Source organism: Rhipicephalus sanguineus, chromosome 2 (genome assembly GCF_013339695.2).
Source record: "Rhipicephalus sanguineus isolate Rsan-2018 chromosome 2, BIME_Rsan_1.4, whole genome shotgun sequence".
In the NCBI taxonomy this organism is placed as follows: Eukaryota; Metazoa; Arthropoda; class Arachnida; order Ixodida; family Ixodidae; genus Rhipicephalus; species Rhipicephalus sanguineus.
This window is the reverse complement of record NC_051177.1, coordinates 17,725,805-17,849,257: the sequence shown is the minus strand read 5'-3', so window position 1 is coordinate 17,849,257 and position 123,453 is coordinate 17,725,805. Positions and strand designations below refer to the sequence as shown.

At 45.6% G+C, this 123,453-nt stretch overlaps 4 protein-coding genes across 4 annotated transcripts; all 4 read right to left on the bottom strand.

Annotated features, from left to right (window-relative positions):
- Positions 1 to 18,008: 18,008 nt before the first annotated feature.
- On the bottom strand, positions 18,009 to 29,505 carry LOC119381069 (acetylcholinesterase-1). Its single transcript, XM_037649059.1, has 8 exons — positions 29,249 to 29,505; positions 27,465 to 27,805; positions 25,884 to 26,181; positions 24,134 to 24,280; positions 21,351 to 21,570; positions 20,150 to 20,317; positions 19,262 to 19,599; positions 18,009 to 18,159 (listed from the first exon to the last, which is right to left on the bottom strand). Exons 1-8 carry the CDS (start codon positions 29,503 to 29,505, stop codon positions 18,009 to 18,011), a joined length of 1,920 nt encoding a protein of 639 aa, XP_037504987.1.
- A 9,029-nt stretch (positions 29,506 to 38,534) lies between these two features.
- Positions 38,535 to 67,064, bottom strand: LOC119382467 (cytochrome P450 2C20-like). Its single transcript, XM_037650174.2, is given in 11 exon segments — positions 38,535 to 38,725; positions 40,395 to 40,454; positions 40,457 to 40,584; positions 41,429 to 41,687; positions 42,454 to 42,572; positions 49,175 to 49,479; positions 52,092 to 52,198; positions 52,983 to 53,107; positions 54,001 to 54,224; positions 62,798 to 63,504; positions 67,025 to 67,064. Coding segments are annotated over 11 exon segments (2,250 nt in total). The 3' UTR covers positions 38,535 to 38,549.
- A 633-nt stretch (positions 67,065 to 67,697) lies between these two features.
- On the bottom strand, positions 67,698 to 88,339 carry LOC119382466 (cytochrome P450 2C30). The gene is made up of 9 exons (XM_037650173.2): positions 88,195 to 88,339; positions 86,166 to 86,389; positions 80,341 to 80,465; positions 76,384 to 76,490; positions 73,115 to 73,419; positions 72,869 to 72,984; positions 69,687 to 69,945; positions 68,773 to 68,963; positions 67,698 to 67,919 (listed from the first exon to the last, which is right to left on the bottom strand). The coding sequence occupies exons 1-9, from the start codon at positions 88,228 to 88,230 to the stop codon at positions 67,741 to 67,743; spliced, it is 1,542 nt and encodes a 513-aa protein (XP_037506101.1). The 5' UTR covers positions 88,231 to 88,339; the 3' UTR covers positions 67,698 to 67,740.
- Positions 88,340 to 90,044: 1,705 nt separating this feature from the next.
- Positions 90,045 to 113,960, bottom strand: LOC119381067 (cholecystokinin receptor type A-like). The gene is made up of 6 exons (XM_049412149.1): positions 113,910 to 113,960; positions 112,703 to 112,779; positions 101,809 to 102,107; positions 95,709 to 95,909; positions 92,566 to 92,761; positions 90,045 to 90,781 (listed from the first exon to the last, which is right to left on the bottom strand). The coding sequence occupies exons 1-6, from the start codon at positions 113,958 to 113,960 to the stop codon at positions 90,385 to 90,387; spliced, it is 1,221 nt and encodes a 406-aa protein (XP_049268106.1). The 3' UTR covers positions 90,045 to 90,384.
- Positions 113,961 to 123,453: the final 9,493 nt, after the last annotated feature.

The window sequence follows — 123,453 nt, the reverse complement described above, 5'->3', positions numbered from 1 at the left end:
GCGCTGCTTTGTGCCAGGAAGTGTCTTATTTTGAAATAAAATCGACGTTTTAGTGCGTCCGAATCGCTGCCCCCCCCATCGCGCTAGCGCGCTTCAAATCTCCCGCCTGAAAATACGACTCTCGTACGTCACAGCTGCCGTGCCCAACGTTGCCCGCTTTTACTGCGCGGCCGCCGACACTAGTAGCAGCCGAGCGGAAGTAGCGGGACCCACAGTAGCAACAACGGCGCTGCGGCAAAGACTTGCTCGGATGGGCACATTCAAAGCCGTCACCAAGTTGCGGTTGGTCTCGTAATCCTCAGTACGAAAGTGCAGCGAGCACACACGCAGAGGTTTTGACTGTTTAGCACACTGGCGCAATGGCATGACACTAAGCCACTTCGAGCGTAAGTTGTCATTCCGCGGCACCCAGTGAAAAGACACACCGGTTTCCTTGCTGCAGCACTGGCGTTGTGCACCATTCGGGCATCCGGCAATATCACACGCCTGCGGCATTTTGCCGAACTTTCTGTCAGAGCGACTTTCACGAGCGCGCAAAACACGCACGGCAGTACGCGATCCCGAAACTACCACTGAGACGGGCGAGGCACAGTTCGGCGAAAACGGAACCTTGAACCACGCGCGCCGTTCCCCATGGCAACGCCACGGAGTTTTGTTTTCCATGAATCAAGCGGAAACGAACAAACAGCATTTTATTACGCCTTTTGATGCTCGGAATGTTCTTTTTTTTACTGCTGCTAGTTTGATTACTATGTTTTATTGTAGGCCGACTTCCTACGTCATCGGGATCACTTCGAAAATGTCCCACTCGTGGCGCTCATCATGTGATACATTTAGCTTAATTTCTCGGAAAGTAGGGCACTGCTGTTGATAATATTGCCGTTTTAGAAGTTGTCATACATCGGGCTTTCACTCTGACATAAATTGTTATTTGCCTTTAGTGTCCCTTTAAGGCCTTTAAGGGCGTAAAGCATTTCTCGTAACACCTATAGGAGCGGATGTGGTGCCTTGTCAGTCACACAGTGTATCGTAGGCCGGATCCAGTGTTGTACAGTACATCCGGATATGTGACCAGCTGCCAGCGGTAGTGTTGGAACGGCAGCATTGGTTCGAGTTATATTGACGTCACACTTTTTCCTACACGACAAACCGGATGTCAAGCAAACCACCGGAACATGGATTCAATGCCGACCGAGAGGACAGGAGGTGCCCTAGATATCGTATTCAGCCGGTGCTTTGCAGACCCGAAGGCGTTTAAATATATACCCTACTGTCACTATCGTACCCCGTTTACTGTTATGGATGCAACGAACAGCGATGCAATGGAATTTAATTATGTATTCAACGTGATTTACTACATTGCGTGTCATGTCGTTGGAGTAATCAAACTCGTTTGTCTGTAGTGTGTAGGGTGTGCGTGTGTGGCGCTCAGTGACGTAAGCATGACGTAAGCATGTACATTCACAACATGACAATTAGATGGTCTCTGCCGCAATTGGTTATTTATTCCAATAAACAGACAAAGGTATATTTTTGAATAAATGAATTCTTAAATGTTCATGTGCCGGTTCAGGCGTCAAACTACCTTCTTTGCTTCAACAGCAAGCACACGTAAATATTCGAGTTTATTTATTTTCCAGCCTCCGTGGAAGTTTTAGAGCATCAGCACAATAAGTGAATGGGTTGATGTCGTAATTGAGCGTGCAGACCTTGCGTTGCTTGTTTCTTAATAACTAAGGTATACAAATAAGTGAACCGCTCGTGAGCACGACTTAAAATATTTAATTAAAAGCGTTGATATCACTTTTACGTTAGTAGCAGCTGTACTGTACGAAGCGGGAGAACATTTTGTTATCGAAGCAGAATTCGTTCAAGCCTACTTGTAGCAGGAGTACTCGGGGCTAATCGCATTGCGAGATTATGCTTTACCAGTCAATGTTTGTGCTGGATGATCGTAGTTTTCCAGCGAAGCACGAGGTAATCTTATCAGCTCAAAGGCATTCGCGCTTCGATGGACTTCCGACGGAAAGCCTTAGAGGAGTCTTTATGGAAACAAGATTTTCCTCGCGTTCGTCGTGCTGCCTGAGAAAGCAGTTCTACGGGCGGTAGTCTATGTACGTTATTGATTGTCGATAACAAAAGAGAAAGACAGAAAAAGGCACCACACTCGGATAACTGTGGTCCTACGCGATGAAAAATCGCTCAACTTGCTCTTTCTGTCAGCGCGAGATTCCGGTGCATTACGGGAAACAAGAGGAAGATAAAGAAGAGCGAAGGTGCAGACGGGCGCGTCCGGAGGGGCACGCGGAAAAGACAAAAGGCTTCCGCGAGAGAAATGTAATTACGCCCTGACAAATGGCCACGCCGAGTGAAAACACAAGATATCTTGCTCACTCATAGGCGACGGTTTTATTTTTTCTTTCGTCGGCACTCGTCTCTTGACGGCAAAAGTACTGCTGCTTCGGAGACAACGGCTGGTGCATGCGATTGGCTACTTTATTCTAGCGCCTTCAAGAATAATTGCCAGGAAACAAAGGTATGTGAGCTTAGCTATCATGTCTGTCTCGCAAAAAACGGACACGTATGACAAAGTGTGTGTCTGAAAAAGAAAAGCGCTTGAATGATAGCGGCCAACAATATTACGTCGAATTACATCGATTACGTACATTTTCGTATTTTTGCAAATGTTTGAAATTGTTTTTTTATGAGGATGTACTTAGTCACGTAAAAAACGCGTGCGGAACCAGTGCACCGGAGCGCAGCTTGCACCGGAGGCGCAATGCTAGAGACTAGACAGCGGAGCAGATGGGCCACCACGTAGTCCTGGCTTTTGCTGTTTTGCGTCTTGCTTTCTTCCTCTATTTCTTTCATCTCCTCCCTTCTCTCTGTTTTTTCTGTCGTTTTTTTTTTTTTTTTTTTTTCTGTTTATTTCTATTTATTTCTCTCTCTCTATTTCTTCTCTTTCTTGCTCTTTCCATCTTTCATGCCTTTCTTTCGCTCTCTCCCTCTCTCGCTTGCTTCCTCCTTCTTTCTATCCTTTTCTCTCTCTCTGTCTCTCACTCTAATTCGCTCTCTCTCTCTGTCTCTTTAATTCTTGCGGTGTCTCTGTTATTTCTCTCTATTTCGCTCGTTCTCATTCTTTGTGTACTAGGCTTTACTCTCTCCCCTCATTTCCCTCCTCCTCACGCTCACTTCCCTTTCCTACCCACTTGCTACACTATACTATGCAAGGCTATGACATGCTCTGCTAGCGTGCCTGCAAAGCCGAGTGGTTAGGACGCTCGCCTACGGATCGAAGGTACGCGGGACCGATGGAGAGGATATAGAGAGCGCGTGACGTTTCATGACGATGATCATTTCTCTTTCCGACAGACAAATTACGGCGAGCTTAACCAGCCTCGCTGTTAAAAATATCTGTTTCTAGCGTTGCAATAACATTGTCTCCAGCTGTTCCCGCACATTAAAGGGGCCCTGCACCCATATTTTACCCTCCGATTTTTTACATCTGAACGCGTTCCTTGTATCGTCCTGAGATGAATGCAAAAAGAATTTTGGAGATAGACGCACGGAAACGGAAGTTATTGAACTTACAAATTCAAAATAAAAGCAGACGACAGAAATTGGCATACCCTTTCGTATTTCACTCGCCCAGTGACGTGTCACTGGAGTTTTGTCTGCTTCCAATCAAAACGCGAGTTACATTTTGCCATACCGGAACCCCGCAGCACATGGTGGCCTTCTAAACGCAAGCGGGCGCCGCTCCTTTTGACGGCTTCTGTGCCGCACAAGTTAGCAGATGACTGTATCAATGTATACCATCAACCAGCAGTTGATGGTAGGTACGCACACACCTAGGCACCTCGAGCACATGGAAAATCTGTGTAAGGCAGAAATGCAAAGCACAGTGTATTGATGAAGGCTGCGCCAGCTGCGCCTTGAGTAGGCCGTTCGGCAGCGCCATCTGTGTCGCAGTTTCTGATAAGTTAAAATCGATGCACAAATTGGTGTCCTTTTCGCAGCTGTAACGAGCATTAAACACATTAAAATGAGTAAATTCCACATACTGAGTGTGTCGCAAGCGTGTACTATATATTATTTATTTCCACCAATCAAAACGAACAGCATAAGTCCACGCACGCTACCTCACTTCCTGTAACAGAAATTGTCGTTGTACGACGCTGCCATCGGCGCGGAAACAATTTCGGAAGCAAATTAAAATATCAAACGCTTCGTTCTCGCCGCTTTCATTGGTGCCACAGCAGTCATCAAGACCCATAGAAAGCAAACGGCCGATAAAAACAACGTAATTAAGGGTGCATTAAAAAACGCGCCATCACGAACGTGAAAGAACGCTACAGCGATGAAGACGAATGATCGCAGTAACGCTCGCGTTGGCTTTGTTTCGCCATCTTGTCTGCAGCTGCTTCCTCGTGTACACATTTTGTAAAACACATTTCTGTCTTCCTTTTGGATACTTTTTCACGTGACACTATAATGACTGACTCATCAGGTGAGAAAGATGACGAAGAACTTTCGCAAACGTCAGCCAGTTTCCCCTAGGCGTCAAAACAAAACAAAACAAAACAAAGCGTCTCTCACAAGTCTATTCTTCTTAACGAATACTTTTCTTGTTAAAGTACTAGTGCCAGAGACGCAGCAAAATGCCATATTTGAGTGCGGCATACCTTTTCATCATTAACAAAGTTTCTAAGGACAGTCCGTGCCGTGTAGCGAAATTCAACGTCTTTATCTAGGTTGCTCTCAGAGGTGGACGATAGTAGAACGAAAAATGAAAACGAATATCTTACTAAATAACAAACTCTAGCTAGCTTACATCCAAAGAAATTACTTTACGCCAATACTGAAATGACGGCAGTAGTGGAACCATAAAATATGACGCCAATTGCTACCACTATGACAGAGCCACTTTTTTTAAAGTATTGCCTGCGCGACGCTGAGCAAGTTATAAGAAAGCGTATAGCTGTATTTATAGCAGTTTAAAGACAACATCAAGACGAAAGCATCTCATAAACGAGCAAGTAGACTCTGCCGTGTTTCGAATTCTCAAGAATTTTCAAGAAAGCTGAAATGAAAATGTAGAAACACTATTCCTGGTGATAAGCCGAAGTTCGTCTTTGAAGAAAAAAAAAGCAGTGGCTTACGATGATTACATTTCGCATAACAAGCGTCATTAATTCGTGAAACCCAGAGCAGGAGATCGTAATTATAACCACTATGCTCGACCGAGAGAGACAGGCACCAGGAGAGAGAGAAAATGTGAGCAAGACAGTGACATGCTAAGCTCCTTCGTCACAAACTTCTCATCCGCCGGTGCAGTCCCCGCTTTTTTTGCGACTCCCTCGCGGCGCAGAGGCTGCGAAACAAGCCTGAGGTGTGCCATCATTTATGCAAAGCGGATGGGTTCGGGTCGGGAAAACTCCCAGACCTGTCTCGCTTTTGTTTCCCGTGATCTTCCGGTCGTTTGTCGGGCAAGCGACGCGGCTTTACATTTGAATGACGCCATGTATAGCCCTTCTGGGTGGGCGATGCTGTCGCTTTATTAGCCTGGATTATTGGACTTTTCCCGACCTCTCGTATTTACTTTTATTTGCGCCGTATTTATTTTTTATTTACGGTCTCCCTTTGCGAGGCCACCAATAAAAATGAAAAGTTGACGCAGTCGCAGAGGAGGTTGGATTGTCAGCGTACACATGCATTAGCAGAGGTGGCACTTTGAAAAAGGAGACTTACTATTCTTTTGGTCATTTCTGTTCGAACGTTTCTGCCGTGTTATTAGAGCATTAATAGCATACTTGAGCAAACATGATACGTGAGTTTTTGCAATCAGACCAAGTAACTCATTGTATATAGCCTTATTGATCATTGCTTTTTTCCAATATTGTCATTGCCTCCACGGAAATTTTTGCCGTTCCCTTCGAAGAATAAGCGTTAGAATTAAAGGTACCTTCGACGTATGATAACGAATTGCAAATGAGTCATGTGGAATCGCGGAAGGTGGCAGAAGGGTTACGAAAGGGATAACTTGTGGCTTCGTGCTACAAACGCGTGCTTGTCAGTTATCTCTTTAGTAAGGATAACGAATCTATACTATATATAATACATAATAGAATGCATGGAGGCATAAAATGCCTCGATGCATTCTATTTTTTTGGACATGAAGAACCAAGAAAATTTTGTATAGACAAGCTTTCTGTGCAAAACTTGTTTTCACGCATATAACTTTTGTAAAATAATTCTTCGGGGGTGCGCGTAGCTTAAGATGTCATAAAATATAGTGGGTGCCTACTAGACGTACGTGTAGAGCGTGAAGTAGACACACTTTAAAAATCTTTTATCAAAGAAAGGCATCGTCGCTCCATTCTGGAATATAAGTAAGTGTTATTTGGAGTAAGTATAGCGCGTGCGTGCTTTTCTTCGCGCAAAGTGGCTAAAAGAAGAATAGCGCCTTCTTTGGCGACGCCCCGCCACGGTGGTCTAGTGGTTATGGCGCTCGACTGCTGACCCGAAGGTCGCGGGATCGAATCCCGGCCGCGGCGGCTGCATTTTCGATGGAGGCGAAAATGTTTGAGGCCCGTGTACTTAGATTTAGATGCACGTTAAGACCCCAGTTGCCGAAATTTCGGGAGCCCTCCACTACGGCGTCTCTCATAATCATATCGTGGTTTTGGGACGTTAAACCCCAGATATTATTATTATACTTATTTGGCGACCGTAATTAGTGCATCTGTACCAGATTTTCCAAACATTTAACCGCATGTTGTGTATGTGCGGGTGCGTACAGCTTTAAGTCTACTAACTCTCGGAAATGAACCGTTGTTTTTCTGTACAACGCGACATCGCTTCAATAAAAGTGAATTCATTCGGCTTAAATTAAGAGCATCGAAAGTGTGCTTATTACGTGGAACGTCCATCATTCTCCGGAAGAAATTTCGCATGTCCCGGATATATTTATGCACGTCGTTCAACCCCGAAGGATACACCAATAAGCTAACCCGAATAAAGAGGTAAAACCAGTAATGGATGTTTGAGTCTGTGTGGCGAAAGAAATAGCAAGCGCGGTAATCTTCCTACAGCGCGAGAAAGTTTAGCCAGGACATTTTATGTAAAAACCATAAAATGTCCTGCCATAAAGTTTTATGGAAAACCCATAAAATCTAGCCAGGGATTTCACGAAAAAACAACGTAAACTTATAGAGGCAGAATTTCTGTAGTTACTGAGCCCATGGCGAGTTCCACATTACAATTTACGGGCTCTTTTTTTGACCAAATAGCACGGCTTTTGCTTTAGAGGCGCTTGTGGTATCGTTTGCGCTCCATGTGTGTTCACTGATTTGGAGGACAGTTTGCTCCTATCTGCGACTTTACATAAATAGCAGTCCTTAAAAATCAGGATCGTGTTGTTGGTATTATAAGACTAAACGCAACATTCAGTTAGTGTTTACACTCCCATGCCTGCCAGAATAGAAGCCAGCGTCTGCCTTTGTGACACATTCGGGGTGTAGCCGCAAAATATATTTAATTGTCTCAGACACATGGCAGCGTTCACACTTCGGGAGAAGGCGGTGTCCAGGCGAATACGGTGGAGCAAACTGCTATTAATGCGGAAAGCCTTAGGTGCCTCATCAAACGCGAAAATTGACCGTCAGCGTCAACACGAGTGATGCAAAAAAAAAAATATCGCAAAAATTTGTGACGTCATCGTAACGTCATCATGACGTCGCTATGACGCCACCTAATGTGACGTAACATGATGACATCTTCACATGACATCATCGGGGGAGAAATGCTTTGGTCGAAGGTGCCCCCACTCACACGGACGGGGCGAACGGAGGGGGGCCGATCACGGAGGCAGTGCAAAGCAAGGACTGATACCCACTGGTGCAGAAAGCTGGCCAAACAAGAGCCCGAAATTCCGCTTGCGGGGGATTGCCTTCAATCACGGAGGCTAAGCAAAACCCCCCGCCTCCCCCCACGTTAGGTGCAGAAAGCTTTTCGAAGGGGGGTGGGGATGGTTCACTAACGTCGACTGAGAAGAAAAAGAAAATGGCTTTCGCCATTTCTTCATCGTTTTAGGCGAATGCATAAGGAACCTTTCGAGCTATCTTTAAATGTCGACTCCAGCCGGAAGGCGAAAATGCATGTCCCGCAGACGTCTGTACCGACTGTCTTGTTGCGACCACTAAGTTCCTGTGCAATCCCACGGGAGCGATCTCAAAAGAGTTCCCGTCACTTCGGAAGTACGAAGAAACACCCATGGAATATACACTTAACAACCAACTCTCCGGAGCTGTCTTTAGCAGCCATGCAACAGCAGCACCACACAGATGTCGCTCTTAGAAGGATGAACTAACAATAATAATAGTTACCGGGGTTTTACATGCCAAAACACAATATCATTATGAGGCGCACTGTTGTGGTCGACGTCGGATTAATTTCGACCACCTGGGGTTCTTTAATGTGAACTTAAATCCAGGCACACGGGTCTTCTTTGCATTTCGCCCCCATCTAAATGCAGCCGCCGTGACCAGGAATCGAACCCGCGTCCTCGAGCTTAGCCGCTCGACAACTTACCTGCTAAGCTACCATAGTTGGTAGAAGGATGAACTCGGCAATTCGTATGAATTTAAGTGGGAAAGGAATATCTGAGCCACGACGACAAGAGTGTGGTGTAAAATATCGCGATTAGTATTCCTGATTAGTACGTCGGAAAGAAACAGCACAACCGGGTCATCAATGGTCAAAACGATGGCAACAAGAGAAGCGACTAACAGCCAATGCCATTGTAGCGGCGAAATTGAAGTGATTTGGTAGAAACTGAAAGATGGACGGAATTGCTTTTAGATCACGTCGGCCTTTGTTTCTACGCCTCTCTGCCAATACCGTAAGGGATGATTCGGAGTTCTTTCCATTCCTTCGTGTGGAGACGCGAGAAAGTTCCCAATTTGGGGTCACCATATAGCTTGCCAGTACGCATTCTTCGCTGGGAGCAGTTCTCTTAGCATCACTCGCCCACGTAATGCCCGGTGGCGCAAAAGTGGCGTATGTTAATGATCGGCGCACAATGAACAGTCTGCGTGGAGCAAGAAGAATGGCCCTTGGTCTCTCAAGCAACGAAACGTTGAGAGAGCAGTGACAGAGTGGAAGTGCCGCCGTCTGATTGGTTCGAGCATGCCCGCTTGCTGAAAGCTGCTCGAGCTGGAAGACAGATTTGCTCAAAGGGCCCCTGAAAGAAAAGTGAAAGCCGCTTTGGACACCTTGTGGAAACCGATGAGATAGCTCAGGATGAAAAAGATGGAGCGCGTGCCGAGCACAGGCGCTCGCCAATTCCAAGTTAAGGGGAACACAGCGACGTAGTCGCTACCCTTGCGTACGGAAGGGTTGATGACGAGCCGGGGAGTCCTCTCGGCAGTTATCAGCAACCACGCAGCTGAGGGTTGAATGTTTAGATCAATTGCTGCCCGCCCTGAAGCTTCGTGTCTTCGTCGTTTGTTGAGAAATTATTACCACGAGCTGCGCCAATTACCTCCGTTATATTCGTTTGCGTGTGTCGTCAACGGGACGTTAAGATATGCACTCGCTCGCTGTGCATTCGGATAGTGAAGGCGCACGTCCACGTAGCTGCGGCTGAACTCATACCCTTTGCAACTTTATAACTCTGTTTCGCGTAGCTACGGTTGCATATCTATCGCTTGTTGGGCAGTTTACAATGTTCCGTCTTCAAACAGTTATTCCCCTTTACTTTGGCGCTGCTTAAGAGATAAAGAGTTGCATCATCTTGCGCTACAATTTCTCACTCCATATATTTTGTAGCAAGCATTTTTAATCGCTTTGGAGAAAGACCTTCGTTTGAGCCCGCGTGTTTGTTGTCACGCATGTACGTCGTGTGTCGAAGCGGCGGGCTTCCACTCCAGAAACGTGAATATGTGCTCCTCTTGCAGTCGGTGAAAGCGCCAACTTTCTTCCTCCTAGCAGGAGAAGAAAAAGTTGGCAATACCCGGCTTGCTCGCTCGCTCGTCCGCGAGCTCGTACCAGCTAGCCGGAGTCAGAAACGAGCGCGTGTCCTGAACTCGGAGACGCTCCTTTCCAAGGGGGCTAATGGCCGGTTTCGCGGCTCATTACGGGCACGAGAGTGAGTGGCCGAGGCAGGAGAAAGAACGAGCCGTCCTCTAATTTCTTTTCGCTTCCGACCGTAACGTTCACTCGGCGTCTTGGAATTCCGCACGGCACCGACGAGTTAACGGGGAACAAGGCGCGCGGAATTCGAAGCGTGCGCATTATACGAGCTGGGCACGAGTAGTTTACTTGTGCTTGCTTGGGCATGGTGCTCGCTTGTTGTTGCGAGCACCGATGAAACTGATTTCAATAATGCGCCAAGTGCGAGAAGAATTCCTCGGGGCGCGGCCTTTTTGTTGTCGTCGGTTCAAAGCGCGCGCAAGGGTCGCGGGAGCTCGCAGCTGCTTTCGGTCTTGTTTGTTTAGAGAGCCTCGTCAGATAATGACTGTCGCCTTTCTTCGCCGCACTCTCTTTGCGTCCACGAAGACCACGCTGTCGAGAATGCAGTGCGCGCGGGTCAGCCCTTCCCCTAACGAGCGCAAAGCGATGCAGTGCGAGGCGAGCGCTATTGTTGCGTTCTTGTATATGCGTAAGGTCACTTGCTTTTGAAATTGTAAGTGCAAAACGCACACGCGCATAAACACGCAATATCTCGGACTAAACTTTGCGATGGCAGCCAGGCCCTGAAAAGACATCGTTACTCAACGTTGACCACTTCCAAAATAAACTTGCCCTGTTAATTTACGCCCAACATTCCCAAAAGAGTCTGTAATCCAAGCAAGGCACAAGCTCGGGGGAAGATGAAGACTTGAAAAGGTGAAAAATCCGACACCCCCTGTTCAAGGATTTATTATCTCGAATGAATGTGTCTAGTGTGAATCGAGAATATTCCTGTACGTGAGGATCAGGCACAAGTAGAAGTAACGTTTTATGTGCGATTAAACTCGCAGCTATGTGCAAAATAGCAACAACTTACTTCTTGTCTTATACGTAGACTTTCTGTTTTTGGACACGGTAAGTTATCCGCCACAGCAAAGATACCGACTTCGTCTGTTACGACGACCTTTAACATTAAAAACAACGTGTGGCCCGCAGATGCTCTTGCTTATTTGTAGCGACAGCTGTTATTGACGACAAAGAAGTGATATCTTAAGAGCCGTAACACCCAGGCCACTTTAGCCTTTTGGCGCGTCAACGAGCCCTTTGTTGCACGATCGAAATACATCTGGGAACGGTTGTGTAAAAACACAACGAAGAAAGTTTATCGGAATGCATTAGTTCGTACGACTTCCCCACGAAGTCCACCATGCACGGCACGTTTTACCCGAAAAATATTGCTGCCATGTTGCGCATAACGGAAAGATAACATTTAGTTGCCTCTTTGTGGCGCCTGTCACGAGGCAGATGAGATGTCTCTGTAATACGTGTGACACGTTGCGAGGAAAAAACATTTTGGAACCACTTGATGAAGGCATGAGGAAATAGGCACGAAAAGCACTGCAATATAGTGTCTCTTTCGCGTTTTTCCCATGCGCGTGAGTGTTCTCTATTATTGCTATAACCGAAGTGCTTTCTCTAAAAAAAAATTTCGCTGGCTGCAGTCGTGGGGCAATTCTTCGTGCCTTCTCTTCTTTCTTTGTTGCAATACACTTACAAATCCTGTGAATCTTTTCGTCAAATTTAATACAAAAATGCAGATTAGAAAAAAGAAAGACGGCAGTCGAGAGGGAAAATAACTGGAACCGGGTTGAAAGCAAACTGTCCAAGGTATGCGTGGTGTATGAATGAAGACGATATATACATATATACCTTTATATGCACTACTATTAGTAGTAGTAGCAGTAGATTGTGGTGAAATATTGTCGTATTAACATTCCATACACGAATGCTCTTTGTCTTTTCTTTCCTTCCCTCCTTACGTGTACCCTGTGTTGCGTCCCGACTATTTCCAATCGCGGCTGTGAGGTCAGCGTTGGATACATAAGGATTTATTGGTTTCCCAAGGAATTTTTGCGACCTACTCGCCAGATGAAGAACGCATTAAAACACCCAAAAAATCGGGCCTGATATAGCACGCACATGATCAAGACATAGGTTTACGTATCACTTCTCATACCGAGAATGTTGGTATACGTGCCCTTAGCAAGTAAAACAAAAATGTGCCTTATAATTCTTTGCCGTACGTTTCGGGGCCTTTTTCAGACAACGTACAGGCCTGCACATTCTTTGCTCGTTAAAGCAAAACAACTGCAACTTAGCTGCACGTGGGAATGCCATAGAGTAATACGAATCACGCCATTATATACAGAGTTTCGGCCATTATTCCTAGTTGAAGAGGAATGTTTAGTTTTGCGTAACGCACCACAGAAGGGCCTCATTCGTCTTCGTAATGCGCCACGTACACGGAGTCGTCCTCTTTCCTCTACACTTAAGACCGGCCTTGTGAAATATTACCAACGCGGGGCGACAGTGCATTTCGTCGAAAGAGGCAGATTTTGAAAGTGATGCTGGTCTCATATTCCCAATGACAGAGCATGGCCTCAGTGCTGACCGACTTCAAGTCCGTAGCTATGAAATGTACCTATCATATAACTATTATGTGGCACATTACAGTGTTTTGGATGTGTAGCGCTGTTTTTGTGCATTGTTAAATACCTCGTTCTGAATTCCCTTGGTTTTCTTAAACTAAATATTTTTCATAGCTGGCGACACTCGCAATTCACCCAAACGTCATGCAATTTAAAAATATTCAATTCTGTTGTTTGAATGCTTTCAGCCTGTCTGATTCTATAGGAGTCCTGTGCACTATAAGCACTTAGCTTGCCTCCTCGTGCCTTCAGCGGTCGCTGCACGATACAGATGGCATACCGCATCAGTACATAGTAAGGCTTAGATAATTGTTCAGCCTTTGAAAACCGCGCAAAATGAAGGCACGATTTTGCTGCTGGCGCAGCTGCTTCTGTGATAATTGCTGCGTTGAGGCCTTATAGCGTATAACGAATTGGTGAGAAACTGTAAAAAAAAAGAACAAAGAAAGGAAGCCGCAAGTTCAGTGAGGTGCGTGCGCTCCTCTCACAACCAGTTCACATTCTCGCGAAAGAATTATAAAGTGCGAGTATTGATCGAGCCCTACGTCGATTAGTCTTTATTACGCCTTAATTTTCATGTTAGTTTGGTTCCGTTTATTGACAGTTTTAAAAAACCTTGGCCAGTATTCAGAAAAACTGTAGTGCTAGTATTGTTCACAAGAATAAATTCCAAGCATTATTGATGTTCGATAAATTATTGGCCAAGGCAGTTAGCCAATGGCAAATGATGCTGGCGAACAGGAACCACTTGAACTCGGCCCCTCCTACGTACACTTGCTTCTCACGAGCCTTACTATTATTAGTAGTAGTATTCGTTTATTAGTAATTCTTTTTTTTCTTTTTGAGTGCGCCAGCACCATAGGTCGGCAAACTCACTCACGAGTCGACTCACTCAGACTCACTTAGACTCGGATCGGGTCGCGAGTCTGAGTGAGTCCCGGTGAGTAATATTTTGGCGTGTTTGAGTCCGAGTGAGTCCAGTTGAGGAAAACTTTAGTGAGTCTGATTCCTGAGTGATTCTCGTTGAGGAAAATATTTGTGAGTCTGAATCCGTTTGAGCCCTAAGCGCAAAATTTATTTCTTGAGTGAGTCTGAGTGAGCTCCACCTTTTCTTGCCGACCTGTGGCTCCTATCTGCTCAGCTTCGGCATTAATATCAGCCTTATTACAGCTGAAGTTGATGCTCACTTGTACTTACAAATACTACAACGTAGTAGCGTTCATGCGCCATCTCAATATTTATTGATCAGAAGCGTGAGCTAGGGGACGGGGGGTGGGGGTGGGGTGCCGTGAGGCCATCACCTCTACCGCAAACTATTTCAAGGGAAGTTCTTGATGAAAATACCTCGTGTGAGTCGCGTGTTTCACAAAAATACCCTTACTGGATTGAAACCACTAATTACTCGTACTTGAAGGTACAAGATCAAATGTCGTATCAAGGAGCACCGATTATGAGATATAGTGACGTTAAAGAGCATTGACACCACGATAGAAAAAGCCAATTCTACTCTAATGGATCACGAGTCGACTCCCTCAGGCTCACTCAGACTCTCGTGAAGCCGTGAAGCCGTGAGTCCGAGTCTGAGCGAGTCCGGCTGAGCAATATGTTGGTGAGTTTGAGTCCGAGTGAGTCCAGTTGAGAAAAAGTTGAGTCTGGGTCCGAGTGAGGAAAATTTTGGTGAGTCCGAGTCCAAGTGAGCCGCAGAGCACAATATACATGTTGATGGAGTTTGAGTGAATGAATGAATAAACTTTTAATTATTAGAAGTCCGGGCGAGGCGGGGGGACGAGGGGATTAACCCCTTAGATTTAGTTAGGCGTCCGCAACAACGTACGGACGCAGCCTGCCAGCCCATTTCCTATGGCAGGCTGCGTCCGTACGTTGTTTCGGACGCCTAACTAAACCTGTCTAATGAGTGAGCTGCAATCTTTTTGCCGACGTATGGCCGGCACGAAGAACTTGCGGCTGTTCTTGGGCACGTTAAATATATGATTCAAAACGATTATTATTATTATTATTATTATTATTATTATTATTATTATTATTATTATTATTATTATTATTATTATTATTATTATTATTATTATTATTATTATATTAATTACATAATCGGCAACTTGTGCGTGGCTTTTTGAGTTTTGTAACGCACGCCACAATGTCTTCGTAAAATCCGACGCTTTTTTGTCGAAAAATATCTGATGCGCGAAAGAGAGTGAATGAAAAGTTGTCTACAGCACATGTACAGCAGCATGAAAATCAGAAAAAGCCAATGCACTTTTTTTCCTCGGTTCTTTCATAAACTTCTACGGTCGACGGCCTGCCTGGGTGGAGTCATGCGACCTGAGAAACAGCGCTTCCTTGCGCTACTTTCTCGTGTACAAATATTCCACCTCTTATTTCCTAAATAGAATTATTCGCAGGCAACGAGCAAATATCAGCAGTAACATAAACACGGTTCGAATACAATTAAAGCGATTGCATAGTGTTCCGGAATTTCGTATAACTCGGCATGAACTGCTGGATGAGGCCTTTCTTCTCGCTTTATTTTGCAATTCTTCTAGTTCAAATGTATCACTAGCGATGTTCATTCAAAGGCGACGCAAGAAGCTAATGTGTGCTATGCGTCAAAGCATGGATAGCAAATCGTGCAGCAGCAATTTAACAAATATCGTGACCGCGATAATCCTTTGGGTTCCGAGTGGATACTCACGTTGGCTTTGGCTTCTGGTCTCCTCCTAATCCCCGAGTGTTGACGATCTGGCACATTCCCAACCCTTTGTTTCGCAGTTTGTCGACGCTTGTTTGCGCATCAAAGAACGGCTCAGGCCGGCGCTGTGGAACAGGTGGCCGCCGCCCGCAAAGGGCACAGCACTTGCGACGGTCGCCGGAACCACATGCTGCCTTCCAACCTCCTTCTTGCGGAACGCACTTGGCGAAAAAACCCGGCGGGCTTCGCGAAAAGATTGCGGGCTCTGTGGTGCGGATGGTCGCCGGTGCGGGCACACGCACTACCCGCTCACCTGACGCGCATCGCCGTTAACTCGAGCCTGCGTATCCCAAGCAGGTGCGCGTCGTTCGATCCGCTTCGCGCCGAGACCACTTTCGCTTTGCCCGCCGGAGGCTCGGAGGCGCGCCTTGCAAGACTGGCGCGCCGCGTGGCTGCCGCCTGGCGGAGCGCGCCGGCAGCACGACGGAAATTTGCTGCCGCTTACTGCGACGCTATAAACGGGCGGGGACCATGGCGGGGACGCTTCGAACATAAATGGAATATATACGAGACGCTGTGTCTTCTCGTCAAAAAAAGAAATGTTTTCCTTCGTTCAAAACGGCATAACGCTGTGTAATGTTCTGCGCAGCGAACTCTTGCAGTTTATGACACCATAGGCTTCTGGCGGCAGTGCTGAAAATTTAAATTTAACATGCACAAGTTATTTCTAGATATATAGGAAGGAAAATAGTGCTCCGCTAAACAACAAAGGCTTTAATTTAGACCTTTTTTCAGCACTATATGCGGTAAAGGCCGTGTAGACATTTACAATTTAATGTAATCGTTACCGATGACATTGATAATACTGCGCTTCGCGATGTCTTGACACGCATCAGCGAGGAGTGTTTCGAGAACACACTTTACAGCAGCAGAACAAGCGAGAGACGTAGAGTGCTTCGTTCGCAGTAATACGATACATAGACCGATGCTGTATGACTGCAGTACGGGGTATAGGCGATGATGTTTCAACAAAGGTTTAGGTACCTCTTTAAAGGGGGTTCCACTCCAACCCGTCCATAACTGATACTTCGCAATAAATTTGCAATATATTGAATAGGAATGCAAGCAGACTCACGGTCATTGCGAAATAACCACGTGAACGCGTTATCGCAGCGGGAAGCGAGATGAACGTCGCGCTTGGGACATGCAGAGTATCGCAGCATGATGGAGGAGGATCAGAACTTTGTCCAGTCGGTCGAGAAGAAAAGAGTTCTAAACAGGCCGCTGCCACCCTCATATACACGTAGCAACAGACTGGGTGAACGTCGACCACAAGTAAATAACCAAGTAATGTTACTATACACAACAGAATCGTATATGCTCGGTGGGGTTCACAGTCATCCAAACGAGAACTGAATTCAAATTCACGGGGTGTGACACTCGGATGTCCACTCTAGGGGCGCGTTATGGCATTTTGAGCTGCACAGGCAGGGGGCCTATACCGTACCACGGAATACGGAATACCATTCCGTTTGCTCTGCGTCGTCCCGCTGCGGGGGCCGTGACGTATTTCGAAATGGCAACGAGAAGGTCTACGAGCGCTTTTCCAAACAATATTCCGTATTCCGCGTTATGGTATAGGCCCGCAGGAGACACGAAAAAGCGGGAAAAAAAAAATCGATTCTTTGTGCACCACCAGTTCCGGCGGACGGCTTGCGTAATGCCTGAAGTGCGATGCGGTATAACCCAACACGGGCGAAAGTGGGCATGACACAAGCAAATCGTTTGGCGGGCACGAAAGACAAGTGCCCCCTAAAATGGGCCACCGCGCCGGGAAATAAGACTTAATGGGCGTTGTGGCGGTCGTGCACCGAAAGCTGACGACGCATTATACCGCTACATTGGTACTAATGGCGCGCACGATGGACTGCGGTAACGCGAGGACATTTATACGCGGCTTGTGCTGCCGGACCGCGGTAGGCAGCACCCCGAGGCATGTAGGCACAGTGTCAGACGGCCTTGCGGGGAACGATCGCAAATAATTAATGACGAGGTAAATCTCTAAGCGCCTAAATTATTCCTGACGGGAAGGCGTTGAGGTCGCCACTCGCTGAAACGGAAAGGGCTGGGTGGGCGCACGCGAGCTTTGTTGACCTAAAGCGAGCTGTATATGGGAAGAATGTCCGTTTTAGACAGGGCGTCACTTCGGCATTGAATCAAAATGTCCGTGATCGAAGAAGGTAAGAATGAAAATTATTAGCCACGCAGCAGCTGGCCAGACCGTTCATAAGCCTCACATAGTGACTCACCAATGATTACACGACATCGGTGCGTTGAAAATCTTAAGTAAATTGGAAATACAATAGCAATATTATCTAAACTTTGTGAGCGCAATGTTACAAAGAGGTCGAGAGTCCTTCGGAATATTCGAGTGATCCAAGGACTGTCATCCTCGCTAAAAGTGGATCGGAGACTATAAGGTAATTCGCGCATGCTGTTAAGCTTCTCTGCACGCCCTACTGTGTTCTTACACACAAAACGGAGCCACCACTAATGTCCTGAGAGGTGCAAAAAAAAGAACGATGGAAAGACAATTGGAAGTATATAAAAAAACGTTAAAAACGCGCTGCTGAATCCTGCTAGAGCAGCAGCCTGTGTTCGAGGAACTTGCAGCGTTCTTCTCTGCCGCTGTCGTTGAGTAGCGTCAGTCCGTTCGGTCTGATGTCCACCACGGGAAACGCATAGCCGGTGACGCGAGGCCACGAAGCATTGTTCACAGCTGGAAGGCGACTGGTGAGGAAAGAAAAAATGAGAATGTCTTACTTTTCTGTCGGCTATATTCAAAAATGTTCTTATTGCTAAAGCAACACGAAGTTAAAGTGGAGCTTGTTGGAACAGACAAAAAAAAATGACAACAACAAAGAACTCAGCCTAATGTACATAGACTAAGGTATGCATGTAATGCCACTCACAATGCGACTCTTAACGGCTGAGAAGCTTGTAAACGATGAACTACAGCTTTCAATTAGCAGAGACAGCATGATAATGACCAATGTGTCAAGGACGCAGCATGTTACCAGGCAAGCGTGCAGTGTTTGCTGAGTGAGGAAAATGGGAATGTTTACGGCACCGTACAATGTTCGAAAGGAATATAAACATGATGGAACAAGGCCAAAAAAAAAAATAAATCGGAATCGCAGGAAGCTGCCAGAAAGTGAGTCATTTTTATTGAATGACTGCAACTTCAATAGAAGTTATCCAACGTACGCACTTGTTCCGGTGCTAATGTCACTGCGCAATAACTGCATCTTATCTGTTATATTATCTTATAGTTACATGATGTCTAAAATTTGCGCCATTCCTATCAAGATAGTTCGCCAACTAGCCCCGGAGAAATACTTCTGAGGTGAACTTCAGCGTTTGTGTTTCATTTTTAGCAAAACAGCGGCTCATGCTCCTACCAGTTGTGTGGGGAATGCGTTGTGGAATGAACAGTTTAGAGTATTACCTGTTACCTTTCTCTTGCCTTTCGTGCTTGTTTGTTCTTTTCACATACTATGTCAAGCAGCAGCAGCACAAGGCGAAGCCTAGTGCCCTGAAAACTGGGTAGCCACTGCTTTTTTGTGGCATGCTTCTTATGCACACTGTTAAACGCGGGTTATTAATATGCTGGCCCAACAAAGGCACTGCTGAATAGTGAGTATTTTTTCGCATGCCACCAAAGGGGTGACACGAGAAAAACAAAAAAGAGGTTCTCCTACTCGTGCAGTGATACTCGAAAACATCTAACGGTCTTCAAAATCTCTAGACGCTATTTTAAGCAAACACAAGTCGGCGCATCCCAAGACGCAGCCCGTCAATGTTTGATTTCGCAACCGTGACGTATACATACCCGGCGGCGGCGAATGATGTCCATATGTAGATGAGGGTGGCGCTGAGTTTGAACCTGTCGTTGCCATCCGAGTCGAACGAGTGGTCGGGAAGGAAGGTTCCCAAGGCACGCTGCAAGTCTTCTTCGAGTTCCAGCCATCGCTCGACGTGCGTGCCCGTTGCCGAAGTCTTGGCCGATCGTTCGTGACGAGGGAGCACGAAGCTGCTGACGCGATTGAATTTCTGGGACAGGAACTGGCCGTAGAAGCGCGCGGGACATGCGTGCAGCACGTCATTCAGCATTGTGGCGTCTGCTTCGTCCTGGTCAACGCCTGGGCCTAACAACCCCGTCTGTGCCGCCTGGTTAAACGGCAAGTTTCAACGCTTAATGAACAGCACTAAGAATAACGGAACGGGGTGTATTCTCCGTCTCAGCAAAAATGTAGGCATGCACATCATCGTTAAACACATACGAATATACACGTGCGCACTATCGTCCTTGCAGGTCTCGGCTGCATTACTGGCAGGGCTAATCAACTCCTTACTGAAAGCGTAAGGCCACGCGGTTGCGTGATCAGCCACCTATGCCTGATGCGTACTATTACAAAACACTGCATCTTTCAGCTCGTTGCAGTCAGAGTAAAAGATTCGGACATCATTTACTTTGCGATATCCTTCCGTTAAGAACGTCTTCGCATGACAGTTCATTTCACATCGTCACTAACTATTTGTAAAGCATGCACGACACTTTTTCGCGCGATTAGTCTTCTCAACGAGTTCGAGGCTTCATTATTACGCAATACGAAAGTGTCAGGTGCCGCTTTGGGCCGGTACTTTATGTTGAACGAGCTGGTGAGACAGAAATGAAAGGCTACTGTTACCAACACATCAGTTGGATTATCTATGGTACCTTTTGGTAGTAGTCAATTATCTCCATCGGCGCTTCTAAGCCAAGAAGGGTGAGGAAAGCCGCGGAAAAATGCAGTTGCTCGGCTGTCGAAGAATCGGGTCTCATCGTGTCTGCGAGATTGAAGATGTTGCCTCTCGTGTGGCCGACGAGCAGGTCGATGCGGTTAGGCTGCCATGAGGAATACAATGAAGAGAATGAAGCCCTGAATGCGCAGTTTTTCTTTTAATCGCTTCGTAGGGATTAAAGAGGGCTATCGGCGAACACCAATAAACCATCTCCCGAGCTTAAACACGAATAAACTATAATGATGCAAAGTAGGAAATACAAACTACCCAGTAATATATTACCACGATTTATGCGCTACCACGTTAATTAGTTTGAAAATGTCTACATTTCGCGTGCTGCCTTCCGCATCTACTCGCACAATTCTAGCACGAGAAAATGTTGACTAACTGCTCTTATGGTAATCTAATAAAATAATGCGTATGCTTTACTGTGCCCTGCTTCGTTTCATTAGATGCCTCGCACACTGCCACAGTTCCCTTGGATGTTCGCAGCTGCTTTATCGAGGTAGTGACAAACCTATGTTTTGTGCATTTTGAGTGAAAAAAAAGGGAAAGTGAAACAAGAAAGGCCGAAGTCTAAACAGCAATCATATTGTTACGTAGATCATATTGTTACGTAGATATAGATCAATGCACGAAAATTATGCAGCATACGAAACCTGCAGTAATCAGTAGACAACAAGTACGTGCACGTATAATCCAAAATATAAGAATATAAAGTTGACTGCTGTTTATATGGCTTTAATTAACAGGAGGCACTAAGAAATTCCGGCGCATACTTTTGCGAAAGATGTCACCGAAAGCATTCAATTTCGGTCATTAATCTTGGGAATTTTGTTTACCATGCTTGGTGTTCGTACTGGAATGTTTACGACCACGCGTCATGTCTAGCATATACTTAGTTTTCTGCAGCTGACAGCACTGTGAAATTAAGCGACCATTTCTTCAAGCCACCATCACGTACTAGTGCACATATCGTCCGCAAATTCATAGTAATTGACACCTCGAATCTCTCTAAACTGTTATGCTGGAGTGAAGTAATCAACGTCACAGTGGCATCTGCGTAATGCTGTCCCTTTCTTGAAATTGCACGCAGTCCATTGCACATGAAATTGCACACAGAATGAGAGACGTACGACGGTCATCTCCGTGCGGTCGTAGGGTGCAAAATGCATCAGGCGATGATTGTAGGATGGGAAGAAGATCGGCCTTGCACCCCAGCCGCTTCGCACGACTTTCGCGGCACTGGCGTTCCGCACGCAGTCAAAAACCGAACGCGTTTCGTTGGAGTCGCAGCCTAGTCGTTCACTCAATGTCGCCAGATTAGCCTTGGCGTTGATGGTGTTATCGAAGTACCTGCACGAAGGAGTTTCGTTACTGTACAGGCAATACCTACTTCATTAGAACGCAAATAGCTGCAACTGTTATATTGGGCAACGTTACATTCTCATATTTTACACTTATGTTTCGAAGTTGCTGCGAAATCACGCTGTTGTACAAATACAATATCGTTGTTGACTGAATGTTTTCCCTGAAACGGGCATGACCATAAAAAGCGAGAACGTTGCCAGTTATACTCTTGTATTGAATTAATTCTTATGAAGACTGGATCTTGTACTGACTGTATTCCGTTGCTGTGTGAAAAAAAATATAGCGCTATAGATGTTACCGAAACGAACACGCATCCTAGGCCTCAAATTCACATTGCCAAGGAGAAGACTGACGCGAAGAATGGCGCAGCGACAAAAAAAAAAAGAAAAGCGCCGATATCACGCAATCTAGGAGCCGACATTATATAAAGCCTTTGGAAGGTATCAATAGCTATCTAACGTCGTTTAGAGGATTGCAAAGCGTTACCGCGTTGGACGAAAATGCTTATGTAAGTTGAGTCCAACCGCTCAACGCATAGACGTGTGTGTGTGTGTGTGTGTGTGTGTGTGTGTGTGTGTGTGTGTGTGTGTGTGTGTGGTGTGTGTCGTGTGTGGTGGTGTGTGTGTGTGTGTTGTGTGTGTGTGTGTGTGTGTGTGTGGTGTTGTGTGTGTGTGTGTGTGTGTGGTGTGTGTGTGTGTGTGTGTGTGTGTGTGGGTGTGTGTGTGTTGTGTGTGGTGTGTGTGGTGTGTGTGGTGTGTGTGTGTGTGTGTGGTGTGTGTGTGTGTGTGGTGGTGTGTGTGTGTGGTCTGTGTGTGTGTGTGTGTGTGTGTGTGTGTGTGTGTGTGGTGTTGTGTGTGTGTTTGTGTGTGTGTGTGGTGTGTGTGTGGTGTGTGTGTGTGTGTGTGTGTGTGGTGTGTGTGTGGTGTGTGTGGTGTGTGTGTGTGGTGTGTGTGGTGTGTGTGGTGTGTGCTGTGTGTGTGTGTGTGTGTGTGTGTGTGTGTGTTGTGTGTGTGTGTGTGTGTGTGTGTGGGTGTGTGTGTGTGGTGTGTGGTGTGTGTGTGTGTGTGTGTGTGTGTGTGTGTGTGTGTGTGTGTGTGTGGTGTGTGTGTGTGTGTGTGGATGGAAGCGAGACGATGACGGCAACGATGACTAATTAAATTAATTTGTGGGTTTCTACGTGCCAACACGACGATATTTGAGGCACGCCGTAGGGGAGGGCCTCGGAAATTTCGACCAACCGACTTTCGTTAACGTGCACCTAAATCCAAGTAGCACGGACCCTAGAGTTTCGCCTTCATAGAAATGCGACAGCACCTTTCGGGTCAGCAGCGAGCACCTTAACCGCTATACCCCCGCGGCGGTGGAGGCGACGATGATTGTATTACTGTAAGGCACGTTTTGTATTCAGGTCCACTGTGCGTTAGTTTGCTACACACCGATTGTTGGCCTCTTAATAAGGCTTTATGCGCAGTGTAGAGTCACATTACACTCAAGCCGCGCGGCCGCCCCGCTGAGGACCGGTGGCCTTCCACCCTGTGCAGGGCAGCCGTTCAGCTCGAAGGGAAAGACAGAGCGACGGCTACACCTGCAGTGTGAGTGTTTTACTACCCCACGAGTCTATGCCAGTGTCGTGACGTCAGTGCTAAAGTGAAGGTGACATTTGTTCAACGGCAATGAAACGTTCAAATTTGTTTGACGTGGCAGGCCGTCCGCGCCACACCATTCTTAAGTAGCAGCTGCTACGAAGAAAGAGCTGGGGAATGTGGGTCTGCTAAGAAGGTCCCTGGCGCTGTCAGTCGAAAGTCTCAAAATCAGCGCGAGTGATGAGCTGACAAAAACTTGCTCGTGAAGCGTGCGCAAAAAGTCTCAGAGTTAGTTGGGTGGGGCTCTAGGCTTTGGCACGAGAGAAATATGCGTGCTATCGCGGCCAACAAGGAAAAAAAAAGAAAAAAGATCATAGGCTAGTAGTTCGAGTATTGGGCTGCTGCGCTCGAAGGCAGAGGTCCGAATTTGTAATCAATCACAAATTTATTTTTATCAGAGCTGCCCGAAACAAGGCGCGAGAAATACCACCTAGGCCCCCTTGAAACGGTCATGTGTATAAGCATACATGTATTGCCGCGCGCACTCGTTCCTCTCTCTCTTAATATATATATATAGATTGAGGGGTTTAAGCTGTTACACGTATGGTTCGGAGCAAGCGAAGCCTTGATGCGTAGGAGCCGCTCCGGGTGGATCGGATTGTTCTATCAGATTGTATGCGCGACGAGAACAGCCGTGTACAATCTAGAATAGAAAGGAGAACTGATTACGCTGGAATGAACCACGAAGCACGTGTAAAAGACGACGTATTTCACCCGCGCACACGATTTCCTACGATCGACGACCATGCACACCGCTATCGTTGTATTGCGAGTGTTTTTCTTAGCTGGACACAAGTTTCTCCATTGAAGAGCCCAACTTTTACTGGTTTGGATGCTGCGTTTTTCACCGTTACAACCACGTGAAAATATATAAAGCGCGCATATTTAGAACTCGTATGTTGTACCTTGTAAATGGTGTTTCGTTGATGAGAATAGCCCTGCTGACGCTAAAGACTTCCCGGTTGTGCAACAGGTAGCCAACTGCAGACGCCCCGGCGTTATGTCCCAAAGCGACTATGTTTTCGGCATCGCCACAGAAATAAGGCGCGTATCTGTAAACAGCAATGCAATGATTCACGAGCTCATGATGAAGCCTTTGTTGGCACATGCGTCTCAACTGTTGGTAGATCGATTACCACAGATCAGAAACAGACTAACGAGCGCAGAACAACTAACACCACTGTAATAGCTATACGGAACAGCATCCGTCCTTATATGCGTCTGCTACGGCAAGCCAGTTGCGCTCTTGAGCGTTTTGGTTTCAGTTTCGCCGGCAACATTGGTCGGATTTCATTACTCCGCAATAATTACCAGCGGCCGCTTCTTGGAAGTTTAAAAGGGGCAGCTGGCACTTCGCAGGAAGGACTTCAATTCTCCCATTTGACCCGACAGCTTGTATCCTTTATTTCACAAGTTAATTATCTTAGTTTCCATAATTGATGTAATTATTGTCTCCAGTCGTCTGAATATGTGCGCCGCCACAGAATAAGTAATTATGAAGGCCGTGAGTAAATATTGCATTTCCGCTATTTTTTTATGATTTCGGACGCATTTCTTGAAACACATGGTATACATTACTGCAATGTAACGAATGCACATGGTTACATAGGTGTATTCAATATGAATTTATTGAATGCAATGTGTTGTAAGAACCGCTTGGATGTTTACAAACAAGGAATCACCCTAATCACCTGGTATTGCAGTTAGGTTCATTGTCATAGTAACCGCCAGGTTCCCTGTGGATAAATTATACGCTAAAGATTCTCAAAACTCCAAGCACATATCGCTACCTGTAGTCATTAAGGACTTAAACTCCGCTACCTGTAGGCATAAGGTCTTTAAACTCCTGACTTTGCTATTCTGTCGCAAACTGGGAACATTCAGAAACTTGCTGTTGTGCGACCTCATATATCTGTTCCGCGCAACTAACTGAAAGTGAGTGATGCGTATGCGGATATTTGTCTATGTTTTCTTGTTGTCCATTCCTTCACACTTCATACCAAACGTGTATTACAGAGTGCCAGTAAAAACGGTTTTGCATACGGCCATCGATGTCTCTTGACGACAACCTGCATTTATAATTAATAATTCACTCGCGCAACGTGGTCTGTTTTACGCCTATCATTCTTGCGCATTTTATTTACTGTATTATGACCACTTGCACGATTATCCCTAAATAACTGAAGTTCGCTCGCTACCTCGGTGCACTATCAATGGCGAAATCGTCATGGTATCCTGTTTGGCCTAGTACCGGTAAGTCTCCTCTCGGGTTATCTTTATAGCACACGAAAAAAGACCAGGGAATGGAAGCGAAAACACGGACACAGCGCTACGCAGCGTTGTATCCGCGTCTTCCCTTTCAGGTCCTTGGTCCTTTTTATCTGTGCGCTATAAAGTTCATTTTCAGGGGCTTGGGCGCGAAAGAACACAGGGACCAAAGGAGGAATGTACACAAACACTGGCGCCTCCTTTGGTCCCTGTGTTCTTTCGCGACCAACACCTGAAAGCATGACAAACCAACAAACCCGCATCGCTACCCTCGTCAACTATAAAGTTAACATGGATTACCAATATGCCCACGCATATGCTCCTCTTAGGTTTTAGCTCTCATCCATCCTCCTCCGCTCTACGCAAGGATATTGTCCTGGTACGCACATCCTAGTCCAGTTCAGCGCTAAGACGAGGTCCGTGAGGCCCATGTTTCCCGGTGCTTCGGGCGGCGCGTTGAGGAAGCCCATGGCTCCGAGCCGGTAGTGCGGCACCACGACCACGACGTCTCCGAGCGCGGCCAGGCAGCGGCCTTCGTTCTCGGCGTGCGACATTTGAAAGAAGTGGCCATGCACCACGAAGAGCACCGCTCGCGGGCCAGATTCGCAGCCGCCTGGTGGCTTCCAGATGCTCAGGGTGAGGCAGTCCTCACGTTCCTCCGAACCGAGCTTTTCCTTTTCAGCACCTGCAGTGCGTGCGCGGAGGAGAGTGAAGAGAACTTATGGTCACGCACCTCACGACAGGCCTCAGGAGAAAGCTAGCCGAGTAGACACTCCAATAAGGCGCTTCACTTGAGAATCTTAAAGTGACCACAATCAATAATATGGACTGTTTCCTGCTGTTTTTTGCACTGTTCCTTGAAGTATGTAGATCCAACAAGCCTAACTATCCGCACTTCTGTAATTTGCGTCTTTTCTCGTCCTCCAAATGATGTTGCATCGAAGTTCATAAATTACGTTGATGGTCTTCTTCAGTATGTCAACGAGAAAAATTGTTTTCTGTGGTGGAGACCTTAACATTGACATGTTGCGTGATATCGCACTGCGATTTGACTTTAATGGCATAGTGTCATCTAATGCGTGTTCAAATGCGCATAATTTGCCACCTGGGGTTAGACAGGAGTCAGCGACACTTTTTGAGGAGTATGTAACTAACCGTCGAGCTGTCCACTACAAAATCGGGCGTTGTTTGCTGTGACTAGAGCGATGAAATGGGAATGCTTTTGTGTTCGCTGAAACAAACGACTAAGAGTCCAGCACAGTGTGATCGATACTATCAGTCGGTAATCAGTGGCGTAGGCAGAAATTTGTTTCGAGGGAGGGGGGGGGGTGTCACGGGCCCGGTGTGCCACCCCCTGGCTACGCCACTGTCAGTAACTGACAACAGCGTTGAATAATTTCGTAGCTGCAATGCAAAATGCGTCATGAGATAAAGTATACTGCGCAGTTGAAACAGGATACTGCATAGGAAATATATATGAACCAGTTTAAGGCAATTATATTCCAATTAATTATTTATTTATTAATTACTATAAGTACCTCGTGTAAACATCTCTAGTTGGAGAAATGCCAGCCTTGCTGTAGCTTCGAAGACGAGAAAACAACGCTAGAAATGCGGGATAGGATTAGTGACCACACATCAGACTACTGAACTGCCGAAAATGGCTCCCCCATACTGAATTAGTTGCTTAGATACGCGCAGGAAAATTTACCAGAAAGGTATGGTATAATGTGGCCAGTTGACAGAGATAAAATTTTCATTTGGAATTTAGAGTTGGTCTGTGAATAACGTACTGTTCCCGGGCCTAGTTTTGTAGCGCTGTCCTTTACCTAAGTTACCAGGAAAGGTTGAGCATTATCCATCAGCATTCAAAATGTTGTTGAAACCACGTTCACTTGAAGCCTTATTACAGCAGAGGAGCTGCGTGCTCATCTCTGGACTGGAAAAGTGAGAGCGTGATGCGCTCACTGGTGCGAGCCTTGATCGCCTTGTCGATCTGGAGGCAAGTGGCTGGTGACCGAGTGCCGTCGTAAAGCGAACTGGCGCCGATTTCGGCTGTTGCGACGGAATCCCGGAAGCGTAGGTCACCGACTGGCGGCTGGGCGAAGGGCACTCCACGGAAGGCATATGCTAGGCGCCCCTTGCAGCTCATTACCGAGCCAAGCACGGTGCCAAACGGGCCGTGGATGAGCAGCTCGTCTTTCTTGGGCGACAGGTAGCGCAGTAGGAGGACCGTGGCTACAGCCAGCGTCAGGATAGAAGCCACCACGGAAACCAGACAGGCCGTCATGCCGCCGTGAAGCGATGCGCTGTTCGTGATTGAGCATTTGGCGCATCGTTACTTCATATAGTGGGAGGTTCGAGTTAGTGGGTACTAATTAATTCAACAGCGTTAGGCGCGAGAACCTTTAGACGCAAGGACGATGTCCGTGTATGTATCGTCCTTTCATTTAAAAGATCTTGTGTTTAACTCTGTTGAATCATCATTGCGAAAGGTGTCCTAGCATTACACTCTAAGAAAAGATCGAGTAAAAAGGGCGTCTTTTTGTCCCACAACAATAATCGTCATTTATTTTGTTTTCCTTTCCATGCACTATCGCCGCGCGCCCGGCACTTTCCGGTCACGAACGACATGCGCGCTATCAGCGTGACATAGCATTCTTGGCAGGAAAGTGGCCAGCGCCGAGTTTTCAAGAAAGGAAACGCAAGCAAGCCAGATGACGATTATTGTTGTGGGACAAAAAGACGCCCTTTTTACTCGATATTTTCTTAGAGTGTATACCTTTTTAAGAAAGGTAAAAGCACTAAGGAAAACACGGACAAAAAAAAAAAAAGGGCGCGTGCGTGCACGCACACACGCAAACACACACACACACACACACACACGCACGCACACACATGTGTGTGTGTGCGTGTGTATAGGAATGAAGTGCGTTGAGTGCTGCATGGCGTTACAATTTACTGCGTCCTTTGAAGAGTGTGTATATATATATATATATATATATGAGCGCTACTCCGAAGCCCCTAAAAGTTGACACTCTTAGTGGCTTGCGCATGTGTGGGCGCGTGTGAGTGCAGAAAATGGATTACCAATATGCCCAAACTGCCACATTGGTGAGCATTGTACCGCGGACTCGAATAGGCAAACCAAGGCAAGCTATCCCGAGGTGTGTACGACTGCGAAGTTCATTAGGGCTTGTAGAACTAGGATGTTAGCACAGTTATAAAAACTCTTTAAACAATCGACTGTCCCTGGAGTCGAAGTTCCGACAAAAACCTCAGGGCTGCCTTCGTTATAGCCTGTTTATGCACGCCCTGCGCCCCTCGCCTTTGCACACACATCTTCATATTGGAGCAGTAAGCGTGCGCGCAAAACCTTGCTCTGAACACTTTTCACCACCTGGGGTTCTTAAACGTGTGCCTAAATACACTAGTGTTATGTACTTCGGACCCGGGCAATACGGCCGCCGGGGCCGGTAACCGAGCCCATGTCGTCGAACATATCCGCCTTTGATATAGGCTGCCTTTGATATTACTTGACTCGCTTCATTGCCTCGTCTACGTTGTTTCACGGCGTGCTCAATTTCAACTCAAAAGACACGCCGAACAGAAAAGTGTACATTTAGTGCAATGCTGTCTTCCTCGTATACGTGTCAAAACAATACCCCGTTTTACTCTCAGCTCTTTTCTTTTGTCTCGACTTGCTCTAAGTTTCCGTCGTGAATAGACACTAGCCAAACCGAAAGCCTCACCCGCGTTGTTCCTCGGTCGCCTTCTTCCCGTACAGGCTCCAGAAACTCTGCAAGGAGGCCGACAGCACGAAGTTTCCATACGGGGTGCCCGTGTCAGCGGCCGTAGCCAACGCCGAGCTCATGGGAACCGGTGGCCGGTCGGTCACCTCTTCGATTTTGTAGCCTTGCTTCAGGCGCGCCTTCACGGCCGCCAACTCAGGATCCGTGTTATCCAGTTGCTCAGGCAGCGCCGGCGGCTCCGCACCGGTACGATGCATTCTTTCTTCTTCTATGAACCTCGCGTGATTATGGCGCGTGTTAAGATGGCGATGATTCCCTTTTTGCAATGGTAAAAACCCAATTATGAGGGACACACTCTAAGCCCCAATGGTCATCGTTTTCTCGCACTGCGATAATCTGGCTTGTTTGCGTTTCCCCTTCTTGAAATATCGGGGCTCGATGCTTTCCTTTTAAAAAAGTCGGAATATTCACTAACTAAGCCCGAACTGTTTACTTGTCATTAAAAGCACTAACCCCTTAGTAAGTGAAGGTAGTAAAATGCAGGTTAGTGAAATCCACAGTACCATCTCAAACTGTTGGTTTTTTACTATGTTGTTAGTAACCGCACTTGCCACCCGTAGTAACAATAGTGAACTACAATTACCCAACAAGAGCTTTACGCCTATTTTATTGATATGTGCCGTGTACATTTTGATACCAAGTTGGTTCTATTACACAAAAATATATGATTAAATTAAAAAAACAATTTGCCGCTATCCCACCCTGCAAAAGTGAATGCTCAGCGAAGCTCTTTCAAACACCACACATGCTGATTGAGGGGGGGCGGGGGCTGTTTTATTATTGCATTAGGATAATGGTAGTGGTAATCAATTTGTGGTCGCTGTGGTAGACCCTCATTAGCTCCGCGACCATTTTCAGCAAGACGAATTTGTTCCTTTCGTCGAGCATCGTATTCACGCTGTTCTTCTGGTGTCTTTAATTTCCGTGCTCTACCAATGGCAGTCTTAGAATGAACTGAATGAGTTGCTAGACAGGTATCTCTTTTATATATGAAAGCGGAAAAAAACAGGGGGGAGAAGGGAAGGGCCGTTTGACGTAATTCGAAGACCTCGTGTGAAGTGCAAAGCAGCTGCAACCTAAACTTTACCGGGAACATGTGGGATGGTGTTCCCATCGTTTACAGGCGCCTTATCATCCATCATGCAGTTTTGATGCTTGTGTTGTGGTTTTCTTTAGTGAAACGAATACTGAGCTCTATGCTGTATGCCTGATTGCAAAGAGAGATGTGCCGTTTGCATTTAATTGTTATAGGGCCCCAACATACCCAGAGGTCGAAATTTAGTTGTAGCGTTGCAGTTGTGCACGAGTCTACAGCAAACGCTAGCAGTGTTGCACGTGTTTGCTCGTTTCGCTCTTTCCTTCGCTATACTGCGTTCGTCGGCTTGTCTGTCCAAATGCCCTTCCTCGGCGTCCTAGGTAAAAACGCAAGGAGCACGCGCATCTGCTAGAAGAGGAGCACGCGAGCGTCTGTGGTGAGTGATGGGTATTGCTAACACCACCCTACGGATTTGCTCAATTTTTGCGGCACATACGTGCTATTCGCCGCGAGACCCGGCTATAGGTGGCAGCACCGTCGCCGCATTTGTGTGGATAGGCGGTCGGCGGCGCGTATGCAAATGTACGCAGAGGCGCTTCGCCGTAGGCGGCTTGAGTCGATTGACGGCGAGTAAAGCTTGTTCACTGCAGCGTAATGGCTACCAATCAATGATGTACTGGCCTTCTGTGACATTCGTGTTTTAGCTTGCTTTCTTTGCACATGTTTCAATTGTGATTTGCCTGTACCACAATATAAATAGTGTTACGCGACTGAGCCAATTAAGTATTTACTTCTTGATCTAGCGGCTACAAAAATGGGAGCCTGTATTTTTGCTTATTTGGGTGAAGTAGAACTTTGTACTCTGCTTTTCCGTTTGCATAAATACGCGTGCTGCTATAGAAATGCGTGGCTTCAAGTCTTTTTTACCGCTAACCGGCCTCTGCAGACTCTAGCTCATGCTTTGCGGTATCACAAGGATTTCCAGATCACCAACACTTCACGAGATGGTGTCGCTAAAATTCTGCAATCACACCTCGACATTTAGTGCTTTTCTTTCATTTAGGACGACGCCAAATGCACTATGTGATGTGTATCACAAAGTGGTACCCACATTGATATGATTTTGGCGAATGGACTGTACGATGGTTAGACCTAGCGCCATACCAACACGCGCATGCACTCACTTATTAGAGTACATACAAGTCTCGTAAGGAGAAATGCTTATGTATGTCGTGTAGGCATACGTACAAGCATTTGATACTGTGCTAGCACAACGGAATAAGTTGTAATCTGAGGACGCGCATGACGTACGCACACATGCGAACACGGTGTGGCTAGTAGACGACGCAAGGAGCCATCCACACCACGGGGTTTCGTCCGCTCGCCGCTAGGTGCCGACTCCGCTCGATCTCGCGGCCAATAGGAGTTTTGTGCTGACGCCCCGAGATTTTCAGACCAACGAGAAGTATACACTTCGCTATAAAATGGAACGCTCAGCATTGTCCTGTTACCCAAATGAATAATCGCTAATTACTTCACGTACTTACCATGGTAAGTTCACACCACAACAACGCACAGAAAGGCACCACAAACGAGCACACACTTCACGCCTACGCGACTTTCTATTTCTCTTTATTTTTTTTATTTATAGCCGGTTTCTATTTCTCTTTACATCTACTATAACAACAGTTTGACGGCTATTTATGTGCGTACTTTGGGATAACACACTTTGCACCGGTTAGCAGTCATGGAATTAGAGGAACGATTGGTGTTTTGTGCTCAGTATCCCGCAACCTAATGTTTGCATATATGTGTGCCATCGCGGAACACGAAACTGTTATTCTAACATAATCAAGAACATTAAACTTTGTCTAATTTTGCATAACACTGTCAAAATTACGGAATAATATACTACGGCATCTACGAAGCATCTAGCAACTTAGGTGGTTAGTAGTTTCTTTCTTACTTTATTCAACACTGCGGATCTTATACAGGTCCAAGCAGGGTGAGGGCAGAGGGAGTTACCTAGTAAAAGCACCAAGAAAGTCTTCCTGGTACTTTATTCAACACTGCGGATCTTATAAAGGTCCAAGCAGGGTGAGGGCAGAGGGAGTTACCTATTAAAAGCATCAAGAAAGTCTCCCTGGTTAGTAAAGGCAAAATTTACAAGCTATTTTATCACTTGGTTCCCCGCACACATGGGGAAGAACGTTCTCGAGGGCTTCCCAAACCTCAACGAGCTGGCTCCCGATCGTGCGCGAGAACTCACGCGCCGCGACGGTCTGGAGGCTCCGGAGGGGAAGGAAGGGACTGAGCAGAATGATCCACTTCTGACATTTAATGAAGTCACTAAGCATTACCAACTTGGCAGGAGAGTCTATCCTCTCCCTCACCCGAAGCGCAGCAGAGCTCAGTCAGCTACTCCGAGAATGTTGCAGACGGGGTCTTTCCCGTAGCGGGGCATCCTCAGTAAGATGTACTCGGACGTTGACCCTGGTTGCCCCGACTGCAGTGAAACCTTTTGTTCCATGGCTCACATGCTGTGGCGATGTCCCGCGTTTCCTAAAACCCTTCTCTCCAGCGAAGCCGAATTGCAGGAGGCCATCAAAAGCACGGCACTCCGAAAGCAAGCCCAGGCTATCCAGAGGGCCCAGGAAAGGGCGGAGCGTCACGGCGTTCTGTCCTCTACGTGGGCGCAGCCAGCGGTTACAACAACCTCCCGTTAGGGGGTCCTGTCAGTAACTCCTCAGGATCCAATAAAGTTCGTTGTCTGTCTGTCTGTTTACTAGCTGCTGGCTAGTAAAGAGATGCCACGAAGGTAGTAAAATACTCTCGAAACCGGTAAATGCATGCATTTACTAACTGTTTTACTAACTTTTTGTCTAAGAGTGTAGTGTGAACGCTGTTCGCAACGTCGAAGCGCCGGACGCTTGGCGTTAAAGCAAGAAAAGGCGAGAGAGAAAATAAGCTTTAATAGAGATCACGATTGTTGCCTTCGTGACAAAAAAAAAAAAAAGCGCGACTTGCACTAGCGGCGCAAGGCTGCAACCAACAGCGGAGCTCGTGTTCGACCTAGCTTCTAAGTTCTTGCTAGTAATCGCAATTTTTTGCTAGGCTTGGCTATTCCTCTCCGGTTTCGGTCGGTTCCCCACACTAGGCACATGTCACATGGCTAGCTGTTACGTGATGTTGTAATTTTAGTCACATGACTAGCTGTTAAGCGGTTCTTGGCGGAAACATCTCACGTGACCAGTTGTTACGTGATCTTAGTCGCGTGACTAGCCGTTACGCGATTTTTAGTCACATGGCTAGATGTTACGTGATGTTACGCGATCTTAGTCACGTCCGTAGCTCTTACGTGGGTTTGGCGGGAACATGTCGCGTGACTAGCTGTTACGTAATGTTACGTGATTATAGTCACATGGCTAGTCTTTGCGGGATGTTACGTGAGTTTAGTAACGTACAAGTTGCGTTGCTACATGATATTAGTGACGTGTCCAGATGTTGCGTGACGTTACGTGATTTTAGTGACGTGACTAGTTGTTATGCGATGCTACGTGATTTTTAGTCACGTGACTACGTGTTACGGGACGTCACGTGATTTTGGTCGCGTGACTAGATATTACGTAATCTTAGACTCGTACCTAGATGTTACGTGATTTTCCGTGACGTGTACAGATGTTACGTCATGTATTGGATTTTTAGTCACGTGACTAGTTGTTACTCATGTTACATGATTTTAGTAACGTACTAGATGTTACGTGATGTTACGTGATTTTTAGTCGCGTGACATACTCGCCCATCATAGTTACTAAGACGCCTTAGATGCCTCATCAAACGCGAAAATTGACCGGCGTCCCGCGTCGGCGGCGTCGACACGATTGATGCAAGAAATCATCACTTGATGACGTCACTATATGACGTCAACATGACATTGCAGAGCACCAAAATGTGTGACGTCATCATGACGTCACTGTGACGCCACATAATGACGTCATCGCATGACATCCTTGCTTGATCAAAGGTGGGCCGATCACGGAGGCAATGCAAACCCGACCGAGGCGCCTCCTATCCCGGAGGCAGTGAAAACCCACATTAGGTGCAGAAAGCTTTCAGAGGGTGGCGGGGCAGGGTCAACACATCGACTGAGAACAAAAAGAAGATGGCTTTCGCCTTCGAGTCGTCTTAGGTGAATGCATATGGAGCGTTAACAAATTGCATGACATTGAAAATAGTTAATGCCCGTCTTCTACGAATTCTCATGCTTTGTACAAGGTATCAGTTGACTTGCCTGCTCTATTAAGGAAACCATAGTAGGGAAGTTCTTTATATTTCTTTCAAGTAGGAGTCATGTTATGAGCGACGAACGATAACTGTTTCATTTTTTTGCATAGATGAAATACCCTTGAACAGGGGGCGTTGGAGCCAAAGTTTCGACAAGTGGTCTTATCTTCAACCCAGAAGGCAAGTACTCTTGTCGAAACGTCGGTTGCAGCGACACTTCTGTTCCAGAATTTTTCATCTTTTCAAACATTCTCCTTCTCCTGAACTTCTGCCCTGTTTGCATATTTTGTAGGTAACTTGAGCCTTTGTAGAAAATGACTTAATCATGAGTAACAGAGTGTTTGTTGTTATCTGCAGTGTTTCTCAAAGTCCTGAAGCAACTATACAAGGCACGCACTCGCTGAGAATGGGGAAGGGGAGTCGGAGAGCGTTGCACTTCACCATATAATGTGGGGCGAAATTGTCATGCACTCTTTTGGCTTAATTAGGAAACAGTGCAAATAATTGCTAAACACTCGCATTTTATTTTTATTCATTATACGAGGTTATAAGTGGGATTCTCGGTGAACTAAGCAAGCCACCGCGTTTATATTTGCGACAGTAGCAAAAAATGTGAATGCTGTGAGTGATGTTGAAGAAAAGCTAAAAATCCTTTGCTTGACTTAGGATTGTGAAATGAACCACATATTTAACTGCTCCGGAATGTTGTGAGTGTGTTTTACCAGTGACACGAAATTTAACCCGTCCGGCCTGGCATAACTAAAAATGTCACCGAGACCGAACGTTGCAAAAATGTGGCGTAAACGTTGATGAATAAGCGTAAGATCAGTGTGCATGCGTCAAATGCATAAAATCGCTTTGTAAAATGTATCATTTCCATATGCTTAACATATCGTGAGGCCATTTTACGCAGTCAGTAGCAGTGTCGCTAAATAACTTTACATTGCAGTAAGTTTATATTTGTTCATAATAAGGGCACGTTGCAAACCATGTGTAGTTAAACTTGAAAATGTTTTGGTTACTCTAAATCCCTTCCTATAACCAACGCATTCAAATGCTAGCGAGCATAAGCGCCTTACGAGAGAAGAGAAATTTCACAGGCAGCGCTGGCATAACTGCAAGTGACAACGAGATAACATTAAACAGAAATGGTGAGAACACACTAACGCAATTTAGTGTGTAATGTTAGTCGCGCGCGTATCATATGAGCATTTTGAAAAAAAAAGAAAAGAAAATGATGGCAGCTTCGCAATAGTGGTGAAGGAAGAGCAGAGCTGGGTGGCCTTCCTTGTTCTCTCTTTTTTCTTTCTTTCTTTCTCTCCCTCTCTGTTTCTTGCATCTGTCTCCTGTACCTGTTGCTTTCTATTTCTTTCTTTCTTTGTTTATCTATTTATTTCTATTTCTCGCTCTTTCTATCTTTATTTCTCTATCTTCCCTTTCTTTCTCTCTCTCCCTCCCTGCTTCTCTCTCTCTTGTTCTCTGTTTTTCTATCTCTTTTTCGTTTCTGTTTCTTTCTATATCTTTATCTCTCTTACTATGCCTTTGTCTTTCTATCGCTTTCTCTCTCTCTCTTTCAGGTGTTTCATGAGCTCCAATTAGCCGAGCAGAGTTTTCGCTTAACGCTCGCACCTGCTGTACTCGGTAGTGGGGCTTGCCCAATTCCTGTGGCGCATGCTCATCGGTGGTTTTCTGCGGACACCAAAGTTTTTACGGCCGGCTTAAACATCTTCTCTGTTAAAGTCGAGCGTCATGCGGCCGATGTTGCCCTTTTTTCAATCGTACCAAGATACCTATGTGTTAAACCAAGTTTCCAAGCCAACGTCCAAGCCGACGTCCAAGCGGACAATAAACTAGTTGAAAGACTGGCGCCCTATCCTTTCTTCCCTCGTTTTTCATTCCTTGTTTTCACTTGCGCCACAAATACTTCGGTTAAACCTTACTTAGACAAGTACGTGTATCGCCACAGACTACCCTTCTTGGAAAAGTCGCAGGACAGAAAAAAACGAGCAATCTTCCCACACAGCTGAAATCATATTGCTACGAATAGTCCTCACGTATTGCATCACGACAACACTTACATACATAAAACCCCCCCTAGAAAACTGTACTTGCAAGATTTAAAACACGAGTTGCATTTATGACAGCGCGTGTTCGGCGAGAAATTTTTTATAGGCTCGGTATCATGCAGTGTCGCTGAGTAATAAATAAATCTTATCGGAAACAGACCTGCTGCGGTAATGCTGCTCTGAGAATGCATACGTGAGCATCTCTTTTCGTTTTCGTGCTGCCGATATATATCCGTCTCTTCACTGCGAGAAGCGTAGCCACTAAACCTGCCGGAGCATGTCGGACAGGTTATACGCTGACGTGCACGTGAAACCGTGCTTTCATACGCCGTAAATGTGAAACTCGAGCTCCTCGTTCAGAGCATCAAATAGCACAACGCGCCATTATTTGTAAATGTGCAGCGATCACACCTCCTAATCGCCGGTGTGCCTGCCGTCACCCATCGCCATGAGCATCCAACTACGCCACCGTACGTATTTTCGAAATAATAATAATAATAATAATAATAATAATAATAATAATAATAATAATAATAATAATAATAATAATAATAATAATAATAATAATAATAATATAATAATAAAGGGCGCAACGAGCCCAAGCGGGCGAGTTCAGTATACCCTCGCCCACGACTTCCTCTTGCAAGGACAACAGGCGCATACCTGCACGCTTAGTATTGCGTTGCCTTTTTCCTCTCCAGTCTCCCGCGCCTTTGTGGCGAGCACTTGAATGGCACCAGGGGCGCTGATCCGGAGATCGAACCGATTGAACCTGTTAGCTTGCCCTCCCGTGATTGGCCAGAATCGCGCGCTGCTTACAATTCTCGCCAATCACGCGAGGGCGAGCGAACCATTTAGCTCTCCGAACCGTTATAACATAGCGTCCCATATTGGCGGGAGATAGCTAAGCGCTCGTCCACCGCTGAATTTGATACGCCGAAATGATCTTTTTAATCAAATAGCAGGATTCATACACTCGTAAGGTTGTCAAAACGCACTTGATGTATTAAAGCTGTTGGAGTCACTCAAACGAGGTGACAGGCGCGCAGAAAAGTAAGCTGGGGCATGCACTAAACATATTCACTGGCAAGTGCTTTTTCAATTCATAATTTATTCAACAAGCTGAGAAAATAGCTACTTCAGATCCAGCCCGTTATGGGCAGTTGATGCATGTTGTTGAGCACTGCCAAATATTTTTCCTTTTAATATTTGATGCGACAAGTATAAAATAAAAATGGCGGTTTGCTAATTGCATATCTATTTCTACTATTGAGTCAGAAATAAACTAATTCTGTCTTCTGGGATGGAAAATCGACGCGGATGCAACTTTTGCTTTCTGCGTGCTAGCCTTCGAACTCAGGCGCACATTGCTGGAATTCATTTGATGAATAATGAAGTGTAGGTTCTTCTCTCGTCGTCCTTGATGCTGCAAGTTTTGGTGATAATTATCTTTCGCATACCGCAACTTAGGAGATCGATAGCTACTACAGTTCGACAACACCGTTACTGTATATACAGTAACTCTACCAGAAACTGACATTGTGTGTCCATCTATCGGCAGCTAAGAAAACCTCCGCTGAGCTTTGCACGCATGGCCCCCGAGATGTCGCGAGCTGGGCGCGTTTTCAAATTACGGAGGCCATAGTTCTATGCCAGCAGTTCGTAGCAAATGTTTCGAGGTGGCGCTTCTACCGCTAGCGCGAGCACTGGATCCATTGTTAGTGACAAGTGATTACCCCCCCCCCCCCCGTTTCCCGTTTGTAATGCAGCTTGTGATATAGCGACAGCATCACAATGTCAGATGTTTTAGAAATCTGTCTATGCATGGGAGGCTGAATTTGCTTGCTCTTGAACATTAACGAGGCAGAAATCGAAGCTTCTGTCTTTGCGCCTGGCTTATAGGTGTAGCTTCCGCCGAAAGATTGACTTCACGATTTTCCTCAGGCAGAACGTTGAACTTCTGCAATATGGTTGTCAGGTATAAGAAGATTTCCACGGTAGCCATCGTTTCTCCAGGACACATTCTCTTTCCTGAAACGATGAAAAAGGACCTGATAAGGCTGCAACGGGGGCTAGTTGGTGCGACTTCATCTTGTTATTCGTGGCCAGGTATGACAAGGACCGAAGGAAACGAAAGACAACACCCTGTGTTGTCTTTCGTTTTCTTCGGTCTTTGTCATACCTGGCAGCGCATCATAAGACGAAAAAAAAAAAGGACCGGTGAGAAAAGCGCTAGCGGAATGAGAAGACAACTGTTCTAGGCTTTAGTCTTTACTAAAGAGATGGATTTTCGTCTCTAACGGAGCTAAATGAATAATGACTTTAATAAACGGCTGCATTGCGCCGATTATTAAATTTTGAGAAGCAATTCGTTGATACTGGGTAAATCCGGGCTACAAGATGAAGCCTGTATCGCGACAAAGTAACTTAAATTTCGTCTCTTGAATAAAGAGGGGGGGGGGGGGGGCAAGACATCGTGCCAATGTTTTACACGTATACCAAAAATCCTTCGGAAAAATAATAAAGAAAGGAATACATATCTTCTTTTGTCTATCACTGGTTCTAAATCACGAACTTGTTTAAAGGATCCGTATAAATTAAGCGGTAAAAGTTTGAGATGCACTAAGAATTTCAGATGCGGGATCACTCCAAAGACGGAGCTTTAATTTTTTTGGCCATTTATATCACATATGCAAGTGCTCGTCCTTATTCTTATGTCATGTACGGTGGTACGGCCAAACACTGCGCTTCAAGTTAGTCTCAAAAGTATGTAGTACGAGTGATCGAAGACGCGTTGCACTCTCGAGGCAGCATTTCTGGCTAGGTAGTTTGATGCTATAAAAAAAAAGTAAATACTCGGGTCTTAGGTGCGATAACCACGATACGATAATGAGGCATGCCTTAGAGTGAGGGACTCCGTATTAATTTCGACCACCTGCGATTCTTTAGCGTGTACACGGGTATTTTTTGCATTTAACGCGCATCCAAATGCGGCCGCCGCGGCCGGAAATTGAATCCACGTCCTCTATAGTTGCGCAGCGCCACACCTGACCTTCTAAGCGATTTCGGCAGGTAGTCGATGCAATAAACTTAATGGTTAGCAGGTGGCAAGGTTTCATCTCAGCCTTACGTTGCCCTGCACGCATGCAGGAGAGCGCAATCAATATATCAATTCAATGAAGCCGTGTTTCATCTTAAAGGGACAGTAAAGGGAAACAACAAATCCGTTTGGAATGATGAAATATTATTTGAGAATTCCATTGTGTTTTATATCGCAATCATAGGTTCTTTATTAGAAAGAAAAGAGGGGGAAGTTAAAATTTTAATTGCGCGCTGTAGATTTAGTATGCCTGAATGTCTATATGATGTTAATAATTTCGAAGTTCTTTTCCTTATCTTGGCGACATTGGCTCAGTAAAACTGCCTGAGCCTTGCTACGCTAACTTCCTGGCTTCCTTATAACGACTGTGCTTCAATTTTATTAAAGTGTACTTTATTGTTAATGTGTTAGGGAAGCTTGCACGGTAGGTAATTAAATTACACGTGCACTAATCTATTCATATGTGTAAAGTAATATCAATACTTCCGTCCTGCAGCATCTCTATAAAATAGGCACAACGACAGCCACTCCGCGTATATAGCAAGCACGGACAGCTTCAAAACGTGCTCAACACGTGTGTTATATGCGATTAACACTTACCAATTGAAAATGGAATGAGTTGATCTGGCTTTGGAAGCAATTCCGAACAACCTTCCTTCAAAAACGCAGTGGGTTGAACTCTTCTGGATTTTTCCAGTGCTTGGGGTTCATGTGTACTGCCCGGAGATTAGCGATCACGGTGGTTCCTTTCGGAATGAAGTGGTTTTTGAAGACAACGTTCTCGCCAGCTCTATAAAGGCAAAAAAATAAAAGACGTTTTCGGCTTTTTAAAGCAGTATTTACGCACTCAAGCACGATGTGGTCATACTTCGCGAGCCATCATTATAATAGGCGGAAAAACCTAATCCGGGAAAGAGACATCCCTGTGCGCTTGCTGGCCTTGACAAATTCTGCCATTATTGTTGCTGCGATAACGCTATGCAGTATCTAGGTGGAAAATGCTGAATCATATATGAATCTCGCGTGTGTATTTATAGTTTATTTCTTTATTTCTTGCTTAAAGCAAGAAAATGTGATTTCTTGCTTTAAGTAACCTTACGGTCATGACATTAACAATCAAAACGACACAAAATATAAATATAAACGAAGGTCTGCGGTGGGAAGGCCGGTGTGTACAACATGCGGTGGTCACCAGCGAAACGATGAGTGTGCAAAGAGCATTGAGTTCGACTAAACAGGTCAGAACAAGTTTCACAGCTAAGGCAGGGGGTGTGGAATTGAGGCGCAGTCCATATAGGAGGCCGTTTTCGACTGACGGCAAATGCTCCGGTTAATTAGGCTGTGTATGAAGACGTATGCTGTGAAGTACTTTCCGCATTATGCCAGCTAACATGATACGCGACCTAAGTTTCATTCTGGGCTTTCCATGCTTTTACATTGGGAGCTCCTAACGCAAAGCCTGATTCTAGCATCATTAAGCTACAAATCAGAGGCAAAATTTTTATAACTGAGAGTTGTGGTCGTTACGCTTCTTGGTAAAAGAGAATGGCGCCTTCTGCAGCACTGCTTTCATATGTTAACGTTTTCTTCTCGTTCAGCTAATTTAACTAATGTTTGGTCGGTTTGTTACGTACAGTCTTGGAATACCGAGTGGTGCGACTGTACGCCATCGGTAGACTTCCCGAAGAACAGCCACGGTGAAAGGCATAGCTGTGTGGTCAGCCCACGACGGTGCCCTCTCGCGGCCAATCACTTTGTCGATCTCTTCCTGTATCCTCCTCTGCACGAAGTCAGGCTTGTCAGCGCACACTAGCAGGTGCCATTGCAGCGTCTCTTTAACGGTGCTCGAACCGGCTACGAAGAAGCTGAAGATGTTCCCAATCAAGGAATTCGCTGCGAACAAGGGCGAAAAGAGCGCGTCACAACTTTATAACCGACAGAACTGTGTCGTCAAATGATAAACGAAAAGAGATAACCCATTACAGAAAACTTCGATTACTGTTCGGCCCACCGCTACACCAAAGAAAGTCGACAGTAACCGAAACAAGCCCATGAGATTTTTATGGACAGTTAACGGAAACGGTGATCTATCACTAAAAGAAAAAGAAAAAGCAAATGTAAAATTACGTGCTGCTTCGGTGACGTGCACTACAAGAAGCATTTTTACTCCTTTTGAAGAGTCCTGACTTGTCACATATATAATTTTCTTTCCGGATACACGTTAGCTCTCTCTGGAGATCATTATATTCTCTTCGAAGTGCAGTGGCAGGCGCAGCTCTCCAAAACAAAGTTTACGTGTATCTTTAAAGAGAGTTTGTGTATGTGTGACAAGTCAGGACTCAGCAGAAATCGCAACAGGTACTTTTTTTTTGTTTTTAAAGTATGTTGTCAGATATGAGCCGGTCGAAATAAAAGACAAGAACTCATTACCGAAAAAAAAAAAAGAAACGCCTACTTCTTTTATCGAATATTTACCGCAGACACGTAAAAAGTGCACTCTTCAGGAATTACTGACATGATTTTCCAGTCTGTTGTACTGGAGTACTAGAAATCTGTCTTCAGTCAGTTTTACTTTTTTTGTTGTTGTTCAGAAACATCTATTTCTCGATGCCACTCAGAAAAAAGAAACTATAAAACAGATAAGCATTTTTATACTCACTCTGAAAGCTGGAGCTTCCGTTGGCCCCCATATTCTCTCTTATTTTCTTCAGGTAGGCGTCAATGAAGTCCCTATCGCTGTGCTCGTCCAAAGTTGCTTCATGTTCTCGTATTTCGCGTCTGGAGAAATTTCAAACGGGACCGAGCCAATATAGTAAATAAAATAAATGGAAAAGAACACAGCAATGCTTTATGTCGCAGATATATTTCGTGAAAGTCGTTACATCCATAGCCGTATCTACCGGGGGGGGGGGGGGGGGAGGCAAGGGCGTGCTAGCCCCCCCCCCCCTTTACACACACACACACTGAGAAAAGTTAGAGGAGCGGCGATTCCCCCCCCCCTCCCCCACTGCTGAGCAGGGACGCTCTAAAGTTATAGAGTAAGTGATAGAGTACTCACTCTATCACGCTTTAATTTTGTTCTGCCTGGCCTGAAACTTGCATCGTCGGTGACGCAAATACGGGTGGTAACCAGTAAACGCTTTATGGACCGATCAAATGCTATTCCTGTTTAAGGAAATTAATTTTCTTTTTTGAAAACCAATAGCATCGCCGCTGCTCCATATCCAAGCTGCTGTGAGTTGATGAGCGTGCAGTAGTGTTGAGCGTTTTAGTTGGGTTGAGCCAGGAGAGCTAAACAAGGTATCTTCTTTAGTCTCCGATTAACCTGCGTCGCCCTTATTATATGGTAGCTTGCAGCGATCGCAGCGGCTTATGTCAAGGTGATAAACAAGGCAGTGGACTCGCGCACATTGAGAAGCCCAGCTTTCAATCTTGCCTCGAAGCTTGACCAGCCCGGACGAGTAATCGACTGGCTAAAAATACATCGACTGAAACTGAGCTTCTTCCTCAGAAAGACTTTCTTTTAAAGGGCTCCTACAGGGAAAAAATGACACACAGCTTATTCTGAAGACTTATGCGAAGCGCTTTGCTTTGTCATCCACTTGTTTTGTTTACAAAGTGAGAATTTCAGGTATTAGAGACATAGCAGATTGTTCATACTCATCGTGTTTGCAACGCCGAACAGAGGCTGTGAAGTTTGCAGATGGAATGCTCAAATGAAAAACAGATTAAATGTGGCGTTCCCCGGGGCTTAAGCATTTTACGATACTTTCTGCTTATAATTTTCACTGACGAGATATCGAGCATTGATAACAATGCTAAAGTTATAATCCATGCAGAATATGCCAGCTTATCTTCTGCGGGGCATTTAAATACAAACTTAAAAAAAAGAGCTAATCAGGTCCGGATTGGTATAACTTGTGTTACTCGAAACCACTGAAAATTGCGTTGTTAAAACTAAGGTCGTATTGTTTCATCTTGAATTTACTTGTACAGTGCAAAATAGAACTCGGACAGCAAAGAAGCACACATGGACAGCGCAAAACTCTCAAATTAGAGTTTTTTTTGCATACGACGTAAATGCGAATGTGCACGCGCTCGTGTTTATGTAGTCTGCCAGGTCGTTCTGCCGTTCGACAATACTTATATCAGACAAATTAGAAATTGCGCGAATGTGATATTATGAGAACACCAGAAAAATTGCGAAAATAATTGTCGATTATCAAAACCTATAGATGCACATTGCACGAAGCACCAGCCCAAGCTGCCATTTTATGATACAGTGACAGAGCAGCCGCAGAGACATGAGCAAAAAAAGTCATAATAGAGGCCCACCACATTAACAAAAACAGCACGAAGTGACCCAATCAACCGTCCATTTTCTTAAGCGGTAGGGAGAGGAATACCTCAAAGTCACAGCACAAGCCGTAAACATATTGGGGTACCTTTTGTTTTCTGTCTTTTATTTACTTTTTAAGCAATGTCTCTTGCGCGTGCGTGTACGCGTTGGCGTTTTTATCGTATGCAATAAGCTCACTTGCGAGTCAGCACTGTGCGTATGAGCATTTTTTTGCCGTCCCAGTTGTATTTTGGTCTGTACAAGTCAACTTCAAGATGAATCAAGACGAACTAGCCCGGCTGTCAATTCAGGTATTGTTTCGACCACGAAGAAACACTGCTGAGTTACGCAAACTTAAATACGTGCAAGTAAGAAAGTAAGAAAACGCTATTATTAGCGAGCGGCTATTAGGCATTAACGAAATTTCATTGAATGATGCAAATTCTATACTACCGGGAATATGTTTAGACCACTGAAGTTTGCAAATCTTAGAAGAAAAAATCACAAATTTGCGAAAATCTTCAAACTTGCCCATTGACGTCAATGGGAAACTTCAAAACTTATTTTCTTCCATAAAACTAAAATTATAATGTTAAAAGTTACCATATAAGAAGAACTAATTATTTTATTTCGACTGAGTATAAAGCTGATTTTTAATTGGAGCACCACGTTGTGTAAATTGCGTCTCAATATGGCCCTAAATGAAGATTTTCGCAAATTCGTGATTCTTTTCTGGTAAGATTTGCAGACTTCAGTAGTCTAAAAATATTTTTATCGCAAAATATACGTTCCGTGGAGTAAGTAATATTACTGGGATATTCATACATAGCGCAATATTACAAGGGAAAAAGTGCAAACATAGAACACTTTGACAAAATTTGTGGAGGCGTATATGGCAAACAATATGCAGTAATATAACTGAGATTGGAACACGTTACGCAGACGCTCTTGCGTAGTATGTAAACCAAACTTGGCATTGAAACACGAAAGGATACTCTCCGAATTAAGTTTTGAACAAACCTCACTGAGACCACATTCTGCGAAATTCGGAAGGCTCCCACGTGACCACAAATTTTTTTTCTCTCTGAAATATTCTAGTAATTTACTGTTTTCAGGCAGGAAATAAGTACAATTTTTTTCGATCACATTTTAGATGGTTGCCAAAATGGCTAGTTCGTTTGGCGTGGAATGACCCATATATATATATATATATATATGGGCACGGCCGACACGGTGACGGAAGCTTGCCCCCGCACTGCCGAACAAGTTGATACGCCACTGGTTACATATATGCTATTATTAAAACGTATTAATATCTACTGTAATTGCCTTATCAATTAAAAGCTACAATCCTTCATTGTGACGCTACCATATGAAGGCAACAGATTATGACGCTAAGGAAAGCAGGGGCCGTTATTTGTAAATTATAACTTGTTGTAGTTATGGGATAAAGGAAAAGGAAATTGAAAAAGAACAAATTGTCACCATTAATAATTGAACCAAAAATCAACGCGGAATATATGGGTTCGTTTTCCACAGGCAACAAATTGCTTTAAGTGCGCAAGCATTTCTAGACAGACTCAACAAAATACTTGCCCGTCCCTCCGTCTGCCTCTCAAGTTAGCAGAATCGCGACAGAGAAATAGATGTACAAAACAGAATAAAATTTCTTGACGGTGGTGGGTTTCGAACCCCCCCACCCACAAACCGATTTTCGTGCCCACTGGAGTAAACACCCACACCAGCAAAATGCGAATATACATATGAGCCATACGGGCGCGTTGTAACGGCGATACAAAGCAATGGTAATAAAAATAGCACTTTCTGTGAAGGCTTTGTTAAAATATTTCGTAATGGTGAAAAAAAATGTCCCTGGGGTGATGAGCTTCTCGGGCACACAAGTTTGCTCCGAGCTCGCACTACGGCGGTCATGACACGAAGACAGTACGGAGCGCGCGATAGCAGCGTTGATAAAAACGGCTACAACAACGAGCATGGCGTCACAAACGCATGAGCAGCATTTGCGACGGTTTTCAAAGGAACATCGCGTGAGAACGCGTCAGCGTCACCACTCAGTCAACTTTTCAACAGTGCAGCAAAGTCAGCGTGATTGTCGCGCTATCTTTTTTGTCAATTCAACACCGCGCCTCCCAGAGCCGTGTTCGTAGGCGATTCTCCTCTTTCGGACAAGTTATTTCGTTCCACCTGCAGCATGGAAATTTGCACTCTCGAAGGCAACGAGGACGCACACGCAGCACTCTCGTGCAGCTCGTTTCGCTTCTATCGAATATTGGAGATAAATATACGGACAGGTTGTCACCAGGGGCGCTCGCGTTATGGCGGCAACGAGGCTCTGGTGGTACGTCGTGAGCGCGGTGAAATTCAGTGCGAGACATTGTAGCCACGTGATGGTATAACCTTTACTTCTTCGTGCGTGTGTTCAGAGTCTGCGCGATTAGGCTCAGATGAGTCGTGCCGCTCGCTGGCGTTGCGGCGTGAGCACTGCTCCTCGGCAAGAGCAAGCGCGGTGGGCGGACCCGATCTTCGCCGTGGGCGTCTGTCAAACTGATTGACGCGCGAACTCGGGTACAAACGCGTTGATTCTGAGACGGCCCCATTTCAACTCGTGACTGTCATAGTGCCCGTGTGACTGTCAAGCGTTTCATACGGTGGACGCTAAGCAGCAGCTTCTTTGCGTATAAACTAATTTGGTCTGGTTTCACTACTTGTGCAAGGCTGGAGCCATAGTGGAGCTTGTGATCACCTAGCTTCTTCCAGCTTTTTACGTGGCCCGTCTGTTCAGTCTGCTCGGTCTGCTTCGGAGTGAAGACCGTGTCAGTTCGGCCTCAATTTTGATGGCACTAATTAGCTAGTGCTTAATTTACATGATATTAAACAGTTGTCCTGATTGATAAGGTGTTAATTAACACAATAATTACATTGGCTGTAATTGCAAGGTATTGATTAGTACGGTGCGAATTAACATAATCCCAATTAGCACGATTCTAATTAGCGTGATCTTTGTGAGTAAGCTCCTAACTAGCTTGGCAATTACTAGCGGGTAACTAATTAGCGGCATGCTAATTAGCGTGATCTTAATTAGCACAGTCCTACCTTTACACAGTTTCATTAGAATGGTCTTATTACGATGTGACCTAATTAGCTGGTTCTTAGCATGCCTTGGCTTAATTAGCTTGGTCAGCATGCCCTGATTTAATTACCTAGGTATACCGCCCATCCAATAAGCTAATCAGCCGGACGCACATGCGCACATGCTCGGGGAGCTAGCATACGATGACGACAACGACGAAGAGTGCGCGTGCCGGTCGAGCAGCACTACACTGCCTAGAATACTGTAGCAGACACTGTAGCAGCACGCTAAGGAGTACAGGCCGACCATGATGATTATACACGTGGCCTCGGCGATTAGCTACGGCTGCGACGTTGTAAGGCGCTCGACTGGAACTAATGTCAGAGGCCGTGGTGCTGATTATTCTAAAGTATACTTAGTGCAGATATTAAAAGCTTGAAAATGAATTTAAACAGCCCGCGCTTCTAAAAAATATCGTTAGTAAATGTTTGACACTTTTCTTGCATGGGTGCACTTGTGCACTCAGTGGAACGACAAACAAGTGTAAGAAGATGCCTCTGGTTTGAAGACACCACCGAACTTTGTCGACTGCCCTTGACGTGACGCTGCGTAACCAATGGAACGCAGCGCGCGCCGAAGGATGGATTTGACCTTTTCGTACTGTGAGCTCGTTCAAAAGGGGGCGTCGCCAGAGCTTGGACGGATTCGGAGTTTCTCCAAACTCGGGCCATCCTGCATAGCGCCCCTGCTGTCCCTTAACTAACGCTAAGACTACTTAAGGTGAAAACTATGAGACATCTATTAAAGTGTATTCGTTGCAATTGTTTCCAAAGTCTTTTGTAGACATTGCCACTTGTTCTGAATGTTACGATGCCACGTCAGAACGAATGTCGCATGTCAAGAGAGAGAGGGAGAAAGAGCAGAGGAAGGCAGGGAGGTTAACCAGAAGTTTGTATCCGGTATGCTACCCTGCACTGAGGTTGGGGAATAGGGGGTTAAAGGCGATAGAGAGAAAATAAATAATAAGGAAAGTTGCATGTCAAAGAACTTATTAAGGTATATACGCAAGTTCACAGTTTAGTGCATTTTTAAATTCAACTGTCTTTCGTAAACACATCCTGACGCTTCTTTTTTTTTTTCCTCTCTCTCTCTCGACTTCACGCTTTCGCAATGACGAAGGGAGCGCGCAGATCGCGTGACTTGAGCTACGTTTCTGTTAGTTTTTTTGTTGTTGTTACCTTTCGTGCTGACGCCAACTACGGCCAACTTTTTTACTTGTGGGACATATGACTTTCGTGTTAAAAAGCCCGCGTTATGGTAACATGTAAAGCCGACATGGAGGATTGTACACATGATGAAAAATCCGACTTCGCGAAAATAAAATGCCGAACTCGCGTTTCGGTGGTCGCGGGATGCGCCGTTCCAGGCGCTGACGAGCACTAGAAAGAAGATGAGAGATGCCTTGCCGATGCCGCGTGGGTACAACGTTTCAGGGAAGGCCGCCACCATGGCTGTAAAACTCCTCAGCGTTATGCGACACAGCATCATACGAAGACTAATCAGCGTGTGATGAGTATCAAACGCTTGCGCGTCACTTGCAGAAAGAACTCCGTCAGTATCACACAATTTTATCAAAGGAGATTATGCGTGAAGCCTTTTCGTTCGCTTTCTATTTCCTTTCTCTCTTAATTACTTAACTTCTATTAAAATATAGAAATAAGGTCCCCCATAATTTCCATTATCCGTTGCCTTCATATGCGTCTAGCAAAAAAAAACGGCTCCTCGATCAATTTCGCCCCTTCTCGTTCGTGTCCCTCGTTTAGTCACGTGTGCTGATAATGGAGTGTCCGTGGCCATTTTATATTCGACGCACGTCACTGGGTGTTTATCAAAGCCAGACTCAAGCCTTGCGAATGGCATTCACCTGCAACTCTGTTGAGACAGACATACCTGAAAAAAGCGAGTAGCTCATCGAGAATTGGTCCAGCGAGGTTATTTTTCAGGACTGGTATTTTTGCTGCCAGCTGGTTCATCCACCTAGGCAGAAGAAGGCTCAGTCTTCTGGCACCGATGAACCTCGACAACTTTTTGAGTCGATCGTCCAGAAACTCTCTTCGGGCATCCTCGAACGGATACCGCGTCCCAAACACAAGTGCTGTCACATTATTGGATGTACTGGGCACGAGCAGATCCTGGATCGCCAACGGTGCACCCTTATGCTCAGCAATCTTTTCAGTCAGGTACTCTGCTTCTTCCTGGGATAAACAGAGACATAAGGGTGTTTCTTACGAGTAAACCACACAAATTTTACCATGCTGTGATCATGCAATCGTTTGAGCTGTTTGAGGTTCAACGGTAGAACACGAGACGGAAGGTGGCCGTCCTGTCACATTACAGCGAACATTTTTAAGCAGTAATTGTGAAGCAGTAAGAGTGTGATAGATAGATAGATAGATAGATAGATAGATAGATAGATAGATAGATAGATAGATAGATAGATAGATAGATAGATAGATAGATAGATAGATAGATAGATAGATAGATAGATAGATAGATAGATAGATAGATAGATAGATAGATAGATAGAATCTATTCATGGCATCAATGACACGAGGTATATCATAATGTGCATGACATGACTGGAATCAATGACAAGATACCATTATTGCCTTTTTTTAAACTGGGATATCAGAATATGTATGACATGAATGTTTGACATAACTTGCATGACATGACGTACACGTATATTTACCCATATACCAGCAATGTTGGTTGGCAATGGCTAATGTTGCCTAATTCTCGGCTAGTTTTGGCGAGCACTGGCTAACGTCGGCTGTCTGCTCCTATATATTTATACATATAGGGGTCATTCCATGCCAAGTGTCCCAGACGTGGCGCTCGCGCATCGCAGATTTTGCTGATAAAATTTGTGCCTTTTTCCTGTGCCACATGGAGTACTGTGGCAAAACGTTTTTGCTCGAAAAAAATTTTGACGATCATGGCGCCCCCTCGAAGTTCCCTTGTATTTGTTCAACTGTGCCTAATAGGAAAATGCGTATAAAATGTATTTTTGAGTTTTGAGCTTCAAAACAACGCTTGCACTATTGCAGAGGCTTTGTTTAGTTGCCCTACTCATTAATTCCGAAATTTTTGTGTTTGACTACCAGCTACGTATCTTCAAAAACGACAAAAATCTTCAATGTTTGTTATTTTTTCTTGAGCTATCTGTAACTCCCGCTAACCAATCTTAATAATAGTAAGATTTTCAGGAATGTATATTTTAGTACAAAAACGTTTAGGGGTAAAATATACTTCAAATCGTCCCGAAAAAAATTGTGAAATTAGAGAAAATATGCGATTTGTCGCATGTTTGACCGTGTTTTTCGTACTGATGCGTTCCAAGTAAAAATCCTCGTCATGCGGAATTTGATAGAAGACTTCTTCGTTAAGTAATGAAGAAAGTTTTTGTTTTAAGGAAGAAAATCATTTTTGAATTTGGCCCTCCGAACGCGCCCTGCATTTCATTTTGTTGCCACTTCGCCGCAAAGCACGTGGTCGCCCTTACAGCTGACACTCGTCACAGGCAGAGGCAAGATGCGAGATGTATCTCAGTGGCTCGTGAGTGGTCGAATGTCTTGACGCGTTGACGTCAGGGCGACGAGTAATGAATTCGCGTTACAATGTGAGCTTGCTTGGCGGGCCCAATGGGAAGTATGGACGCCCGTGAGCATCCTATGGCGTCGTTGGCACAGTGTGCTAGAGTGCCGTCAGTACAACACTAATACCCAGAGAAACAAGTGTATACAATGTGCATAATTTCTTTCAGTATGTGTATGCTAGTTGTGCAGACGGCCCTCTAGCACCTTGCGATAAAGAAAGTCTCAGGTATACCATTTTTTCAAGCTGCAGAGAAAGCCCGCGAAATACAAAAAGAACCACGTGACTAGCGCATTCGCGCGCAGCGAACGTGCTGCTCTCATCCGTGGTTTGAGCGAATGAAATCAGCTGCGGCCGCGACTCGCCGGCTTCCTTGCAGAGGTAGGCCGATAAGTTGTGGGTGGTTTCTTGGCGCGCGTGACGGTGCAAGTTGTAGCGAGCGCGGGCCAAGAAACCACCGTTAACTTATCGGCCTACCGCTGCAACGGAGCCAGCGAGTCGTGACCGCAGCCGATTACGTTCGCTCAAACCATGGCTGAGAGCAGCACCCTCGCTGCGCGCGAATGCGCTGGGCACGTGTTTTTGCTTTTGTTTTTATTTCGCGGGCTTTCTTTGCAGCTTGGAAAAAAATGGTATACGGGAGGCTTTCTTTACCGCAAATAATGCAATGGGGGTTTCTGAAGACCCTCTCGAACTTTGAAAGTCGCATTTCTTGCCTAAAGTCAATCTTTAGCAATTTAGTTAAATAATCTTACTTAAGAAATTAATTAATTGCAAAACAAAAAATTGACTATTAGTGCGCAAGGTGGCTGTCAGCAATTTGCAACTGATTTCACTCGCTTGCCTCTAATACTGTATGTTTTAACCCTTGGCTAAAGACAGCTGGGACACCCGGTATATATAATGAATAGTAGACAGGCACTATTATGCATTTTCCTCGCTCCGTTAAGGGGTTCGCAGACTACGACGGTTGCCCTTAGAGAAATTTGCCGACATTTTTTTTTTTTTTACTTTTGAAACATAAAATATAGAGTACACAATAAATATATTACGAGTGCTTGTAAGGACAAAGTAAATACAATCTCATTCGGGCTAGAAAGGAAGCGCTCTTTCATAGTTGATATCTCCGTATTAGAACTTCAAGAGCGCTGCGCCTTTCTTTTTTCAGAGGTAAGACTGCAATACGCGCCTCCTTTAAAAAATGTCCCACCTTAAGTTTTTCCTCCATGGAAGTCTTCCCGAATCCGAGATCACGCAGCACGTGGAGGCAGAAACGCCGATTGTCATGCCAGGCTTGTCCATTCAATGACAAGAGACCTATAAAATTGAGGCGGGGACAATTATTTGCGCAGAATGAACAGGTTTAGAGTACTTTCCATGTGTGCAAATACTGAGGCATAACGTAAGAAAGCTTACTTTCTGGAGAATCACAGGAAACATTTCAGAAGGGCACTGAATGCACCTTTCTGTAGTTGCGAGGGAAACGTAATCGGGGGCAACCGGGCAGCACTGGTTTATTTCTCAGACTTTCCTCGCGAATTTTACGTTGCTCAAGATAGAATCGGCGTACGCTTTGTGTCGCGTACGTCTTATAACTTCACTTATTTAGTCTACGGGTAAACATTTGATCAGCAAGCAAACACCGTGTTCATGTTGCAAGATCATAAATGCCATTAAGTATTTCAGTTCACTGTGATATACCCATGATATAATGTGCACTTTCACGCATAATTTATTATTTTATGCGCTTGCTTTTCTTTGAAAAAAAAAAACGCTACATTTGAAATTGAAGACCAGTTTTCTGCCAAACTGTGCTCTATACAAATGAGGTGGCAATTGTAAAAAGTTTTCCAAAACAATGTCAACGCTCCGGTGTACGAAGCTTCATGCGACTTTGCATTGCACTTGTGAACAAGAGCGTTGTTTCTTTTTTCTTGAGAATTCTTGATGTAACTAATGCTAAATGATTGTTTCTTCGCTTGATACAGGTCTCGTTAACGTTTTCGTGACGCATAATCAGGTTCCATTAATACAGCAAAAAATATGCGTGATTCCGCAATATTGTTAAGTGAAGAGTTTCGATGAGCGTTTGTGGGCCCACCTCGAAATCCCGCTTCGTCGACGGTGAGATTCCCGGTTCGGTACAACATTTCCTTCATGGACAGCACTTCTCTTATGGATTCGAAATCGTTGAGGACGACAACGTTGCTGAAGCCAATTTTTATCCTAGAAGACATAATAGTTCCGATTAACGCCCAACCACGTTAGTGAACATGTCAACAAGGAATAATCACACAGTACGCTGTGACCGGGAATCGAACGTGGGTTCTATCCCCGGCCACAGCGGCCGCATTTCGATGGGGGGTTAAATGCAGAAACACCTATGGGTTCAGATTTAGGAGCACGCTAAAGAACCCCGGGCGGTCGAAGTTAATCCGAAGCGCTCCACTACGGCATGTCTCATATAATCATATCGCGGTTTCGGCGCTTAAATCCTCGCAAATTATTATTATTTTCGTTAGACTGAGATCATCATTGCAAGATAAACGAATGCAAGGATAAAGTGAAATATGAAACATTATAATTGGTTCGCTACGTAATCTGCGTAAATACACTGCGAAATACAGAACTTCGCTAACTTTTCATATGGCAGAAAAATGATTAAAAGCTGCACAACAGCCCAGAACAACTGTCGGACCATTTTAACGGTTGCAAACAATTTAAAGACGCGTCGAGCTAATATGTAAGATGATTGTTACGATGCTATAAAAATAAATTGAAGAGAAATTGTCTAAATTAGTAGAATCAAATCAAATTTCAAATCAAATTTTATTTCAACATACATACAAGTGATGTTGAGGACCATGAACTAAAAGCCAGCAAGGCTTGACGTGGTCCATGGCCCCATTTTTCGGGCAGCGACAAAACAACAAATGAGAAAAACACACTATAAAACAAAAGTTCACATTCAGAGCTAAAATAATCCATGATTACGCATACTTAAAAATACAAACTGGCCATCGATACAATACGAACGAAAAGCTCGAGAGCAAGCAGGAAAGAAAAGAAATTAACAAACAAGAAGAATGTTGCACTACAAACACAAACTTTAGGCTTACCGAAAGACAGGACCGTATTTTTCAATCCATTTCTTGAGATTGTTAAAGCCAAATATGTTCGTGCGCAGTGGTATGTTACCAATAAGTGGAAACCCGAGTGGTCCTGGTGGGAGTTTGGTACCTTTAGGCGCACCGTCACTTCCCAGCCAGAGAGCACTTGAAATCAATAATAGAAAAGACACGAAGATCACCAGAGCGAGTGCAGTGGCCCCTCCTGGAAGGCCCTGGAAAAGAAAGAACGAATAAGGCTTACCCGTTTGCTCCACTTTCCTCACCATAGTTAAGCGAGGAATTAGAATAACGAGAAATAAAAAAATATAGATTTCAGCAGATAGAAATGAAGTTACTAATAAGTAGCAGTGCCTTAATATATACTGGTGAGCTACCTGGTGAGTGACGACAGTGCAGCGCACAAAAGACACATTCGCACTACGGGGCCTCGAGAGAGCCGCTCCCGGAGCAAACGGAGACTAGTACGCCCCGCAGTAAACGAACACATAGACATTTATGTGCACCTTTTACACAACAGCGAGCCCGCCAGCCGAATCTTAGAAATAACTAAAGTAATACCGACCAATAACACGCTAGAGCGTCAGTATAAGACAAACACAAACATAACAGACACAATGTATCACGAGCGCGGCGTCGCCGACGTTCGATCCACCACGGTACTCGGCGGGACCGATCTGCGGAATCGTCCCCACGGACCTCCCGCGAGGGACGATTTGGGGCTTGCCGCGTCGACGAGCGCAGCAAGCCCCAAAAGAGGAAGAGCTCCGCTCCTCATGACCCCGCATAGCCTTGCTCGCGGGAGCACAACGCCAACTGTTGCTCGGCGGCGACTATATATATACGCTAACTACGCCGCCGACTACGCTAACAACGACGCGCGGGCGCCATGAGGCGAAACGTTACAGGGGGTGCGAGCACCCCCACAACACACACATTAAGAAGACGCAAACGCAAGCGCTGGACTGCCACAAACGGCAGTCCAAGACTTGCGTTTGTGTCTTCTTTATGTGTGTGGGTGAATGTGTCTTTTCTGCGCGGCTTCATCAATAATACCACTGGATCGCCATGATGTTAGCTGACTGGGCTGAAGAAAACTTTATTTATGTCCTGAAATATATATATTATAAATGACGCACATTTTGTTGGTATTCACGCCTGCTCACAGCGTGATATGGCCGGTGATTTCCACAACACTCTATTAGCGGCGAGACATGCCAAAAATTACTAATACAGGTTAAACTACAAACCAATTGGAAAATTTTTTGGAGACATTCGACAAGTGTACTTGAGTGGTTTTCGCAAATTAGAAAGAATCTGGTGTGAAATACCAGTTCATTTGCTGTAGAAGAAGGCTAGTTTCAACGCACCTGTGCTCTGAATGAGCCCGCGCGGGATGTATTATGCGCACGTATAGTTAGTTGTAAAGCTTAAGAACGTATGCCTGCTGGTAACTCTCTTTATATGCATCGCGATTACTGCGGTTTAATATGTTCGTAGTCGTCGTCAACTTCAATGCAGCCATTACGGCATGTGTCTTAAGCATACGCTAGATATATTCTTATTAGTAAGAAGCTATGCAATAGGGACAAGCACAAACCTTATACGAGATATTGATCAATGCCGAGTTAAAAACTCGGCCGAAGTAAAGATGAACGCTCGCAGAAATCAAGTATAAGTCATGTGTTGCTCCTCCGCCTCTCCCAATTCATAAGTCCTTAATACAAAAAATTCGTTCTCTGATGACATTCCTTAATATGTCGTCATTTATTAACTCAAACCCCCAATTCCAATGTAAGATTGAGCAAAGAGGAATGTGTTGTGCGATCTTATTTCCGAATATCATAAGTACGTGCTAACTACATATCTTATACAGCTTATTTTGTAGCTGTAAGGGGCTGAACACTAAATGTAAAGCGCTGAAAGCAGCAGAAAGCGCTGAAAGTTTCGGTGGCAATAGTACTTGGTGCTACACCTAACTGTAAGCCTACGGATTCACTTGTTCTTGCCGTTGCCAATCTAGACACCTTGACCTTCGCTCAGGTTTCGCGTAGCCCGATCCTCGTGATTTCACGAGATTGTCTGAGCATCGTGAAGCATGCGCGCCGTGGCTATCACCGCGCACGTACAGTAGCCCTGCAGTTTGATCTGTCGAAAAACGAAAAATATTTACCTGAACGTTGGAGATGACCTGATGAAGGACATCCATTAGAGGCAGTTGATGCTCGTGGTAGCTCGAGAGTTTGTCAAAACGTTGAAGGATATGTACTCGAAAATAGAGGCGCGACCAAAAGGGTCACAAACCGAAGAAGGCTTGCTCAGACAGCTCACCCCCTCAACGTTAGCTGCAGGGTAAGGCTGTCATCGCTCGATGAACCCTGCTTTTATCATGCAGTCGCTGGGTCAAGACCACGTGCAAAGAGAGTTTGTAACAATGAGCACTTTGCCGCGAAAGCACTTCTACTGAGGCATGTTCGGGCTTGCGCACCACCAAGAGTTTGTACCGGAAACCGTTGTGCTGGCAGGTTGCCCACACGGCTCCTGCGCAGAAATCGCCCTTTCTGCCACCATCGGATTGCTGTCCTGGCCTCCTTATCAGAGCAGTTGCCACGCACGTCCTGTTGAAAACATATCGTTACATTTCATCATTGGCTGTGCTTTATCCTGGATATCTTCATACAAGTGCCCAAACGCTGTTGAGGCCTTTTGAGAGTAATCTGTGTAATCGGAAGCGACAGTATAAAAAAAAACGCGCATTGTGTCTGGCAGCCGGCACTCAGAATACGCTTTTTTTGTGACAAAAACTAGCCTGTTTATCATGGGATGGTTTCATTCGTACGGCCTGCTGAAATGCAGCTTAAGTATTTCATCAGGAAATTATAAGTGGTTTATATGCTGCGAAACTAGAGCTTGACTACGTGTAAACTGCTAGTGGCACATCGCTGACCAATTTACACCACCAATTTTTTTTTAAACTATACATAAGTTAACCCACCCAATGCATTGAAAGTCAATAAACGTACAATAATGGGGCCGCTGAGGGCAGAAATTGAGCAGGCAGTCCCTTATTTTCACCTAGTGCTAATATCATTGAACAAAATATAGTAGCCATAGCCTACATTCATATAGTATGCAAACTTTTGATCGGTATTAACATATCAGATTATTTAGTTAAGACCTAGGTGGATGTACTACTGTGAAATTTCTGTTTAAATTAAGCAATTAGCACGAGAAACAAATAAAAGTAGAGGCGGACAAGCTACGAGTTCAACCTTACAGTTCGATAGCCGAAGTTGTCTCACTTCATGTTTTTGAGCCGTCGCAGAGGCACTAAGAACGACGGTAACACAGTAAATACTACTTGTTCATATTCTCACCTGTCTGTTCGGTTGTACATGGCCATACTGAAGTCATGCATTATATAGGGTCCTTTAGAGCTGTCCTATTGAGGTGAAGCTTGTATCTCCTCACCCACAGCTGGCAAGCGCGCATCAAAGAATTAAGAAATAAAACACAAGAATTTTTCTTTCCGGGGCTGGGGTTTGAACCCGAGTCCCTGCGGTCCGAAAGCGAGTGCCTTTTCACACGTCTAACGCAGAAAAAGTCGGGACGACAATTGCTGAACCGGCTTCACCTGAGAGACTACTTTCACACTCAGGAGTGCGTCCGAGTGCCCGAGCTCCGGAGTTGCGCCGTTAGAGTGTGACTTTGTTAAAGTTCGCCCCCTCCCCACAAAGATTGATAGGGAAGACCATAGTGGCAAGTGTTGATAGTGGTCGTCGCCAGGCGAGGGCAGACGCCTTGCAGCATGGCAACAAACACTGAGTCTTCTGCGTGCATGTGGACTTTCCAGGCCGCGGGGAGTGGTATACGGCAGCGGTCACCCAAGAGGAAAAACAAGTAGACGGGCTCACTTTGAAATACCCGGGCTCAACACAAGCGGAAGAAGAAGCTGTTGTCCTAGCTGCCTCTGATCCATGATCTCAATATATCATAACAGACTCGCGTGGGGCTTGTCGAAATTATGAGGCTGGTTGTGTCCCCCGCTAGCGGAAAGAATATTGCAGAACTATAGCAACCGAAGAATCAATCCTACCCCCCGCTGCTTAGTGTGGACTCCAGGCCACTCGGGGGGAGAAAGCCGCGTGCACGGCGGCCTGAGCACTCATTCACGAGGCGTCCCAGTTAGATACTGGGTACCTGAAACCCGAAGGCGGCCATCTTCGTAATTCAAAAATATCACGACCTATTACAGGGATAGGCATCATCAGTATCCACGTCCTGAGAAGGGGCCGGGCAAGGACAATGAACGCATCTTGTTCCGACTTTTCACTAGCACTTTGTGCCCGGTAGCGTCGAAACATTTTGATTCTTCCTTCACTGGCAAGTGCCAATAATGTGGGGAGGTGGCTGACACTTCCCCAGTATTACTCATGTATGTTTAAGTATGATCTTACATGCCCATTTGTACTGTAAACGTCGTATGCTGCCAATGTAAGGGTCTTCAGGGACCAAGTCAAGCTGCCTAGAGCAGCTTTGAGCCCTGAAGACTATCCAGATTTTTCTGGTGAAATAAACTTTGACTTTGACCTAACACACAGTTTGGGCTTGCCAGCTCTCAACTCAGCTCTTCCCCCCAACCCTAACGTAACCCGTGAGGAGTGGGAGCCGGCCCTGTCGGTTGCTCGGACCTTCAGGCCCAAAGGACCTTGGTCCGGAGCGCTAAGCTAGCGTCTGATACCAATGGCGTCCCGGAATAGGGACTCCACTAATTGCAGAGCCCCTTAAAGGGCCCCGAACCACTCACAGAAACTCACGTGCTCCTCTCCGTACCTTTCCGCTATACGCAACGGCCGTCGTGACGTCACCTGTCTGATAAGGTGACGTCGCGAGCAACAGACGCAGTCAGTGGGCGAACAAGAACCTGTTTTCTGCTAGCAGGTCCGCACGCTCCTTGCGTTTTCACCTCGGACGGTGCAGAAGGGCAATCGGAGAGGTGGACCTGTATGGACAGACGCGACAACGAACGCAGCGTATAGCGAAGGAAAGAGCGAAACGAGCAAACCCGTGTCATAGAGTAACATAGTAAACATAGAGTGGTCAATGGCCGCCTTCCGCGGCCCAGGCACGTAGGGTTCATGCCGTCTGTTAGGTGGCGCAATCGCAAAAACTCAACTAAAGCAATCGGTCACGATGCTGCCATTAAATAAGTTATGCATTAAAAGTAATATTTTAAAATGCTTAGTCAGTGGAATAGTTCTTCGTAATTTGAAACGGCGGTTGCCATGGCTACGGCGCATCCGCACGCATAATTGTTAGGCCTGACCATACCTGGATCACCTGCATCACCGCGACGCCATCTTGACACTCTCTGGCTTCAGTCATAGAGTTTCCTAAAGTTACCTAGAGGGGACTCTGGCGCTGCGATCGTTCAGCCACCATGGGAATGATGGGTAGTACACGGATTTGCCTAATCTTCGTACTTGCGGGCTTCCAACGCACTTGTGGCTTTGTTTATTGCGGTGTTTTGGTTATCTTTCCGATAAAAGAATGGATCGTTGTGAACTTCGTGACCAGATTTGAATTGGTAAGCCTAGAAAGGTTAAAGTGGTGAAGTGGAACTGCTGACTTTTGCTGAACTTCGTTTTACGACAAAGCGGATGCAGGCGACGCGGCGCCAAACGGAGCCGTAAGAACGAAGTTTAGACAAATCCGTGTACTACCCATCATTCCCATGCTGGCTGAAGCGCCATGCGTTCCAGCTCCCATAGGCACTAGCGCCAGAGTTCCTCTAAGTATTGTAGGGAACTCTATGGCTTCAGCGGTACCCACGTTTACGCTTTAACAAGAAAAGCTAAGCAAATCCAGTTAATTTATGTTGCAATAAGCTTTTACAAAATGTCCCTACGCCACAGATACGTAATGAAAAGCATATTTTCAAACGCTATACTATGTGGTTCAGGCCGTTGAGTACAAGCGTTTCAGCGTGCATGACAACATCCCTGTTACACATCGAGCAATCCAAACAATCGACAACTTTCAAACCAAGGAATCAAGTTTTATTGTGCAAGAACTCATAAAGCCTGCCGAAAACTAGTTTTCCGGAAAGAAATACTCGTTAAAACCGCAACCTGCTAACGATAGATAATCATGCTACAATAACTTGAACGCGTTTCCACTGAAGCCATGCCAAATGACTATCCCTAACATGGTATTGTACTAGTAATTAACCAGCGCTTTTTCGTACAGGAGATCAGCTCACCTTAAAATCATCAATGCTGCCCGACCTTCTCTCATGAGTCTTCTGCGCACACTGGCTACGCATAATTACTCAGGCGTTTGTGTAAACAAGGAAGGGAATATCAATATCATTCCACTTAATGAAAACAATGTCACCCTTGGTTAGCGCTTGCGTTCTCCATTGTGAAATCCACCGGGATTCGACATCACATTCTATCTCTCTATAACAAACAATATAATCGTTTGTGAAGTTGGTAAAGTGTACTTTCATTTAAGTTGAACATGACTCACGCTTTCGGAACTGCAACTCATTGAAAGTTATTAGTTCACGGCGGAATTACACTTACAGCTGCTAAAACTACATGAGGAACATGACATACAACGTAATGTAGGTGAAGGCGCCACTACAAAGTACAAATAAAGTTCCGTGCAGTGGTCTCAGGCGAGGGAATAAGAGGAATGCACACAAATGCTATCAGAGAGATTATTACATTCTCAACAGTTTGTTAATCACGGTGAATACTAGCTTCGTGCGCCTAGAATAATCCCAAGGAAAATCGAATAATCCTACCATCATCTTCACGCGAATAACTTAACACACCATGGTGTTCACAAAGCTTACAAGCAGGATTAAAGCTAGTGGAACGTCATAATAAACAACCCTGAATCAGACCACCGTTCACAACAATTCCATTATAGCAATTACCCTGACGCGACTATTTGTTTAGACCGTCAGGAAAGGGAACACGAAGCTGGGAAAACTAACAAAAACTGAATGAATGCCAGACTAATCAAGAATGAAAGTCGCCACCAGAATAAACGAGCAGTTTTGAGATATTGTACTAATAAGATAGAGCTAGCAATGCCATAACACACCACACCCTTCCCCCCCCCCCCCCTTCCCCAACTTAGACAAAGCTAAATGGCATCCTTCACATCTTCCTCAATCTTGCGTAGACGTAAGTAACGTTGGCATTGGTGGCACGGTTGTTCCTCGACGCCATCTCCCCCCCCCCCCCCTCCGCCTCCGTGAAGTTGTACACAGGAGTGCAAAGCTTCCTCACGGCTTCCGGACAGCAAATATTAGACAGCCACAGCACCAGGTCTAATCTTTTCCAAGACATGCATTATATGGCGCTGGGGAGAACGAGGCATCCGTAAACAGAAAATTTCGATCACTAAAATAGACCGGACCTTTTTTACGTCACTGCGCCTTTCACAAGAACACCCCGCGCCAACCCCTCCCTTAAAGAATGAGAAAATTACGGTTCTAGTACGGGAGTGGTGAAATACGACTTGCCCCGAACATTTTCCCACCATGACGCCCGCAAAAGCAGAAGCAAGAAGAAACACGCACCGTGATCAACAAGTCGATCGAATTTTGCAAACCCTCGCCCTTTGCTTTTTTTCACCAAAACGCAAGTCTGGATCAGCCCCTGTGGGCACGTTCAAGTTTAAGTACTTACAAGTTGGCTTGCGCGCTTGAATGATCAACGGCACAGCACACGCATTCAAATCACAGAAGGCAACTAATATCCCGCGTCCGCCTTCCTTGATTCATTCGACCTAAAGCCGATATAAATTCAAAGCAGGGCCCATAATTCCCTATAAAATAACCACGGCAGGTATGTACCTCCATGTGCGGCCAAAACAAGCATACGAAGGCAGGAATAGAACGGTCAACATGAACGATGCTGCAGCTGCGCCACGATAACGCGCATACAGTCGCAAATACACCTTGCAAACAAGAAGAGCGGACGCGGGCACTGCAACAATTCACAGTGCATTCCACACGGTTCTCTAACAGAAGCAGCATAGCGAAACTGGCGGTACACGGTTCAGAAGTATCCACCGTGTTAGTCGTTTTCTTTTCGCTGGCCCACGACTACACGAGACACAAAAGAAAATGCCACGCACCACACTTACTAACCGCTCACACACTAGCTCCACCGTACCGTCTCCTTCGCTCGGCTCTGCAGTTTAGTCGCGCGCGCCCCCTCATAGCATCACCCCGTGCTTCGCACTTCCTCATACTCCCCTTCGGGGAAATGCGGGTTTTTTTCGGGGGGGGGGGGGGGGCACTTGCTGAAAACCTTGACTTTTTGAGAAAAACACTGTTTGAGAAATTTTTATTATTATTTTTTGGACAAAACACATAATTCACCAAAATTTCGGGGGGGGGGGGGGTGTCCTGGCTACGGGCCTGCAACTAACACAATGGAGCCAGGCTTGCCGTTTGCCGTCGCTCGGTCGAGCAGCTCCCAACGGTCACGACGTATGTTGTCATTGGCCGCAGAAGCGTGCAACTTCGTGGCGTGATACGTAACAGCCAATAGAGTGACACCGTGACCTCCTTCTCTTATTTCCTTTTCTGTGCTGTGTAGTCAAACAAAGAGGGTGAGTGGGGAGAGGCGCGGAGCTCGTAGGCCTTCTAAACCCTCTAAACATTTGAAAGCAGCGACAGTGGCGATACTCTCCTCTCCTCTTCTCACCCGGGGAACCGAGCGTGCAGTCAGTGTTTATTCCCTCTCTCCTCGATTCTCCTTGCGCAGCGGCTGGGCGCGCTGCGCAGGGCAGGCTCTTTGGCTTTGGAGCTGCGCAGGGCAGGCTCTTTCTCTATGGCTTTGGAGCGATTCTCTTTGGCTTTGGAGCTGCGCAGGGCAGGCTCTTTCTCTTTGGCTTTGGAGCGATTCTCTTTGGCTTTGGAGCTGCGCAGGGCAGGCTCTTTCTCTTTGGCTTTGGAGCGATTCTCTTTGGCTTTGGAGCTGCGCAGGGCAGGCTCTTTCTCTATGGCTTTGGAGCGATTCTCTTTGGCTCTGGAGCTGCGCAGGGCTGGCTCTTTCTCTATGGCTTTGGAGCGATTCTCTTTGGCTCTGGAGCTGCGCAGGGCTGGCTCTTTCTCTTTGGCTTTGGTCCTTTGGAGCGATTCTCCTGGCTTTGGAGCTGCGCAGGGCAAGCTCTTTCTCTTTGGCTTTGTAGCGATTCTCTTTGGCTTTGGAGCTGCGCAGGGCAGGCTCTTTCTCTTTGGCTTTAGAGAGATTCTCTTTGGCTTTGGAGCGGCGCAGGGCAGGCTCTTTCTCTTTGGCTTTTGAGTGATTCTCTTTGGCTTTGGAGCTGCGCAGGGCAGGCTCTTTCTCTTTGGCTTTGGAGTGATTCGTGAAACGACGGAGGCCCAAATCACAGTTGGGATCCTCGGGGAGCAATGCCGAAATTCTCGCTTGTAGCGTGAGTTCTCCCCTGTCGTGTGAATGCTGGCTGCGGAGAGATCCGAATCACGTCACATGTCACGTGACTGATTCGTCCGCGATCACGTCCGTGGTGGGAATACAGCATAACACGCATAATCGTTCAAATCGCACCGCTCAAACGCACAACCGCTCAAATCACTCGCACTGCGCTGTCTCTTCTCGTTGCTCGCGCTTCTCCGTCTGTCTCGTCCTTCCCGCGCTTTTTTCTCTCGTTTTCACGGCCACAGGTCCGAGCACACAAACGCGCGCGTTGACACAAACACGCATACACACACCCACATACACACGCACACAAATGGTTCCACGAAGTTGGAGGGTCTGGGCAGCCGGCAAGGACCCAATTCCACGCATTCGAGGAAACTTGGTGTCGAACGCCGAGCCGGGCACAAAGGCGCAAAGTGTCGTGTTTCACCTCCTGTGCCAGCGGCACTGGTGTTGTCTCGAGCAATTCAAAGCCGTGCTCATCCCCTTGCATTCGAAACAGTAGAGCGCAGTAAAGTGGGGCTGTCTCCTTTATTCTGCCCCCGGCACCCCGCGACGAAGGGAGGCTCGCCGATCTCAGCAGCCCATAAACAAGCAGGAGGCCCCTTCAAGCGGCTAACGAACACTCGCATGACAGAACACACAAAAAAGGAATAAAACGAAACTCAAAGATGTGGAGCAGTTGCGTACACAAGTAACGAGCCGTTGATCACGAGGATTTTCAGTTTTTTTTTTAACAAGAACTCGCTAACATTCCTCTGCCACGATCTCTCTTCACTAACTGCGGTGCTAAACGTCAGTTCAGGCCTATGGGTCTTGGCAGTAAAAAACACCCTTAGGCTATTACCTCTGCTGTTATGTCCCTCGCAAGCGTACTGAGATTAAACGCTTACAAAACTCGACGAACTTGGTTTTAACTCGCAATTCGCTTTTATTCACGGGGACGAAATTCTTGTTTTTCGTTGCTTTTTCGCTGCTTTTTTGTTGTAAACTCCCACGAGTAAGACGGCGAAACCGAAAAATTCGGACTTGCACCGTAATAGTTTGCTAAATGGCGTGGTGGCATTCTTTAAAAGCAATAACCTTATGCTTGTCCAAGCCGACAAAGAGGGCGAGTTCGCCGTTTCACCCGTGGGAATTTACAACGAAAAAGCGTTGGCAAGCGTTACCCGCTACACATCTGTAAGGCATTACGTGCACTTTGTTGCACGCATGACGATGAACAATCATGGCTGAGCACTCTGTATAGGGTGCGAAGCTTTAAACCACACACTCGTTGCGCAATTCGCATCGAGTGACCGCCTGGTGGTTATTTTACCCTTCTGCCACGCTCTATTACACAAGTTAACGCGATTCCTTGCACGACATGACGCCTGTATAGGGTCTTCTTGCAAAGGAGTTTCAAGCGCCAGCGTGGCTCTGTGGTAGAATGCTCTACTGCCACGCTGAGGGCCCGGGTTCAAATCCCATCCGAGCCTTGATATTTTTTTTTTTCTAATTTCATGTTTTCTCATTTTGCGCGATAGCGGCACGGTGGTGGATAGCGGTTACGGACACCGCGGCGGCGGCGGACAACTACGGCACCAAAAAAACGGATGCTGTTGTGACCTCATAACAGCTTTCGCTGTAAAAATCGTGAAATGCTATACGAGGAGGAATGGCTAGCTCGGAGCAGCCTTCGCATGAGCCAGCGGCGGCGGAAGCTGGTGACGTCAGGTTCATATCGTTAAGCTGACGCGAAAACCGAGCACTCTGCACTCCCATGCGCGCGCCCCGCGTCCCTCTTGTATGGAATTTGGCGGAGTGTCGCGGTTTTCGTTAGTTCTTATTCATAATTTTTTTCGGCGTTGCACATCAAAAAACGGACGCGCCATTAAATTTTCATCCTTCCAGAAACTTTTGCCGCAAACGGCATTAAAATCGGATAATTTGTAGCAAAACTCCAGTCCAATGAAATAGGCCAGTTCTATAAGAATCACCCTGTATAATAGTGGAGATGATGATGTGGCCATAAGCGGGGATTGCCTGGCAAACCTGGTCGGTAATTGCTCCGCCTGAGCGACTCTTTCCATGCATGTAATATGTCTCACCATGTGTCACTTAAGCCAATCTCTCGCAGAAGAGTTGAAAGGATTCCAGACACCTTCTTGAGAACCATCCGCGCACCTTTCGGACACGCAGAGGAACCTCCTTTTCTTTTACTGTTATCTACGAGCCTCCCCCTTTAAGGGCAATATCACTTGCAAGACCATGTGTAGTGGTCTATAGCGCCAACTTCATTGCACTCAGTACATAATGAGGAAGGAGGACCGCTTACCTTGAACGACCACGCTGTAGTGCAAGCTGATCCTGTTCTTACTCTATAGGGCAGTATACTGTAATAGCAATGTAAGCTGTGTAAATACTTCAACTGCCTCTCAACTGTTCCATATCAAACAAATATTCAGGGCGGAGCTACATTGAGTGGTTAATCGAGTATTTGTGTCACACCGTTATCACGACGAAGAAATACATGAAGTGACAGGAACTTTCTTTGAATCCTGAGGAACTGAGATCCAGGGAATACGGAGGCACGCCCCCCCCCCCTCCCCCACTAACAGATCAATTTTTTGATGGATGTTTGACTTGTCTTATGTGGCAGAAAAAGAGCGACCTGACCATGCCCTGTATAAGCATCTGTGCTAATGAAGAAGGCGCTGCCGCTGGTTCCTCCCTGCTTACCGTTCGATCATAGCAAATTGCAAAACTAGCGCATATTTTATTTTCACGTGCATACGATGGCGTGCGTTCTATGTAAGTCAATGGTGCTCATGCTGTAATTTTTCGATGATTTGTGTATTGTGTTTCTTCGTTGGCTCCAAAACGATGGAGCCGGAGCCCCATCATTTCCGGAAGGCAAAATGGGGTTGACACACGCCCACCACCCCCCCCCCCCCTTTCCAGAAGCGTTCTGCACCTCACTTGATTTTGCCATGCCTCCGGGGTCGGCCCACCTTTAAACAATCGGCGATGTCATGTGATGACGCCACAAATTCTGGCGACTAGTGACGCCATGATGACGTCATATGGTGACGTCATCACATAATGGCCTTTTTGCGTCACTCGTGTTGACGCCGACGGTCACTTTTCGCGTTCAATAATGCATCTATGGTTTTCGCCTTAAAGAAGAAAAAAATGTTGCTTGTTATAAGCCCGTTATGCGGCCGTTTGAAAGAATGAGTCATAGTCAATGGTGGGCCACACCATTGTCATGGCCGCATCCAGCATTTGAATCCAGCAGCCGTACCAAGAAGTGGCGCAGGTCCACTTCTTTCGCATAATATAGACTAGAATGCCAGCTACACGTATTTGTTGTCTCACCCATTCTGCTGCCATCAGCCTATCATTTTTTGTTCCATCCCACGCTGTGTTGTCCTTTAACGTTTTCCTTCTTTGTCATCCTGCAAGTTTCATTCCATATGTTAGCACGGATAATATGCGATGATTGCATACCTTTTCCCTAAGGGACAGCGGCAGATTGCCTGTCATGATTTGGGAATGCCTACCGTATGCCGTCCAACGGGCCAGGGCCGTCGCCGAAGACATCGGAACATTTTCCTCGAGCGGTGGATCCCTGACAGCCTATAGTCCCGGGAACAGTAACAATCGTAGGGCAAATAAAGTTCATTCAACTAACTCAACTCAAATACCGTATATATGCGCTACAGCCCATCCTTATTCTTCGGTGAATTTCCTTTTCATGAGAGGTTCCCCTGTTAGTAATTCAACCAGATATATACCTAGATATATATAATGGGACCTGGGCCGGCCGCGTAACGCGTAGTACAGACAAACGGCAGTCATTTAAAACAGAATGGTTACCAAGGGATGTGAAACGCAGTCAGATTGAGTGCCGAAATAAGAAGTTCGCGGGGATGAAGTGGAATGAGCTCGCACAGAGCAGGCTAAATTGAAAATCACTGGGAGATGCTTTCGTCCTGCAATGGACCTAAATAGGATGTAAATTATGATGACAGACTCCCAAGGTTGGTTGTCGAATCGTGAACTTTATGTTTCACAGGACTTTTGAGCATTGTCCTAGTCTTCAATATATTTAGTTTCAGCCTTCCTTTGGTACTTTCTCCGTTTAGGTCTTCAATCATTTTTGAAACGAACAAACAAATTACATGCGGGCGCAGATTTATTTGCATAACATCTTGAATTATAGTATTGCTGCAATTTACAGGAAGCCGCAATGTCGTGTTTTGAAGTGTCGGTTGCATTACTCACGACGCACAAACTTAAGCTGTTGAGGGGCGGGTACGCTTAAAACAACCGCAGCTGGTTCCAAATCCACTCTTTTTCCCTCCAGAGGCATCACGGTGAACCTTTGAAGGAGCGTTGTTAGGTATAAGAAGATCTCCACAGTAGCCAGGGTCTCGCCGGGGCACATTCTTCTACCTGCACATTGGAGGAAAACGAAGAGATGGAAGAGGATTTTCTGTGGAATTGCAGAATCTTCCTTTGGTCGCTTCATCCCTTGATCTCCAAAATATGCACACAAATCTAACTAACCGACCAAGCGACCGACCGTATATTAGAGCTGTTTTTGAAAAAATAAAAAGAACGGAAAACGTGACGAAAAGGGGAACAAAAGAGCGATAACAGGATTCGCGAAAGTGAATTATAACAGTATTTAAAATGCGGCATGGTACTACGCGGTTCACAATTGACAGTTCATCCCCCAAGAGACCTGCGTGCCTGCGGCTGTATACATTGACTTGTGTAATGACTGGAACAATTATCGAGCAAGATTATCCTGCTTTAGAAGCAGTCGATTGCCGGAGTGATACGGCGCGAGCAAACGTGCCTGTTTTCCTGAATTATGGCGTATCAACGCGACAAATAGAAGTTGAGGAAAGGCTGTTAGTGGAAGTACAGAGGCGGAGGCGTAAATGAAAAATAGCCCGAACATTAGAGGACTAAGGGTGCGTAAAGCCCCGAACCATGAGGTCAATGTGCAGAGGCGACGTAAAGAAATTTCTGCTTTAATGATGTTCTGTTTTTGTCACTGAGCATCTAGTGATTTTTTATTGAACAGAATATACATAAATATAATCTCGCATCGCAGAGCGAGGGCTCCAAGAGTTCTAATAACGTTCGGTATTTCGAGAAGAAATAGTTCTAGTTCGTTCTATTCACAGCTCTGTGGGTACAGTCAGGATACGTGTGTTCATTTCTAAGTTAGAGTATGTGCTGGAAAATAATTGGCGTCAGCAGAAGAAACAGTCCGATATTTGGGAGTTTAACATACCGATTGAGAAAGGAACGAGCTGGTCTGGCTTGGAAATCAGGCCGGAGCCGTCTTTCTTCAAGAAGCGGTGTGGGTCGAACACCTCTGGGCTTTCCCAAAACGTGGGATCGAAGTGAACAGCCGAAAGATTTGGAAGTATTACAGTTCCCTTAGGAATGAAGTAATCCTTGTACTCCACGTCTTCGGCAGCTCTGAAAAAGGATACGTACGACATAAACACACGTGCTTGCACTGATTTTGTATTTCTTGCGGCGCATCAGTATCTAGGAACCGCACTGCTGTTCTTCCATGCGTAAAAAGGTGATAAGTTCACCAGCACTCTGAGGACTGGGGCCATATTTTGCTGTATGGATCGTGTTTTGCTCCTATATTGTATTAAGGCGAAGGCCTTATATTGTGTCGACAAGCGAGAAAATTGACCATTGGCGTCGGCGTCCCGCGGCGTCAGCGTCAACACGAGTGATGTGAAAATTAATCATAACGTGATGACGTCACCATATGACGTCATCACGACGTCACAGATCGCCAAAATTTGTGACGCCATCGTGACGTCATCGTGGGTCATTATGGCGTCACATACCATGGCGTCGCTTGATGACGCAATCACATGACACCGTTGCTTGGTCAAAGGTGGGCCGGTCACTGAGGCAGCGCAAAACCAGGTGAGGTCCACAATGGCTGCATTGCCTCCGATCCTGGAGGCAGTGCAAAACCACGCTAGGTGCAGACAGCTTTTGCACGGATGTGGGGCAGGATCAACACATCGACTGAGAAGAAAAATAAGATGGCTTCCGCCTTCGAGTTGTCTTAGGCGAATGCATAAGGGACCCTGTGAGTTTTTGTTGACATGCGTCACACTGACATTCCAGTAGTTTGTGTTTAGCGAATAATAGGCCAACCTATCGTACACTTACTCTCTCGGGAGGCTGAGTGGTGCGACAGTGCGCCATCGGTACATTTCCCAAATGGTGGCCATAGTGTAGTGCATCTTGTTGTGATCCTCCCAACAAGGCGGTCGCTCGCGCCCGACCACGCTGTCCACCTCATTCTGGATGTTGCGCTGCACCGTGTCCACCTTGTCGGCGCAGTTCAGGAGGTGCCATTGTATCGATAGTTGAACTGTGTTGGATCCAGCCCCGAAAAAGTTCAGGACATTTCCCAGAAGGTTTCCCACTGTGGAGTAGAAACAAATCAGCTTTTGAGTGCAATAACACAGAACACGCAACACGATAGCACAGGCAGGAAGAAAAGACACCTGGATTTTAGCAATATATTCGCATATTTTTTCCTAGCATAGCCATGCAACCTAGAAATGTGCCAGTCAATTACATCACTTAAAGAACCACGTCAGGGATGTACAACTTAATTTTGCCGTGCCTGCGAAAGAAATTCATTGCCATGGGTGGTTTCCATACCGCTGCACACGGCTACATAAAACTCGCCTCGTTTGCGTCACTTCATTACAGTTATCCAACAACTAGCTCACATCTATAGAAATTAAGTCTACCATACAAAAACTGCCGGCTATATAACAAAAATAAGTAAGAGTTCTGTGCGCAATTTGACTACTCGTGAGCAAGATCTGACTCGTGTTAGGTACCCAACCAGTTGCAGCCTACGAATATAATAAGAAACAAGTAATATGTAGTAAAGCTGTGCATGCGCCTGTTGCCATGTCATAACAATGGCTGGAGTTTTACGCTGCCAAAACCCAGATATGATTATGAAGCACGTCGTAGTGGAGGGATCTGAAAATTTAGACCACCTGGGGTTCTTTAACATGCACGTAAACCTAAGAACACGGGCATCTAGCATTTTGTCTCTATCGAAATGCGACCGCCGTGGCTGCATTTCGATCTTCTTCTTCTATTTATTTTGACATGGCGGCGAAAAAGGAAGTGCTGCGTAATTTCGTCTGTCCTTGAGCAACAGATGTATTCCAAAGAGACATATTGTTGCGCAAACAAAAACTATGAGCGTCACAACCGCACGAATACAGGACAATAGGATAGTGGCGAAAATGAGAGCTGGAGAACCAGAACTCTTTTTTTTTTGTCACGAGAACCAAAACCGATTTGCATAGCCGATGCGTGTCCGCATAGCATTATCTAGTTTCACCAGTGGTTCACAACATATATAACGCCGGCACCTGAGTGCTAACAAGAGTAAAGCTTGGAATCACCGCTGTCATGACAACGCTTGGTTGATGCTCGAACATAATCTTTTCACCAGACCACAGACTATATATTGCATTTACGGCATGCTATGTTTGACAGCGATCCGAGTGTTTGAGCGGGTGCTGCATTAGATGTTGTATTAGTGAAATTAAGAATGTGCTGGTTCTCTTGTGAATGCCATATTCACGTAATTCAATCGGAATTAGAAAACATCACCCCAGCAAGCTCTTTGCCGGCCTTGACTACGTTCTCCCGTCCCGTGGTATCCATTCTGTCGTTTTCACTGACCATCGGCTATCTGCCCTACTCACTACGTGACTCTCCTATGTCCACTTTTTAACACGAAAGTGTTTTATGCTGGGGTCCACCAAAATTTTGATGACGTATTTCCGTCACGGAAGTACGTCAGCAAAATGAACGCCATCAAATGGCAAAGAAAAAAAACTATAAAAAGAAGTTCCGCTGACAGGAGTCGAACCCATGATCTCTCGGTCCGCGACGTTGGCTGCCGGGCGTTTAGCCCACTGGACTACCGCCAAACACACAACGGAGGCTACACGAACGCGCCTTTTATCTTTCACACTTTCCTCTCAACGTGCTCTTGCATGGATGAATGGATGGATGCTATGAGCGTCCCTTTATAATGGGGTCGTGACATGTGTGACACCAGGCTCGAAAAACAAAACAAAAAACGCGCCGTTCCTGCGACCGTTCCATTCGGCGCGTTTCCAATAGACGTGTAATTTCGTTTAACATACCGCGAAGTAGTGGCTTCAGCCCAAGCCTCGCTCATAGCGTCCATCCATATCGAAAAATAGCTCTCCGACGCTCGCCTGGCTGTCGCACCGCGTTCCCCGCTCGCCCTGTGAGAATTAACTGCCAGGCTAGAGGGAAGACACAACGCGCGCAGCGTTTCTCTTCGCGTTTCACGACGCTTTGGAGGAGTGCATACCGAGTATCAGTGTTTATTATGTGCTCATTGATGCCATATTTGCGCGGGATTCACCATATGCGGTGTCCACGTATATGTTAGGAACTTCAGCTATCGCAAGGGTTAAATCATGATCATGGGCGTTAGTCGTCGGTACGGAGATGTGCCACTAGGCGTCAACGTGAGTGCGTCCGCATCAGGCGGTGCTACATCTGCCATACAACAATAGACATTAAAGCTCTGATATACCAATGCACTAAAGCAATCCTGATAAAGAACATTACGGAGAAGCAGCTCACGGGATCCGGACCAACTACTTCTGTGACGACACGTTTCACTTTCGTGTTATAACCGATTCCTTTGACAGAGGGATCAACCATCTTTTTTTTTCTCTCTTAATATCTCATGGATGGTGGCTGTTCCTGTTTATCTGATCCACACTGCTCTCTTCCTGTCTCTCAGTGTTGCGTAGACCATCGTCCGTGCCGTCGCACGCTGCGTGGTCTTTGATCTCTTCTCGAGTTTATATCTTATTCTCCAAGTTCCTGCCCCGTATACGTTAGAGCTGGTAGTATACAATGGTTGTGCACACTGGTTCTACCAGTTACTTGTTGTTAAATACGGCTGGACCCATGTTGCAGGAGAGCACTGTCGCACTTAAGCACGCGGTTGAGAAAAGAAAGAAAGAAAGAAAGAAAGAAAGAAAGAAAGAAAGAAAGAAAGAAAGAAAGAAAGAAAGAAAGAAAGAAAGAAAGAAAGAAACAAAGAAGGAAAGAAAGAAAGAAAGAAAGAAAGAAAGAAAGAAAGAAAGAAAGAAAGAAAGAAAGAAAAAGAAAGAAAGCCTGAAAATACTTCGAAACCAGATCACATGCAACAAAATATTCCATCTCATTTCGCGGTTAAACCGCATAGCTTTTAAATCACTGGTTCCCAAGCTGGTTGGTACTGTTGTTAGCATCTCTTATTTTGCTTTATGAAGGGCACTTACTTTTAAAGTTTGAGTGGGGGTTGTTTTTGTTCTCTTCCATCCTCTTTATGTATCCGTCGATAAAATCTCGATTGCTGCTTTCGTCAAGCGTACTTTTGTGCTGCTTAACTTCCTCACTGAAAAAAAAAAACGAAGCCGTAATTTCATCCTGTTTTTCAATTTTCATAGCGGAGAAACGTAACGTAGTTCGTATTTCGACATTAGTGAAAACGAAAGGATGGTATATAACATTTTTAGTATACTTACGAGACATACTCGAACATTTCTTGAAGCAGTCCTGTGATCTTGCCCACGTTAGTGAATGGAAGCATTGAAAAAAATAGAAACGCCCAGGACGGAAGAAAAGTGAAAAGGCCTCCGGATCCAATGATCCTCACGACCCTCGCTAGCCGCTCGTCCAAGAACTTGCGTCTGTGGTCTTCGAATGGGTAACGTTGGCCAAACACCAGTGATGTAATGTTGTTCGACATGCTCGGGACTAGGTATTTGCGGATGTCCACTGGTGAGCCGTCTAGCTCCAGCAATTTGCCAGCAAGGTACTGAACTTCATCCTAGAGCAGAGGGCCAAAACAAACTAGGTTTTAAAGAAAATCAAGTTATCACGTGAGCATTTTTTATTATCCCTGCTTCCTATGTTTGCGTATGTGATTTCAATAGCTGAGGTGGCGGTCGCATATTCACAATTCACTTAATGTTTGCTTGCAGATATACTGCTTGTAGGAAGTAGCAATAAATGTAAGCTTAACGATCATTATTTTGTTAAGCCTGTCTTTTAGTGCACCATGGTAAACTGCAGCGGCAACTAACTCCTCCTCTGCTGGTCTCTCCTCCTAGTGTTCTCTCTCTATTTGCACACACACACACACGCACACACACACACACACACACACATATATATATATATATATATATATATATATATATATATATATATATATAGTTGAAGAAATGAAGGAGCACACTTACGAAAATTGCATATTTTTACTCATTTACGTTTCGGCCGTTTCAACCACGGCCGAAACGTAAAAATATGCAATTTTCGTAAGTGTGCTCCTTCATTTCTTCAATTATATATATATATATATATATATATATAACATTTTTAGTATACTTACGAGACGTAATATATATATATATATATATATATATATATATATATATATATATATATATATATATATATATATATATATATATATATATATATATATATATATATATATATATATATATATGCTGCGTGTGTGTGTGCGTAACGGGCTGACTGAGCGATTTCATCGCGCGTTGTCAGACATGACAGCCATGTGCATCTACCGGACGACAGAAATTGGAACAAAATTTTGCCATTGGTCTCTTTTCCGTAGAATTCCTCCGTACAGCGTACAACGGGTTACTCGCCATTCTACCTCGTCCATGGTCGTTTCCCCTCGCCTTTTCTTGACGTCTCTTTCTTCTCTGCGCCTGTCCATCCATCTCCATCTTCCAGGGAAGAATACGTGCCTCGTCTGCTTCATTGTCGCCAGCTCGCACGCATCAACACCGAAGCGATGCAACAGGGCCGCAAGGTTGACTACGACACATCTCATCGCGTCGTGTTCTTCAGCCCTGGCGATGAAGTGCTGCTCTGCACACCCGTTCGCACTCCTCGCTTGTGCGACGAGTTTCAATTCCGCTTCAGTGGCCCCTTCACAGTCTTGGATCAGACATCTCCCGTCAATTACCGCGTGGCAGCTGTTCTTATGCCAACAGACTGCCGCTGCCGCGCAGCCGAGATTGTTCACGTCTCTAGAATGAAGACTTTCGCCAGACGTTCTTCTTCGCTTTAAGCTGCGGCCAGGATGACCGATCTCGCGTGGGGAGAAACTAATGTGGGCGTTTATTAGGCACATCTTATTTCTTCATATATATTCATCATCATGTGGTGTCCTTCTTGGGACTCGGCTGCACTGTGATCTGCGCCTTGGTTGTGGTCGCTACGCCGTGTCCTCGTGGCCTAATACAGGTCGCATTAACTGCTGCGTATATATATATATATATATATATATATATATATATATATATATATATATATATATATATATATATATATATATATATATATATTATATATATATATATATATATATAATATATATATATATATATATATAATATATATGGTGTCATTGAGTTGCGGTTAACCACTCTTTTTTAAATCCTTGGTTTTGTTAGGTGAAACACCCTGTATATATATAGGACGGCAGAAAAATATTCAATTAGCAATGTTTTAATATTGTTTACGCAACGTGATCGTCTAGATTTTCTTGTTAGCTACCATAACAAATGAATGAATAAATCTCCATCCCAATTGAGTCCCCCCCCCCCCCCAATCCTCGGGGAGAGCTCAAATTGCAGTATTGGAGAAGGGTGGGGGGATGTATTAACCGTTTGAGGCCCAGTGATTCTAACTGGAATTATCAGTTTTGTAGGTCAGTCAGCAAGCACAAGGATAAAGCGTTGTCTTCCTCAAGAGCTCATATTTAGCATCTACTGTACATATGGTGCCAGACTGGTAGACACAACAAAGCGAGGCCACGTGTCAGCAAGGAAATTACAGAAGCAGTCGCACTATTCACTCATTTGATGATGATGGTGACCGCGTTTATGAATGGCTCACGCATTTCGCTGAGGCGGCTTCTTTCACCGTGCAGAGATAGGGCATCTACCTTAGTTCTGCGTCGAAAATTGGAATTTTCGCTATTGGGCATTGTGCTATCCCATCTAAACAACTGTTTAAGTAATAAATTAAGCAAGAATAATGGAACAGTTGTTAAATATTTATTCATAAATTAATTTGGACATTAATTAATCTTCCATGACAAGTGTGAGCAAAGATGTTTTTCATTTTTTTACTACCATGATCATGAGCACCTTAAAATGTAAAAACCACTTGCTTACATTGAAAATAATTATTTTGGGACTTAAAGGGTCAAACAATTTTATTTTATGCAACTCCTTGGCTCCGCGTCAGAAAGCAGTGAGATATTCCGTGACCTCATTGCACGCCCAGGAATGAAGTTTTCTGGGAACTCCCTACAATTGTGCCCGGCTGGTTTTAGATTTGCACAATCACACTAAATTACTCAAGTCTGACATACCGCTGCTGCATTTCCCTACAGCTGCTCAGTCGTCTATAGGCCATCGCTGTGTTTTCTTCTTCGCTTTCTCTTTACTTTCTTTTTCTCTAGTAGGGCATCGATTTAGCTGTAGTATACTATGACGGCGCTGCTACCTTCGTTCCTTGTGTGTAATGACGTTGTTTTTTTCGGGTTGATCTTTGAGGAAAGAAATGGTTGTGGAACAGTTGCCTTTACTATAGTAGAACTTGATGGCTTCGTGTGTTATTCCTACTTGGAGGTAAAATGATGCGCGAATAAAAAGTACACGTGCAGGTTTGCGCAATGCCCCCGTACCCTCTCTTGTGAACGTGTTTTTCTTTTTATTTGCGCATTCTTTTACTTCCAAGTTGTCATTACCTTTATGTGCTCTTCCATTGATTTTCTCCCAAATCCAAGGTCACGAAGTACGTGAAGGCAGAATCTGCGATTATCTTGCCACGCTTCGCCGTTTAGCGTCAGAACACCTGAAAAATAAGTTCTGTATGAACAGACACTTTGCGAATCTATTGTCTTGTTCTTACATAATATTTCAGGCAGAAACCCACAGACATGACAGTGACCGCAATAACTAAAGCGGCGTCATTTTTACGTGTCGTATGCCTGACCTGTACTCGTTCGAAGATGGTAAATTATGTAGGAATAGCGTGGCAACGGATTCAGGCAGAAAGTACGACATAAATAAATTTTCTAAGATATTTCGCTAACGAAAATTTCGTGCGAGCTGGCACGAAGAGATAGGAAAATTTTCATTTTTTTCATTTTTTGAGGGAAAAACTATAGTTGTTACGTGACTCATCACATTTGATAGAATTGAAAAAGAGAGAGCTGACGACGACATTTAATTTCTAATAATGTCAGCAGATTTTGTGAAAACTGAGAACAAAAATACTTTCACGCTCTTGGAACCAATCCCATTACCAACATGGAACCAATTCTACTAAATCATTTACCTCATTACTGACGTCTGGCCCCTCCCGTGGCAGTGAATTTAAAAAAAAAAACTTGGAGGACGCTTTAGCTCCGCCTTCAAGAGCAGAAAGCGATAGCTTAACCGGACCCCGTTTGCATCAATCGCTAGCCTGGCTTGGCTTCTCCGTGGACACATCAGCCATGCTGCAAGGAAAGGAACGTCTGTGCGCCTGTAAATTGGCCATTTCAAACTATCTTAGAATGCCTACTGCAAGTACAGTTGGGAAGCGCCCACTATACGCCATAATTCTTGCTTTAGCGAATCAGCGGAGTACCCACTACGCGTCCGTAAGGTAACACACAGCTTCCCACTTGGTTGATGCTTTTGCAGGTGATGATGATTAAATATGTCTGAGTGCGTTGTAATAAGTGGGCCTTTACGCCCCCTCACTTGTTGTGGAATTCACATGTCGTGACGCCTTGCGCTATTCTACGCTTCCACCACGCAACATTACATGCGTTAAGGAAATTCCTCGCATTACATCACATTCGTACAGGGTTTTTTTCGGAAGCAGTTCCAAGCAATGGCGTGGCTCTGTGGTAGAACAGCTGCTTGCCGCTCAGAAGGCCTGGGCTTGATTCCCTCTGGAACCGATGTTTTTTTTTATTATTTCTTTATTTGCATCTATCTCGTACTTTCGCTCACGGACAATGCTGATCTTTCGCTCACAACGAACGATGCCGACGCCGACCGAGGAATTTCTGCGAAACGAGCTCTTTAACGCTACCGCGCTAAAATGCCTGCAAAATGTTTCCTTCGTCGTGGCTGCCTTGACCCGTGCATTCAAATGCGTATGCTGTGTTTCTGCTGCCACTTATGGGATGAGCTGTTAGAACGCCCTTAAGGAGGTGGAAGGAAGGAAGGAAGAAACCAAAAGGGAGAGAGGGCAGGGAAGGTTAAGCAGACACCTGTCCGGTTGACTACCCTGCGCTGGGGGAATGGAAAAGTGGAGTGAAAAAGTGAGAGAGATGGGAGGGAAAGGAAAGAAGGAAGTGATCGGTAAGCGCGTAGCTTTCGCGTAGGTGGCGGTGTCACTCGAAGGAAAGGCAGGGAGGTCAACCAGACGCGCTTCCGGTTTGCTCCTTTCGCTGGGGGAAAATCATGAAAAGCCCTCTGAAAAACGATACGTCTAATGACATACATTGCTGAAAATTGCGTGACGAAGAAATCGTAAATAATGTAGACGGAACGCAGGACGTAGCTCCTGTGTGGCTCGTGTACCTGTCCCATTTTGCGTCGTTCGCATTAGCATATTTTCGTGCCACCAAGCACGGATAACAACCATCTCGAAAAAAGACAACGATGACGCACGACACGTTCGGTCGCTTGCATAGTCTCTTATATATACACAATTCATCTGCGCATAAATGTAATGGAGAGTCCGTTATGCCAAATTCTTTACGCGAATAGGTGTTTGAAAGTCCTTTATGCGAAATGTGATGGTTATTCAAGGAAGAATTGTCGTACGCCACTTATCTGCCTTATTTTTAGATCAGCGGGAGGACTCAACGTGATGTAACGAGAAAATGCACCGATATTGCACAGGAAGCCAAACACATTGCATGTGTTATTAGTAAAAAAAAAAAAAGAGGGCGTTGGGGAGGAGGAGGGGACAAAGCGTTCCCATGAGTCCCCATAAGTGGGTCTCGTGAACTTATCGCCGTTAATATATAAGAATTGTCTAAGCTATGTTTCATGCATGTTGTTAGGGCTAAAGCCTTCTATGGCTCATGAGTAAACAAGAGCTTCGCACTAGTGGTTCCGAGCCTGAAGGAACTGCGGAGATGGGCGGCCTTCCTTGCTTCTCTTTCTCTCTCTTTTTTGTCTGTTTCTTTTCATTCTTTTGTCTTTTTCTCACTCGTTCTATCATATTTCTCCATCTTCCCTTTCTCTCTCTTCTTTTGTCTCTTCCTTCCCTTTCTTTCTCTCTTTTTCTTTATCTCCATCTGTGCTCGTTCTCTCACCTATCCGAGTTATTGCATCCCAGGCTGGACAAATCGTCATAGGGGGACAGCGCACGCCGGGCGCTCTCCCGCTGACGGAAAAACTGGGCGAAGCAACGGCGCGGAGCGACGTCTCCTCGCCGTCACTGCGCCGACTTAATAATAATAATTATATCTAGGGTGTAACGTCCCAAAACCACGGTATAATTATGAGAGACGCCGTAGTGGAGGGCTCCGAAAATTTCGACCACCTCGGGTTCTTTAGCGTGTACCTGAATGTAAGCAAACGGGCCTCAAACATTTTCGCCTCCATCAAAATGCAACCGCCGGGCCGGGATTCGATCCCGCGACCTTCCAGTCAGCAGTCGAGCGCCATAGCCACTAGACCACCGTGGCGGGGCCACCGCTCCTCACAGCTCCTCATAGCTGCGCCTATAGGCACAGCTATGAGAAGCAGTGCGGAGTCGGCGCAGTGACGTCAAGGCTAGACACCTTTGCGGAGCTCGGCGAGGCTCGGCGAAGCCAGGCGCAGGCCTGATTGCTAGGCAATGCGCAGTGACGTCAGAGCTCGGCGCAGTTTCTTGCACGCACCTTGAAGGCGAACTTTGAGCTTAGACAACTCCGCTGTTAAAAATCCGGCGTCCAGCGTTGTCAATACGAATTAGTACCAAAGCCACGTGTGGCGCATACCCGTATTTTCCGGGTGAGAACAAAAGTTAATGAAAAGTTAATCAAATTTGTTTAAAATAACAGAGAGCAGAGATAGTTGGTAGGTATTCATGTGAAAAGTCTGGGCGTGCAAACTCAAGAGAGACATCAAGACAACACAAACACCACAAACGCCGTTTGTGGTGTATTGATTTCTCTAATGTCCGTGCTTGCACGCCCAATCTTTTAACATGGATCAAATGTGAATTAAGGTTAACTAGAAGGAATTAAAGGTAAATTAAGGTGAACTAAATGTGACTAAGATGTGAATTAGGGTAAGTAAAGGTGAACGAAATGTGGATTGACAGTTAACGAAATGAAAGGTAAATCAATTGTGAATTAACAATGAATCATACGTGAGAGCATAAGCTTTCGCCTGCGCTCTCATTAGCGTTAGCTAAAGGGACTGTCGGTTATTAATTTATTATTAATTCTGTTATTATACAAGTTCAGGTATTTACTTAGTGCTGACAAACATTTGGGTCTATTTGCGTGGGCTACATCGTTTGCTGCCCCAGTGCTCGGATTCCGTCTCTGATCTTTAGTCAAGGAGGCTTCCCAAAGAGCTGAGCATATTCACCCTATCCAATGGGAAGCATGTTAACCGTCGTCATTTTACCCCCATCACTTTCTTATACTCAGAAACGTGCTCGCATGACCACAATGCAAAAGAGTAGTCAAACATGCACTCACCCTTCACCCCGGTTCGGTCAAGAAGGAAGTTGTCGGTCCGGTTCAAAACATCTTTTCTGGTCAGCACATCTTTTATTGAGTCGAAGTCGTTCAAAAAAACTATATCTTTTACGCCTATTTTCAACCTGTAAAGAGGAAGACGAACGTGGTACGCACGAATATATTACTCGCTCTTTTTTCGACTTCCCGGACGTATGAATGTCAAGCGTAAGCCGCTCATAGTCGTATCCATCCTCAGCCTCGAACGATTAACCAAAACATCTTGTCACCGAACTGAGCCTTTGCACGATTGCATGACAAAATAAGTTATTTCTTACGTCCTTCTCAGTGATAGCTACCTTACTCGATGCTTCACCAACGCATACAAGCAAAAAAAAAAAAACAAAGATAGTAGGTAACTGCACATGGCTTCCTCCTACGCGTTTGCGAAACCCCCTTCCAATTTGAACACAGGGTAATGGAGAACTAACTTTTCTCTGTAAACATTGCCTGTTTAACTTGCGTTGCTACATTTACGAGAACTAAGATATGGTAACTGAAATAAGGTAAAAAAAAAGAAGAAACATAGAGAATAGCTTAGAAAATTTGTGGAAAGGATTAAAACCAGCTCGGCTTCGCGGACACCGATGAAACAGCGAGGCTGGTGGCGTTCCCTTCGTCAGGCTAACGCATTTCTATGTTTTGCAAGTCTTTCATACATTGCTAAACACTCTTTGTTTCACACACGCATGAACACGTCATGCGCGTGCATGGCCACGTGCGCATGACGTGCCCGAGCCAGCCCGAGCACGCGAGCGGCGTTGCACGGCCGCTACCTTTTTTTTTATGTAGCGGCCGTGGGCGTTTTGTCGGCGTTCTCTGTGGTGTACTGCCTGTTTCTGCGGGACGGGCATGAACGTTGAGACATTTGTACGGGCACGAGAGTGGCGGTATCATGAGCCAGTGCCGCATTAACGTTTACTTGGACGCGGTAGAATAAATGAGCATAATGAGTGCTCGAACGCGCCAAAACATCACCTTCGTTTCCAGGACTGGCGTCTGCTCGATGCGCTAACCGCGGGGACACGAACGCACGGGAAAGGGAGGCACATTAGCCCCGCATCTTGCTGCAATTCACGAAAAAAAGATGGAAAAGACGCACACATTCCCTTTGTGTGTCTCATTATTTCTCTCAAGTTTTATTAATCTATTCAAGCAACAAATTACACAAACTACACATGCTTTGAGGTCGTAGTACAGTTTTACTGCATCTGGACCATACCACTGTTATACACAGGTTTATAAAGAAGCCTTCGCTTAAGATGCTCCGATATGTCTTATCGCTGCTCTTTTTAAACACTCTTTGTTAAGCTTTGAGGTGGTAGTATAGCCACCACCTTTTATAACTACAAAGTATCCCGTGACAGTGGTGTGGCTGTGGTAACGCGCACGCTGTTTGGTGGCCTAACTGTTGCCTTCTTCCATTTTAGTGGATTTGTGTGTAGTGGGATTTACCCAATTTCTGTGGCACATGCGCGTTTATGATGATGATAGTTTTCTGATAGGCCGCACAGATTTCTGTGGCACATACCCATTTGTTGGGACCCGAATAAAGCTCATCATACCATACCATACCAGTGGTGAGTGGTGGGATTTACCCAATATCTGTGGCGCATACCTGTTTATGATGCCCACAAGCGTTACCACGGATCCCGGACATGAAAGACAAGTTAAAGGTGCACGTAGATTTTCGATACCCATGTCTCCCTACATTGGAGACTTTTCCGGTGGGCCGCCATCCTCCACTTGCAGTTAACTATTGAGATTGCTTTCTGTAGAGCATAGGTGGGCAAATTCACTCATGAGTCGACTCACTTAGGTTCACTCAGACTCAGATCTAGCCGAGAGTCTGAGTCTGAATGAGTCCGGGTGAGTAATATTTTGGTGAGTTTGAGTCCGAATGAGTCGGTTGATAAGAATTTTAGTGAGTCTGAGTCCAAGTGAGTCCGGTTGACGAAAATATTGGCGAGTCTGAGTCCGAATGAGCCCTAAGGGCAAAATATATTTCATGAGTCAGTCTGAGTGAGCTTCACATTTTTTGCCGACCTATGCTATACAGTGCATTACATGACCCGTCTGTGCGACAAAAGTCGAATGTCTTTGCCACAATCTCAGCTTTACGTATACGACGGTGTGTCTGTGTATGTACGCCTGATATAATATTTCAAAACAGGGGAAGGCCTGAAAAAAAGTTAAGACTTCAGCGCCACACACATCGTCTAGATTATAGAGAAGCGCACTCAAGTTTTCACGCATGCGCAATCGCTACATACTCCGAGTTTCTTTTTTTTTTTATGGCCTTCCTAGTTGAAAAGTTTCTTTCAATAGCTCCATGCGCACGAAGTCTTTCCTCGTTCGCGAGTCACGTTTCGTCCTTTTAAAGTCAACAGACACGCAGGTCATTAACCAGGATGAGGGAACACAAATCCGACAAAAGGGGCCTATCTCGGTGTCCGAGCGAACCACACTCGATAAATCTTTTACCCTTCCCAAGAGGTGAGTCGCAAACATCGCGGAGCACAAAGACCCGCCGTAGCGGGCGAGTTATAAATACGAGAGGCTGTTTACTCCGCCAGGCGTATCATGTTTTGCCTTGGCGAGATAGAAAAGCCGGCTCTGTGTGCTTTCGTCGACCACCAGGCCTTCATTCGTTCCACTGATCGACAGACGTCGAGAAAAGAATTAACGAGAGATGCAAGCGACATTCATTGCAAGCCGGTTTACCAGGAAAGGGTCATAAGGACAAGAGGCGTGCGGCGTACGGATCTACGAAAGGGCGCCGAAGACAGAGCAGTGGTGACGAGGCTTTGGACGGAGGGCTGTGTAGCATGAAGAAGCGTGTCTTGAAACTTGTCAGACACCGTCCGGCAGCTTGAAAGGGAAAGCGAGGGAAGGTTAAAAAGGGCCAGCTCCGGAGGTGGGAGGTGAGAATGGTAAAAACACTGACCTAGGAGATTGGTAATAGAGTGGAAGGGCCGAGTGCCGCGCCACAACTGTCTCCGATTCAAGGCCCACCAGGCCCAGAGTGCGCTCTTTTCAGAGGCTGCCACCAGACGAGATCCACGGACGAAACCGAGGGGGCAGAAAAGAAAAAGAAAACAGACATAGAAAACAACCGAGGACCTAGCTTTGCGATGCCCACAACCATGCATTGGAGGAATCTATCCATCCGAATATCTTAAGTTTTAATTTCAAGGGGGGAAGGGGGCGAGGCCCCCTCGACATGAAGACCCCCCCCCCCCCCCCCTACTTCATATCAGCTGTGAACTGACATCTCACTTGTCCGCTTGAGAGGCTCCAAAAGATTCAGTTTAGATAAATGCGTCACCTGTTTTTGTTGTAGAATGAAGTATCTGAAATCTTCGGGCTTCTCTTTCTTTAAATTATCCATCGTTATCACGGATCTTAGCAAAATAATTTGAAGCACAAAATAATTTTTTGCTTGCCACAGGTTGCTAAAATGCAACTTCCTGAAGTGAAAAAACTGTCAGGCACATTTGTCCAGCAGTTGCCCCATATCAGAGTTGCACGCAAAGCGTTACAAGTAATCGGTTACCTGTAATCACTTACTATTTTCTTGTAATTTTGTGATATAATCGATTACTTTTTCAAAACTGTATCGTCCCGGGTAATTCAATTACATTTTCTTGTAGCTTATTAGCGGTAATCAGTTACCTTTTTTTTCAAAAATCAAGTTGTAATTAGTCTTCTGCGGCAGTTCTCGTCCCGGAAAAGATATGCGACCGCTCTGTAGGGAGCCCCCGTCTGGCAGGACGGGGGGTCCCTACAGAGACTATTTTTCTTTTACCTTTTTCCTTGGCCTTACCTGCAACGCCTTACCCGAGCGCCAGTAAAAGCGAATCGCGATGCTTCATACAGGGCATGGACATTAGCATCGAAGCACTGCGCAACTACAAGCTGGTGCGCAAGGTGTTCCTACGTTATAATACTGCCCTTCCCTTCAGCGCATGCATTGAGAGAGGGTTCAGTGTAGCTGCTGACTTCTTAACGAGGAAACGTGGAAGAATCAGCAACGACAACTTTGAAAAACAATTCCTGTTGAAAGTTAAAAAATTTGCAGTGGCTTAGCTCGGCTATGCCAGGATATACGTAGCGTTAGCAAAGGTTCAACTGATTATTCTTAGCTTTCCAGATTGTCTAGGATTATCAGCCTTCTTCTGTTCATTCTTCGTACGCTGAACCGCTAATTGCCAGGCAACTACTTCGGAATCCAATGAAATAAGCTTCTCGGCTCTTCTGCGCCGTCGAGTAGCATTCGCGCTCTCCTTCTCCATGGCGTTACCCACCTGCAAACGCCAGTCAGAGGCGCTATCGAGCGGCCCCAGCGCAGTGTCAGACGGCGACAGCACAGCGAAGGCGAATAGCTGCGCGCGTGCCGGCGCCACTGTGTCTATGGCTACAACGTCACTCCTCTCGAATGCGGCGCAGACCAGCAGCGGCGAGCCGCACGCGGCGGTGGCGGAGTCTGCGCTCGCACCGGCGCCAGCGTGAGTGCTGCGCCTACGACGCCACTCCTCCCGAACGCGCAGACCAGCAGCGGCGAGCCGCGCGCGGCGGTCTCGGAGAGCGCGTGAGATGCCAGCTCCGGTGACCCAGCTGTGTGACATCACTGATCCTCGCGCATGCGCGGCACGGCTCATGACCCTCCACGCGAAATCGGCTCCGGCTAGGCAAGTGTAGCTAAGGCTACAAAACGTGCAACACTACATCACAGAAGCCACAGTAAGCCTCCCAGCATTCAAGCAAGCCTCCAGCCTTCTCTCTACCATGCAAGCCACAGTAGTTCATCGTGGTTTCAGTAAAGTTCTGTTATTCTGTTACGGCAATAAAATTTTGAAGGAAAGTAATGCGAAAGTAGTCGATTACATTTCTGTAATCGCGCAGTTTCTTTTCTGGGGCTGTAATTGACCACTGCAATCGATTGCATTTCAAAGTAATTGTAACTGTATTCGGTTACTTATTTTCTGTAACGTGTACAAGTCTGCCTCATATGAGTGCTCGTGAGTTTTACTTGTACTTGCACAAGGAAGTTGTTTTGGTAGTTCCAGCAGAGCTAAATATATCTCTTCATGCCCATTGTAAAAGACCGGGAGTGTGACTTCCCTTGCTGATAACGTATTCGCAAAAGGTATAAACATGTTTTACAAAATTTGAAGTTGCTAATGTTTACAGGGTACTTTAGCCAACGCCTTCGCCACTCTGCGTTTTCGTCGCTATCTTTTGCATTTAGTCCTTAACACAGTTACTCTATAGAGCAAACATTTTCATTTATAACAAATGCCACGACTGCAAAAGACAGCGCTGAGTATGCATATATGATCAACAGTAATATTAGCATTGTGTTTCAGAAACTTTTAGTTTTAGCAATTTTTAACTGTAAGGTCGCCCTCTCTGTATTATACATTCTTCATTGAAACAAATAAGTCAGCGCTAATTGCGTTATTGTGAGGGGCATAATATATATTCTAAAACGAATCAACAGAGTAGTGGTTGACAACCTGACGCGGTAGCAAATTCCAATCCGATATGGTACGCGTGAAGGAAGAAAATTGAAAAATATCTGTCCTGGGGAAATACTCATTAATTTTAAAACGCATGAGCTGTTCGGGTTAACCAGTAACCCGGGGGATGCAAGTTTGACGATGCCATGGTCCCAGTTTGATTTCTCTATGTTGCGTACAAAAAAAAAAAATACTTCAGACGAGATATTCAATCAGGGAGCACCCGAATAAATTTATTCGGTTGAAATTGAAAGGAGAACCGACCTGAACACTGGACCGTGTTGTTTCGCAATTTCCAGACATCTTTTGTAGTCAAAATTTCTTGGTCCATACGGCAAGTGACCGACCAATGGAAAACCTCGAGGCCCCGGGGGCAGTCTTTTTCCCTTGGGAATTCTGGGCTTGTTTACGTTTGACGAGATCACTCCAAATACAAACAACGAAAGCAATATGGGTATAAATAGGTACAACCAGTTCACCGATGCCACCTGTAAAAGAAAAAGAAAGCTCAGTGCTGCAGTCTTGCTGGATATACTATATTTACGAAGGTCAGATCTGGCGACGTCGGTATGGTCACAAGGACAGTACGATAAAATGCAGTCTCCTTTTAATTTTTTTAGTTATTAAAGCGAAACGACACGATGTCGAAGAGTGATTTCCAGAAGACCCAATGCGCTGTGACAACGGAGCTGTAGCATCGGGAGAAGGCCGTTTTTGTTGAAACAGTAGAGACCTGAGACAAGCACTGTGAAAGCACTTCCACTATTTGTAGATATTTCTTTCACCATAATGGAAAGTGTTATTGTCATTACCAAATTTATTCCATGCTGTATAGTCATGCTCGTTTGCTTTATTGTCATTATATTTTGGATAGAAGCTACATACATGTTTATTTCTTTTTTTATTGTTGTGGGTAGCTGTTATAAATAATGGATGAGCTTCAATATCGCCCCAGCTAGGACGCAGTGTTGATATTGAAACGTATTTTTAATCTTCAGTTATTTCGCAGTTCATTCAGCTCAGCGCGACTAAATAAATTGTATTTATTTAGACAGCGCTTTATTGCAAAGCCGTTACATTCTCTTCTGCACAGTAGGAGATTTCTTGCGCTGGGAAGTGTAAGTAGTTCATGAAAAAGTTAAATAGATGTGATAAATGCTTGAGACCTTGATGTCTGCATTCTGCAGAAAGATAAAGCGGGGGACCTTGGAAAGTAAATAGCGAGCCGTTATTTCTAAAAACCAACGGACTTACCTTGTTTTATAGAAAGCTCATGGCATATATGCATAAAGCAATCATGATACAAAGGGACAGAAGCTGTTTATAAGCTTCACAAAACTTCCGTTGTCGCCCCGCTTTAACCGGTTGAGCGAGGTGGAGCCACGTTAAGAAAGGGGGAGCCCAGCCTAGCCATGCCAAGGCACGCAAAGCCACGAAAGGAGCATAGTATAGTATAGAACAGGGGGGTGTGATAGGAAAGTGAGGATGAGGAGGAGGAAAAGAGGGAGGGGAGACGATAAAGCACATCATTGCCGTGCTTGTATAGTATATCAAGGGGTGAGAAAGGGAAGTGAGGGTGAGGAGTGGTGTAAGTTTGAGGAGGAGGAAAAGGAGAAGGGCAGAGCATAGTCCTGTATAGTATAGTAAGGTTGTGGGAAAGGGTAGTGAGGATGAGGAGGAGGGAGAGGCGGATGGGAGAGGGTGAAGTATAACATAGCCTTCTATGGTATACTATAGCAAGGGAACGGGAAAGGGAAGTGAGGGGAGTAATGTGAGGTTGAGGAGGAGGGGAATGCCACGAGCTCCGCTGTTCCTTCAGTATTCCCACCACTAGTGCGTAGCCGCCCCAATTTTTCTTTTTGCGCACATGATATCTCGCGTATGAGTTGAACAGCATGGCAATACCGGAATGAAGCTTACATAAAGTACAGTTATTGTAACTGACAAAGATCCCTGCCTACGTTAATGCCGCATGTTCCCTCCCACTAAGCACAGCCATTGTAACAAAGGACTTTGGGCTCTGTCTCACGTTTGACGCGTATGAAACGCTCTACGCGCTTACTATAATATTCGTGCAACCGTCGGATTTTGTCGAGCCTCTGTTTAGTGCAGATGTCTTAAGAGGATCTTGAGTAACATCACTGGTATCGCGATAGCCCACAGATATCTCCCTCTACGAAACCAATGTACGAGAAATTGCTTCAAAACGCGCAATGAACTCCGAGATGGAGGGCTCACATTATCGCCTTTTTAATATAGCGACGCTATAGAGAATAGAAAAGTGACACGATACCTCGAAGAGGTGTGTGAGAGCCAGGGTTGCGTCCATAGCGCGTGTTTGGCCAAGTGACACGGCTTATGCGTTTTGAAGGGGTCCCGAGGCAGACTACAAGCGGCAGGCTGAACTGAGGAGATAACAGGCGCTATCAACAATCCTCAAAAGCAGCTCGCTGTTGTTGTCGCCGCAAGAGATTTTCTACCCAGCACACGTGAGGCTTCGCGATAGCCTGGATACGCTCCGATCAGAGTGATTGCAACCTATTGAATCAAACACAATGGGAAAGAGCTCCTAGTGCGCGGCTCCGTTTTCTTTCGCGGCGTACCTTGAACCGGTTCTCTGGACAATAAAATGAAATCGGCGGACCCACGAATAGGTGGCAATTGACGTAAAGTGAGGCTTTACAGTCGCGCAATGGAGTGAAGTGATGTGGCGCTCGACGACCGAAGACACGTCCGAACGGAACCAAAGTCTAACGCAGACGCTGCATACCATTCTGAATTCGTCTAAGTATCTGTTTGCGCCGACAAACGAGGTGCGCTGTTCTCGAAAGACCGCGGCATGTGGTCGCTTTGCCTTTCACTTTTGGTGGTCATATTCGCCACGTTCCTCGTGTCCCATGGCTGCCGCGAGTCGTCGTCTTTCCTCACGTCGTCGAGATAGCACACATTCGTGGCCTGCATCACGTTTCGCTGCGTAGAGAAGACGCGCCTGTTCCGCGCGTTGCTTCTTTCGGGCCTCGACGCTGAGAGTATGCTTAGCGGCGTTTTGCTGGCGAGTCTTAATGTGCTCCTTCTGTATCTCGTACCAAGAGTAAGATGATAACGTGGACAGAGTATAGCGTTTTTTTTTTTTTTCCTTTTGTCGTAAACGTTCCGTTGGCGGAGAAGCATTTAGTTCCTCATTACAATGCAGCCGCGGATGCGCGAAGGCGATCTTTCTGGAGCGCTTTTTAACAGCGGAGCTATTTAAGCTCGAGGTATGTCCGCATAGCGTAGACCAGAAGCGCTGCGCCTAGCTATGACGTCACTGAGCGTTACCCAGCAACCACTTGGCACACCTGAACCTATAGCTTCGCAACGCCGCGCCGCGCCGAGCCTCGCATAGCTTCGCTGGAAATATGTTTATATAAATGGAAATATAGATGGAAATATGTTTGATGAGATAGAAATTAGTAAAACAGGGTTGGGTCCACAACACTAAGACTTGGTGAGTAAGAGGACAGATAGCAAATACATAGATGACATTGTGCAATACAAGAGACGGGCGTCTTTGCATAGTGTTAAGATTTGATCCCTCCCTCGTACTGCATGTGATAAGAGGCCATATGTAGTACAAGAGGTATGGAGTGTGTAGTGCACGTGTAATTACAATTTTTCCTATTGTTGTCCTCTCTAGTGATCCACGACGTTTTACTATCTGCGAAAATATAGTCACTTTTTAGTCACTTGACCGAAGAAGCTGATTCCGGTATTTCCCATAGCTCATTCGTGTCATTCGATATTTTAAATATTAACTCCACTCACTCACTCACTCACTCACTCACTCACTCACTCACTCACTCACTCACTCACTCACTCACTCACTCACTCACTCACTCACTCACTCACTCACTCACTCACTCACTCACTCACTCACTCACTCACTCACTCACTCACTCACTCACTCACTCACTCACTCACTCACTCACTCACTCACTCACTCACTCACTCACTCACTCACTCACTCACTCACTCACTCACTCACTCACTCACTCACTCACTCAATGCTGACGAACAGCTGCAGATCAGCGACAATGTCAAAATGGCGCTAGTGTTGGTAAATTAAATCCCCGAAAGCATGACACTGACAAACACGGAAAATCTTCTTGTAGTTTAATACAATTTTAATAACACTGAACAGATGGTTTATTTATATGTACAAGGGTGGTTACCCTGCGTGAATGAGGTGAAGTAAGCGGGATAGGCCTAGCGAAAAACTTTTGGACTGTGCAATGGTTCGGATTGCGATCAGCTTGATTGAGCAGAAACGTACGGAGATCAGTCGCCACCTAAATCAGTCGTCACTGTGAAGTGCGCAATTTTATAAGCCCCCAAATCTGTAAACATTGTTAATTACCGGGAGGGTTGTAACGATGTTACTTTTCGCCCAGATGAAATAACGACCCTATTTTTAATAACAAAGAAAAACCAATAATCGGAACAACTACGTCTTTTCCCGATCAAGAACGTAAACAAAGTCTTGCTTAGTCAATCTTCGCACACTGCCTGGACCCTGTACGCGCTGTCTGCGACGGCACAGCGCGAGGAAGCTAACTCTGAACGTTCTGTTCATGAAGCAGTACGTGATGGGATTGCAGCAGGAGGAGGCGTACGCCAGCAGCTGCAGGAAGCAGATGCCCCGATAGCCGAGGCCGTAGTACACGGCTTCCGGTCGAAACAACGAGACCGTGTTGAGCACGTACAGGGGTGTCCAGCAGACGAAGAACTCGACCACCACTACGAACAGCATGCGGATGATGCGCTGCTTGGTGGCCAGCGACCGGTCAGGGTCCCGCTGGTGCCACCGGATGGTGGCGCCCCGGTGCACGCGCAGTGACGTGCTCGCCTCGCGCTGAGCTGGGTGCACGGCTGCGAGAGGCGAACCTGCGGAGAGGGCAGGATGTTCGGTGTTGCTAGTTTGCATCTGCTCGTGCGACGGTTGTGTCGACGGTAGGTGCTATAAAACTAGAGCATTCGTTGTGCTCATTTGGGCTGGTAGGTTCGTGATTATATGCAGGAAATACCGCTATAAGACGGGACTAAGCGTAAAAACACAGACCACTGCGATGGACTAACAGCCAAATGTTTATTCTTCCAGGCCGCATATATACTAAACCACTTCTGCACAACAACAAACAAGAAAAAGGATTAAACCAGCATGCGCAAAACCTGTATTAATGTTGACCACCTGGGTTTCTTTAAAACCTGCACCCAAGTCTAAGTGAACGGGTGCGTTTTAGTCTTCTTCTTCTTCTTCTTTTGCATTTCTCTTCCAGCGAGATACTGCCGCCGCGGTTGGGAACTGAACATCGCACCAGAGCCGTCGTGCTTAGCAGCGCTACAACTTAGCTGCTAAAATACCATGTAGGATAATAGCTGAAATAGTAAGCTTCCTCAAGTGAAAGATAGAATGCCACCAAAATGCCAGCCTGAAATATTGGATGGTTGAGATTTCGGTTAGAGTAGAGCAGGCAGAAGAACCGGCGTATGCACCACGAACTACTCACGAACTCGCTTACAAGCCGAGAAGAAATGCCAGCTCCGCCCAAAGCCGTCGATGTCCCTCCCATGGAGGATTTGCATAAATGCTCCATCCAATAGCGCTCACTCATTTTCGTGACGTCAAACACTTCTCGAGTGTTTCAGATGGTTGACTCTCCCGTACAGACAAACGCTCGGAAACAAAGGTCGGAAACTTGAACATGCTGGTAAATTTCGTCAAAGACTCTGACACCGCTGCTCAGCGAAACGCAATGTTTTAAATAGCAACGACGAAACTTGGGTCAAAAAGGGAGCCGACAGATGGATACACGGAGTGGGATAGGTTTCATATAGGAGAAAGTGCCTCAGAGCAGGCTGGCCGACGTTTCGATAGGGGACCTATCTTTGTCAGAGCCGCCTTGTCATCCCTGGCGTGTTAGTTTTAAGGGGTTAGTGATGACCGCAGGACATGACGTCATCACTAACCCCTTAAAACTAACACGCCAGGAATGACAAGGCGCCTTTGACAAAGATAGGTCCCCTATCGAAACGTCGGCAAGCCTGCTCTGAGGCACTTTCTCCTGTTTGAAACCTATGCCAACGACGAAACTTGTAACTCTTAATATGCGCAGTATTTACATAAGCCGAGAAAAAGTACTTACGGATCGAGCGGAAACCTGCCAGCACGACTTTCACAGGTGAAGGGCATTCGCGCCGCAGATCAGTGGGCGGAGCTACCATTTTTTGTTAGGTTGTGACCGAGTGTAGTAGCGTGCGCAGGATTCTCGATTAGGGTGAGCCAAGTTTCACCCCCACCCCCCCCCTCCTGCTCTGACCTTCTTTTCATTGCGAAGCAAACAAATTTCGCAATGAAGGCAAATGAAAATGAAGCGACGACGTGCTCCTCACAAAGGCCTGCCTTTGCTGGACTTAATTCTTGGAATGCAGCATTAGGGGTCCTAGGCCGCCATTATCTTCAAAAATTTCCATGAACATAGCCCTACAATGACGGGACAGGTCAGTCTGAGTAGAGGCATGGGGCAGACTTCGTGCCCCCTTTAAATGAATAGGGGGAAAGGGGGGGAGCATCGCCGCTCCCCCTCCCCCCGTGCCTATGATTGTTGCCTCGTGTTTTAAGGTGAACGCACCGTTCTGTTTCGGTGATCCTGTGGCCGCTTCAGTCTGCTGCTGCTGCATGGCTGAACGCAGGGTGGCCGCGATGCGCGCATACGTGGCAACCATGATGAGGAGTGGCAGCACAAGCAGCAGCACGTCCAGGAATAGCGTGAACAGTCGTTCGTACAGAAGGTCTCCCCAGTCCTCTCGACATTTCATCTTGGCTGCACATAGCACAAAGTCGGTCAAACAGCATTGAAGGACATGACAATGAACATCAGCGACTGCAGCGGTTTTTGTCAACCTAGCGGAGCGGTCGGAGTGGTAGCTATTCAGACGCGCAGGAAAATCGCAGCATTCGTTAAATAAAAAAGCGCGAAAATCGGGACGAAGCGCACAGGACCGTAAGGACAAGAACAAACTCTGTCCTTGTCTTTACGTTCCCGTGTACTTCGTCTCGATTTTCGCGCTGTTTTTTCCGATGGATTCACACCAACCGGCCCAGTTAGCCACACATGTGGTAAGCGAATAGCCTTCTTTAGAGCACTCAGATCTCATTCACAACGCTGACTCTCTGAGGTGGCGCAAACAGGCTTGCAACCTCAGTTCAATTCGTACCCAATTTTCAAAGCGACTAGTTGCGCGTTCTCACACGTGGTCGCTTTTGGCTGAAAGGGGACGATTTGCGGTTCGTGCAACGTAACCTATGTTAAATGTTACGTAGGTATATTGAATGGTCGCTTTTGATCTAAAAGATGCTGTTTAGAAATAAAGGGGGGAGGGGGGAGACTGATTAGAGTGGGAAAGCGCTTTGTCGTTTCTAAAATTCATCATTCTTGTAAAGCCGGCCATATCTGACCATTTGTGACTATTTCGACTGGTTTCTTTACGAATTCTATGTGCTAGATCACTTGCGACCGAATTGGTCGCGCGACCTTTGAGAGCCGCCTGTGCGAACGATCCCTGCTGCAGTAGTAAAAGAAGTGTCGCATGCTCAAGATATGAGCACAAATTTGCACAAGATAAACAGCGACCAGGTGTGCCTGAGTTTTATTGCGCAATTGCGTGAACGTCTCTTCTCCACAAGTGAGAATATCATTCCACTGTTAGATTTCACTTGGAATGAGCTATCGCTATAAGTGCGATGAAACAATTTATTTGCTTGGGAGCGATATGAAGCCATTTACATTTCTCGAGTGAAGAGATACGAGTAGATGCCTTATATATTTCCTGCTTTGTGGAAGTTAGAACTGAAAACTAAATTTATGTTGTCGTAATAAAGTGATGTACTGCATACATATAAAATTTATCTCGAACTCTTGTGAATAAAGTAGTTCTTCATTCTTCACCAAAAGACGGAAGGTACGAATAAAAACCATAGTTTAGTGCGTGCGTGCGTGCGTGCGTGCGTGTGTGTGTGTGTGTGTGTGTGTGTGTGTGTGTGTGTGTGTGTGTGTGTGTGTGTGTGTGTGTGTGTGTGTGTGTGTGTGTGTGTGTGTGCGTGCGTGCGTGTGTGCGTGTGTGTGTGTGTGTGTGTGTGTGTGTGTGTGTGTGTGTGTGTGTGTGTGTGTGTGTGTGTGTGTGTGTGTGTGTGTGTGTGTGTGTTATTATTTTACAACTAAATTCATTTGAAGGTGGACAAGGAGAAACGCTTACCTTGGGCTGTTATCAGCTATAAATCATTTAAGATCAGCATGCCGAGTGGTAAAAATATACTGTAAAGAAAAATCAATAAACGAAAAGAAAACGAAAGATATGGCACTCAGTGTGTAGGACTTGAAAACAAAAAGTAAATTGAATGCCCGGAGATATAACAGAGCCGTGCAATGTACAATGTAGTACGGCTGTCAATACGTTGTAACTACTCCATTATGTCACACCCTGACAGAAAGAAAAATACAGAGGCTAGCAGAAATTCAGTGTCATCACTGCTATGTGCAGGGCTTGCGCTGCCTTAGACGAGGTGCTTGAGGTGGCGCGAAGAACACAAGTATGCGAAGGGCTCAAAAAGTAAAAGAGAAAGAAAACATAAAAAACGAAATAAATAAACAAATGGGGCACGAGTGACTTACGAAACCTTAAAATGTGTCTCTAAGAGCATATTATTGTGCGCAAGAAAATACGCGACACAAAAAAATGTTGCACACGGGCTAGCGCTACTTTCAACTGTTGATAGTTGCTTTTGACTGTGCTCTAGAAGCAAGTGAACACCATTGAATGTGATTTGAGGAAATATACCACTTGTTCATAAAGCCAGCTCACAGTTGTCACATACATCAATATCCCCATTTTGGCATTACAGATGTTTCAGTGACTACGTTGCTTCGCTAGTTGTGATTCTTTTATATTCGTGTCGCATGCAGAGTTTCAATAACATTTGCTGGCAGACTAGTTGGTGATGCATAGTTCATGGGTAAAATACAGCACAAACCAGACGATTAACACAAGGAAGACACGGGACAGAGTGCTGACTTCAACTAAGAGTTTATTCTTGGGCGAGCTTGCCTATTTATGAAATACGATCAAAATCAGACAAGATATCTCCCAAAAATAACAGATTAAGAAAACATAAAAGCCCTTACCACAAACACGTGCGCCACTGCGTCATCTTCTCCAGAACATAAAATTCATCCCCTACGTGATGACAAAAATTCAAGTTCTTTTTTTGTTAATAAGATTGAAGGAGCGCTTACGCACAACGAACCTGCCTTTTCAATTTCCCTAACCTCAATTATTTCGCGAGCTGTCTTGCCGGGATAAGACAGCGCGCGAAATAATTGAGGTTCGGGAAATTGAAAAGGCAGGTTCGTTGTGCGTAAGCGCTCCTTCAATCTTATTAACAAAAAAAGAACTTGAATTTTTTTCATCACGTAGGGGATGAATTTTATGTTCTGGAGAAGATGACGCAGTGGCGTACGTGTTTGTGGTAAGGGCTTTTATGTTTTCTTGATCTGTTATTTTTGGGAGATATCTTGTCTGATTTTGATCGTATTTCATAAATAGGCAAGCTCGCCCAAGAATAAACTGTTAGTTGAAGTCAGCACTCTGTCCCGTGTCTTCCTTGTGTTAATCGTCGGGTTTGTGCTGTATTTTACCGATGAACGCATGCAGAGGAAACATAATAACATTTGTGAGATCTTTTTGATCAAGTTTCTTTGAGAGGGTGCTTACAAGAGTCTCTGATGGGCCTCAGTTCACTGAGCAGTGCGATTGGAAGCATGAGGAGAAGCGAGACTGTCCATACTGTCGCCACGGTGCGCTGAGCGTGCCGAGGTGTCTGCCACGCTCGTGAGCGTAGCGGCTCGCAGATGGCGTAGTAGCGCTCTACCGACACGGCCACCAGAGTCCAGTCGGAAACGCACACCGACACCGCTGGGAATTCATAAATGCACTGGTCACAACTAAATGCATAAAACACAGAGTATCACAGCATACACGTATACAACAAATGAGACAGAAGTAAATGGGATGCGACGATCAGAGAATAAATGTCCAGTTTGTTAGCCATTATTGGGGAAGAACTAAGTCCACAACTGAAAGTGATGAACGCAACCGTTGTCAGTGATCACACGGCCTGCTAGACCACGAAATCTCTTTCATCTGTAAAAGAGTTTCTTAGCACCATCAAATCGTTTTAAAACTCAGAGCCCTGCATAGTAAGATTTTTAATGAAGCTTCATATCTGGCAATGCAGTATTTAAATGCAATAAGCACGTGCTAAAGCTCCAATTCGGGTCTCATTTTACTGCAAGCTACTGTATATAGCTTCAGGAAAAGCACATCGCGAGCGCCGACTCTGTAGCTCATACTCTTTATCTGCATATACCACTCATCGTGAATATCCTTATGGTTGGGCTCGCCGGATGTTCCGCCTCTGGCTCACACAGTTGTGCTCGAATACGATAATTCTACCACCAAACCGAATGTTGTATTATAATATTTTAGGGGCGAAGCTCCTTAGTGTGTGGGTCGTTCCCTCCTCTGTAGTAGTATAGTAGTAGTATGTATGTAGCCAGCTCTAGTTTAATGAATTGCTCACTAAATGAGCAATTCACTAGATATTATAATTTACAAGACATCGTAGTGCTCCTTGATTCAATCACACTAAAATACATACTTTGCGGGCGATATACTCTAGTGAGTTTTCAACTTTTCGTCTTAATGTACATGATAAAGAAATTATTTCTACGAAAAACGCAAAGCACACCTTGGGCAAGATGTTTGGTTTTGAGACGCTTTCTGTGCAGTGAACGCCGTGCATTGTTCGCGAAGCCGAAGCACTTGCAGGATCGCGTTCCGTTGGCTTTCGTTGGGCATGCTATCGACCTCGCGTCGTGGAACGCGAAGAGGAACGCTACGCGCGTCGTGTCTTCCCTCTAGCCTTGCCGTTCATTCTCACAGGGCGAGCGGGGAACGCGGTCGCTCTTGGCGCGCTTTCTTTTTCGCTCGGGAGCGGACACTTTCCCTGCATTTCACCGACCACAAAGCAGTGATAATGAAGGGACCACGTAAACCAACAGTACAATAAAAGTTTGATGTTTAATATATACACGGTGTTTCACACTCTTTACATGATGTACTGGGCGAATTTCACGGAAGAGTTTCACGGTTTACCGATGATTCCCTCCGGAGCTTCGCCCCACTCATCATCATTCACCCCGTGGATAACTGCGATTTTTCATTTTTTTATTTAAAGCCTGACGAATAATCAGAACGCATGACAAATGGTGACATACCAAGACCTCACGAACTGGCAAATATTCTGCTCATGCAGAGTAGTTTGGTATATAGATTAGAGCACTGCACGGGCCGGGATTGCCCGGGACTCGTTCAGATTTACCCGCCCGAGCCCGGCCCGGCGACTCAAAGCAAGACCCGGGCCCGGCCCGAACCCGAAAAAAAATTTCGCCTACCCGGCCCGGCCCGGCCCGACCACAGATCGGGCCCGACAGGGGCCCGAGCTAATAATCTAGGTGGTGTTGCCCGAGCATAGAGTCGACCGCAAGGCGTTTTAAGTGGCAAGTATCTACGAATGCTCGGCGCATGCTTGGCTAGCAAGTATACTTTAACCTACGGTACTTTCTTGTAAATAGGGGCTGGCTCACCGTGGTCGAGCGGACATACTGCATGGGTACGATGAACGTTTGTTCGGCAGTGGTATACTATACCTAATTTTCTAGGAATACAATCGGGATCATCGAGAGCGTTCTGTAGCAGATATCGTTGGACGAAAAGTGATTTGCAGCATGAGTCCGGTTTCGATAAGGAGCGCAATAAAAACAGAGGGGACAGAAAACACAACGCTCTCTTCACTTTGTTTTTGTAGCGCTCTCTATTGAAATTTAATAGACATGAAAGTGAAACAATGAATCGGTTTAGATTGATAAATTGTACTTTGAGAAATCTAATGACGTTAATTTCACTAACACAGATGCATTAATGAAAAAGAAAGTCAAGGTCAAGGTTTCGTTTTTAAATTGCGCGCCAAAATCTCCACTCGTGATAACACAGCTTTCAAAGCGTATTTTTCGTATTTTGACGACTTTGGCTGGTCGGAATTTCCTGAAGCTTCGTATTTTAAGTCTATGGCCCCCTCGGAAGACAATGCACTTCATTTTTACCGATTAGGAAGTGCGCAGGACCTAGCAGACGCCATCAAAATCTATAACGCGTTTGATGCGGGAATTTCAAGGTGGTGTCACCAGCTGTAATTTCTTTTTACGCGTTTTCTCGCTGCCCATGCATCTTCTCGCGGCCGGCATGGGAATTTCGGGATTGTGAAATAGAAATTTACTAATACTACAAAACTCGTTTTTCCCTTTAGTGTCTCTTTAAAGCGTGCTGTAACGAAACAGCCAAACTTGCACCCTTCTGTATATGTAGCACCTATCTTCATCATAGTAGCACCGTGCCACATCAAGAGGAATAGAGGGAAATGTGAGATTTGTTACATTTGTTTTAAATACACTAACCTAGATGAAAATTATATTGAACCGCGCTTTGGAAAATACGTATAAGGAGCGGAATGAAAAAAAGAGAAAGTATTTGTCATAACATTCTTTTCATATATCACACCACTGCTATTATATACAATCGATAAGTTCTTGTGGCATAGTTTATAGTTTATTTGTTCGCATGTTATTGTACAAAAATCAAATTATAAAGAGATTCCGCTAGGAGCACACCATGCGCCGTTGCATCACATGTCCTGCCGCGCTAAAGTTCCTTGCACTGCTTGCGCTAGCCGCAGGGGCGCACATCTGCCTTGCGAAATGTGAAGGCGTCGGCAGTCGTAGTTCTTAACTTCCACCACTGGAGCAAACTTAGGATGTCTTTTTTAAACCTCTGCAGAATGAAAATGGCTGTCCAGCTCATCACTTCACTTCTCTCGTTCCCGAATGTTCCGCCACTCTTCAACATAATCTATAAATGCCTCTGAGGGCTTGTCCTTGCAGTTTTCAGCAGTGTTTTTTATGCACGGCTTCCACAGGGCTTTTTCCATATTATAATGGTGGATGCCTTTATAGTGCTGTTGTACCGGTAGAAGGTGGCCTATGCTGATAAGACTACACTAGTAGGAGTGGCAGTGGGCGGACGAAGTGATTGCGATTTATTTTCGGGGTTCATTCCAGTTTTGTAATAAAGGTGCGAATAAGCTTCTCGACGCTTACTCATTGGATTCATATGATTCGAGATAAGGGGACATCGCCCGGCATGGAATTCGTGATCCTTATTTTGCGCCAGATATTTCGTTAAGCTAATGTACTTTGCCTGTAAACATGAATATACATGTTTAATGGACTTATGCTATTCTTGCACATTCCCACGCTGTTGCTGCAGTATCATGTAGCTTTCGCACTATATAGTGCAGGGGTCTGAAACACGCGGCCCGCGGCCTCTTGCAAGCGGCCTGCGCACATGACTGTCTTCGTCCCATTTATTTCATTTATTTATGAGTACGTTCTTGAGCTACACAGGCATGACAGGTCTAAAGCATTTTTTCGTGAGGCACCGCCTGCAGCCACCATGTGTTGATACATAACCGTGAAACAAAACACTGTATTGTAGAATTGGCGTCCAGATTTTAGTCATTTTGGAGACAGGTATCGATATATTGGTGGAAACGTGCCGCCAAATACCCTTCAGAACTGACCATTATATGAAATTTCGAAAAGGTATTTCAAATGGCAACGTTAGCTGACATCTGGTACAACGTATTCCTCCCCCCCCCTCCCACCTTCGTCACTGTCGTGGCACTTGTGGAAGTAAATTTTTGCGAATGCAGCCCTTTATCTGAGGCGGGTTTGAGACCCCTGATATAGCGCGGAACAAAACGAACGCTCAGATGTTAACAATGTGGGCACACAAAGCAGGCTGTGCATGCCCATCTCGCGTCACATGACCTCCGGGAACCTAGACGGACCCACGGAAAAAGAATATCTTTATAGGAATCTTGTGCAACGACACTCCGCGCAGTCTTTTCATTATAGTGGATGGCTGGAACTTTCAAGAACGTTTCCCTGCCTGGGAGCTCTGTGATCGCATTTGCAATGATAATGCATAGTTATAAATTTATTATATTACATTTATTACAGCGATTACAGAATAGCATTTGAGATATAAAATAATAACGACTGCAAATAAACCACGGAACAGCGACATGTCAACTATATATGCGCCTGGTCTATTTACTTTTAGCTCGCCCGTTTCAGATACATCAAGTAGCCCCTTATGCAAGAAGCAAAAGGTCAGTAATTGTCGCTCATAAAACTTCTCCAAATAGCTTGCCCCACATAAAAAAAGAAAAAAAAAAGAATAGTTTTATCGAGATAAAATGTGAAACGTATATGTACGCGCAACGTATGAGGAACACTTGAAGGGACACTAAAGAAAAAAAGCGATTCTTCTTTTATCAGTAAACTGCTCTTAAAATTCCATAATCACCACGCTCGCTGCGACAAGAGTCTTGATACGCGAGAAAACATTGACCTCTGAGAGGGCCATAGGCTTAACATACCAACTTCCAAGATGTTTCGTTGACCCAATGCCCCCAAAATACGACATATACAGTTTGAAATCCGTGACGTCACGCACGGAGATTTCGGCGGGAAAATTAAAAATCGAACTAGGCCTGATTTTCTCCTTATGATGGTGAACTAATTACATTCGTGTTCTCAGAGTACACTTTATCAGTCTTAACCGAATCATCGCATCACTTTAGTTTCCATTTAAGAACGGAGTAAAGTCTAAGCCCGGCCCGACACGAGCCCGCCACCTCAAACCCGAGCCCGGCCCTAAGCCCGGAGCTTCATGCCCGAGCCCGGCCCGGGCCCGCCGTGAAAACTACTTTACCCGGCCCGGCCCGGCCCACGGGCCGGGTCGGGCCCGGGTTTTCGGGTAGGCCCGAGCCCGTGCAGTGCTCTAATATAGATCCATATGCTGAAACAGCTGGACCTTAAGCGAGGGTGATCCATGCTGGAAGAAAGGCCCATTACTCTTGTTTGTCTACGAATATTGTAACGGTGCAAAGCGACTGTCAGTGGGGCACGGGCTCAGAAAGAAGGGCGAGGAAGACAAAGCACGCAGAGCGGCTAGCAGAATGAAGAAGTGTTTTGCTTGAGTGGGATACCCGTTAGAGTATTGATGTGATCGATTTGCTTTGCTTTAGTAGAACTGCGCTAGTCCGTACAATGTAAACCGGATAAAAAAACAACATGAAAACCAAGCCGAAAAAAAAAACAAGAGGACTAGCTGGCTAATCGAAAACAATTTTTTTTTCATGTTGTCTTCGATTAGACAAGTTCTTCGAAAGGCAAGCTTTCGTGTTGTTTTTCATGCTTTCGGCTGGTTTTTATCCTTGTTACTTATAATTAATACGATCAAAGACGAACGTTCATCACACCATACCACTATGAGCGGAGGTGTGCGAGTGATCAGATTATATTCATAAGTTTATTTTTCTCTAAAGTATATATTGTTACTATGCACTTTAGAACTAATATGTGAAACACTTTGTGAATCAATTTGGTAAACTATGCGAAGCAATGATTTGAAATAAGACGACCATGTATCTAGCTCTGGCCTTGGCGTCGCCGATGAAGGTAAAATTTTTTATTTCGTTCTTTATCTTTATATTTCGTTTTCTACCCTAAATATTTTGACCACGGTGCCAATTACCTTATCGTCCAATTAGTTTAAGCCTGTTATACTTGGTAATGCATGCAGAGGAAGATTATTTCGTTCCTTTAGTCGACCCCACTCACTCACTCACCCTGCAGGTAAGGTATGAGCTTGCACATGAGTTGTCCAAAGACGAACTCGCGTAGAATGACTCCGGCGAGAGTGAAGGGCATGCAGAACACGCCCAGGAGCAGGTCGCTCACGGCCAGGTTGAGAAGAAACAGGTTGGTCACAGTGCGCATGCGCTGGTTGACGGCCAGTGTCAGGATCACCAGGCCGTTGCCCAGTACGGCGAGGAGCAGGATGATGGCATACGGAGCCACCAGCACTGCCTCTTCCGTGTGCCACCAGCTGGTGGCCGTCGGCTGCTGCACAACGCCACGATCTCTCCTTTGCTCATGGCCAAAAACAGTTGAGGTCAACGCATGTGAGTGGAGCTGTAAAGGGCTTCATCAACGCTACCGACAGGAAAAACAGTAGAGAGAGAGAAAAAAAAGGCTAGGCCTGCGCGGAAAGCTTATTCACGGCGAAAGTCGCGGCGAAAGCTCGAAGAGCGGCATTTCAAGAGCCCCTTGTGAAACCTATTGGGGCTACTAATACAAGCACACTTGCAAGGTACCCACTACGCCATAAATAATTCTTCTGAAGTTGGGAAGCATCCACGACGCCTTTATTCGTCTTTCTGCAGAGAAACCAGGTACCCGCTACACATCTGTAAGGCATTATGTGCACTTTGATGATGTGGTAGATGATGACGATGAAAAATTATGGCTGAGTCCTTTGTAATGGGTTGGAAGCTTTAAACGACCCACTAGTTAAGTAATTCGCATTGTGTGACGCCCGGTCGTTATTTCACTCTCCTACCATGCTATATAACATACGTTAACATGAGAAGGAGAGGGAAAGAACTTTATTGAGGTCCTGAGGAAATTAATCATTGAGGCCTTATGGGCTTCCTCGGCGACCAATACAAATACACTTGCGAGGTACCTATTACGCTCTAAGTCATCATAATTTTTGTGAAGTATAGGGAAGCACCCGCTATGCCATTTTTCATCATTCTGAGAAGAACCGTGGTGCCCGCTACACATCTGTAAGGCATTATGTTGATGCAGTGCCTGATGACGATGATGCCGTGCCTGATGACGATGAAGGATTATGGCTAAGCCCTTTGCAATGGGTTAAAAGCATCCAACGACCCACTCGTTTCGCAGTACGCATTGTGTGACGCCTGGTTACAGAATTCGCGTTGTGTGACGCTTGTTTGTTATTTTACTCCTCTGCGATGCTACATTACACATGTTAATGTGGTTCCTTCCCGACATGAAGCATGTATATTGTTACGAGATGCACCAGGGTCTCGTGGGTAGCATGACACGAGGGCCAAAGGACTGGGCTGGGAATGTCCAGGCAGTGGCAAGGCAAAAGGTAGCCAACGAAAAAAGACGTTTAATACGTGACGAGGACAAAACACACACACAGCATATGGAAGCAGAAGCTCTCGACGCTCGATGCGCCGGCCTTTTATCAGCGCTCAGACGCTAAGAGGAGGAAGGCGCAGCCCGCTGTTCGGACGCGTCCGGCGTCTCCGAGGAACGCGTCCAGTGTCTCTGAGAGGGACGCCAGCAAGGAAGAGAGCACTGCACAGGTAGAGTATACTATACTCGGCGACAACTTTTCTTGGCACTGAAGGGAAAGCTACGGGGGCGGAGCTTCTGCACTTGTACTCCTACGCGAGGTAGTCCGGTTTGGCGCGCGTCTCATACCGCTGTGGAAAGCGATGGCTGCGCGCAATCAGCGTTGCATACCGACGGAGACGCCGTATAGCGTTGGAGGTACACGTAAAAGGCGGGAATTTCTCACGGGTACAAAAACGCAAAGTGACAACGTATAAAGTGAATTAAATACAAATATATCGCCAGTGTGTACTGCTTCCTGTCTCAAGGAGATACATGTAGAAAATTAAGGAGTAGTTTTTATATCTCACGTAGAAAATACGGACGCAATAGTGGAACTACATTCATTGGCGTTAGGATACACGCGATTTGGTGCTGTAGCCTTCGCTCCAATGCCAAGAAAAGTTGTCGGCGAGTATAGAATATTTTGAGTGGCGCAACCAAAGCCGGCGCACCATGCAAACCGGTGTCCCCTCTTTTGAAGAAAGTAGCGGCGGCGCTGGCGTCGCATAATCTTGAAGACGGCCGGGGACGCGACACGCGTAAATGAAGGAACGCGCGCGTCTACCGTCTTGCCCGGCCGCGCCGAGGAAAGTTTGCATGTGCCGACTCGCTTGCGTTCGCGTCTGCGAGGCCAGTTAGCGTCTGCAGAGGCCAGTTAGCGGTAAAAAAGACCTGAAGCCACGCATTTCTATAGCAGTACGCGTATTCATGCTAACAGAAAAGCACATGCAGTGCACAAAGTTCTACTTCATCTAATTACGCCTACATACGGGCTCCCTTTTTTTGTAGACGCTAGAGTAAGAAGTAAATACTTAATTGGCTCAGTCGCGCAACACTATTTATATTGTAGTATAGGCAAAACACAATTTAAACACGTGCAAATAAAGCATGAAAAAACATCGAGCACAGTGCAATACACGAATGTGACCGAAGGCCAGTACCCCACTGATTGGCAGATTGCGCTTCTCTCACACGTAATAGGGACGTTAGGCCGATTTCGTGCATTAATTTAGCAATTGAAGGCGAATACAGCACCATTAGGCTGCAGTCAACGCGCTTTATTCGCCGACAATCGACTCAAACCGCCTACGGCGAAGCGCAGCTGCGTGCATACGCGCCGCCGACCGCCTATCCACACAAACGCGGCGATGGTGTTGCCACCTATAGCCCGATCTCGCTGCGAATAGCACTTTAAGCGGCACCTGATTAAGAGTGTAGTGACGGTTAATCAGTGAACGTTGGACGTCGATATAAATTGAACGCTAAAATTGCCACACCGCCTACCTATCGCCATCGAGTCATCTTACTCGAATGCATAAGAACCCTTGTGAGCTATTTAGGGGCGAAGCACCTTAGGGTCTAGGCTTGTCCATTGTGTGGTGTCCGTGCTCACGGCACATTCCCGATGTTTATACCCGGCGAAACAATTGTGACACATATGCGTGTATGTTGCGATTAGGATTACGATTATGAAGTATCAGATAAGAGTCATATGCAGCACTCAAAACACTCCTGAAATATCTTAATAAAATGAAATTGAATAATAATTAAAGCACTATGTTCCCGAAATCAACAAATCTGGCTATCACAATTCTGAAGGATGTGTACAGTGGGATGTGGAAGTTGTCGTGTCAGACAGTTTGACCATTGGCTCTCCATTTCACAAACCACAAAGCAGTAATAATGAAGGGAAAACGGAATCCAGAACTCCAAGGGATATATGAATTAAAACACGAGGATTAAAATAGAAGAGCATTAAAGAGGAACCAAATGAATACACTTGTACATATATCGCAGCCATGGCAGCGAGTGTGGAACACTATTTTTGAACATTTAAGACGTAGTTCTAAAGATTCTATTGAAATCATGAATACTAAGGGCCCGTATCTCCACGTTCAGGTTGATTAGTACTCGCCGAAGTCTGTCCGCTGCAGCATATATGTACAAGTAGCACGATTGGAGGTAAGATGAAAGATACTTTTCTTGCAGCAAATGTACTGTTCATGTCTCGCTCGCCTTGTGTCCTCTTCTTTGTGCTCCGTCCCGTTCGCGCTGAAAAGTTTTCAAAATGTTCATGTCCCTTTCTATAAAGCTAATTTCGGTGCGTAGACTTCTGTGTTGCCGCTGTATGACTGTGAGGGCAATCAACGAGAGTGGGAAAAGCAACATGATCTCCCAATTTTCGAAGGGTAAACAATACGAAGATCACAGCGACAGCATAAGAAACAAAAATAGGGCTGCCTATTAGCCATTATTTCGTATAAACACAGTACATAAATACATCGCATGCTTTCTAAGGCTGATAGGTATACATTTAGTATAGTGTACGTGCTACAAAAACAGACAGACAGAAAAAGAAAAGAAACGTTGCAGTCTAAACGTGCAAACTTGTTGATTAAAATCAAATTCTTAATTCATACCACTGCGTTACAGAAGATTCGAAGTGATACAGAGATTGTTAATGTGCCCACGAAAACAAAACGTTCTGTATGCAAAATCATTCAAGACGCGATAACGGGTAGTTAAAAAGAGATTTAAACGAAAAATGTTTAAACAGGGTCAAAATATTTTTGCCGTTAATTAGTAAAAAATAAACGCGGAGAATTAGAGGCGTAGTACCTGTTCAACTTACGTGAGAGAGGGAGAGAGGTTTATTTACAGAAAGGCAGAGCTTGACCTGAGCCATAGCATGCTCTCGCCTGCTAGTCTAAGCCGGGGGATGGGAAAGGGGAGGAGAAAGAGTAATGAATGACGATGGTAAGTTAAGGAGGTGAGTATATACACTCCCGTCAAGTTGGGCGCAGTGCTATTAGCCCCGAGAACGAACACTGGCGGCGCGGCAGTCGCGGCGATGTGACGTCACGGCAAGGACTCGCTTGCTCCGCGGCCGAGGATCGCCTTTTTCTGCGCCCGCCGCGTACCCGCTCTTTGGTGATTACTGCTCATTCTTGCGATGCAAATCTCTCAAGGTAGAAGGTTGAAGTTTGCACTACTAGCGAAAGTTTAGTAAGCTGTAGAAAGTTTGGATAATATAGCTTATAATGGGCGAATTCCCGCCAAAACGGAAGCTTCACCGTGAGAATGGTGATGCACGAGAGCAAGACATTCATTGTTTTCACCGCGTATTCCAGAACATCGGTGCTAATAAAATTTACGCTAATGGTCCTCACTTCATTACAACCTGGGGTAGACTCCACGGTTAGAACACGCGTACCGAAGATTACAAATTAAATTAAGACATTTTCAATTCACTAACTACATTGCGGTTTATCGTACAAGTTATGTCTGCCTTTGCAGATTATATAGGTGATTTGACAGAATTGCGCTTTCTGCTACAGGAGACTTTAGATGAATCTTTCTATCGTAAAGAATCACTTAATACATCCGGGAAATTAAACAAAGTCAAATGGGGGCGTTGTGCTTCGAGCAACTGTACACGTTGCGTCGTGGAAGGCTTCTTGTAAGGCAGGTCAGGCCACCAGCGAGCACGAGCGCGAGCGACAACCAGAGTCACCGATTGTCGTCTTCCTCTTTCATAACAGCGGAGCGTCTGTCATTCGCATTCAGTACAATTATTCCCCGCGCAATAAGGAGCCATCCTGGCGACCTAGGGGCCAGAAAACACAGGAGGATCGTAGCACTGTTTGAGTCTGGACACGTGAACGATTTCCTGGCCACGGCGGCGATGGTCAGAAGACGGTTCCAGTGGCTCGATGAGGTAGTTCACCGGCGAAATCTGTTGAAGTACACGATATGGACAGTGGTACTTGGGGACCAGCTTGGTGGAAAGGCCAGGAGTAGTAGACGGCACATGAAGCCAAACGAGCGAGCCAGGATCGTAGGAAGTAGTGCTAGTGGACGCGTCGTGGTGGTGCTTCTGGCGCCCCTGGTCTTGTGTTGTGAATGAGCGTGCAACTTGGCGGCATTCTTCAGCGTATGTAGCTGCTTGGGATAGAGTTGTAGACTCTGAGGCATCGGGTCGGTACAAAAGAATAGTGTCCATAGTACAAGAAGGCTCGCGTCCGTAAAGGAGGAAAAATGGGGAGAACCCAGTAGTGCTTTGAATGGCGGTATTATAAGCGAAAGTAATAAACGGTAGTACTCGATCCCAACTGGAGTGGTCTGACGAGATGTACATAGACAGCATGTCGCCGAGAGTACGGTTAAAGCGTTCTGTCATCCCATTGGTTTGAGGGTGATAGGTGCTTGTGGTGCGATGCACGACGTGGCACTCACGCAGCAATGCTGTGATCACGTCCGAGAGAAACACACGACCGCGATCACTCAGCAACTATCGAGGGGCGCCGTGACGAAGGACGAGATTGTGGAGAATAAAAGTGGCCACGTCTTTTGCTGTAGACGAAGGAAGGGGTGAAGTTTCGGCGTACCGTGTGAGGTGGTCGACGGCAACGATTATCCAACGGTTACCGTCTGCAGTGCCCCGCACCTCCACCACTTCAAATGGGGGTGTTGTGCTTCGAGCAACTTTACACGTTGCGTCGCGGAAGGCTTCTTGCAAGGCAGGTCAGGCTACCAGCGAGCACGAGCGCGAGCGACAACCACAGTCACCGATTTTCGTCTTCCTCTTCCATAACAGCGGAGCGTCTGTCATTCGCATTCAGTACAAAAATAATACTGCCACGTACACAATGGTTTTGGAAATTCTGAGGTGTTGGTATACTTGGATTATGTAAACATTTCTTCTCAGCACTCGTCTGGGATTATGTGGCCGTATACCCTGATTTGCTCAACTGCTGGTCCAATCAACCGCCGGGTCACAAGCGGTAATATTAAATTCACGTGGAAGCTCTGTTGATAGCAATCGCCTGCAAAACAAACGCCTGAAAGTCGATATCAACGTTCTGAACTGTTTCGATGGCACTGTCAGTGACGTGGCCCACGTATTAATTAAACGACCTTCGCCTTAATGAGTCAATAATGGTCTCGCACGTCATGTCCACATAAAGGTTGATGATGCTCAGGGGTATATCAAATGCAAAGAAAATTAATTTACGAGCTGGCTACTTAAACTAGTACTTATACAAGTGTAACAGCGCCATTGCTACGATGCTGCATGAAGACACTATCTGAGAGCAATAAGGAGTTTCCGCAATCAACCTCAACTTTTTTATGTTGTGAAATGAAGCCCCGAAATTATTGCGAGAAAAACGTGAAACTAAACAACATGATGAGTGAGCGAGTACACAAGGAAAACAAACACAACAACTGCGGCGGTATTCTCGGGCTTGCACTTTCGAGATATTTTGCGAAGATCAATGCTGCATGCGCTTTCGTAATCGTGCGCGGGGCTTAGCACATCGGCAAGAACGCTGTCCACCGATCGCGGATGCGTCCGATGCAAATAACACTTGTGGAGGCGAAGCCATCATATTTTTTAAAGGAATCGCCCGTGAACAACCCAACCTAATAATGTGAATAAGGTGTCTTGCGTGTCAAGACCGCGACATGATTGTGAGACACGCTGCAGATTAATTTTGACCGCGTCGAATTCTTTAACGTGCTCCTGTATCTAAGCAGAGGAATGTTGCTTTTCACACCCGTCGGAATGCTGCTGCTGTGGTCGGGAATCAGACCCATCCCCGAAGTTAGCACCGCGGCACAACAACAAACCTGATCACCCCTTTCAAAGCGTGCACGACGGCGCGCGGACACCATTGGGGACTGTGAAGAAAAAATGCATATAACTTTTTGTCGTTTTACTAGGAACGTTATAGACGCTGTTTTCGTCATTCATCTTAAGCTTGAGACAGGCAAAAAGCGAACGTAAACAGCGGAACAGCGCACGAAGAAAGCGCGTGATATGCCGCGGCGCGTCACGGCGGGCGTCGAAGAGTCCTTGCCGTGACGTCATCCACGCCTCCCGCCAGGCGGCGCCACTCCAAGTTCTCGGGGCTAATAGCAGCGCCTCCTGTCCAATGGCCAGTAGGAAAGCTGTGACCGCTCTTACGACCACAGTTGGACTGTTGGCGTCAGGCCATGGCCCAGCACAACTTACATGAGTGGCACCTCATTTATTTGGTAAAATAAAGCACAATAGACGGGACAAAAAAAATCTGAGACAGACGGATGTCTCACCTTTATTTTTGTCCCGTTTATTGTGCTTCATTTTGCCAAATATGCATGACCAACTGGCCCAAACTTCTAATGTTCTACCTTGTTTACTATTTGAAGCCCCTGTCATACCCTCATTTATTCTATTTTATTGCGATAGCAATTATATGGACAGTCGCCGTCGCCGTCACTGCCACCATGCACCGTATACATACATATATATATATATATATATATATATATATATATATATATATATATATATATAAAGGCTACAAGAGAACTAATTCAGCAATACTTTCCGACGCGCGGATTTAACGGCCGACCTTAGACGGCTAGGCCACGAAGAGTACCGTCTTTCAGCATGCTAACGGACGGCGAGCTATTTATATACGCCATTTACTTCAGCGTGCTTTCTTACTCATCAGCGAGATGGCGCGAAGTGCGCGCGGAGCGCGCTTTAAACGTCGTCGCCCCGCTCCTGCGAACGCCGATGATCTTCGCCCTACAGGGCGTGGTCGCCTTCGTGCGCTTGTCTCGAGGAAAGAAGGGGGCGGGGGTGCGGGGGGTTGTATGTCTTGTGCTTTCCCCGCGATGTCCGCGCTGAAGTCACAGAGCGTACGAAGGTCACTTCGCTCGCTGCAGCGGCCGCGTTTGCGAATAGAGCGCGCTGTTCAAACGGAAGTAAGTAACAACTGTGACATTTAGTTCGCGCTCGTCCTGTGTGTACCTGTTCGTTCGTTTCGTGCGTCCTGCTTTATGTTTCAGCAGTGCGCTTCAAGTATCGAGCTGTGACGCATGATAGTTCGCGCTCGTCCTGTGTGCGTTCTTTTCGTGCGTCCTTTGGGCTCAGCGACGCGCTGGCAATTTCGAGCTGCTTTCCGTTCTTCGCGTTACATTCCAGTTTGTTGCTATCGCATTCATTGCTTCGCCGTTGCGGCGAAACTGTGACTTTTTTTCTGTAACACACAGTGCGACATGTCTATGAACATGTACCATTTAAATGTATGCTGCATGGAGGGGAAACGAAAAACATGAGGGAGCGTCACGTGAAAATTTTCAAGCCCAGCCATAAAAGATGAAGCAGGAGCATGCTGGGAACTGTGGCCAGCGTATTGAGATGGGGGGGGGGGGAGGGGTAGCGGCGTTTGCGGAGGTTGGCTTATGGACCTAGCGCGTGCTCTGTCAGTTGCGTTTTTCCTTCATGAGCCCAACCAAAAAAGGAAAATAAAAACAGGAGGAGCATCATGGGAAATGTGGACACGAACGCGAAGGAGCAAAGCGGTTGTTCAGGGAGGTTGGCGTTGTGGACGATAGCAGTGCGTGGCCACATCTTTTTGTTTATCTCAAGGCGCCTTGTTGGGCTAGTTGGTTATGGTCCATGAGACTGTTTGTGCGTAGCGCGCCAACCACAAGACAAAAGGAGGACACCACAACGACACCACCACATCACACACACACACACCACACCCAGCTACAACACACATATGCCCACACACCCCACACCACACCATGGTTCACACACACACACACACACACACACACACACACACACACACACACACACACACACACACACACACACACACACACACACACACACACACACACACACACACACACACACACACACACACACACACACACACACACACACACACACACACACACACACACACACACACACAGCGCTAACTTTCAACTAACGGTTTTATTTCTGACCACACGTGTTCTTTTATACTGCAACAAGCGAACGATAAAACCAAGGAAAAAAACGTGTAAAAATGCACAGCATCGATCGCGCACATGTCACCACTGATCACAACCATCTGCACCCACCTTCTTCAAAGTGACAACTCCAGATATCTCTTTTCTTTATCGGACAAACCTAAAGAAGGCGCACTCACGCATTTTTCTTTCACTTTGTCAATTTCAAACGCCTCGATTATTTCCCGGGTTGTTTTTCCTCGAGCCCTATATAGAATACGAGTGCTCTCAAATTCTGGGACGCAACCACACCTTGGCAGTGAATGCCCAAGTGGGGCCCGACACAGCTTTTTTTACATTATACGCGTATTCTCTGAGCGAGCTGAGCAAGGAACTTTATTGAAAAGACCAAAGGGAATCGGGATCAGGGGTGGAAGCGAAGAGGCTCCATCTCTTCACCCGGTCGGTGGCTCCACCCAGGTTCTGCACGGGAAAGGTTTATACACCTTCCCGTGTGGCCAATATAGACGCGTTCACATGTGAGAGGAATAGAATACACCACGCCTTCACTGTAATATTTCTTTGGAAAAAGTGCGGTCTGCCGTTAAAAAGCAATGCAAGAGTTTTAGTCTTGATGTCATTGCCAAGTTGACGGAAAAGAAGAAAAAAGCGGAACTGGAAATCTTCTTCAGTGCCAGAACGCATAAACTTGCTTGCCCGTTCCGAGTGATCATCTCCGAGAGTGAATCCTGGCAGAAGTGCTTAGCAGTGTTTTTACAAAAGTACTTGAAGTTGATACCCCTTAATGACCCATTTTTGGTAAACAAATCAGAACAAATGTTAGATTTTTTCAAATACAAGGAAAACGCAAACCTTGCAGGATTCTCCATCGACGTTAAGGATCTTTATTACAGCCTTCCTCAGACCGATTTGGTGGCGTGTGTGTCCGAAGGTATCGACAGACTAGGAGCACTTCAATTCGAAGATGCTGCCGGGGTGTCGGGTGCCGGGGTAACCAAGTTCTCGACGCACGTGTGAAGCACACGGATATTGTTGCTGTTTTTAGATATGTAGAGGACTATCTGATCGTTGTAATAACGGACCTAACAGTTTTGACGCGGTCGTTTTTAGACACGCTAACCATGTTCACGACTGAGGTATCTCCTCTGGCGTTGGACGCATGAAGTTCCAAAAGACAACTTGATAGGTTTTTAGACTCGGGTGTATTTTCGTAACAGGTGGTGTTGGGGTTAGAACTGCGAGGAATAAGCCTGTACTTTCGTTACATCTGCGCACTCAAAATTGGTAAAACGTGCTGGTATAGGTTCATGTTTCAGAGTTCACTGATGAAATCGTGCCAACACAAGCTTAATGCGAGCTTGTGGGCCCAATTAATCGGTTAATTGATTCTGGCTACCCCCTGCGCCTGTTAACCGCCGTCGCCGAAAATATCAGTAGAAAAGGAAGGGCGAACACCAGTAAGCAGACCGCCGCCACTAACGCAACCAAGGTGTTGTGGTGCCCTACATGCACGGCATTTCGCAGAATTTGCGCAGGATAGCGAGAAAGTCCGGGGCGACGTAGTTTTTTCCGCTCTCGAACGTCTGCAAAGGATGTGCAAAAAAGGTTAATGCGGACAGCAAGGAGAAGCGCGATTGCACAATCAAGCACCGCGAAAATTTTGTGAATTGCAGTGAAAGCGTGGTGTATTCTATTCCTCTCACGTGTGAGCGCGTCTATATTGGCCAAACTGGAAAGTGTATAAACCAAAAGACTCAGAGAACAAGCGTATAATGTCAAAAAAGCTGTGTCTGGCCCACTTGAGCATCACAGCGAAAGGAGGTGTGGTTGCGTCCCCAGAATTTGAGCAGCACTCGTATTCTATATAGGGCTCGAGGAAAAACAACCCGGGAAATAATCGAGGCGTTTGAAACTGAGCAAAGTGAAAGAAAAAATGCGTCGAGTGCGCCTTCTTTTAGGTTTGTCCGATAAAGAAAAGAGATATCTCGAGTTGTCACTTGGAAGAAGGTGGGTGCAGATGGTTGTGATCAGTGGTGACATGTGCGCGATCGATGCTGTACATTTTTACATGTTGTTTCCTAGGTTTTATCGTTATCCTGTTGCAGCATAAAAGAACACGTGTGGTCAGAAATAAAACCATTAGTTGAAAAGTTAGCGCTGTGTGTGTGTGTGTGTGGTGTGTGTGTGTGTGTGTGTGTGTGTGTGTGTGTGTGTCGTGTGTGTGTGTGTGTGTGTGTGTGTGTGGTGGTGTGTGTGGGTGTGTGTGTGTTGTGTGTGTGTGTGTGTGTGTGTGTGTGTGTGGGTGTGTGTTGTCTTTTTGTCTTGTGGGTTGCGCGCTACGCCAAACAGTATCTTTTGTTTTCCTGCATGTATCACTGTGAGGGTACGGGACTGACACTAGGTGGCGGAGAGTGGCGGGCAGGATAGCGTGGTAGGCAACTATGGTAGCGGGGGAGACGTGATTGCAACAAGAGGGGACAGCGGGGACGCAGAGAACGCCATGCCTGGTGCGGCGTGTGCAGTGTGGACGCGGTGACTACGACGGCGTGGCAAGTAGAGAACGTTCCGCCAAGGTGGGGCTGAACTGAAGGAGTCTGTAAGTGTAAGCAACTGAACGACCGTGTGGAATAAACGGGACTAAACAATGCAGTAATGTTTGTAATACAACCCATTAATCTGCTGTTCACGTTAAGACGGAGAAGCGAATACATACCTCCTCGTTGCTCGGAAGATTGTTGTCCAAGGAATAGTTGTGCGATTCCATTGCTTAGAGAGAGAGAGAGAGTAAATGTAACGCTGATTGCCTAATTTTTCAACAGTTTGGTTAAGCACGCCTTCTGAAACGAGAGGAAACATATACAATATAGCAATCAATTTCTGTTTTATTATTTATTGTATTACGAAAAAAAATATGGGAAAGGTGGGCTACTTTAGAGCCGGCTATCCCATTCATCATGATAGTAAGTATTGAAGAAATATAAAGACAAGAAAATCTAGAAAAAATAAAAGAATAAGAAAATAAAAAAATACTCAGAAGCACTATGTACATATACAATATGGGCGTATAAATCATGAGCAGATTCTAAGGGGCATAGTCAGTACATATAATGAATAGAGTCCGTACATATAATTTTTCTTTGTGCACTTACATATATCGGGACTATGAGATGGCTCATTATTAATTCAACACTATTAAAGGGAGCAATAAACAACGACTATAAACAGTTCAATAACCTTGTTTACATTAAAAAATCACGAACAGCGCTCACTGCGCGTCTTTGATTATCAGGATGTGGCCATGTTCCAAGCACTTGCTGATTGTAAGTGGCCGTCTATTGAGCACCAAAATTCTCCTTGACTAATGCGAAAAGGCATTCCAAATCTAGGCAAGTGCGAAGTGATTTTTTTCTCTAGTTGTTTTGAGAAACTTCATCAGTCATTTCTAGCCATTTGAGGACTACGCAAACAAAGAAATCTTATGCGGTAAGTTTTCATGTTTAACTGCATTAAAGTCCTTTGTTCTGGCTCGAACATTTTCTAAATAATGTTTCAGTATTTGTTGTAGCATAAAAAAATGTTATTGAAGTGTCCTAACAATATTAATGCCCCAACGACGACGGCGACAGCAGCGAGAAGAACAACAACAACTACTACGCTGCAATATGGAATAGGTGTAAATCAAAATAACGCAGAAGTCCAGAAACGGACGTGTGAAGAGATGACTTTGTGCCGCTGTGAAGAAACACATCATTATTCCTTTGCTGCGTCATAGCGTTGGCGTTACTGTGGCTGTTTATTCATACAATGTGCACAAATACATACATATTTGAGCACACAGAAGAAGTTACCAGAGCGAGAAGCTTAAAGAGAGGAGAATGAACAAAAGAGTTAGTCAAAATACAATGAACAATATAACAGAAAATTGCAGCATGCATAAACCGGCGCATCTTGTCTAAGGGCCTCGCAGGCTTTTAACGTGGCCAGATCTGCGTGTTTCGCAGCGTATTTCAAAAGCCACAACACGCCTTAGATCGCAGACATGTATGTACGTTTTTCTGTGCATTTCAAAAATGTTCTTGGCGCTGTTTCGTGTGATATGCGCCCGCTGTTGCAGTAAACAAGTATATGTACGAAGAAATTATTCATATGTGCTCATTTATATACATAAGTTTCATTCTTCTCCATCTTGTTGTTGTTGTTGTTGTTTAATATAGTTCCCCACATATCACAAGGCAGGCTCAATTACGGGCTGCTATCCCAATACGTCATTAAAACTTTTCGAGTGCTCGTTCTTCCAAAAAAAAAAAAAAAAAACCGTATGGACATTGCGTGAACAAACGACATTATAAGTCAGCAAAATATTTAAGAAAAAGATGATCACACAAGCCAAACAAAGTCAGGAGAAGCGAACAATGTACCTCTCGTATACATTAACGAAATTATTCGCAAACTAATTCTTGGTTGGTCCTATTGTGGGTAGCCACCGGATAACATTCCTAGCATATTGTATGCAGTGAACAAGGTCGTCTGCTCATGTGAGGAAACTAGAATTCACGAGGCACATTGTTCCTGATAAGAACATGATACTATAGTTGAAGTTTGGGTCACTTGTTTTATAAAAGCTAACACGCTTCAACATGTTCGCAGAGGTTAGAAGGACCGACAACTGGCCAGAACGTGTGATAGAACCTGGGTAGAAATGAAAAGACCGTGAAATATAGTGGCATATTCCAGCATCCTTTTCGCGTTGTGAGGAGGATTTATATTTTTAAATCGTGTTTAAAGTAACAAAAAACCGGTATGTCGCGCAGCCCAGCGGAAGAGCCTTGAAGCTTGATTATGGAGTCGATCACTTTGCTGTGCATAGTCCGAGTGTACGAGTATGTTTATGCTCGCCTTAATTAGTCCTGGAAATTAACGTATGTATGTTATTACCTATCCCTGCTCTATTCTACCGCTTACGAGGGTAAAAGGGGTGCCACAGTGAGAAGCGGCGCTGCCTTCGCTGGAGCCAGTGGAACATGTCGAGTGCACGCATGCGCAGCAAACTACCGCGCTCACTGTTTGCAGCATGTTTTGTCACTTGTGTACGCGACTTCATATTCGCCGCAGATAGAAAAATTCCAATTATAAATGTTTCACCGGCGTTTTCCGTGTTACCATTCCGTGATTCGACACCTCACCGGTAAGCTCTTCCGTTGCGCTAAAGAAAATAGGCACCATAAAAATAGGTAGTCGGTCCCTATAAGGCATATATACTGCAGCCCACTTCATCATCCCGTTAGATCATAGAGTGTGCAGAATGCTGGTGCACTGGCGCACCCCTGCTTTTGTCTCCGGTCATTCTTCCGTTTTATTTCTCCCTTTGCCATCTCCCTGGTGCAGGGTAGCAAATCAGAGGGGTCTCTTCCGGTTAACTTGTCTACACTTTTAGGGGCGAAGCTCTTAAGGCGGCACCCGTTTCGTCCCTCGTAGTCGTAGTAGTAGTGCGTAACCAGTCGTAACGCTAGTACCAGATCTTGACCTCCAGGTGGTGCCGGTGGGAGATTTTCCTGTGCGTTGTTGAACAATAAAAATTCGCAGGTGCGTTAACTAAAAGCCGAATTCTTCTGTCTCTCATTCCCATTAGCAGCCATTGGCATGTTCCTAGGAAACGTTAGTAGAAGTAGAAGTGTAAGTTTGCTAAAAGCCTCCTTTATCGTTTCTCTCAGCCACTCTTCACCAACGTCGACAGCGAGGGTGCAGCCGCGACAACCGCGCGGTGACGCTGGCTGTGCACACAGTGAAACATCGCGGTGGTTGCAACGTCAAGCCCTTGTCGGACAGACAAACAAACAAATATGGAAAAGACAATAATAAATATTTTTTCAATCATCGACTGAGGTAGGACGGGACAGGGGTTTAATCCACTCTTCTTCCCGCCTCGCCCGAATAAAGATGCCGGACCAGTTTATTAAATAAAGTTCATTCATTCATTCAATTCAAACGACAACGACTCCTGCAAGCGAACTGTATAAAACCATGTTATTTTCATTACTTGTTTCAGTTTCGGTGTGTGCTTTTTCTTTACATGCTTACTTTTGTTTGTTGGGCAACAACTTTGTTTTTCGCTGCAGAACTTATAGAAATGGAGTAGTCGAGGTGACCTAAACCTCAGCCTCTCCACAGCAAGCCAGTTAGAACAGAACATAAAAAAAAAACAAAAAAAAACAGGCGTGATAAATCTAGTAACGCTACTTTCGGACAACACGCAGAAATTCATACTGATGAGATGCAAACAATGAAGATGAACTATCTTCGGTAGAGAACGTCTCAGGTTGCAATGCATCACGTGCAAAGTCTTCTGCTTAGGCTGAGATACGGCAGAGCCTATAGTGTAAGGCATTTAAGAAGTAATATCTGAAACCTCTTCTGCGCTCAATGTTTTGTTGTGACGAATTTTTTCGGTTAGTGCTCCACTTCGTTACTTTTAAACGCTACTCAAACGAATTTTTATTAATTATACATTGTAACTCCTCAGGCAACAAAACTTCGATTTTTAAAGAATTTCCTCGTCAGGTAACAGAACCGTACAAGTCAACAAGAGCGATAGCTTAAGCATAACTTACGCCTAACGTAAATATAACGAAGCAAATGTACTAGAATTTAAAACAGCGCAGAGAGACAAAAGCCCATTAAAAGAAGGACACGAAGAACAGGCTCCCTCGTCTTGTCTTCTGTATTTCATACTGTTTGAAGTTCGATAGTAAGTCGTACCAACTTACCCAAACATCTACCTTAAAAACAAGCAATTATCTGCGTTACTGGGACGCTCGCTCACGATATACATATTATATAACTACTGCAGGCACTAAATGTATAAACAACCAATAGGTAAGCATCACCATAGTTTTTCCTGTATCTGTCCTGATATTGTTTGCGCAGATCGTTCCGCTTTCAGAATTTAATTCAGCTCCGAGTGACATCCGATGCCTGTGAATATACAAATTCACATGGTTGACGAATACTGCCTGACGTTTTTTTTTTTCTTTTCTCTTTTTTTTATTGATCTGCACTCATTGTGTTACTGTGAGAAAGTTTTGAGTTGTATGTTCGATCCCTTCAAGAGCTTATAAGTAGCCGGCGCCTTATTTGTGCGCCAATATCTCCTCACATAATATCAATAATAAAAAAAGGAAATCACCACTACCAGCAAAGGACAGTAAGGAAGAAGAAACAAAAAGGCACGTTTGCTACAGTAGCAACGCTGTGCAGTAAATCTTCTCACATCAGTCAAACACGCACAAAAACAAAAGAAGGAAAGTACGTGAAGGCGCGGTGCTTACCATCTTCGAAGTTAACTCCGCGCGCATCGCCGGCGTAAAGATCCATAAATGCCGAAATCAAGGCTGATGAAACGTCTTCACAGCGACGCGGCCTCCAGGACAGTGCACGCAGAAAGGTCTCGGTGACGTCGAGCGCCTCGTCGCCCTTTCTCATCGGCGCTCCACCCGTGTGCTCACTCGCTCGGCTCGCTTTCACTCCCGCTTCTCATCTCGGGTCACGTGGACACGTTGCCGTCCACGAGCGCCGCCGGTGTTCCCCGAGGCTCGAGCCGTTGTTAGCACGGGAACCCCGCCGCTCGCGGCTCGCTATGCGCCAAATGGCAAACTGGCTTGTGGTATCGAGACAAGAGCGTCACAAGAGAAGGCAAGGAATGTAAACACGGACATACGAAAAGAGAACGTCACAACAAGAAGAGAATGCGTTGTCGTGGCAAAGCTTCGTTGCCGCCCCGAGTAGCAACGTTATGAAAAAAGAAAGACAGGAAAGAGGTGCTCCAGCAACTGCGCTTTATTTCACGTTTAAGGCAAATATAAAGGTAGGAAAAGCACCACGGGGTATCGACGTAAGCGCCACATAAGCATAAGAATAAGCTAGAGTGCATTCGGCACGCACTCCCAAATAATGTCACGAAATCTGTCACTGTCATTAAAGCGAAAATTATACAATCGCTACACACTGCCAGTACTAACAAATGAGACTGAAATATGGAGGATAACATAGCAACTTGAGAAAAAAATTGAGGACCACGCAGCGTGCAACGGAACGAAAAATGATGTAATACTAAGAAATCGGACAACGGCAGCTTGGGTCAGGAAACAAACAGAGGCAGCAGATATCCTAGCTAACACCAGGCGAAAGGAATGGAGCTGGGCTAGCCCCGTAATGCGTGGTACAGGCAACCGGTGGACAGTAAGAGCTACACAATGGGTACCAAGGGGCGGGAAACGCACTCGAGGAAGGCAGAGAGTCAGACGGAGTAACGAAGTAAAGGACTTCGCAGGGATACAACGGAATCAGGGTACACGGGAGATGACTGGGAGAGGCCTTCGTCCTGCAGTGGACGTAAACAGGCTGAGAATGATGGTGATGGTGAAAGAACAAATGCGATACACAACCGGACTTATCATTCAGATAGTCTGTCTCACTTGAGAACAAGTCGATCGATGGTTTCCTAATACATATAATTTAGAAGAATCAACTGCGAATGCAGCTGATTCATTGAATTTTCGATGTGTACGTCATCAGCTGAGAGATGGCGACTTATTCTCAAGTGAGATAGACTATCTTAATGTTGCAGACGTAATTTCGAACCCATTTAATATGTCGTGACGCATTCGTACCTGGCTGTCCACGACAGTGTGTTTTATTTTTTCCCTCTAACTCCCTAAATAAATATTTTCCTCATATTTGATTCGATGCTTTTTGAGCGCAATAAAAACCGCGACTTAGGCGAGTCATATGCTTCATCTAGTAATGCTACAGTCTTTGTTTTATTTTGTGTGCTCGCTGTGTTAGCTCAAAATTTGTCTTCTTTACTATCGTGTGCTCCAAATAATAGCTAACAGTGAAATGCTCCTCTTGTTTTAGAGGCAAAACCGTGAATCAGTCGTTGTTCACATGTGTGAAGCGCTTGACGAACCTGAAAAAGGAAGGCAAAAAGATTTTAAGAATTCGGCAGGATCCCACTCCTTGTGGGGAATAGGTTTCATGCGAAGAAGCGTCAGGTAGTTCTATGCTGCATTCTTTGTGCCTTGAGCGAAGAGTTACGAGGTGATCGACGTGTTTTTGTAAGTGTAGTAGTAGTGTGCACATCGTGGGCTTACGAGGCACGCCGACTACGCGTGAGAAGAGAGAGAAAGGTTTATATGGCAGAAAAGCTGAGAGGTCGGCCTGAAATCAATGTCTGGCACTGCTACTCACATTAGGAAAGGGGAGAGTGGTAGTATAGAGAGTACCACGTTTAAATGGTAACTTATGGGCTGACGTAGCATCGGCACTCACGTTAGAGCACAGACGTCTGTGTTATCGAAACGAAGTGCATGCGACGGTGCGATGATGCGAATATCATACGTAACTTTCGTTAGCTTACTCCTCCGGGGTCGAGCCACGCTTTAATATAGCTTGCTGAATCACATTACGAATACAAATGCAATGCCTGTTAGACTTCTATAAAAAGCGGAGCAACACTGGAACCAGAATTGACGTTAACCCGACATGACTCATGTATCATAGGAGAACATACGTAGTGTTTATTGCTTTAATATAAAATTACATAGCTAGCACTACAGCCACAATTGAAGCTGAACCGACATTACGCTTGAATGGGATCTTTTTCCAAAGCAGTTTCTAGACCTGGCGTGGCTCTGTGGTAAATACCTGACTGCCACGCAGAATGCTTGGGTTCGATTCCTGCTTGGATATTAATTTTATTCTTTCTTTCGTTGGGTCAACGCTGACGGTGGTGGTTTTTCTTAACGCTCTCGCATATAAATTACCAATGTCTGTTCTCGCCGTCCTGGGTAGATACTACAAACTGTCATCACCTGTGGCGCATACCCGTATACCACGGCCCGTGGTATACGGGTATGTGCCCCACGTGTCTGGAGGAAATGGTTTGACGACGTATGCGACATGATTTTTACGTCATGATGTTATGACCAGACAGTCATATTCGTCAAACCCCTTAGCCCCCCATGCCAATTTTGGTCTACCCCAAGTGTTAAGGAGGCGATTAAGAGAGCACCCGGACGTAGGCGGCTAGATAGACAGATATTACTATCTATCTATCTACTATCCAGGTACCGAGCCTGGATATCCGATGGTTAGGACGCGCCTTCGGATCGTGGGTACGCGGGTTCGAATCCGCCCGAAAAGAACTTCTTTCTCTCTCTCTCTGTGCTCGTTCTCTCACCATCAGAGTTATTCCATCTCGCGCCAGAGAAATCGGCGCCCGCGTTTTGGGAGCGACGCAGAAGATGAAGAAGATAACTGAGAAGAAGAGGAGGGCGAAGAGAGCGCGTGCCGATTCATGATGATGATAGTTTCTTTTTGCACTACCCTGCGCAACAAAAAGCTAAAAAACTCCGCTTTGAAAAAACTGCTGTACATCGTTTTGCAAGGAAATTCAACAAAATATTTAAGCTTAAAGCTGACTCCCAGCGTTTACAACTTGTTCGGCAGCACAAGTTTTTGGAGTTATTTTAGGCAGGCGACTGTCATGGCTCCGCAAATATAATGTCGTTTATTCACCATCATAGGTTTATTAATATATCAGAATCGTAATAGCGCGTAAGCAACACAAAGGACAAAAAGGGACATAGACAAGCCCTTCTTGTCCTTTGGTGTTTCTTACGCGCTATTACGATTCTGATCATGGAGCACCAACTAGCCCGATCTGTTACTCTTCTAATTTATTAATAGAACACAAAATCAAGGTCAAAGTTTCATTTTTAAATTTCGCACCGTAATCTACGTGCGTGGCGTCATGGATTTCGAAGTGTATATTTCTTTCTTTGGCGACATTTGCTCAGCCAAACATTCTGGAACTTGGTATGTTAAGTATATGGCCCTTCAGATGAATGCAATTCACTTTTACCGATAGGAACTACGAAATGCTAGCAGACGCCGTCAAAATCTCCGATGTCACTGCGTTCGGTGCGGGAATTTCGAGGTGGCGTCGCCACCCGCATTTTCTTTTTGCGCGTTCTTTCGCTTACCAGCGCCTTCTCGAGGCAAGCGTGTCGATTTACAAAATGTAGAACAGTCATTTACTAATATGAGAAAAATCGTTTGTCTTTAATACTTTGGGCGCCAAGTGGTATATACATAATTTTACTTTTATGAGCAATCCTAGATTTCTCTTCTCGCGAAGCAAAAGTCCGATTAAGTTATTTTTCTATCTTCATTCGTCTGCCGTCAAGAACTTTCCACTTTCATAAACAGCCAGAGAATCCTGTCCGCTGAGTGTCTTCCTTTCCACCGGTGTCCGAGAAGACTGATAAGATGTTAGCTGCCACGTTAATGCTTTTCGATGCTAGTGGTAATGTGATTAACGCATTAGTTTAACCTGCGGACTTGTTCCTGCTCGCATTGCTTGGTACTCTACGCTATTTTAAGAAAATAACAAGAATAGAATACAAACGAGAACGTCTCTGTCCTCCAGTGTTCTTCCTCCTCATTTGGCAGAACCTGCCGTACGACGTGTCACAAACAGAAGGCTCGCCTTGATTAAATTTTCAGATGGAGATTACTTGTGCTCGGCGTGCCTGCTTGACGTAAGAGGCATGAAACGTCACGAAACGTAGTTCATTAGGACTTCATTACGTTCGGGCTTTATAGGCCTGGCAGTGCCTGAAGCCTGTAAAACACTTCGAGTTTACACGGTATGATTTTATATTTCTCATCATTAAAAACAACGTTTCATAGAAATCTGTCTCCTCTTCCTCCTCCTATGGCATACGGAAAACGATATCAAAATTTGTTTTCATTCATGTCATTCAGTCATTCAGTTGAAATCGGCAATACAGTCCCCGAAGCAGCCACGCGCACATAAAAAACTCGCGATGACCGTCAGGTGCTTTTGCATCAAAGCCAATGAACGGCATCAGAACGTTGTACTGCTGGGTTATCCGACTAGCACTGTATACAAGGTGGACGCTTTTATGCTTACAGTTTTGCCGTTGATGCGCACGAAGCTAAACAGAGGGTGAAAAAAAAAACATAATCATGCGCATGTAGGAAAGGGGGAGGGGGGCAGAGGGTGACGCCCCCCTCCGCCTAATCATCTGAGAAGGGCGCCTAGTCAGCCCATATCTCTACTTAGTCGGACTTATCCCGTCCTTCTTAAAGTGCAGGATCATGATCACCAAGCTTTTGACGAGAATGGTAGCCGCCGCGGACCCCTGACGTTGCATTACAAGAACTAAGAGCAC

What these genes read in the sequence shown, in the direction of transcription:
- LOC119381069 (XM_037649059.1), bottom strand. Translation starts at nt 29,505, where the DNA reads ATGCATCGTACCGGTGCGGAGCCGCCGGCGCTGCCTGAGCAACTGGAT. An exon ending in AACGAAACACCATTTACAAG is followed by an intron (nt 21,571 to 24,133) that starts GTACAACATACG and finishes TCCTTCGTGCAG; the next exon opens with GTACTTCGATAACACCATCA. An exon ending in ACATCATTCGCCGCCGCCGG is followed by an intron (nt 18,160 to 19,261) that starts GTATGTATACGT and finishes TTTCCTCACCAG; the next exon opens with TCGCCTTCCAGCTGTGAACA.
- LOC119382466 (XM_037650173.2), bottom strand. Translation starts at nt 88,230, where the DNA reads ATGGACGCAACCCTGGCTCTCACACACCTCTTCGAG. An exon ending in CCCCCACTCAAACTTTAAAA is followed by an intron (nt 69,946 to 72,868) that starts GTAAGTGCCCTT and finishes TCTACTCCACAG; the next exon opens with TGGGAAACCTTCTGGGAAAT. An exon ending in CCACTCAGCCTCCCGAGAGA is followed by an intron (nt 68,964 to 69,686) that starts GTAAGTGTACGA and finishes ATCCTTTTTCAG; the next exon opens with AGCTGCCGAAGACGTGGAGT.
- LOC119381067 (XM_049412149.1), bottom strand. Translation starts at nt 113,960, where the DNA reads ATGGAATCGCACAACTATTCCTTGGACAACAATCTTCCGAGCAACGAG. An exon ending in GCTCATACCTTACCTGCAGG is followed by an intron (nt 95,910 to 101,808) that starts GTGAGTGAGTGA and finishes ATGAATTCCCAG; the next exon opens with CGGTGTCGGTGTGCGTTTCC. An exon ending in GAGGCCCATCAGAGACTCTT is followed by an intron (nt 92,762 to 95,708) that starts GTAAGCACCCTC and finishes TGCTATGTGCAG; the next exon opens with CCAAGATGAAATGTCGAGAG.